Source organism: Neoarius graeffei, chromosome 3 (genome assembly GCF_027579695.1).
Source record: "Neoarius graeffei isolate fNeoGra1 chromosome 3, fNeoGra1.pri, whole genome shotgun sequence".
NCBI lineage: Eukaryota > Metazoa > Chordata > Actinopteri > Siluriformes > Ariidae > Neoarius > Neoarius graeffei.
Window position 1 is genome coordinate 101,975,289 of NC_083571.1, and position 144,179 is coordinate 102,119,467.

Below are 144,179 nucleotides of genomic sequence, written 5' to 3' on the forward strand. Positions count from 1 at the left end.
AAGAAGACGAGACGAGACGAGACGAGACAGTGCAGACACTGTGTATCTCTGATGTACAGAACTAATTCTATTGTAACATAGAATATATTGCAAATATTCGGGGAGGGAAAGGATGGATTGTGGAGTGGATAATGTTCATACCTCAGAAATGTGTGTGAACCACAGTGACATTATTTTCTATGCAAAGACTGTGAAATTAAAAAAAAAGAAGAAGAATAACAATCTTTCCCTTTTACTAGTGCTGTATCCTTTGGGCTACTTTCATGTTGTTTTTTTGATAAGTCTAGAAATATTGCTGAAACTTGGCAACTGTGGTTAATGACATTAGTTCTACTGTGTAACATCTTACACATGGAAAACCTACAGTACTGTACTTGCTGTATCAAACACAGTCAAAAATGTAGGACTGGCCTGTTCCATGCTGCTGCTGAAGTTTAATATGTTGTTGTATATTGATTCTTTAATGTCCTGTATGGGATAGCTACTTGCCCTTTAGTAAAAATAAATCAAAAACAAAAAACAAACAAACAAAAAACCCGTTAACTTATTTGGGATAATTGCTTGTGATTATATATTTATTATTGAGGTCAAATTTGTTACTCACTGCCAACTTAAAATTACAGTTGTTCCCGTTTCTTTTCTCTATACTTACATGTATAAAGCTGATTCAAATCCAATGGCAGTGATGTAGTAAAAGTTGTCATATTGGACTGGGTGACTATCAAACAGTACCTGCTCTGCTTCATGGTATCAGGAAATATCAGAAAGATGACATGAACAGCAGGTGGTAGTATTTAACATTAGTGGAGCATTACTGTCAAACCCAAAGCTTCTCACTGCTGAGTAAAAAAGTACAGCAGGAGATCAATCCAAGAGTAAAAACTCATAGACAAATCTGTTCATATTTATTAATTACATTACATTAAGTACATAAATTACACAGTCCTAAACCTGACAGAAGGTGTGTGTGTGCACAGGTGATTGGAAATTAAAGCTCTACACATGTGATCCAAGCCAGGCATTACACTTTCATGAAAAATGGATACTACTTTGTACTTCATATGTCAAATTAACATTGGCAGACAACTGGAAATAATAGAAATATGATACAGTTGAGAAATTCACAGGAATAATAATAATAATAATAATAATAATAATAATAATAATAATAATAAAGTGCAATAACATTAACATTCTTAACTAGAAGGGCACTCGGTAGAGTGCATAACTCCGCCAAGCCACATATTAGAATATCTAGATGTTTACTAATCTGGGATGTGAATCCATATGATTGCCAGAACCATGATTACCAGACTTTTGCTGATTGGATTAGGCATTGCCCTGGTATATCGAGGAAATCAGACAACGGTGACAGCTGTTCAAAGCCCCACAAAGCTGCCCGATATGATTGGAGCGGTGGGCAAAGCTGTTGGCACTCGGACTGTGGCAGAACTTGAACCACAACATGGTTGTCATCTTGGAGACGCTTTCGGCTTTTACAAGGAATAAGTATTTCGGGGACCAAATGGAATTGAATTGAACAGAAATGGACAGATATGGACGAAATGGACAGATATGGACGAGTGGTGTGGACGTGTAAAGACCACGTCTGTTCAAAAGACCAAACAATCTCTATCTTATCAACATTCGGCTCCCTGAACAGCACCGGCCTCGATCAAGGCCGTTGCTGGTGAAACATTTCCCCCAGAAGGTCACTGCTGGAAGACACTCTCGCATTCTTCGCATTCCTTCCCCAATTTTCCGCGGTCGCCGTTTTTCACCCCCAGTGTGACAAGCGGGTGCGTGACCAGCGCCGCTTGCATGTCTGCAGGAGCGGACGGCTGCTTGCTTGTGCTGGGTTACCTCTACCTCCTCCCCTCCTACCCCCTTACCCCTTACCCCCCACCCCTGATTGCCCCCTCCTCCCCCCTTACCCCCCTCAAGTCCCATGTTTTAAAGTATACTTGTGTTATTGTGTGCTTGTGCGGAGGTTTTTAAATGCTCCCACACTGTACCCCTGATAGGAGCATAGTGGGGGGGGTGTTCTTTTTTTCCTCATCTTTCCTCATGTTACTACTGTGTTTCTTTTCCTTTTCTTTTATCCCTGTCTTCCTGTCCTGTTCCCCCTCTGTAAGGACAAGTTGATGGTCAGTTTCACTGGTAACAGTGATAATAAAGGGTTCATTCATTCATATATGTATATGCCTACTGAATATACAGTTTTATACTGATTATACAGGGGTTCGATTAAAAATGGACCAATATTTTCATGTATTAACAATTTGCTATTTTTGGATCTGGCTCTTCATCAAACTTTACATTTTTTCCTTCTCGTATCAATAGAAAGCATCTCACCAACTTACAGTGATATCTGACCAGTACTTACCCTATTACAGTTTTCTGGATCCAGAATCCAGAAGAAGATACGCATCCCTTCCAAACGTTAACCAATTCTAAGATGGATGAGGACAAAGCTACATACCAAAATTCATCGAAATCCATCCACTACTTTTTGAGATATCTTGACAACAAAAAAATTGATCGGGATCCTAAATCTGGATCCTTATCTGGGTCACCATCGAAATCAAATCACTTGAACCTAAATAATACTAAACCTTGGATGATATTAAAGTGGTACAACAAATTTCATCAAGATCCAATCACTACTTTTTGAGTTATGTTGGGAACAGAAAAAAAAATCCTGGATCCCCAGACATATCCAGATTTGCATCAACATCTAGCCAATTGTTCCTTGGCCCATGGCTCACCTTTCCTCCAAATTTCATCAAAATCCATTCACTACTTTTTGAGTTACACATTGGGAACCGGCAAACAAACAGAGGCGAAAACATAACCTCATCCAACAAAGTTGGTGGAGGTAATTATTGTGCTCCAGTATCAATTTAAGGCACTGGAGTATTAAGGACAATTTACAGTTTTATACAAACATTTTTTGCTTTATTCATAAAATATGATAAACATTTACAATGAGCTAGAGAATTACAGTATAGAATATTTCTCATAAGTTACATAAAGTTGCCCTTATATTCATAGTTATAATCATATGATAATTATCCTAAAACCAGACTGAGTATGAAAAGTTGAAGCATTGTTTAATAATACTGGCTCAGTGGAGAAGGCTCTGGGTTACTGAGCATAAGAGCAGGAAGTCAAGCCCCAGGAAGCTGCCACCGTTTTCCAGCAAGGCTCTTAACATTGAGCTCCAGGGGTGCTGTATCATGGCTGACCCCGTTCGGATCCCATCTTACTGGGACACGTGGAGAAAAGTATTTCACTGTACTGTAAATTATATGCGATAAATAAAACAACATTTAAAAATATAATAGTAAGTGGCAACTATGCATTTTTAATGACATAATTATTCTGCATAATGGCAAGTTGGTCCTTTTAAAACATGACGACCATTATACCTTGGTAGCTAAATGGCTATTAGCGCCAACCCTTTAAAACTGCGGACCTTTCTCTCAGAGCGCTCACGGTGGAGGATGTAGATTTTGCAGGGGTAAGGGACAGTTATGATCACTTCAGAATGAACTACAGCCTTGTATATGTGTGTGTAGATTCACAATGATATATAAAAGTCATGTCATAACCATACACATCTAGTCGGATGGATGTCTGGCAGGCTAAAAAGCATAGATGTTTTCCAGAGTCAGTAGCACTGTAAGAGCAACTCAGTGCTAAAAGCTTGTTTTCTTCATCTCTGTTTCCTTTTCCTTCACTTTGTCTTTACTCTTCTGCTTCTTAATCCACCGGCGCATAAATAGCCACGTGACCCCCCATCCAAGGAGTAAACCTATGACCCCAAATATGGCTGGCACCCACACTGGTACACCGTTGGGGCAGGGAGGTGGGGTGCTTGGAGATGTTGGCTCCGGAGTTGTGAAGTAATCAGGGTGGCTGTTCATCTTGGTATAAATGAACGGTCTGAGAGTCTGACCCAGAGAAAACAGGCAAAGATAAACATAAACACTTTGCCCATAGAAAATTCCTACTGTAAATAAGGCTCAAAACACATCTTTCACCTGACCATAAATCAAAATACACATGGTATCACCTTTAGCAGATCTTGCTTTTGACAGCATAATGGTTACTTTGTTTTAAATATAGCAAGAAACTTTATCATCAGCAAAATTTTAACTTCATGCCAAAAAAATAAACAGTAAATGTAAAGAAATGTTCTCTCAGCTATCATGTCTTAACAGGATTTTGTATGGCTGTTACTGCAAATCGTCCCTGTTAGTCAGAGAACACTTGCGAGGAATGTTAGCACATATATAAATGAATTTATTTTCAAAAATAAGGTTGTAATTTCTTTCTTCATCAATGTTATGAAAAATAGCTTCAATGAGGCTGTTATTATGTGCGAGTTTGAAATCCAATCAATCCTGTGGGAGGAGTAGCAATTTTTGTGAAATTGCACGTGACCCCTGTGCAGCCGCATCCATGGCAGGTGGTGCCACCTGGCGAACAATTCTTGGCGGAATATGTCTTTAGAGTCTTCTGGGGGAGTTTCAGTGAAAACATCCTAGCAGTTGACGAACAGTAGTGTTTGGTGTAACGAGTCACCCAAAATTTTTAAACGCCAATAAAATGTTATTGGTGGCGCCACCGACCCCTGTGTAGCCTCATCCATGGCAGGTGGTGCCACCTGGTGAACAACTCTTGTTGGTCTTTAGAGTCTTCTGGGTGAGTTTCATTGAAAACATCCCAGCAGTTTACGAAGAATAGAGTTTAATGTGACGAATCACCCAAAAATTTCAGACGCCCATAAAATCATAAATATGACAGGTGGTGCCACCATCTTGACAACTTTTATGCACACCCACCTGGGGAACACTGTATGTGAGTTTGATCGAAATGAAATCAATCCTGTAGGAGGAGTAGTGATTTCTGTAAATTGTGGACGGACGACGCGTGATCGCATAAGCTCATCTGGCCTGGCCTACGGCTGGAAGAGCTAAAAGTGCCAGTGCATTGTTTATTTGTGGAATGTGTTATTTTTGTCACTTTGACAAAAGGGGTTATTATACAATACTATATATTTTATGCAGTATGTAAAATATGTATTTTCAATAGTATGCAGCAGCAGCACTTCACCTTGAAGGACTAAGAAATAATTAATTATAAAAATGTAACAATCATCAAGAAAATCACATCGTTGAGAAGGTGAACATAGTGACACGATTGTTGTTTTAGCATGCACAACAGCTTTTATCCATATCATACAGCACTCTAGAATTCAACACTCTCAGGTAACGTGTAACACAAGAAGCTAAACACACATGACTATTAGCTCTAATGTACAGATACCTGTATTAGGCATTATATCAATATATATTCATTTAAATGTGTATCTATACATATTTGTGCATTGTGTGATATTTTAACAGCGCCAATGCATCATTTATACTATTTCACTAACAGCACTTATTACTGTCATACACTCCATTACTGAAGCTGAGTTTATTATCAATCACACTCACCTCTGATGGACACCTAAGTTTTGTGCGATCGTAAGTAAAGTTGTTGAAGGTCTGCTTATTTCCCACTGGCTCCAACTAGAGAAACAGGTGAACAATGTGCCATGTTAATGAATAAAATAAAATAAAATAAAATAAAATAAAATAATTCATCTTCTTTATCTGCTTTATCCTGGTCAAAGTCACAGTGGATCCAGAGCCTATTAGAAAAAGAAGCATTTTTAAAAAAAATCACACATACACTCGAGCACAATGAAATTCCTCCTCTGCATTTAATCCATTTGAAGCAGTGAACACACACATGCACACACAAGTGAGCAATGAGCACACACACACCCAGAGCAGAGGGCAGCTATGCTACAGTGCCCGGGGAGCAGCTGGGAGTTCAGTACCTTGCTCAAGGGCACTTTAGCCATGATACAGAAAGAGGGGCAAGTGCTGTTCATTCACTCAACTCCCCTCACATTTTTCTTGCCAGTCCTGGGAATTGAACCAGTGACCCTTTGGGCCCAATATTACAGCAATACTAGGTGCAAGGTGGAATAATTCACCCTGAATAGGATGCCAGTTCATTGAAGGGCACATTCCCACATCTGGGCAATCCAATCCAGCAACCTATATGTTTTTGCACAGCAGGAGGAAAGCAGAGAACTTGGTGGGAACTCATGTGAACAGTAACCCAAGCTCAGGATCGAACCAGGGACTCTGGAGCTGTGATGCTTCTTGCTGCATCACATGCTGCTGTTAGCACAATTCCCCATTCGACTGTGGTAAACTATTTGTCCATTTAGATGCCATTCTTGTTGTATAGTTTGCCTTATTCTATATTTTATAATTTTACAATTTAAAGATAGACTGCCTTTCAGATTTTTCAAGTTGAGGTCATAAAAAGAATTTTCCCTGACACCCAAAAGATTTTTGTTGACTGAACCAAAAGCTACTGAATTTGAATTACAGACTTCCAGTTTTATTAGTTTTTTTTTTTTTTTAAATAGAACAATTAATGAATTTAGGGCCATGTGGCCCTAAATTCTCTGCTATTTTTTCCTGTTTCACCGTGACAAAATATAAGATGCTATGTTATACATCACGTGGTGGGCTTTCCCCGTTCGTGCAAGGCATTGTGGGATACAAATCTGAAGCAGGAGAGAACAATGGAGGATGCGAATGAAACTGGAAAGACCAACTACAGTAACAGAAAGCGAGAAGAAAAGACGTTATGTTGTGAAGGAAAGGAAATGCAGGACCAAAGTAATAAATATCAGCGGTCAGCGAGCACCTCGGTGTGATCAGCTGTTTGTTTAGTGACAGAATGATGGAACTGTCAGTGCACAGTCAAGGTAAACCTGTAGATGGCAGTAATGCAACAATGTGGATGCCAGCTGCCGTAAAACCCGAAAGAAGAAGAAGGTAAACCTGCCCATGCGCACACGGACCTCCTCTGTCTGCTTGACTGCGTGAAGCGAGCGATTTCATGCACATTATTTGCTAGGGGATCCCCTCAAATTAAATAACTTCCCAGCCACAAAATGGCCTGATATTTTGTGAGACATTACATAAATAAACATATATCACAACGACCAAATTTCAGAGGGAGATAAATTTCACAGATTTTATGGAATCAAAAGGCCGTCTACTTTTAAAGAAGAATGTAATCAGTGAGCTGTTTTGTCGTGACATTGAGTTTGTGGTTGACTTTGACTACAGTGTGAAACATAAGAGTGCATTAAAGGAAATGGAACCACCACTACTACTACTAATAATAATAATGATAATAGGGTGGCACAGTGGTGTAGTGGTTAGCACTGTCGCCTCACAGCAAGAAGGTCCTGGGTTTGAGCCCAGCGGCCGGCGAGGGCCTTTCTGTGTGGAGTTTGCATGTTCTCCCCATGTTTGTGTGGGTTTCCTCCGGGTGCTCCGGTTTCCCCCACAGTCCAAAGACATGCAGGTTAGGCTAATTGGTGGCTTTAAATTGGCTGTAGGTGTGAATGGTTGTTTGTTCCTGTGTCAGCCCTGCGATAACCTGGCGACTTGTCCAGGGTGTACCCCGCCTCTCGTCCATAGTCAGCTGGGATAGGCTCCAGCTTGCCTGCGACCCTGGAGAACAGGATAAGCGGCTACAAATAATGGATGGATGGACAATTTTATAACTAGCTATTGTGCTAAATAGGTAGTAAAGTAACAATGCTCCACAGGTTGTCACGTACAGTATTAAAAGGATGGCCTTCAGAACATCTTTTGTTTAGAGACCAGTTAAGTTCTGTGTCTTACCATGTTATTCCAAAGGGAAATAGCCATCTCAGCTTGTGCCCGCTCACTAAGATGGAAGCAGTCTAATGTAAAGTAACTTAGATCAGAATTTCCATCCTGGAATATGTAAAGAAAAAAAAGGAATTGTTAGTATTTTGTAATGTTTCAGAGCCATAATATGCAGGCAGATCTCAAGACTTGAGCAGCACACTCACTTTATCTAAAGGAATGGTTGTATTTTGAAGATAAGGCTGAAGGACAACTGTGAAATCTTCACGGCTATCGTAACGTTCCCCGGATATTAGCTGTTCTATCTCGGTCTAACAGGCAGGGAAGACAGAGAGAGAGAGAGAGAGAGAGAGAGAGAGAGAGAGAAGGAAAAGGTTATATATGGTTAAAAGACTTTGTCTGGGATTTAAGTGACCAATACACACATGAAACCCACCAATCCTATCTGTTCTGGGAATTCTACATTGTTCTTGTGTTACACTTAAACTACTTTCATCTTTAGTCGTGTGTCCAGAGGCACAGCATTTTCTTGCACTAAACTGTGATCTGGGGACTCAGCATTTCATCCCACTATAAACTTGTGTAAAGTGTTGCTTTACAGTGATATCCATAGTGAAAGATGTGCACAGAGAAAAAGTATTTTCTGTGTTGCACTTACAATTTAAGAGTAGCATATGGAGATATCCTGGCATACAAAAGTGTATAGGTTTGGAGAGAAGCAATGAGTTATTTTACCATTTTGCCGTGAGGGTCATTCATTACACCATGGTATCATTTCAGTCAAAATTCAAGAATGAAATCTTGTATTTGTTCAATAAGACAATAAAAACATATTTCAATCGAGTTACCTGATATTCTTGATTAATGAACTTTAGCTCTGCCAGCTCTGATGAGTTGTCTTTTGGGCTCATAAGGCATGGACAGACATCGCTGAAAACCACAGACACATAAATAAGAAGTGAATGGAAATACAAGGAACTGTACAAGGCTTGAAAGCCAGACTAACAATACAAAAGAGACTAACAAAGAATACAAAGATCAGAAGGTCTAAACAGGGAGCTAGACCAACTATCATGTATGTAGATTAGACCAACTGTATACCTACTGTAGGCTAAGTCTAATGTATGTCTAACTATAGGAACATTAGACAAAATGGAGACCAACATCTTCAAGACTGACTAGATCAATACTCAACATGAGTACAAGACACAATTGAATCTGAAATCGGGCTCAAATAGATCTATATACATGTATTATTTAAACTACATGTGTCACTCCAGTTAGATCAGCCCTAATACAAGCCAAATTCAGATCTGTTAAGGTAGGATTCCACAAGACCTACTGTAACCCAAGATGAGATCAGACTCGCTACTGAGCAGGTACATCTGCAAGACTTACTATACAACTGTAGCTATGTTGGATCAACTGTAGGTCAAGATATAAAAGATCAATTTTAAACCAAAGGGACTCATTAGAAGCACTAACATAGGCCAAGATCAGAAATTTTCTCCACTGCCCATTCCCATCTACTAGCCAGCTATCGCTGATCACACGATAGTGGATCAGTGCAAACATGTGCTTCCTAGACACATGAAGCCAAATCCCACATGTTTTAAACTGCTGATTATGTTTTATCACAGGGCAGTGTAAGACACATAGAGGAAAGCGCTAACTGCCCTCTTCTCATACATGGTCTCAGAGATATCCATGACTGGTCAGTGTTGCTCTGATTTACAGGCAAGAGAGTAATGCCATCCCTTCTACCGAGAGATCATGGTTAATTTTGTGCTCTAGGACTCCCAATCATGGGTGTCTGTGGGGTCATCAAGATTCAAACTCAAGCTCTCCCAAGGACAAGCAGGGCAAACACTTTTCATTTGTGCCACTCAGAAGCTAAGATCAGACTCAGCACTAACAGATGGATGTTACTGCAGGTAGATCATACAGATCAGAATCTACAAAAATAAGCACAGAATTTACAAAAACCCAGATTGAACTAAAACAAACATCTTCTTTAAAGTCCTGCATGGTCCTGTCTGACTTAGCTGAGCTCTTCTAAATTTAGTGAATGGTTTTAAACTACTAACTGCATTTTTTCATATGCACTAATCACAACCCTCAGCTATTTGTCAAGCACTTCAATGGTTCTTGAAAGTTTGTGAACCCTTTAGAATTTTCTATATTTCTGCACAAATATGATCTTAAACGTGATCAGATTTTCACACAAGTTCTAAAAGTAAATAAAGAGAACCCAGTTAAACAAATGAGACAAAAATATTATACTTGGTCATTTATTTATTGAGGAAAATTATCCAATATTACATATCTGTGAGTAGCAAAAGTATGCGAACCTTTGCTTTCAGCATCTGGTGTGACCCCTTTGTGCAGGAATAACTGCAACTAAACGTTTCCGGGAACTGTTGATCAGTCCTGCACACTGGCTTGGAGGAATTTTAACCCATTCGTCCGTACAGAACAGCTTCAACTCTGGGATGTTGGTGGGTTTCCTCACATGAACTGCTCGCTTCAGGTCCTTCCACAACATTTTGATTGGATTAAGGTCAGGACTTTGACTTGGCCATTCCAAAACATTAACTTTATTCTTCTTTAACCATTCTTTGGTACAATGACCTGTGTGCTTAGGGTCATTGTCTTGCTGCATGAACCACCTTCTCTTAAGATTCAGTTCATGGACAGATGTCCTGGCATTTTCCTTTAGAATTTGCTGGTATAATTCAGAATTCATTGTTCCATCAATGATGGCAAGCCATTCTGGCCCAGATGCAGCAAAACAGGCCCAAACCATGATGCTACCACCACCATGTTTCACAGATGGGATAAGGTTCTTATGCTGGAATGCAGTGTTTTCCTTTTTCCAAACATAACGCTTCTCATTTAAACCAAAAAGTTCTATTTTGGTCTCATCCGTCCACAAAACATTTTCCCAATAGCCTTCTGGCATGTCCACGTGATCTTTAGCAAACTGCAGACGAGCAGCAATGTTCTTTTTGGAGAGCAGTGGCTTTCTCCTTGCAACTCTGCCATGCACACCATTGTTGTTCAGTGTTCTCCTGATGGTGGACTCATGAACATTAACATTAGCCAATGTAAGAGAGGCCTTCAGTTGCTTAGAAGTTACCCTGGGGTCCTTTGTGACCTCGCTGACTATTACACACCTTGCTCTTGGAGTGATCTTTGTTGGTCAGCCACTCCTGGGGAGGGTAACAATGGTCTTGAATTTCCTCCATTTGTACACAATCTGTCTGACTGTGGATTGGTGGAGTCCAAACTCTTTACAGATGGTTTTGTAACCTTTTCCAGCATGATGAGCATCAACAACGCTTTTTCTGAGGTCCTCAGAAATCTCCTTTGTTCGTGCCATGATACACTTCCACAAACATGTGTTGTGAAGATCAGACTTTGATAGATCCCTGTGCCCACTCACATCTGATTGTCATCCCATTGATTGAAAACACCTGACTCTAATTTCACCTTCAAATTAACTGCTACAGGCTCACATACTTTTGCCACTCACAGATATGTAATATTGGATCATTTTCCTCAATAAATAAATGACCAAATATAATATTTTTGTCTCATTTGTTTAACTGGGTTCTCTTTATCTACTTTTAGGACTTGTATGAAAATCTGATGGTGTTTTAGGTCATATTTATGCAGAAATATAGAAAATTCTAAAGGGTTCACAAACTTTCAAGCACCACTGTATTTCATCATGAGGTTAAATGGGCACCCCACCCTCCTGTAGTGTTCACTATTCACTAGTGTTCTATCTCATAACTTCAGAGTATCCCTAGATCTTACAATTTTATATTTCAATTATTCATTTTGGTACTATTCCATTCTTAGTAAAATGTTAAGAGAGAGGCTTTCAACTCAGACAGTACAAAAGAGTTAGATCTTTATACAAAAATGATTTGAGGGAAATTCAAAAACCTGGGGAAAAAACTGCAGCCTAAGAAACTCTTTTTGCCCATCCTCAAGACCTCGATTTCTGGAATTGTGAGAACGTTCACAAGGACACGAGGTACCTGTATTGGAGGAAATAGAGGGCAATTAACTGAAGATAATCATGATGCCAGTGATAATTACACCTACTCACTTATAGCAATTGTGGTACAACCCCAATTCCAAAAAAAGTCGAGATGCTGTGTAAACTGTAAATAAAATCAGAATGTTATAATTTGCAAATCACAGAAACCCTATATTTCATTGAAAATAGTACAAAGACAACATATCAAGTGTTGAAACTGAGAAATTTTATTGTTTTTTGAAAAATATATGCTCATTTTGAATTTGATGTCAGCAACATGTTTCAAAAACGTTGGGACAGGGGCATGTTTACCACTGTGTTGCATCACCTCTACTTTTAACAACACTCTGTAAATGTTTGGGAACTGAGGAGACCAATTGCTGTAGTTTTGAAAGAGAAATGTCCCATTCTTGCCTAATATACAGTTTCAGTTGCTCAACAGTTCAGGGTCTCCTTTGTCATATTTTATTCTTCATAATGTTTTAAATGGCGGCACGGTGGTGTAGTGGTTAGCGCTGTCGCCTCACAGCAAGAAGGTCCTGGGTTCGAGCCCCGTGGCCGGCGAGGGCCTTTCTGTGCGGAGTTTGCATGTTCTCCCCGTGTCCGCGTGGGTTTCCTCCGGGTGCTCCGGTTTCCCCCACAGTCCAAAGACATGCAGGTTAGGTTAACTGGTGACTCGACCGTAGGTGTGAGTGTGAATGGTTGTCTGTGTCTATGTGTCAGCCCTGTGATGACCTGGCGACTTGTCCAGGGTGTACCCTGCCTTTCGCCCGTAGTCAGCTGGGATAGGCTCCAGCTTGCTTGCGACCCTGTAGAACAGGATAAAGCGGCTAGAGATGATGAGATGAGATGTTTTAAATGGGAGACAGGTCTGGACTGCAGGCAGGCCAGTTTAGCACCCAGACTCTTTTAGTACGGAGCCATGCAGTTTTAATATGTGCAGAAAGCAATTTGGCATTGTCTTGCTGAAAGAAGGAAGGCCTTCCCTGAAAAAGATTGTCTGGATGGCAGCATATTGCTCTGAAACATGTATACATCATTCAGCATTAATGATGCCTTCCCAGATGTACAAGCTACCCATGTCATGTGCACTAATGCACCCTCATACCATCACAGATGCTGGCTTTTGAATTGTGCACTGATAACAAGTCAGACGGTCCCTCTCCTCTTTAGCCTGGAGGACATGGTGTCCATGATTTCTAAAGAATTTCTACTTTTGATTCATCAGACCCCGGAATAATTTTCCACTTCACCTCAGTCCATCGTAAAAAGATCTCGGGCCCAGAGAAGGTTGCACTGTTTCTGGATATTGTTTATATTTGGTTTTAACTTGCATTTGTGGATGCAGTAATGAGCTGTTTTCACAGTTTCCTGAGCCCATACAGTGATTTCCACTACAGACACATGTCTGCTTTTAATGCACTGTCGCCTGAGGGCTTGAAGATCACAGGCATCCAATGTCAGTTTTCAGCCTTGTCTCTTGCATACAGAGATTTCTCCAGATTCTCTGAATATTTTAATGATATTATATACCATAGATGATGTGATCCCCAAATTCTTTGCAATTTTTCATTGAGGAACGTTATTCTTAAATTGTCGCACTGTTTGCCCACACAGTCTTTCACAGAGCAGTGAACCCCTCCCCATCTTTACTTCTGAGAAACTCCGCCTCTCTGGGATGCTCTTTTTTTTATACCCAATCATGTTACTGACCTGTTGCCAATTAATCAAATTAGTTCTTTTTAGTATTACACAACTTTTCAGCCTTTTGCTGCCCCTGTCCCAACCTTTTTGAAACGTGTTATATTTTTTAAAAAAAAAAGATAAACTTTCTCAGTTTTAACATTTGATAGGTTGTCTTTGCACTATTTTCAATTAAATATAAGCGTTCCATGATTTGCAAATTATCACATTCTGTTTTTATTTACGGTTTGGATTTGGGGTTGTACAAACATGATAACGCTGCCTCAAACATTTTTTGGAGGCTACATCAGATCTAGACTGTTACATCCTGGTAAGTAAAAGAGTTCACAGAGTTTAGACACTACACTCAATATATTATTCCATGATTCATCCTTAAACCTATGCTAAGACTCCCTGATTAGTTGGTCTAAACTTCCATTGTGGAAAGGTTTTTGAATAGCTGCAATTTCTTATGTTTTATTACTGTTTTATCACGGATATTGCTGTAGACCAAATGAAAGTCAGATTAGAAGGTTAAATAAGGAAACTTAAATCTTTGTGGAAATTACTAATTTGGGTCACTTTCAGATCCTATAATGGGACACAAAATAGGTGTTTTATAAAATGCAGAGGGACTTGGAGGGTAAACTCATTAAGCCCATAGATGAAGTGGTAGACAACACTACGGTTAACTGTAAAACATAAATAAGTTGTGTGCTACTAGTGTCAAAGTGTTAACTAATTCCAAATACATCAGATCTAGATAGTTGTAATATAACAGTCATACCTAACATTATTCAATTTGCAAAACATTTAATGATGATAAAAAAATTCTTGATTCACTTATACTTATTCCTTGGTTAGATTTTTTTGTAGCATGTAACATGAAGTCATTTAAACTAAAATGTTAAAATTGAGATATTTCAAAAACATTTGACTGAAATTGTTGATCAGACCAGCTGTATAGCTACTACAGGAAAATCAAAACCTAGTGTATATCCAGTTGGGTTAGATGTTGGCTAAGGACTACAAGATTCTTGAACAAGCCCAAACTCTACGAAAGCTATTGTAGACAGACTGGATTTGTTGGAGTTAATTCAATTTAATCTACATTTAAAAAAAATCACTTATACAACATAAAGAAGTATACAAATAAAGAAATGAGTCCACTGACTGAATCTTGAAATCTTGAAATCACCTGTCCACACGGCAACGGATTCAGGTGAATCTGATAAAATTGTTTATCGTTTCGGCCTGGCGTCCACATGGCACCGGTGTTTTGGGTGCCCCAAAACGAAATCTTTTGAGAACGGGTTCCAGAGTGAAAAAATCTGGCAACGGAGCCGTTGCGAAGTCGTCTAGATGAGTAGAATGGATTTGTTTACGATGACGTCACAACCACATGTGCTTCACGCCGGGTAGAAGTGTAACAAACTTGATGCGAGTTGTCAACAAATCCTATAACTTGGTTCATGAAACGCGCTTACAAAATATTTTCACTGTGAATATTTATTGTGTAATGGTGCAAAGTGAGAGAGAGAGAGAGAGAGAGTGAGAGAATAGCCCTTAGGGCAGAGTCAATCCCGCCAGCAAAAATAGGGAAAAAAAAGGAGCGATCTCACCTCTTCAGATGTTTATTCCAGACCATTAAAGAATTCTGGAGGATATCAGAATGTTGGCGTACCGGCTTCCATCTACCCCCGTTCATTCCTCTTTCCGTGTCTCCATTCAAAAAACGAGCACATGATTTAAAGGGACTATATCCATAGGATAGGGAGTGAGAAAGTGTGTGCGTGTGACAGTGACAGGGATAGTCACTGTGCGCATGCGCAGTTATGCGCATGCGTCTACTTCTATTGTTCTGGTGTCTCCGATGGGACCATCTTATGGCCCGGTCATACCGCCCGAACTTTGCTGGAGCGTTCCTTGAACGGTAGGGAGGGGGGGCCGAATTTCGACAACGCTCGTCACCGCGCACAAAATGGGAAAAAAATCGAAAACACGGGCGTTGGCTTAGCAGTGCACCGCTGAAGCCAGCGTTGCTTTAGCGTTGGTTTAGCGGTAGCGAGCGGTAGCGAGCGTTGGTTTAGCGGTGACGCGAGCGTTGGTATAGCGGCGTTCTGCGCATGCGGGCTTTGGCTCGGCGGGGGTATAAAGTTGGTTTAGCACCAATCATAGCAAGTCTCTCAGCATCCATGGTGATACAGTTTTACTGTAACTTTGAGCAAATTCGATATAGATGAGGTCTGAACTCAACGGCAGCTCGATTCCAAATGAGCTCCTGGTCCATTTCTCCCCGTATTTATAGCCAAATTCTGGTCCCGCTCCGACACCTCTATACCAACGCCAAACCAAAGTTCATCACCGCCACGGATAGCTGCTTCAACGCCCGACACCGTTCCAGGAACCCCGTGTCCGCTCGTAAAACGCTTACAACCACTCCACCGAAGGTTGTGCAACGTTTAATCGCCGCCCGGGCAACACTGGCGAAGCAGCGGTGGTCCAGCGTTCAAGATTTCTGCGTTGGCCTAGCGGACCCAAGCATCCACGAACTTGCATCTAGCGGTGCCAAACTTTGACTGGGCGTTGGTGGAGCGGGGGTGAACTTTGCCGGGGCGGAAAATTGCCCCCTCCTCACCGCTCGCAATATTTTGTGCAGCTCAAAACTTTCGGAGCGGTAGGAGGGCCCCTCGAGAAACATCAGCGGTGGCCGAGCGTATACGGCGTTGCTTTAACGGGGGCCAACTTTTGTTAAACGGTGGTGAACGGTTACAAGCGGTGATGAATTTTTTTCACCGCTCCAGGAACGCTCCAGCAAAGTTCGGGCGGTGTGACCGGGCCATTACAGCACACGTAGTGGTGTGGCATGTGTATTGCATCGTTTTCAGCAAGCGTTGCGTTGCCATATGAACCTGATATTTTACTGATCCGTTGCCCATGTGGACGCGATATTTAAAAAAAAAAATCTCATTGCCGTTGTCGTGTGGATGTAACCTTAGTCAACCAAGTGTACCATGATTAACGAGTTAACTTGTCGACTTGGTGGGGACAGTCTGAATTAGCACAGTCCTAGAGCATCATGTCCTGACCTCTTTATACAGCAGATCCAAAGCCTTCATGAGGTGATGACTGTAGTTCTGTGGTGACAGGTTGTTCTGCATAAATGAGGTAACATATGAACAAAGTGTTAATAAAAAAAGAATTTACTGAACAATTTCAGAACAAACACTAGGCTTCTGACAAGACAAAAGGAAGCATACCTGATCCACACAATACTGGCATAAATCATTGACCCCAATAAGCACAGTAATCAGCTTCCAGTCCATTTTGAAGTCTACATTCTGCAGAAAAAGTAAGGTTTCTGTTATGTAATTGCATGATAAGGGTATTGTAAATGCTTTGTTTAACCAGTGTAGATAGAACAGGATGATCCATTTTTAAGAAGTTTAGAAACAGATAACATGGGGTTTACAATGTCTTTTAAAATAATAAATGCTCAAATAGACTAGGAAAAAAAATCTAAAAAAAATCACTTAGGGGGGACTCGAATGTTAGAAGTGGTCAAGTGGGTCAGATATGTTTATTGACATGTCTTGAACAAATTTACACCAGTTGACCATTGATTTAAAGCCTAATATGCAAATAAGGGGCGTTTTTCAAAATGGCTGTCCTTAAATAGGAATATGCTTATATTTCAGCTCCTAAAAGCAGTCGGAATAATAAATTTGGTGTCTAAACATATATATTTGTGAATGGGAGCCATTTAATGGTATTATGCAAAGTAGTCTATATATGTCAGCCATCTTGATTATTTTCAAAATGGCTGCCATATGGATAAAACTATACCTATGTCTATAGACTTCCAATACGTAAGTTCCTAGCCTATAGTTAGTGTCTCAGATTTTATCATTCAATATCCATTCTGAATAAATGAAAACAAACAAACAAACAAACAAACAAACAAACAAACAAACCCTCTGAGTTAACTCCACAGTTAATTCAGCATAGGCATTTTATACTCTGTACTCAGTATTGCATCCTAAACTTTTATTACCATTGAAATTGTTAAACCAAAAACCAAAAACTGTTTAAAAAAAGTGGAGATGATCCTTACCTCACTGGATTTTAAGGCCTGAATAAGTAAGCTGGCCTGAGCTACAAGATCACTAAAAGGGAGAACGAGACCAGGACGATTAAAATAGCTATAGCTATAAATATATTCTAATATATACAAAATAATATTTGGACTGACTTTACGGTTACAGACTTAGAGAAGCAGTTTGTAATGTTTCAAGCCCTTTGTTGCCAGCAAGGTAAATTATCATTTAAGAGATACTTTACAGGGGTATTTAGCAGATGCTCTTATCCAGAATGACGTACAACGTACCCAGAGCAGCCTGGAGAGCAGTTGGGGGTTTGGTGCCTTACTCAAGGGCACTTCAGCCATTCCTACTCATCCAGGGAATCAAATCAGTGACCTTTTGGTCCCAACGCTGCTTCTCTAACCATTAGGCCATGACTTTTCCATGTTTACTTTAAACGGCATATGCCTTGTGAGTTGGAAAGAGCGTTTCAGCTGGGGGCCAGAGCTCATTTCTGGTCAGAAGTTGGGGCTTAGGTGTCTTGCTCAAGGGCACTTCAGCCCATGGCCGTCCTATGTTAACCTAACTGTATGTCTTTGAACTGTGGGGGAAACCGGAGCACCTGGAGGAAACCCACACAGACACGGGGAGAACATGAACTCTATACAGAAAGGCCCCTGTTGGCCGCTGGGCTCAAACCCAGAACCTTCTTGCTGTGAGGTGACAGTGCAAAGCTCTAGCAGTCTGGTTGAACTATATAAGATTGCTTTATGGGGAAATCTTTATATAATCTGAAACATACAATAACCAATCCCATGTACATTTACAGTCCTGTGCTTCTATTCTGACAAACCCGATTTAAACTTTAGTAAAATAATCAGATAGGTTTCCAGCAAAAGTGAAAAAGGCAGAAAGAAGCTGAGAATACGTACGAGGCTGTGGCTCCAGACACGGCCATGTTGAAGCCGTCCTGCGCTGACCTGCCATGTCCCGTAGAGAAGCCCTGTAGTGATGGGTTAAATTGTCTCAGAATGTCTGTAAAACACAACATACACACAATAAGTTCAGTAGTGTGAACGTTTTGTTTCTATATAGTGTTGTACAATAGGAGAAAAGTGTAATAGTACTTGTTACTTATTAGTTTATCTAGCTTTGTCAAGCAGGACAGCAGGACCATTCCTGATAATGATATTCAACTTGTATGTGCATTTTTATTTGATTTAAGTAGGAACATGAGCTAAATGAGACACTTAGTAAAAAAAAATAGGTAAAGGCATAATCTGAGTTGTTAATGCTCTCATGAATAACAACACGTTTTACCTATTACACATACTTACATTAAAGGGTAAGTTTATCCAAAAATCTATTATACCCTGAATTTATACAATCAGCCATGTTTGCTGAATGAAATAACAACAGATTATAACCTCCAGTTTCGCATCATGTATCAATATCATGCCTAGAACATCATAAACATGCTTTAAATCACTTTTAATAAGACAGACTGTGGTGGTTTCAAACCCTGTATGAAATGCTGTTACCTATAAAAATAGAGTTATCGGAATAATTTTCTTCTTCAGGAAATAGTTTGAGATCACTGAGTACAAGCATCAGACAAGACTCGTGGCCCAGAGCTTAAAGGTGGAATGTTACGGTAAGTGAGTTCCAGTTTGATTTGTATATTCCTTTAACATGGATTTGTTGTATTAATTTATAAAATGGTTATATACAGTTGTGGTCAGGAGTTTACATACAGTGACATGAATGTCATCTTGGATATGAATGTCATGGCAATATTTGGGCTTTCAGTAATTTCTTTGAACTGTTCTTTTTCTGTGGCAGAATGATTGTACAGCATACAGCTTTAATTAAAAAAAAACCACTAGAATTTGGTGCACAAGTTTAAATTTTCTTTGGGTTTTCTGAAATCACCACAGGGTCAAAATTATACATACAGGGGCAAAAATATACATACAGCACACCTAATATTTGCGTAAAATGTCTCTTCGTAAGACTCATCTTGCCCAAACATTTTTGTTTACCATGAACAAGCTTCTGGTAGAATTCTGATTGGACATTTCATGACTCTTCATGGTAGAATTGGTAGAGTTCAATTAAATTAGTTTTTTTTTTCTTGGCATGGACTCGACTTATAAGCACGGTCCATATATTTTCAATAGGGTTGAAGTCAGGACTTGTTTTAAGCTTAATGTTAGCCTGCTTTATCCTCCACAACCAGCTCTGATGTGTGTTTGGGTTCATTGTCCTGTTATAACTCCCAAGTCCCAAGTCGTGTTCAAGTTTCTGATGGTTTATGCTGAAGAATTCTGAGGTAGTCCTTCATTATTCCATCCACTTTGTGCAATGAACCAGTTCCACTGGCAGCAAAACAGCCCCAGAGCATGATGATCCTACCACCACCACCAGCTGGTACAGTGTTCCTCTGTACATGTTGGTCATTGTGGCCAAACAACTCAATCTTTGTCTCATCTGACCATACAGATTTCCTCCAGAAGGCTTTTTCTTTGTCTGTGTGGTCAGCTGCAAACATTAGCTAAGCTTGAAGGTGTCAATTTTGGAGCAGGGGGTTATTTCTTAGATTAGATTAGATTAGATTAGATTAGATTAGATTAGATTAGATTAGATTAGATTAGATTAGATTAGATAAAACTTTATTGAACCCTTTGGGCGGGTTCCCTCAGGGCAATTAAGATTCCAGCAGCATCATTACAGATAAACAGAGAGAAGAAATAGAGAAAACTTCTAGATAAATTAAAATAAATTAAGTAATTACATATACAAATATAAAAAGAATAAGATATGGGGAAGAGAGGAAGGGGGGAAGGAGGGGGAAAAGGTGGGCAGAAGGGGGGTGGCGGCAGGAGAGATATTGCACTTTATATTGCACATTATATTGCACATTGTCTGGTATTGCTTATTGTTAGGCTAGGCTACTGCTCCTTCCCATCCTCTGTCCTCCTGTTACCCCTCCTCCCCCCCAGAGAGGAGTTGTACAGTCTGATGGCGTGAGGGACAAAGGAGTTTTTAAGTCTGTTCGTCCTGCACTTGGGAAGGAGCATTCTGTCACTGAACAGGCTCCTCTGGTTGCTGATGACGGTGTGCAGAGGGTGACTGGCATCATCCATGATGTTCAATAGTTTGTCCATAGACCTCTTCTCTGCCACCGTCACCAGAGAGTCCAGCTTCATGCCGACCACAGAGCTGGCCCGCCTGATCAGCTTGTCCAGCCTGGATGTGTCCTTCTTGGATGTGCTGCCCCCCCAGCACACCACAGTGTAAAACAGGACACTGGTGACCAGAGACTGATAGAATATCCACAGGAGTTTTCTGCAGATGTTAAAGGACCGCAGCCTCCTAAGGAAGTATAGCCTGCTCTGTCCCTTCCTGTATAAGTGTTTGGTGTTGCAAGTCCAGTCCAGCTTGCTGTCCAGCCACAGCCCAAGGTACTTGTAGGAATCCACAGCCTCCACCTCGACTCCCTCAATCAGAACTGGTCGTGACCTTGGTCTGGACCTCCCAAAGTCAATGATCAGCTCCTTGGTCTTTGACGTGTTGAGCTGCAGATGGTTCCTGTTGCACCACACAGCAAAGTCCCTCACCAGGCTCCTATACTCCTCCTCTCTGTCATCACTGATACACCCAATGATGGCTGTGTCATCGGCAAACTTCTGAAAGTGACACAGCTCTGAGTTGTAGCAGAAGTCCGCGGTGTACAGGGTGAAGAGAAGAGGGCCCAGCACCGTGCCCTGGGGTGCTCCGGTGTTGCTAATCACAGTGTCAAACGTGATGTCCTTCAGCCTGACGTACTGCGGCCTGTCAGTGAGGTAGCTGGAGATCCAGGTGACCAGGCAGGGGTCCACTCACATCCTGTTCAGTTTGTCCTGAAGCAATAGGGCCTGGATGGTGTTGAAGGCACTCGAGAAGTCCAAGAAGAGGATCCTTACTGTGCCACTTCCCTTATCCAGATGCGAGTGGGCTCGATGTAGCAGGTAGAGGATGGCGTCTTCCACACCGACACCTGCCCGGTACGCAAACTGCAGACAGTCCTGGGCATGTTGTACCTGGGGTCTGAGGAGGCTGAGGAAGAGCCGTGCCAAAGTCTTCATCAGATGTGAAATGAGTGCCACCGGTCGGAAGTCGTTCAGCTCGCTGGGCCAATTCTTTTTGGGAACTGGAACAATACATGCTGTCTTCCAGAGGGTGGGCACTCTCCCCAGCTGCAGGCTAAGGTTCAGGCTAAGGTTGAAGATTCTCAGAGCTGCACTGAGCTCCTTGGACTTTCCCATTTTACTGTGTGTTGGTGAACCCAATGAGTGCTGTAAACAAACCCTTTTTATGAAGGCACAGAGAAGCTACCAGCTGCAGTCAATCATGATCACTAACAGGAAGTTAAGAGGCCTTGGCAAGATAAGAGACATTTTGGAAGTTTCAGCACCTCTGAATTAATAATCTACTGTAAGTGAGCATATGTAAATTTTTGACCCTGTATGTATAATTTTGACCCTGTGTTGACTTCAGAAAACCCAAAGAAAATTAAATCCTGTGCACCAAATTCCAGTGTTTTTTTTAAATTAAAGATGTACGCTATACAATCATTCTGCCACAGAAAAAGAACAGTTCAAAGAAATTACTGAAAGCCCAAATATTGCCATGACATTCATATTCAAGATGACATTCATGTCACTGTATGTAAACTCCTGACCACAACTGTACAAATGGTGTTACAGATGTGTGATGATTTAATCATATGGATTCCACACTGCTAAACTGTTCGCTGTAAAAAGTTCCATTACTTTTTACCAATATTAGTCTCCAGTGCAAGAAGTAAACTTCAGACATCATATCCCATGCGGGATAAAAGTTACACATCAGTCAGTGTAAATACATCACAGAGATAGCAAAATCTCAGTGTGTCCAAGATAATGCTGAGATACACTCACTTGGTAGTGTTGTAGTAGTGTCTAATGAATGATCACCCCCAATACTGCACACACACACACACACACACACACACACACACACACACACACACACACACACACACACACACACACAAACACACAAGAAATGCTGTAGACAAATACTGCCTTAAAAATAATGAAATGAAATTTTTCAACATTTAAAAAAATACTATAAACAGTAAGCCATACTATAAACAGTAAGCCATACTAAATACTATATACAATAAGCCATAATAAATGAAACAAAGTCAATATTTGGTGTGAGACGACCCTTTGCTTTAAAAAAAAATAGTAGTCTCAGGTACAGTGAGTGCAGGTTTATGCGGAAATGAGCTGTGGGTTTTACTGAGCATCTTACAGAACCAGCCACAGTTCTTCTGGACACTTTGACTGTCACACTCGCATCTTCATTTTGCACCAAAACCCAGTAGCCTTTATTATGTTTTCTTTTTTAATCTGAAAAGTGTTCTCTTATGTAATATGCTGCTCAGATACAAGCATTTTTTTTCTGTAACATTTAATTTTGTGCTGGAAAACAAACATTTGGAACTCTAAAATGCTTTTGTATTGACTCCATAATGGAGAAATCATAAAATAGAAATCTATAACAGTTTGTATGAAAAAAAAATAGGGTGCCTAAGATAATATATTTTATTCTATCCACATTCACTGGATATGAACAATCGCATACTCTGATCGGCTACTCTGCTACTAGGATATCAGCTCATATACCGTGAGTAGAGAAAAACAAAATGGCGGAGAGTGTTGCTGAACCAACTGAGGACGAAATAAAAACTCTACTCGAAAACAACCCCCCCAAAAAATACAAAAAAAGCAAAATATGGAATAAAAGTATTTGATGGTAAGAACGTATCTTTTTTTATTTTTCAAGAATTATTATTATAGCGGGCGGCACGGTGGTGTAGTGGTTAGCGCTGTCGCCTCACAGCAAGAAGGTCCGGGTTCGAGCCCCGGGGCCGGCGAGGGCCTTTCTGTGCGGAGTTTGCATGTTCTCCCCGTGTCCGCGTGGGTTTCCTCCGGGTGCTCCGGTTTCCCCCACAGTCCAAAGACATGCAGGTTAGGTTAACTGGTGACTCTAAATTGACCGTAGGTGTGAATGGTTGTGTGTGTCTATGTGTCAGCCCTGTGATGACCTGGCGACTTGTCCAGGGTGTACCCCGCCTTTCGCCCGTAGTCAGCTGGGATAGGCTCCAGCTTGCCTGCGACCCTGTAGAACAGGATAAAGCGGCTAGAGATAATGAGATGATGATGATATTATTATAGCATTTTTCACAAATTGCTACTGTCATTTCGCCAGTTTGTTTACATTCTTCATCTTTAAGCATTAAAATTTGTTGAATTTTTTAGACTGGTTCAAAAGCTCAAAGAAAAATAAAATTTGAATATTTTACTACGCATGTATGCAATTTGTCACGTGTTTGCTAAGCGGAAATGATTTTGTCGGATGTTTTGTATAAAGTTTTTATTTATCCAATTTGCAAAAAATAAAAATAAAATGGTCCGTTTCTCAAAATCCAGTGAATGTGGATAGAATAAAACAGTTATTCCATTCAATCTCGTCATACATGGCTTATAGCCAACTTGGCGCTATGCACCTGGTTGGCTATCAGCTCATGTACAACTCAATTTCATGGAATAACTGTTATATACAGTATATGTTATCTATACTTATGTATTACAATTTTATCACAGATGTTTTTCACACATGGAAGAAAAATCCTCTGTGTTTTACCTCCATGACACCCCCTTGTATTCTGTATGAAACTGAGTGTAGTTGTGTGACTTTGTGCCAAGTGCAGTCTGGAAAAAACACACAATTTATAAATATAAATTCAATACCTTTACGGCAAAATAATGATGTACATGCACATTTTACCAGGGGTAATCTCAATTTATTTTTGGAGAGAACGGAAAATAAATTTGCAGAAAGAAGGATAGGTATATATTTACCCCAAATCATAAATTAAACCCCTGATGCGATTAAAGTTAAAGTTTATACTCATGATCTCAAAGGTTTTGCTTATTATGCAAAAAATTACATGATAGTAACATACAAGGAACATTGTGAAATACTGAACTGTTGTGTTTGTAAATTATGTAAATTTGAAAGAAAGTCTCTAAGTGTTATTTTCTGAGATCATTACATCTGCTTTAATGCAGCATGATGTTCATTGTATTGCTGTGATGTCTGGCCATCTGGCTGAATTAAAAAAAAAGATGATTATTCTTTTTTATATTATGATATATATGTCTATCTAATTTAATTTTTCTTTCTTTACATTGAATATATATATATATTTTTTGTATACTTACAATGTTTACTGTTAAAGTTACAAGTAGTTGATGTAAATTTGTCAAAATTAACAATGTTGATTCAAGTGTTAAGCAAAGGTGTACATAACATTTAATATATATTGTAAAAGTGGTCCCTACTGCAGTGGCTTTTATGAGGCCTATGTAGGGGTCTCCTGACCAGAACATACACTACCATTCAAAAGTTTGGGGTCACTTTGAAATTTCCTTATTTTTGAAAGAAAAGCACTGTTCTTTTCAATGAAGATCACTTTAAACTAATCAGAAATCCACTCTATGCATTGCTAATGTGGTAAATGACTATTCTAGCTGCAAATGTCTGGTTTTTGGTGCAATATCTCCATAGGTGTATAGAGGCCCATTTCCAGCAACTATCACTCCAGTGTTCTAATGGTACAATGTGTTTGCTCATTGCCTCAGAAGGCTAATGGATGATTAGAAAACCCTTGTACAATCATGTTAGCACAGCTGAAAACAGTTGAGCTCTTTAGAGAAGCTATAAAACTGACCTTCCTTTGAGCAGATTGAGTTTCTGGAGCATCACATTTGTGGGGTCGATTAAATGCTCAAAATGGCCAGAAAAATGTCTTGACTATATTTTCTATTCATTTTACAACTTATGGTGGTAAATAAAAGTGTGACTTTTCATGGAAAACACAAAATTGTCTGGGTGACCCCAAACTTTTGAACGGTAGTGTACATGATTTATTGTAAACTATATATGCTTTCACATGAATTACATGAATTGTTTTGTTGTAATTTTAATATTATGGTCAAATAAATTCAACTAAACTAAAAAACTAAAACTATGGCTGGGCACTGTGAGGATTCGCAGAAACCTTATACAAAAATGCCCAGCGGGCGATCTCTTACTTTTATGGGTGAGAGATACGTAAATTAGTCACATATTAAACAACACTAAAGCAGCTGATAAAGTCAATTAGGACATCCAGAGACATTCATGCTTTTACTATTTAACACACGACTATTTTGCACAGCTGGAGATAACACACAGGGATTTAACTTACTGTAACAGAGTCTCCGAGGGCAGCAATCACCTTGATATCCGCAGGCCGCAGGTGATGAACTGAACATATACAAAATGAATATTAAAATTATTCCACCTTCATTTAGTTAATGACACCGTACTGTTTGTCACAACCTTAACAGAGTGCTGCCAGCTTAATTCACAATTCATCATTGTTCAATTTCACGTGTACACATACTGTATATTTACACTTCATAACTATATCATAATTAATTTTACTTCTGTAGAAATATGTTATAGGCTTCAGTGTGCAGAAGCCTTTTTTTGTTCCTGAAAAGTGACAAGAATAAAAAAACGCCTGCTTTCGAGATGTAACCATAGCAACAATCATATGGAAGCCGAATGATACATGAGGTGACCAGTAATTTAGTGAAATAGAATAACAATTGAGTTAAATCAAATCATAACGTGTTGCTACTTGCTGTTATGACTCAGTCATGACGAAGTCAAACTGTTACAGCATTTTCTTTATATTCCTCCACATCCACTATTCTCTGATACCAAGTCAAAGCTCTTCTCTACTCTGTCTACATAGTGTATTAATAACAATGTACAAATCTTGAATATGTAAAAAAAATTCTTTACTTTTTTTGTTTATAGTACAGTTATTATGAGTAATATTATTGTTATCTCTTTTTCCTCCCCATTTCTCTTCTTCTGTGTCTGTCTTTCTGTCTCTGTCAGTCTCAGTCTTACCTGAGTTGGGGATGTTGATTGATGGCTTGGTGTCAGTGCAGGAGAAATCACTGCCCCAGTTCTGGGTCAGAGAAAGGTACATAATAATAATAATAATAATAATAATAATAATAATAATAATAATAATAATAATAATTTCATTTTCCATAGCACTTTTCAATTTTCCAAAGATGCTTTACAGAGGAAGAAAAAAAGACTAAGCAGTAAGAGAGGAAAAGAAATGTTCATGGAAAAGATAAGTCTTCAAAGAAGGCAAAGTAGAAGAATGAATAAAAATACATACTGAAATTGGAGGTGGGGGCGGCAGTGGGCTTTTGTACATGTAATTGCTGTTCACAAAGGTCTGAAGAAAGGGTGAGGTCTGGCAAAGGTCAAAATATAATAAATAAAAGTACTAAAACAGTGATGATAATGATGGGTGTGAAAGAACAAACAGTGAGAAAGCAGTTTTACCTTTGATGGACATTCAGCCTGGAGACCTAGAGAGAAGTTCTGTTTGTGGGTTTTATTCCCCAGCTCTTCCATCTGGCGACAGAAGGAAATTTTCATTGCAATCAGGATATAGCAGTTACTGAAGATGAATGAATGAATATTTAGAGACGTTAATCCTGTAGCGCTATTATCCCCCGCGGGCCGAAAGGCCAGAAGGGGGATTATGTTGTGGTGATTATCGTCTGTCCGTCCATCCTGGGAAGGGTGCTCACTTTCTGAAATCAACTCCTCTCAGAATTTTTGGAGGAATTTTATTAAACTTGGCAGGATTCTTTGTTATATGTCGGTAATATGCATATTGTAATTTCATTAAATTCGATCACATTTTACCGGAGTTACAGCCCTTGATTAACAAAATTATCCTTTGAGAATTTCATGAAGTTGTGTTTGCCTTCTGAGATCAACTCCTCTTACAATATTTGGACGAATTTCTCGAAGCTTGGCAAAAGACATTGTTACAGTATATGATGGTAATACGCATATTGCGATTTAATTTGGTTTGTGAAAATTTTACCAGTTTTGACCCTTGATTAAATAACTTGTACTTTGATAGTTTCATGAGGGTGTACATTCTTCTGAAATCAACTCCTCTCACAATTTGTGGAGGAATTTCACCAAACTTGGCAAAAGGCTTTGTTATATGACAGTTATACGCATATTAAAATTTCATTTAATTTGGGCAAATTTGACCAGAGTTATGCCCTTGATTATTGACAAACTTGTACTTTGACAATTTCATCAAGGTGTGCTTGCTTTCTGACATTCACTTCCCTCACAATTTTTGGAGGAATTTCATGTAATTTGGCAAAAAGTTTTTATCCCCTACTGGCCAAAAAGCCCGAAGAGGGATTATGTCGTGGCGATGTCCGTTCATCCATCCGTTCGTCCTGGGAAGGGTACTCACCTTCTGAAATCAACTCCTCTCACAATTTTTGGAGGAATTTCATGAAACTTAGCAGGATTCTTTGTTATCTGTTGGTAATATGCATATTGCAATTTCATTCAATTCAGTCGCATTTTACCAGAGTTATGGCACAGTTGCCAGTGGGGGATATTGTGCTCTCAGAGCACTCTTGTTAGACTTTTTCCAGGTATTTAAATTACGTGAAGCAACTAACCATGTTGTTCCACAGACCACGAGCCAGGATCATGTGAGCCTTCTGACTGAGGTGGAAACAATCAGGAGAGAAAAATGAACGATCAGGATGTCCATCCTTCAGGAGAGAGAGAGAGAGAGAGAGAGAGAGAGAGAGAGAGAGATACTAAAACTCACTAACCTTAATAAAAATACAGATTTTATTATTCTTGTGTGTGTGTTTTTTTTTTCTAACCAGCATTGGCATTGCTATATCCCTAAGCAAAGGCTGCAACACCACAGTGAAGTTCGAGTGTGTGTCATAACGGCCAGACTCCACCAAATCTCTCAGCACTCTCTGGAAAACACACACACTATTTTTATACTTAAACTGTATCTTAAAATCCAGGTGAAATCTAAAAAATGAAATCTCACTAGCTGGCTAATGAGTGAAACTAATTAGCAAGAGAAAACAAACTAGCAAACAATACTTAACTAGCAAACTAGCAAAATTAGAGGCCTATTAGTGGGCCAGTCTGGCAAAATCTACCAGGTATATAAATAGCTAAATAGTGTACAAAAGATGATTAGTGAGAAAAAAAAAGTTTCTCAAAAGTTTGAGAGTAAAAGTCTTCATCCTGGGATTAATTAACTTTTATAAAGCTATAAAAAAAAAGAATATTAAGAACATTTATTAACAGTGTTCCAAAAGGATGTTGTGCTGATGACTTTCCTATGAGCAAACAAGCTCTATGTTGCACCTTTGAGACGTTAAAGGAGATACACAGAACCTTTATTTTTAAATAAATTTCTCAGTGGATAGTATCTCCATCCTTGACTCTTGTATGCTGCATAAATGGGAATAAAAAAATATATTTTTGAGAGTTAAAATTGACCACAAAGTTGGCATTCGAGCTGCCCCGCTGAGCCAGCCAGCCCTGAGTGCGTGACGTCACAACGTTAACCGGTTTTAAGGCCAAGGCCTTTTACAGCTATAGACCAAAGTCATATAAATAAAAATTTATGGTGAAAGTAAGAAATACCGTTACCGACTTGCTCAACTAAGACTGATTTGACTTCATTGATTGTGGGTTGACTCTCATTAAAACAGGATAGGTGTTATAACTTATGCAACATACATGTACATGCATGCATTTTCACTGATAAAATGTAAAAGGCTCATTAAATAATCAGATGAACTGAGACGATCACATTCTGAAGCAAATTAAATAATCTTATACTGGTAACTTAAACACACAATACAAGTTACATGTATTAATCTAAATGCAGGTAAACAACATGTTTCTGTTGTTTTGTATCCAAATGAGAGTCGCAGCTTACCCGTCTGTGTTCTTGCTTCTTGAAGGCTGATCTTATAGCCGATTGTTTTAAAACAATCTGACTTTCAGTTGTTCATTCAGTTCTCCATTCATTCGCTTCATCCACGTAAGGGTGAGATATTGCTGCTGAGGCAAGCATATCCAGCGGAGAAATCAGACGGCTGCTCCACTCATTCTCTATTTTCTCCATACTGAGTACTCCGCCATTACTGCTCGGCTCAGGCAATTACTAAAACCTGGGACAGGACGTCACCGGTTTTAGCAACAACCGCCGGGAGGTCACTGCCAAAGCGATAATATGTCACATCCCATTCCATCCCGGGTTTTACCAACAACCCTCGGCTCACTCCAGGAGGACTAGTACAACTGAACTTACTTTCCTTTTTAAAATAAATAAATAAATAAATAAAATTAATACTTTCCTTTTCTTGTAGTTTTATTTAATTGTTGGTACTGCACCCTCTTTCAATACAGGCTTATAGCCAACGCTCCTCAACAGATCAGAGGTTTCATACGAGTCTTCAGTAAAATGTGCAGAACAGAAGAGAGACCACTTCGTAGCCGGCCAATGTGCCCATGAACTTCTCGCAAAATGCGTCCAAATCTTTGCAGTTTGAACATTCTTGGGCCATGAATGCAACGTAAATCCACCTTCTGTCGTGTTGCTGCATCTACCAGCAACACATCTATGTGGCATGGTGATAAATTAGCTCAAAACGAAGGATCGGAGTTGCAGTCAGAAACTGATAGACTTCCTGTGGTGATGTCACGGACATCAAGGTCATTCACTCAGACCGCTACGTATATGAATCACTTTAATCGTAAAAATTACTATATTAGATTTATTGTTAATGCTTAAAACTATTTCTGTGCCATTCTTGAGGTCTCAAGGCATTTATAAACGAAAGTCAGGCCATGGTTCTGCGTATCTCCTTTAATTGCATGCACTGTGCCTGTTAGCTGATATGTGTGTTCATTCTGAGGAATGCTTTTACACTTTTCTTATAATCAGAGATAAAGGAACCAGGGATATTGAAATTTCACTCACATATTTTGGTAAATTACTAAAAAAAAGTCTGTACAAGAGTGGGCCACTTACATGAAATCTTGTAAGCACAGTAAATACAAATCTATTTCAATGTAGCACAACGCTCAACTTTAATGTTTCACCTGATAAGCTCTGATCCGATCTTCCAGGTCCTGCAAAGCTTCTGATCCATCTTCTGGTATAACTACACAGGGACAGAGGATGCTACAAGAACAATTATTATTATTATTATTATTATTATTAGGGGGATATAAAAGGTGGGATGTACCTATTATTCAACAAGCACTAGCCAGAGGAACAAGAGCCAAGTACAAAGAAAAAACAACTAGCAAGCAAAAACTAACTAACAACCAAATACTAACAAACCAACCTACCCAAAGCTACAACCTACCAACCAACCTACAAATGAAAGCTGACTTGCAAGTGGTAGCTAATTAATGATTAAAAGCCAAATGGCAAGTGAGAGAAGGCAAGCTAACATAGGAAGGCCAAACTAGAGCGAGAAAGCAAACTCACTCACTCACTCACTTCTTCCAGCTTGTCCCACTTATGTGTGTGGGGTTGCTGCCATGTGGACCCAATCGATCCACGTCTTATTAATTGGAGCCTAGTTTTATACTGGCCCAGCGGCCAATGGGGGCCTTTCTGTGTGGAGTTTGCATGTTCTCCCTGTGTCTGTGTGGGTTTTCTCCAGGTGCTCCAGTTTCCCCCACAGTAGGATAATTGGTGGCTCTAAGTTGACCATATGTGTGAATGTGAGTGTGCATGGTTGTTTGTGTCTATGTGTCAGCCCTGCGATAACCTGGCAACTTGTCCAGGGTGTACCCCGCCTCTCGCCCATAGTCAGCTGGGATAGGCTCCAGCTTGCCTGCGACCCTGTAGAACAGGATAAGCGGCTACAGATAATGGATGGATGAATAGTTTTATACTGGATGCCCTTCCTGCCACAATCCTCCCATTTCCGGGCTTGGGAAACAACCATTCACACTCAAATTCTGACTTATGGACAATTTAGAATAGCTAGTTAACCTAATTGCATGTCTTTGGACTGTGGGGGAAACCGGAGCACCTGGAGGAAACCCATGGAGACATGGGGAGAATATGCAAACTACACACGGAAAGGCCCGTGTTGGCCACTGGGCTCGAACCCAGAACCTTCTTGCTGTGAGGTGACAGTGCTAACCACTACACCACTGTGCTGCCCTGAAAATGAACTACAGCGTGAAAGCTACAAGTCAATAAGCTAAATAGTAAACAATTCAATGCTAACTAGCAGGAAAAAACAAGTAAAAGTACAGTGGGATGTACTGTATGTGGTGCATGTTATGTATTTTATTATAGACCATCACCACCATTACCAGCAAAAATAAATAAATAAATAAAATAATAATAAGGACAGTGTCTTGCTTTCATTCATAGTCATATAAATGTTTCATAAGATCTACACAGTCATAAATACACTCACCGCACAAGCCATGTGGGGCAACCCAGAGTGGCGTTCTGGTGCATGGCTCTCAGTGGGGTGATGTGAAGAGGCTCCACCAGATTAACAATCACACGAGGAACCTGAAAATTCAACATATATAACATACACAGCATGCACACTATTTTTTTTTAGATTATAAGTATATACACTGGAATGCCAATGCTTATCCTCTTCGGACATAATGTGTACAATTGTACACATGAAGTTCCATAGCATGAAGTTCCATAGCATTTTTCCTTGTGTCCGAAGGGGTTAAATATTACTCTACTGTCGCACTGCACACACTAGATATTTCAGACACTCAAATAAACTATTCATTTCTTCAACTTTTTTCCACTCTTTTTTATTTGTTCACTGTGAACAACTGCCAAAATTCCCTGAATCTCAAACATCTATTCTGAATTCTTCATTCATTTCTTCATTCATTTTCAGTTTCAGTCAGGGTTGCAGTGGATCCGGAGCCAATCCCAGGAACACTAGGTCTGAAGCAGAAGTCCTCCCTGGATGAATCCAAGGCACCATGTATATAAACATTCACACATTTAGGGACAATTTAGAGAAGCCAGTCCACCAAACAGTATGTTTTTGGGAGGTGAGAGAATACAGGAGAAAAACCTGAAGAAAACTAGAACTCCATTATGAATTATCCTTTACAAAATCCTTTCCTGCAGCACTGCTCATCATTGCTGATACAGATTTAAGGGGGGGGGGGGGGGGGGGGGGGGCACACCTGGCATGCGCTCCCCCATCCAAAAATAAAATAGTTTTAGGACATGGCTACTTGGAATTGTGATTTGATTGTATTGCAGATACCGAGATATGCCCGCCATTATTATTATTATTATTATTATTGCTTTTATTAATGTTTTTAAAAATAAAGAAAATAAATCAGGCGGCACGGTGGTGTAGTGGTTAGCGCTGTTGCCTCACAGCAAGAAGGTCCAAGTTCGAGCCCCGTGGCCGACGAGGGCCTTTCTGTGTGGAGTTTGCATGTTCTCCCCATATCCGCGTGGGTTTCCTCTGGGTGCTCTGGTTTCCCCCACAGTCCAAAGAGATGCAGGTTAGGTTAACTGGTGACTCTAAATTGACCGTAGGTGTGAATGGTTGTCTGTGTCTATGTGCCGGCCCTGTGATGACCTGGCGACTTGTCCAGTGTGTACCCCGCCTTTTGCCCGTAGTCAGCTGGGATAGGCTCCAGCTTGCCTGCGACCCTGTAGAACAGGATAAAGCGGCTGGAGATAATGAGATGAGAAAATAAATCATTATGTGTGATTGAGCTGAAGATTTTATGGTCTAAATTTATATTTAATAGTAAGTTCTACAGTGGTGCTTGAAAGTTTGTGGACCCTTTAGAATTTTCTATATTTCTGCATAAATATGACCTAAAACAACATCAGATTTTCACACAAGTCCTAAAAGTAGATAAAGAGAACCCAATTAAACAAATGAGACAAAAATATTATATTTGGTCATTTATTTATTGAGGAAAATGATCCAATATTACATATCTGTGAGTGGCAAAAGTATGTGAACCCTTGCTTTCAGTATCTGGTGTGACCCCCTTGTGCAGCAATAACTGCAACTAAACGCTTCCGGTAACTGTTGATCAGTCCTGCACACCGGCTTGGAGGAATTTTAGCCCGTTCCTCCATACAGAACAACTTCAACTCTGGGATGTTGGTGGGTTTCCTCACATGAACTGCTCGCTTCAGGTCCTTCCACAACATTTTGATTGGATTAAGGTCAGGACTTTGACTTGGCCATTCCAAAACATTAACTTTATTCTTCTTTAACCATTCTTTGGTAGAATGACTTGTGTGCTTAGGGTCGTTGTCTTGCTGCATGACCCACCTTCTCTTGAGATTCAGTTCATGGACAGATGTCCTGACATTTTCCTTTAGAATTTGCTGGTATAATTCAGAATTCATTGTTTCATCAATGATGGCAAGCCATCCTGGCCCAGATGCAGCAAAACAGGCCCAAACCACGATGCTACCACCACCATGTTTCACAGGTGGGATAAGGTTCTTATGCTGGAATGCAGTGTTTTCCTTTCTCCAAACATAATGCTTCTCATTTAAACCAAAAAGTTCTATTTTGGTGTCATCCATCTACAAAAAATTTTTCCAATAGCCTTCTGGCTTGTCCACGTGATCTTTAGCAAACTGCAGACAAGCAGTAATGTTCTTTTTGGAGAGCAGTGTCTTTCTCCTTGCAACCCTGCCATGCACACCATTGTTGTTCAGTGTTCTCTTGATGGTGAGTCATGAACATTAACATTAGCCAATGCGAGAGAGGCCTTCAGTTGCTTAGAAGTTACCCTGGGGTCCTTTGTGACCTCGCTGACTATTACATGCCTTGCTCTTGAAGTGATCTTTGTTGGTCAACCACTCCTGGGAAGGGTAACAATGGTCTTGAATTTCCTCCAGTTGTACACAATCTGTCTGACTGTGGATTGGTGGCGTCCAAAGTCTTTACAGATGGTTTTGTAACCTTTTCCAGCCTGATGAGCATCAACAATGCTTTTTCTGAGGTCCTCAGAAATCCCCTTTGTTCATGCCATGATACACTTCCACAAACATGTGTTGTAAAGATCAGACTTTGATAGATCCCTGTTCTTTAAATAAAACAGGGTGCCCACTCACACCTGATTGTCATCCCATTGATTGAAAACACCTGACTCTAATTTCACCTTCAAATTAACTGCTAATCCTAGAGGTTCACATACTTTTGCCACTCACAGATATGTAATATTGGATCATTTTCCTCAATAAATAAATGACCAGGTATAATATTTTTGTCCCATTTGTTTAACTGGGTTCTCTTTATCTACTTTTAGGACTTGTGTGAAAATCTGATGATGTTTTAGGTCATATTTATGCAGAAATATAGAAAATTCTAAAGGGTCCACAAACTTTCAAGCACCACTGTACATGTAAAGCAGGGGTGTTCAAATTGATCCATAAAGGGCCGTGTGGCTGCAGGTTTTCATTCCAGCCATGCAGCAGCACACCTGACTTGGTTCATTCAATCAACTGAACTGTCTTCACACAGTCAAATACTTGCAGCCACACCCACCCTTGATTAAAGGGTGGGTGTGTCAGTTGATTGAACAAGCCAAATCAGGGTGCTGCTGCATGGCTAGAATGAAAACCTGCAGCCACACGGCCCTTTATGGATCAATTTGAACACCCCTGATGTAAAGGGTGTGTGCCATCCTTTTATGTTTATGGTATCATTAACATGCATGTTCACAAGCCAAAATGATAAGATGCTGCAACAGGCTTATCATATTACACATATCGGCTGTCTGGCTACTGCTTGTATTCATTAATAGGGTATCCCTGTACTCACTATACCCTGTGCATGTACACGGGACACGTGCCGTTTTGGAGATGAGCCTCACTTTGATTTTTACGACAGCAGCTGGATAGGTCTGTTAGAGATGTTGATTTTTGCAACAGCTCTGAAGAAAAGCTGCTTGAAATCCCCTGAGTCTTGGGAACTAAGACTTATCATCGGACTTGTTCACATGCAACTCACACAATCATTGTATAGTTCTCTCAGTCTATTAGACTCAGGAACTCAGATTGCAGTTACTGACTTTGTATTTATAGACATGCAACTCTTGCAGTCTTTGTTCATAGTTATCTCTGTATTGAGCTCTGTCTTAAGTGGCCACTTACATTCCCTCAGTTTACCTGGGTATATTCACTGTCTTATATGTACATTGAATGTTGTGAGCAGGAGCTCAGATTGCAGTTGCTAAAATAGTAATAATTTATTGATATAAGGTGTTTTGTGGTCAGTGTACTACACTGTAGTGTGTCATGTGGTAATGCATTATATGACAAAGCAACTTTCATAAATATTACCATAAATCATTTGTAATTATGTTCTACGCATATACCTGCAACTCTGACGATATCACTTTCAGTGACTAATAAAATGGTTTGGAAAGTTCCTACTTTTAAAATATATTTTGACATAATATTTTTCTTTAAGAGATTTTATTTACAACATGTCTCTGACAGGGGCGGCACGGTGGTGTAGTGGTTAGCGCTGTCGCCTCACAGCAAGAAGGTCCTGGGTTCGAGCCCCGGGGCGGCGAGGGCCTTTCTGTGTGGAGTTTGCATGTTCTCCCTGTGTCCGCGTGGTTTCCTCCGGGTGCTCCGGTTTCCCCCACAGTCCAAAGACATGCAGGTTAGGTTAACTGGTGACTCTAAATTGACCGTAGGTGTGAATGTGAGTGTGAATGGTTGTCTGTGTCTATGTGTCAGCCCTGTGATGACCTGGCGACTTGTCCAGGGGTGTACCCCGCCTTTCGCCCATAGTCAGCTGGGATAGGCTCCAGCTTGCCTGCGACCCTGTAGACAGGATAAAGCGGCTAGAGATAATGAGATGAGATGAGATGTCTCTGACAGCTCAAAATGCATCTCTGGGCATTGAAAAACTGCAGAACTTCTGGGGGTCTCTGGCGGCCCCCAGACCCCTGACCTTACTGGGTTGATGTCCCCTCCACCCCTGCACTGGGACTGATGTAGTTACTAATGATCAAAGATATGCCATGGTCAAGTATACTGTTTTTTATATACCCACTGTGGTTCCTGTCTGATTATTCACCCTTTTTTCCTCCTCCATTGTGCTTTACATTGATTAGATTGACAATGAATCTTATTTGTCTATCCATCACTTTTTGCACATTCAGCCTATCTCATGACTCTCTTTCTCCTAAGGCTTCTTCAATTTTTCCTTTAGCCCAATCATTTTGTTCTGAACTCATTTTCAGCAAGAGTTTCTTGGAAGGCTTGAAGAACGGGGTGGGGTGTTGGCTGATCATATTTGCAGCTTTATACATAAACATGGCAATTGATATCTCACCTCAGCATGAAGGAAGTCCAAAGCCTCCTGGATGTGCTTCACAAAGTTTTCCGGAGAGTAATGTAGCTGTGAATGAAAGACAGAATGAAATGAGTTTTGCCCTCGCACATTGATGTGTTACACTCAAAGGTATTTTTGTCATTTAAAACAGACACAAGAAAAGGCATTAGTATATTGTGTCAATAATATCACAGTGTTCCTTGAAAATTGTTTCATATGTGATGCATACTTTTAGCTAGATATGACACTATGACTTTTCTTTTCCGGAACCGATATTTGAGTATCAGCCGATATTGATACCCATCTGGTATTGTTTTCTTTAAAATGTTTTTTTTTTTTTAAATCTGAAGCCTTTCAAATTTAATCTATTTATCTCTCTATCACACAAAAATGACTTACATTATCAATATAATAAAATATATTTTGAAAATGATGTCGTCTGGATGGCAGTGTGCTGCTCCAAAACCTGTATATATCATTCAGCATTAATGATGCAAGCTACCCATACCATGTGCACTAATCCATCACAGATGTTGGCTTTTGAACTGTGCACTGATAACAAACTGGATCCTTCTTCTCTTTAGCCCGGAGGACGCAGTGTCGATGATTTCCAAAAAGAATTTAAAATTTCGATTCGTCAGACATCGGGACAGTTTTCCACTTTGCCTCAGTCCATCGTAAAAGAGCTCGGGCCCAGAGAAGGTGGTGGTGTTTCTGGATGTTGTTTATATCTGGTTTTAACTTGCATTTGTGGATGCAGTAATGAACTCTTTTCACAGACGATGGTTTTCTGAAGTATTCCTGAGCCCATACAGTGATTTCCACTACAGACACGTGTCTGATTTTAATGCAGCATCGCCTGTGGGCCTGAAGATCACAGGCATCCAGTGTCAGTTTTCAGCCTTGTCTCTTGCATACAGAGATTTCTCCAGATTCTCTGAATCTTTTAATGATATTATGCACCATAGATAATGTGATCCCTAAATTCTTTGCAATTTTACATTGAGGAATGTTATTCTTAAATTGTTGCACTGTTTGCCTATGCAGTCTTTCACATAGCAGTGAACCCCTCCCCATCTTTACTTCTGAGAGACTCCACCTCTCTGGGATGCTCTTTTTATAGCTAGTCATGATACTGATCTCTTGCCAATTAACCAAATTTTTTTTTTTAGCTTTACACAACTTATTCAGTCTTTGGTTGCCCCGTCCCAACTTTTTTGAAACATGTTGTTGGCATCAAATTCAAAATGAGGATATAGTAAAAACAAAACTACACAAAACAATAAGATTTCTCAGCTTCAACATTTGATATGTTGTCTTTGTACCATTTTCAGTGAAATACAGGGCTTACATGATTTGCGAATCATTGCATTCTGTTTTCATTTACATTTCACACTGTGTCCCAATAATTTTGGAAACAGGGTTGTAAGATGCAAATTATACATTTACAAATATTTTCTGAGCAGGGACAACTGTAAGTCATATATAAATGTCACGTCTTAGAGTTATCCAAACGGTTAAGAGAAAATGGCCATACTGGATTTTCACAGGAGTCACAGAAATCATTGCCTCCGATGAACATGGTGATCACCTTCCAGTCCGAATAGAAATTGATACTCTGTTGAAAACAAGCAACACTTAACAATGAGCAGAGCTAAGAAACTGTTGCTACTTAGCTATTGCACTCTTATGACAGCATTGTAATGACAGCCTCTGACCAACCAGTTAGTTACAGTTTGAATGCCTTATTTTACGGAGCTGTTATGGCCCTTTTCCACTACCCTTTTTCAGCTCACTTCAGCCCGCTTCAGCTCACTTCAGCCCGACACGGCTCGCGTTTCGACTACCAAAAACCAGCACGACTCAGCTCGTTTCAGCCCTGCTTAGCCCCTAAAACTCGCACCGTTTTGGAGTGGGGCTGAAGCGAGCCAAACCGAGCCGACTGAGGTTGGGGGCGTGAGCAGACACTCCCCTGTGCACTGATTGGTGAGGAGGAGTGTCCTCACATGCCCACACACGCCCCACGAGCACGCTGGGATCTGTATACACCGCAAACCCGGAAGAAGAATAATTACGAATTACGAGAATTTCTGAAGCCTTATGCGCCTCGCCTCATCTATACGCTCTTGCCAGTATCTGTCCGCGTTGTCGGTGACAACAAGCCACAGCACCAAGACCAGCAACACTAACGACTCCATGTCCTCCATGTTTATTGTTTACTATCCGGGTCGTGAGACTACCGCTTAAAAGATCACTGAATCAGTGACATACAGAGCATCGTGGACGAGTTCGCGGAGCGCAAGGCTCGTCGTATGCCCTTCAAATAATGCGCGCAGTAGGCTATTGATGTTTTATTATGAGCCATGTACAGTATGTCGCCTAATGTTTTTTTTTGTTTCTGAGTTACATGCTCGTTTGAAGGACTTAATGTACAAAATAACATAGTTGCACCCCGTAGTGTTGAAATTGGTAAACACAGTGCATTCAGTGAGGTTTGCACCGCCCTCCTTTTATTTCTGACTCTTCCTGTCAGCGTTGCAACCTCTGAGCGCTCATTCGTATGCCCTTCAAATAATGTGCGCAGTATAGGCTATTGCTGTTTTATTATGAGCCATGTACAGTATCCTAATGTTTTTTGTTTCTGAGTTACATGTTCGTTTGAAGGACTTGATGTACTAAATAACATAGTTGCACCCGGTAGTGTTGAAATTGGTAAACACCGCAGTTGCGGACATTTTGTAGCCTAAAATGATGTTATGATAAGCTTTAATAAAGGGCCCGGTCATTTGCCCCGCCCCCGGCCCGGCTCTGACTTGTTCCGCCACTGTCACTGATGTCACTGTTTGCGCTGCTTAACGGCATCACATGACGTCCACCCACTTTCACTAACTCCACCCAATGTGTCCACCCACTTCCAGCCAGCACGGTTCAGCGCGGTTGTAGTCGAAATGCAACTCCAACAGCCCCGCTCAGCTCGACTCAGCTCGACTCGGCACGGCACGGCTCAGCCGCGTTTGTAGTGGAAAAGCGGCATTAGTAAGCTACCTACAGTATAAACTTTTGACTGGTACACTGTCAGAAATAGGGGTACAGTAGGAGTCCATTTCTGTTCCACAAGGTACAATCTACAGTAATGTACCCTCTAGGGCTCATTACTAGACCTCAGAGTAACCTTGTGTACCTTTTTAGGGACAAAAATGTACATATTATGTTCCCAAGCAGTATATAAAAGGTACAAATAAGTACCTTAGAGGGAACTGCCTCAGTGACAAGCCGTTGTACCCCTAAAGGTACAATAGTGTACTTTATTTTCTGAGAGTGTACTGTATACACAGTACCAGTCACAAGTTTGGGCACACCGACTCATTCATAGTTTTTTCTGCAATTTGACTATTTTCTATATTGTAGAACAATACTGAAGACATCACAACTATGTAATAACATATGGAACATAAATGGAATTATGAGGTAAACAAAAATGTGTTAAAAAAATGAAATTTGTTTCATATTTTAGATTCTTCAAAGTAGCCACCATTTACCTTGATGATGCTTTGCACGCTATTGGCATTATCTTAACCAGCTTCATGAGGTAGTCACCTGGAATGCTTTTCAATTAACATGTGTGTCTCGTCAAAAGTTAATTAGTGAAATTTCTTGCTGCCTTAATTCGTTCAAGATCAAACAGTAAATAGTAAATGATAAAAATACAGTAAATAGCCCTATTCCACAACTGTAGTAATCCATATTGTCAAAAAACGAACAACTAAGTAAAGAGAAACGACATCCATCATTACTTTAAGACATGAAGTGTCTTTTAATGAATAAAAATGAAGAAAAAATATGGAATTAGAAGGTGCGTCCAAACTTTGACTGGTACCACACACACACACACACACACACACACACACATAAGTATAATGTCTCTTCTTATCCTATTTTATTATTATTATTATTATTATTATTATTATTATTATAGAAGACAGTTTATATGTGCAGGTTATTTCTTACATCATTGGTCTTCATCCTGTTGACCAGTATTTGAGCTTGTCCCAGCAGGTCACTGATAACCAAATCAAGGATTTACCTTTTCTTAATAATGTTATACATGAAAAATCAAATTAGAAGAAGCGATTACTAATTGAGAAACAAACTCACAAGCTCTTGGCTCCTGCCACAGCCTGGTTGAGGAAAGCCTGTTCGCTGTCCTGTTTCCCAGTTCCAACCGAAAATCCTCTAAGCTCCGGATTAAACACACGCAGGATGTCTGAACAACATGACAGAAAATTGTAATGAGAGGAAAATTTAAATTCATATATAATACTTATATTACATATATAAAACATATACAGTGCATTATATCACCATATGCAGCATTTCAAGGTAAAGTCAGTGATTTTAGTAAATGTAGCTAAAGCTTGCCCCATCAGTCCATCCATTATCTGTAACCACTTATCCTTTGCAGGGTCGCAGGCAAGCTGGAGCCTATCCCAGCTGACTATGGGTGAGAGGCGGGGTACACCCTGGACAAGTCGCCAGATCATCGCAGGGCTGACACACAACCATTCACACTCACATTCACACCTACGGTCAATTTAAAGCCACCAAATAGCCTAATCTGCATGTCTTTGGACTGTAGGGGAAACCGGAGCACCTGGAGGAAACTTTTTTTTTTTTAAACCATATTAACATGCCATTGTTGTGTGTTATGCCTGATGTCAAGACTCTCGTCTCTGCGAGCCTACCACACAGATTTAGTACTTGTCATTTTTAGGGCATACCTAACAACATGTGTTTTCTTTCTCCCCCCCCCCCCCCCCCCCCCAATCTGTCCCTCTGAGTTACATGTTGGTCCTGGGATTGAGATGCTGGCCTCTTCTGCCCCGCGGACCTGCTTGATCCATCCTGGTGCCCTGTGTCTGGTCGGAGTTTTATCGCATCGCTCCTGTGAAGGACGGCCCCATGAGGACAGTTGAGGGTTATACCTGGAGGATGCTCTGGACTCTTACAGTAATGCTTTTATGGCTGAGGACTACAGTTGTCTTGCTAACTTTAGGACTGCAGTTATCATGAACAGTTTTGCACTCAAGTTTCCATCAATGAAGAGTTATAACATCAACGAAACTGTCTTCATGTTAAAATTGTTAATGTTATAGTCATGCTGTCTGTTGTTGCCCAAATGAGGATGGGTTCCCTTTTGAGTCTGGTTCCTCTCAAGGTTTCTTCCTCATGTCGTCTGAGGGAGTTTTTCCTTGCCACCGTCGCCACAGGCTTGCTCATTGGGGATAGATTAGGGATAAAATTAGCTCATGTTTTAAGTCGTTCAAATTCTGTAAAGCTGCTTTGTGACAATGTTTATTGTTAAAAGCGCTGTACAAATAAACTTGACTTGACTTGAAACCCACGCAGACACGGGGAGAACATGCAAACTCCACACAGAAAGGCCCTCGCCGGCCGCTGGGCTAGAACCCAGAACCTTCTTGCTGTGAGGCGACAGTGCTAACCACTACACCACCATGCCGCCCCCTCCCATTAGTGTTCAGTTCAAAGTCACACTGCTGGTTAGGTCTGAATGCCTAAATGCTAGTGAACGACAGGGTGCTTTTTGATACGCTATGACTCAGAACATAATTGACAGACTTGTAGAGATGGTTCCATGCCACAAGTGGTTGACTTTTGATAGTCTACTTTTTTGAATGTGGAGAGGACTTAAGTAAATATTACAAAAAGTTTTCTGATTTAACAATCACTGACCTCAGCTTTAATAATGTAGATAATAAATTAGGAAGTAAAAATATAAACAAACTGGGAAGTGTAGTGGTCGTAGACAGGTTGTTGTCTCCTCCAATACTGTCAAACACAAAATACAGCGAACATTAGAGCTTGACTGTATCAATGTACTGACATGATGATACAGTACCAGTCAAAAGTTTGGACACACCTACTCATTCATAGGGTTTTCTGTATTTGGATTATTTTCTAAATTGTAGAACAATACTGAAGACATCAAAACTATGAAATAACATATGAAACACGTGGAATTATGTAGTAAACAAAAAAGGGTTTAAAAAATTATATTTTAGATTCTTCAAAGTAGCCAGCGTTTACCTTGATGATTCTTTGCACACTATAGAGATCTTGCAGTCACGTGACCGGAAAGTACACAGCCGCCATCTTGTCGGGAAAAAACACAGCTGAATACTGCTGCACTCGTGTACAAAATGGATCAATTTCAACCGACGGACTACACGGCTCATTTTTCTAATGAACAGATAACTAGATATATGTCTAAAATAAACGACCTACAGATTAGTGACCCTTATGGCTTACCGGACGTAGTTTTCACGACCGTGTCAGTGGATATTGAACTGCCAGAGGTGGAATACCCAGACGTGTATAATTACCTCATTAACTTTCCCTCGCTGTTCAGTGGTGAAGCACTGCGTGCTTATAAATCTCTGCACAGTTATCTTTACAGAAATTCAGGATTTGTCAGCCCCCCTCAGATGTGGCATCTTGCAAACAAGAAAATAACAATCCTCATTGGACGGGTAAGTCACTTAAGTATTGAGTACTAGTGCTGATACTAGATATATCAGTAGTATCCTAAAAGTATAAAATTATTTTACATCTAGAGACTACATTGAATGTCACACCACTAAAGACCCAATCCACCCCCCCGCCCCAACCCTTTTCTCAGGTTCCCACTTCCCGGAATTTTTTATTAGAGCAAGTCATAAACTTATGTTGCGAATAACTACATGGATATACTGAAATAAATACATGGCGAACCTGAGATGAAATGGTCACTGCACAGGCGCCAGTGATCGTTCTTTCCAGTCGGTTCCCATGCCTTGTTCTTGTTGTTTGCATCGGCCTGGCTGATAGCAGCAATCCACTTTGCACCACTGTCAGGGTCCCGTGGCAGCCTATGAAACTTTCTTCCCAATTTCTGACCTCTCCTGTTGTGGCATTTATATGCCATACAACTCTCCGGCATTGTGGCACGGTAATATTTGAAGATTTGGGCGAAAAAAAAAAAAGTCAGTGTCGGTTAGACGGTGGAAATATGGCGTTTTACCAACAAGATGGCGTCTGCCTACAATCTGGAGCGGATGTGACGTCACATGCAAGTGCTCCATTGGCATTACCTTAACCAGCTTCATGAGGTCGTCACCTGGAATGCTTTTCAATTAATAGGTGCCTCGTCTAAAGTTAATTAATGCAATTTCTTGCCTTTTTAATGCGTCCGAGATCAAACAGTAAATAGTAAAAATACAGTAAATAGCCCTATTCCACAACTGTAGTAATCCATATTATGTCAAGAACTGAACAACTAAGTAAAGAGAAACAACATCCATCATTACTTTAAGACATGAAGTGTCTTTTAATTAATAAAAATAAAGAAAAAAATATAGAATTAAAAGGTGCTTTCAAACTTTTGACTGGTACTGTATATCATGATATAGAAATGAGTATAGTGATATAATGAATGTTATGCTACACTGGTATAAGACTTTTATTGATTTCTAAAGAGGCGAGGATCAGATAAAATAAGTGTTTCAACATTTTTGTACTGAAGTCTCACTTTACTCGCTGAAGTCTCAGTGTGAAATAACATTCCAACAAATTTCTCTGCTGTTGCACTGTTATACCATATCATGTTATTCTTTTTGAAAATAGAAAGCTGCACTTTCCATGCACATCTTTCTAGCTCTCATCAGGGGTGGGTTTCCTGATAACATTGCACTTTAGGACTAAAGAGCGAGTTTAAAGATGCTCTAAAGCAACAAACACTCTTTCTGCATGTGGTTATCCTGAACACACTTGTAAGAATGTCTCTTAAGAGTAACTTTGCTAAGAGAGTCTTTGCAATGTGTGTCCTCACTAAAGGCATTAATAGTTGCTAAATCCAGCTGATGAGGTCACATGGCATTCATTTTTAACCAAAAACCATGAAATATAAAGTGCTTAAAATATGTTAATATATTGTATTTTTGTTAAACATTACATACATAATGTGGTAATTAATAATTCAAACTATTTTACATTTTGGGACGATATTTTCCAAGTGTGTTTTTTTTTTAATTTAAATGAACAAACATTCACATAAAAGAATGAACAAATATTTATGACACTAAATGAGATAATCACTTGCCTAATGGAGTTAAATTTGATTAAAATGTGGCAATATCAATGAGACATTACGATATCCGTACGTAATTCCATAACATATTGAAATATATTCGTAATGTTTTGTGTATATTTATTTAATAATTAACTCAATATACTTGCAATGTACAAGAAAAATAATTTAAGACCAGCAGCAGATTCAACACCAGTTTCCGCCCATTGATTGTGAGAATCCCTTGGAATCACACGCGCATTCTGTGTATTCGGCTGTGAGGAGACATTCTTTGTTGTGAAAGAATGGTCCAGGTCCATCATAAGTTAAGAGAGAACTAAGGCCCTGTCCACACGGCAACGGATTCAGGTGAATCCGATACAATTGTTTATCGTTTAGGCCTGGCGTCCACACGGCACCGGCGTTTTGGGTGCCCCAAAACGCAATCTTTTGAGAACGGGTCCCAGAGTGGAAAGATCTGGAAACGTTGCCGTTGCGAAGTCGTCTGGATGAGTAGAATGGATTTGTTTACGATGACGTCACAACCACATGACTGTCAGTGCTTCACGCCAGGTAGAAGTGTAACGAACTCGATGCGAGTTGTCAACAAATCCTATAACTTGGTTCATGAAACGCGCTTACAAAATATTTTCACTGTGAATATTTATTGTGTAATGGTGCAAAGTGAGAAAGAGAGAGAGAGAGAATAGCCCTTAGGGCAGAGTCAATCCCGCCAGCAAAAATAGGGAAAAAAAGGAGCGATCTCACCTCTTCAGATGTTGGTTTAAGTCCTACAATACATTCCTCAAAAAGGGCGTAGAAGAACAAATTAATCCATCAATGTGTAGCATTCAATTTATTCCGGACCATTAAAGATGCCGCCTTCCGCATAGAATCATACGTCATCCTCGTCGCCATATTGGATGGGTCAAAGCGGAGAATAAAGATGCCTCATTCATGTGCTGCGTTTAACTGTCCCAATAGGTTTGCCGTCCAAACGAGATCACATGGGCTTACCTTTCACAGGTGAGACTGGAAAAATACTTTTCATTGTATTTGGTCATTATAATGTAATTTTACGAACAGATTTTTCTGACTTTGTGGCTAATATGAAGTCTCGCGCATAATAGTTTATGCGCATGCGTCCTTACTACTTCTATTGTTCTGGTGTCTCCGAAAGGACCATCTTACAGCGCCCCTAGAGGTGTGGCATGTGTATTGCATCATTTTCAGCCAGCGTTGCGTTGCCATATGGACCTGATATTTTACTGATTGTTGCCCATGTGGACGCGATATTTTTTTAAATAACATCTCGTTGCCGTTGTCGTGTGGATGTAGCCTAAAGTATTACTTTGGCTATGGCATTGCTCAGGAAAACCATGTTAGCTTAACGATGGTTCTTAAGAGGCAATTATAGACAATCTTCATGTTAAAAGGCTTTCGGGAATCCCACCCCAAAGCAGCAACACTGTTATGGGTTGTTTTACAATCAGGGTACGCAAGCTAAAAATCACATTTTACACTTATTATCTTCAATATCAAAAGGCTTGACTAAATAAACTTGGTTGTTTATTGTAGCCCTGTGATAGCTCTATTTACCATGCAAAAAAAAATTGGTGATAACGTTATTTTTGGTGAATGTATGGAAATATATGTCATATTTAGCAAAATTACTCGTGTCATTTAGAAAAAGTGCTTTTTTGACCACAGGTAGCTTCAAAAGGGATGCACTTAAATCATTCTTTATACCATAAAACAAATATTTGGTTCGATATCATTGGAAACATAGTTAAGTTTTAATGTTGAATGCCAGTAAGTTTTCAGACTACTTTGATCAAATTAGTATGTAACTGTGTCAAAAAAAGTCCTCTCTGAGACAGCTAATTTTTCAATATAAAATAACATATCTAAAATGATTATTTTCATCCTAAAATGTGGTCAAGATATTGGGACATAAATATTAGAGACAACTAACACAAAGCTTACAGCCTTATATTTAAAAGCACTATGGAAGTAGTGGATTCTGAACTGTCAAAAAACAAGTCCTCTCCGAGAATCACTTCATTTGTTTCTCCCATCTTATAGCAGATTACACAAAACTACCATACACATATGTAAAAAAAAATTACCTGAAATCTGTTCTTTAACTTGTCCTTCACTTAAAAACTGGTACAAGAACCAGTTTGAATCAATTTGAATTTTGGACCCCTGTGACACAAACTTTGTACCCTGATTGTAAAACAACCCTTATACTCACCTCCATGATAATCCTCTGTACTGTGTCAGCACATCCAACAGGCCTGTAGATGCAACACCATTCCCTGCCTACACAGAGGATCGGGACATAAAAGTAAAAGAATGAACTAGTTTATAATTAACTGAGGATGATGCCTCTCCAACCTCATCTACTTCTCATCTACCTCCACTGACACCTTCTGGATCACTGCTGGATTATGGAACTGCCAGTCTGCCACACAGAAGGCTGGCTTCATCTCTGCCTATACCTCCGTCCTGTCTCTCCACGTCCCTGCACTAACCAAGACTTGAATTTCACCTGACAACACCACAGCACCTGTAGCCCTCTCCACCTCCATCTCCTTCTCTCACACCCCCTGACCGTCTGGTCATGGTGGTGGTACTGGTTTGATGAGCTCTCCATCATGGAAATTTTCACCTCTTCCATTCTCTCACCTCTCCATTTCCTCCTTTGAATTTCACTCTGTTTCAGTCTCCTCTCCTGTTAACCAGTCCCCCCCCCAGGCCCTGTGGGATGTTGTTAGATGAACTGGACGTCCTACTCTGCTCCTTCCCAGAAGATGGCACCCCACTGATGCTCCTGGAAAAATTCAACCTTCACCTAGAAGCCTCTCAGTCTGCCACCTTCCTTCCACTACTCCACTCCTTTGATCTCTCCCTTCTGCACTCACCTCCAACCCATAAAGCCTTCTAGACCTGGTCATCCTCAGAAACTGCTCCACCTCAGATCCCACAGTTTCCGCTCTCCATCTGTCTGACCACCACTTAATTTCATTTTCCCTCCCTCTACCTCTCCACCCCTCCTCCCCTCCTACCTCCACTGTTACAGTCCATTGTAACCTCCGCTCCTCTCTCCCTCCTCCCTTGCCTCCTCTGTCACTGCTTCCCTCCCCCCTTTGAATCCTTCTCCAATCTTCTCACTGAATCTTCTGCATCTTCTCTGCTCACCTCTCTCTCTCTCCTCATTACTTAACACATTATCTCATCTTGTTTCCAGGCCAGCAAGATCTTCTTCTCCTAGTTCCTGGATATCTGAAACTCTTCACTCCATCAGAAGCAGCCTGCAAGCAGTGGAGAGGAAATGGAGAAAATCCAGGGCCCAAGCCAACCCGTTTTACTACCAGTCCCTCCTGGCAGAATTCACAGCTTCACTGACATCAGCAAAGATGAAATTTTATCATTCCAAAATTCACAACTCCATCTCTAAACCTCATCAACTGTTCTCTGTTTTCTCTTCTCTCCCCAGCTCTCCATCTGTTGCACCTCAGTCCTCAATCACTGCAGAAGACTTTGTGGTCTTCTTTGAAGAAAAGATCATGGCCATTCTTAACCCCTTTACCTTAAGATAATGCATTAGAAGCAGTGCATTGATATAAATCATTGATTCATCTTGCAGCTGGCACTATTGTCAGAGCTACTCTTCTATATAATTAACACCTTATATATAATTAACCAGTCAGATTCAACAGCATTATGGTATTAATAAATGTTCAACAAGGGCACTATCTTTCAGGCTCAGAGAGAGAGAGAGAGAGAGAGAGAGAGAGAGAGAAGTAGCATAGTGAACTGAAATTAACTAACATAAATGGATAATGGCTAAAGTTTATGGATAACAAACTGTGTGTGTGTGTGTGTGTGTGTGTGTGTGTGTGTGTGTGTGTGTGTGTGTGTGTGTGTGTGCATGTGTGTGTATGTCAGACCGTTAGAGAATCACCAACTGCTCCCACCACTGAGATATCAGCTGGCTTCACTGCATGCACTATAGAGAAGAGCAAGACACCCAGTTACACAGTCTTGCAGTGATATGTAGGACTGTAATGAGAAAGGATATGCTGCTAAAGTGTTCTTTATGAAAAACAAATAGACAAGGTGGTGATAAACAGCGTGTCTCCTATATATAAATCCAAAAACATTTCTGACAACTGTTGGCATATTACATTCTAACAAGGTTACAGACTATCAGGAGTATTAAGACACTACTGACCATTTCTGGCCAGGTTTATATTCAAGGCATCCTGATATAAGAGTATAATAGAATTCAATTCATAAAAATTATGGATAACACTTTATTTGAAGGATAGCGCTGTAGTACTTGAGACCATTCTCAAGCTCACTTTTTGAAGTTTTGGTCTTGTCCTGCAATCGAATGCATTTTTACTGTCTTGTCTTATTACATTATTACATTGTCTATTAAACATGTTATGACAGTCATTACACTGTTGTTACGAGTTATTAAATTGTTATTATGCATGTAATTACTAAATTTTCGCACCATTATTATATGTGTAATTACATACGTTATTACATTGTTATTACACAATTATTACACCGGTATTGCACAAGCTATTACAGTATTAAATATGCAATATTGTTATTAAACATGTTATTACACCGTTATTACATTGTTATTAGACCATTATTAAATGTGTTATTGCACTGTTAGTGCATTGTAATGTAATAACACATGTAACAATGTTGTAATAATGTAATAATGTGCAATAATTGTGTAATAACACATAATACCAACGTAATAACGCATGAAAATTTTCAAATTAGCAATGAGTCACTATTGGTCTCATTTGAAGCAGGATTTTTTTTAACATCTAATCACAGTATGTTAAAAAACAACTCAAACAATGCAGAGGCAATTTATGGATACATGCCATAAACACACACACACATACAACACCAGTGCTTAAAATATGTGTGTGTGTGTGTGTGTGTGTGTGTGTGTGTGTGTGTGTGTGTGTGTGTACCTGAGGTGGGGATTGTGTTGGAGGGACTCAGATCTTCACAAGACATATTAGTGGCGAATACCTACAATACCGCAAACAACATACAGCAGCTATAAAATATACCACAAACAAAAATCTCATGTAGCTCAAATCAGCCACTGATTATACCAGGGGTCAGAGGGCTACATCTAACATTTTAATGACTCTATATGGGTCTGTACACTGTAAGAAGTCTTTCAGTGGTATTGTCCATTTTACTTTATTTACTTTTAAAAATATTTATTCCAATAAATCAATTTATTTTTCTTTTTTTAGTTTTGTGAGTTATCTATAAGTAAAAAGTGTGAATATTTTCGTAACTTACTTTTTTATGTGATAAAATTAATTTTATTGGATTTCAACATAAATTGATTTAACAAAACTCAGTTTAAACGTTTATATCAGACGTAAAACGTCACGACCTGCCCACCTGCAGCAACAGAAGAACAAGCCCAGGCAGGCAGGCTTCACTGTCGAATGTTCCTGAATGTGAAGACACGTTTTTTTACGCAGCCTAAGGAAAACACTTTACCGAACTCATGTAAGTAACAATTTATATTGTTAAAAGTCAGATTTTGCTAGAATAGAATTGAGAGACGGCAGGTGGAGGGGCTGACTGGCAGAGATGAAAGATGATGAAACCTGTTTTAATTTTTTATTTTTCTGTGAGAGACTGTGGCGGGGGGCGGCACGGTGGTGTAGTGGTTAGCGCTGTCGCCTCACAGCAAGAAGGTCCAGGTTCGAGCCCCGTGGCCGGCGAGGGCCTTTCTGTGCGGAGTTTGCATGTTCTCCCCGTGTCCACGTGGGTTTCCTCCGGGTGCTCCGGTTTCCCCCACAGTCCAAAGACATGCAGGTTAGGTTAACTGGTGACTCTAAATTGACCGTAGGTGTGAATGTGAGTATGAATGGTTGTCTGTGTCTATGTGTCAGCCCTGTGATGACCTGGCGACTTGTCCAGGGTGTACCCCGCCTTTCGCCCGTAGTCAGCTGGGATAGGCTCCAGCTTGCCTGTGACCCTGTAGAACAGGATAAAGCGGCTATAGATAATGAGATGAGATGAGACTGTGGCGGGTCTAATGGGAAACACTGAGGTTGCTGTATGGTATTTTTGTAGGCCAACCCGGAAGTTAGCGTCACCCTGGCTCCTTTTGACAGGAAGTCAGTTGGGTTTTTACATCATGTTTTGGATATTGCCTTAGAAAATAAGCTCTGTGTGTCACAAAAATCATTCTTTTATGTCTTGTTCAGCAGGATAATCTTCACAAATGAGTATATTAGGGTGTAAAAAACTGATCTTTATAAGGGCTCTCATCAGGCTTATATATCCAAGAGGTTAGAGATGAACCATAACTTGTCTTTTTTTTCCTCTCTCTCTCCAGTGACAGATGGGATGGCCCTATTTCAACATCTACACACTGAAAGACACTACTGTGAAGGTGTTTTGCTTGTGAATTGTTACAGAAGTACAGATCATCTTAATGTTAAATTGTTTTAGTAAGAAACTGTACTGTGAATGTTCTAAGTAAAACTTGAGATGCTGAGGTCATGCATTCTTTTATGCACTAAATACTGATGTTCTTGACTGTTAATACTGACACGGTTTGGATATGGCTTGTGAAAATGTTTTAATAATATGTGTACGGTTAAAAAAAGAAAACTACTGTGAAGGTGTTCTACGCAGCACTTTAAAAAGTTGAGGTCATGCATTCTATGCACTAAATATGGATGTTGACTGTTTATACTGTCCAGCTCATTGCCACTGTTTTGATATGGTAATGATTTAATAAAGGTTGGAATTTGATATGTCTTGATTTTTTTATTATTATTATGCTAACTAATTATTTTAAGCAGTTTCCATTTTCAAAACAAAGAAAGGGTGAATTGGTCAAAATTAATAAAATAGAGTACAAAAATAATTTTTTCATTTAAATGTTACTTATTTTAATTAAGTCTTGTGTGTTTAATATGCTGATGTTTTTTACATTGATTTTACTCAATTTCTTGGCTTTTTCTGTCAACGCAACTTAATCTTTTTGCATACATCGAAATGCATATTATTAAGTTCTCCTTACTCAAAAATACCATTAGTTGACTAAACTTACAAAAAGTGGTTGGAAAATGTTGCCTTATTTTTATTGAGTTAGATCTAGGCAACAGTTTTTGCAGTGTATTTCAAAATATTAATCCATAAACTAGGCAGCAAACAGAAAATGAAAAATATCTCATCTCATTATCTCTAGCTGCTTTATCCTGTTCTACAGGGTCGCAGGCAAGCTGGAGCCTATCCCAGCTGACTACAGACAAAAGGCGGGGTACGCCCTGGACAAGTCGCCAGGTCATCACAGGGCTGACACAGACACAGACAACCATTCACACTCACATTCACACCTACGGTCAATTTAGAGTCACCGGTTAGCCTAACCTGCATGTCTTTGGACTGTGGGAGAAACCGGAGCACCCGGAGGAAACCCACGCGGACACGGGGAGAACATGCAAACTCCACACAGAAAGGCCCTCGCCGGCCACGGGGCTCGAACCCGGACCTTTTTGCTGTGAGGCGACAGCGCTAACCACTACACCACCGTGCTGCCCAATGAAAAACATATTAATTACAATTTAAATGCTAGATTCAGAGAAGGTTTGGGAAATTTCAGGAAATAATATTCATTGAAATTTGTGTTTCTATGTTGCAGCTTGTAAATTTGTCTGTAGCTGAGAAAAATTAATGAACTGAAACATTAACAAAAGCATGGAGACATGAAAACACTTCAGGTCAGGTTTTTGATAAATGATCATTGTGTGGCATATCACGACTGTCTATAAATAACACAGAATCCAAAGGGTTTATATTTTAACAGGTACAAGCGATGAAGTTGGAAAAAGCTGAAAAAGTTCCTGGTACCTGCTTAACATGTTTAAGAAGAGCAGCCACACTTAAAGACATCATTATGAATTCTTTGGATTTGATTAGATTAGACTGAGGTAGTTAAATGTCGTGACTTGAGACTGAAATAATACTGCACTCCATGGACAGTAGTATTATAAGGAGCATGACAAAGTTACAGATTCAAACTGTGATTCAAAAGTGGGAGATGCAGCTGACAAATTTTATAAATCTTTTATATGTTTTTCATTTCAGTAGATCTGACATAGTAAGGCATTTGGATTCATTTACATCAACAGCTGGAACAGCTCTTCTGGATGACGGACTCATTTCGGATGGAGAATTCTTCTCTGTTCTGAGGAACGGTTGATGCTGTAGGAGAAAGAAAAGAACCAGTGTGTGTGGTTGCTAATACATGTCTCGAAACACCAACATTTCAATAAGCAAGTTGAATTTGATGAATGTGATCATTGTTGCATGATTATAAAGAATTTTGTTGTGTCAAATCTCCAAAGTTGACATTTTCATTTTCATGTAAATCATACTTCAGTTTGGCAGCGAATTGTGGGCACATCAATGTTGTTCAGCATTTCCTGCTTGGCGTTTGGCTGGAGCTGCAAAACGGTTAATAAAATTAACTTCTCTGGATAAAGGTTGATGGATTTCTGTGCTGTGATGTGTTATCAGACATACAAGGTTTTCCCAGAGCTGCAGAAAGAGTGTGTGTGCCTGATGGTCATTCAGTTTCTCCTCTGAAATCCATTCGTTCTTCAAACAGGACAAAAAAACCTCTTGGTTATTTAGGTTTTTTTTAAGAAACATGTCTATGATTAGCTTCCTTTTACAGTGTAACAACACATTTTCTTACAGTGTTAGAATTCTCATCTGAAAACAGAGGAACATCCTGAAGCTGTACAGTGAAATCGTCTCTGCTGTACCAGTCTTTCTCTCTCAGCGTCTCTTTTAAATCTTCCTGGAAAACAAAAACAAAAACAGGTGTATGGAAGTCAACCAGTTAAAGTATGAATGATGTCTTAAATGAAACACATCAATAGATTTATTTACAGCCGACATGCTCCACATGCTACTGTTTGAGCACTAGCACTTTAACAGAACAGCAACAGAATTTAATCAAGATATTTTTAAGAATTACTGGAACATTTTTGAAGATATTTTATAATTTTTATGAATGTATTGTTTGTATTTCATAACAAATGTTTCTATTCATATTATATTTGGTTCTTGATCTAAGAATGACATGCAAGCCAAGAAAAAAAAATGAACAGAAATTTAAACATGTACAATATAAATCACAGCATCTAATAACGAATAAAAATCTATTGTAGTCTAGTTCAGAACAAACAAAAATATTAATATTATTGTTTTTTTTGTCCATACCATATGTTGGCCTCGTGGTTAGCGTATCCGCTTCTTGATTGGGAGATCGCGAGTTCTACTTATGGTCGGGTCATACCAAAGACCATCATAAAAAAAAGGTACCTACTATGATCTGGTAAGGCATGCTGCAATACAGATGCGAGTGGGGAAGTCAAACTCTCGCAGCTACCAGAGGACTAGCCCCCCACTGTAACCTTAGCTGTATAGGCGAGAGGCTGAAGGCTATAGAAATGGAGATCGGCACTGCACCCATATGCCTTAAAGAGTTGGTTAGTACTGGGACAGGAAACTGCCTGGGAAGACCAGATTCTGGCATGAGAGGGACTTTGACTTGACTTTTTTGTCCATATACCACACTATAATATGTTCTAACATTAGGTCTAAATTAAATTATGTTGTTTAGTTAAAGAGAAAAAAAATCCTCTCTGCATACATGTATAGTATATGGTAGTTTTAAGATTATTTTTTGCTTTATAAATATTTTATAAATATATTTTTTAAATTTTGGTTTTATTTTAGCATTTTATTCATACTTAAATCACATCTGACAAATGGAAATTTAAGGGTCTAAAAAACAAAAGATATTATTATTATTATTATTATTATTATTATTATTATTATTATTATTAGGCAAAGTAGTAGGAATAGTAGGACTCTCACCAAAAGGACATGTGAATAAATTGCACCTGTCAACCGCAGCTCTTCAACTGAGTCTAGTGGTGGACAAGGACACATTCTGGGGACACACACACACACACACACACACACACACACACACACACACACACACACACTATTACATAGACTCAGAATTATTTTCATTTTAGACTATCTTCTAAACGGTCCTATTTTATAGCTTGTGCCCTTCATGAAAACTATTGATTCCGTGAGAGCTCCAAGAAATTTTTGGGGAAAAAAAGCAGTCAGAACTGTCAGGGTATATAACATTGCCGTAATAATATACTAATATACGATATTAAGACATGATCACAATATGTATGAAACTGTGATGGAGATTTGAGTTAATTTCTTTTAATTTCATTCTTTAATTTAATTTCTTTTTAATTTTATTATTTCTCTTCCGGTATTCTTTCTTTTCTCATATTCAGTAAAGTTAATCCTACTGTAATGAGAAATTATTGAACCCTGATTTTAGAGTAGATTATTCTCTCTCTCTCTCTCTCTCTCTCTCTCTCTCTCTCTCTCTCTCTCTGTCTTTGAGGTGTCCCTCTGAGCTCAAGGGGGTGCAAGATGTGTGAATTGAATTCTATTTTTGGGGAACCATAATTTCTAGGTCTGTCTAGTTCTGAGGACATAAAAGGAAAGAAAGAAAGAAAGAAAGAAAGAAAGAAAGAAAGAAAGAAAGAAAGAAAGAAAGAAAGAAGTAAGTCATGTAGCTTGGATTTATAGTGATGCTTTCACATCTCATAGATCTGAAAAAATGTGTGTAATTATCTCTCTCTCAGTGGTAAGAAGACATCATTTAGTGACCAAGTATGGGTTGTTTCCTGTTTCCTATATGAATATTTCATATACTTGTATGGTAATCTATGTTAATCTAATGAATGTTTTACCAATGGACATGAAGTCCTTTGTCTTTTTGTAACCAATTATGTAAAATTTATTTTAATATGTATCTTATACAATGGCATGTAACACTCAGGCTGGTTGGACTTGGTTCCCTGTCCATGATCGGAAATAAACCTATCGTCTGTTGGAGTTGAACTGATTGGATGTGAGTTTCACTGACTGACTTACTGAAGGTATTTTCTTCCATACTATAACTTCAGAAAACACACACTGAGCTTATCAATAAGGCATCACGTTTAATATTTAATGTTTATCAATTGTTTGGTGAAGGTGAAGTGAATATCGGTGAATAATAACTGAGACAAAGTCAATGTTATTATTCACCGATATTCACTGAGCCTGAGGCGGATAATTGTTTCAGTAGAAATGCCCAGGTGGTGATTAAAAAAAAAATCATATTAAAAAATAATTTATTTCAAATTTGGCATGCAAATATACAGTGGTGCTTGAAAGTTTGTGAACCCTTTAGAATTTTCTATATTTCTGCATAAATATGACCTAAAACATCATCAGATTTTAACACAAGTCCTAAAAGTAGATTAAGAGAACCCAGTTAAACAAATGAGACAAAAATATTATACTTGGTCATTTATTTATTGAGGAAAATTATCTGATATTACATATCTGTGAGTGGCAAAAGTATGTGAACCTTTGCTTTCAGTATCTGGTGTGACCCCCTTGTGCAGCAATAACTGGAACTAAATGTTTGCGGTAACTGTTGATCAGTCCTGCACACCGGCTTGGAGGAATTTTAGCCCATTCCTCCATACAGAACAGCTTCAACTCTGGGATGTTGGTGGGTTTCCTCACATGAACTGCTCGCTTCAGGTCCTTCTACAACGTTTTGATTGGATTAAGGTCAGGACTTTGACTTGGCCATTCCAAAACAATAACTTTATTCTTCTTTAACCATTCTTTGGTAGAACGACTTGTGTGCTTAGGGTCGTTGTCTTGCTGCATGACCCACCTTCTCTTGAGATTCAGTTCATGGACAGATGTCCTGACATTTTCCTTTAGAATTTGCTGGTATAATTCAGAATTCATTGTTCCATCAATGATGGCAAGCCGTCCTGGCCCAGATGCAGCAAAACAGGCCCAAACCATGATCCTACCGCCACCATGTTTCACAGATGGGATAAGGTTCTTATGCTGGAATGCAGTGTTTTCCTTTAACCACATATAACGCTTTTCATTTAAACCAAAAAGTTCTATTTTGGTCTCCTCCGTCCACAAAACATTTTTCCAATAGCCTTCTGGTTTGTCCACATGATCTTTAGCAAACTGCAGATGAGCAGTAATGTTCTTTTTGGAGAGCAGTGGCTTTCTACTTGCAACCCTACCATGCACACCATTGTTGTTCAGTGTTCTCCTGATGGTGGACTCATGAACATTAACATTAGCTGATGTGAGAGAGACCTTCAGTTGTTTAGAAGTTACCCTGGGGTCCTTTGTGACCTCTCCGACTATTACATGCCTTGCACTCGGAGTGATCTTTGTTGGTCGCTCACTCCTGGGGAGGGTAACAATGGTCTTAAATTTCCTCCATTTGTACACAATCTGTCTGACTGTGGATTGGCGGAGTCCAAACTCTTTAAAGATGGTTTTGTAACCTTTTCCAGCCTGATGAGCATCAACAACGCTTTTCTGAGGTCCTCAGAAATCTCCTTTGTTCGTGCCATGATACACTTCCACAAACGTGTTGTGAAGATCAGACTTTGATAGATCCCTGTTCTTTAAATAAAACAGGGTGCCCACTCACACCTGATTGTCATCCCATTGATTGAAAACACCTGACTCTAATCTCACCTTCAAGCTAATCCCAGAGGTTCACATACTTTTGCCACTCACAGATATGTAATATTGGATCATTTTCCTCAAAAAATAAATGACCAAGTAAAATATTTTTGTCTCATTTTATTAACTGGGTTCTCTTTATCTACTTTTAGGACTTGTGTTAAAATCTGATGATGTTTTAGGTCATATTTATGCAGAAATATAGAAAATTCTAAAGGTTTCACAAACTTTCAAGCACCACTGTAATGCACACAGGGTTGTATCATTTACAGTGGTGCTTGAAAGTTTGTGAACCCTTTAGAATTTTCTATATTTCTGCATAAATATGACGTAAAACATCATCAGATTTTCACACAAGTCCTAAAAGTACACTGAAAAAAATGGCCTGTTAAATTAACACAAAAAAATCTTGTACATCGGTTGCACTTATTAAAATCATATCCACTAAGACCAATTAAGTCATGTTCAGTCAAACAGAACATGACTTAATTGGTCTTAGTGGATATGATTTTAATAAGTGCAACCGATGTACAAGATTTTTTTGTGTTAATTTAACAGGCCATTTTTTTCAATGTAGATAAAGAGAACCCAGTTAAACAAATGAGACAAAAATATTATACTTGGTTGTTTATTTATTGAAGAAAATGATCCAATATTACATATCTGTGAGTGGCAAAAGTATGCGAACCTTTGCTTTCAGTATCTGGTGTGACCCCCTTGTGCAGCAATAACTGCAACTAAACATTTCCGGTAACTGTTGATCAGTCCTGCACACTGGCTTGGAGGAATTTTAGCCCATTCCTCCGTACAGAACAGCTTCAACTCTGGGATGTTGGTGGGTTTCCTCACATGAACTGCTCGCTTCAGGTCCTTCCACAACATTTCCATTGGATTGAGGTCAGGACTTTGACTTGGCCATTCCAAAACATTAACTTTATTCTTCTTTAACCATTCTTTGGTAGAACGACTTGTGTGCTTAGGGTCGTTGTCTTGCTGCATGACCCACCTTCTCTTGAGATTCAGTTCATGGACAGATGTCCTGACATTTTCCTTTAGAATTTGTTGGTATAATTCAGAATTCATTGTTCCATCAATGATGGCAAGCCATCCTGGCCCAGATGCAGCAAAACAGGCCCAAACCATGATACTACCACCACCATGTTTCACAGATGGGATCAGGTTCTTATGCTGGAATGCAGTGTTTTCCTTTCTCCAAACATAACACTTCTCATTTAAACCAAAAATTTCTATTTTGGTCTCCTCCATCCACAAAACATTTTTCCAATAGCCTTCTGGCTTGTCCACATGATCTTTAGCAAACTGCAGATGAGCAGCAATGTTCTTTTTGGAGAGCAGTGGTTTTCTCCTTGTAACCCTGCTATCCACACCATTGTTGTTCAGTGTTCTCCTGATGGTGACTCATGAACATTAACATTAGCCAATGTGAGAGAGGCCTTCAGTTGCTTAGAAGTTACCCTGGGGTTCTTTGTGACCTCGCCGACTATTACACGCCTTGCTCTTGGAGTGATCTTTGTTGGTTGACCACTCCTGGGGAGGGTAACAATGGGCTTGAATTTCTGCCATTTGTACACAATCTGTCTGATTGTGGATTAGTGGAGTCCAAACTCTTTAGAGATGGTTTTGTAACCTTTTCCAGTCTGATGAGCATCAACAACACTTTTTCTGAGATCCTCAGAAATCTCCTTTGTTCGTGCCATGATACACTTCCACAAACATGTGTTGTGAAGATCAGACTTTGATAGATCCCTGTTCTTTAAATAAAACAGGGTGCCCACTCACACCTGATTGTCATCCCATTGATTGAAAACACCTGACTCTAATTTCACCTTCAAATTAACTGCTAATCCTAGAGGTTCACATACTTTTGCCACTCACAGATATGTAATATTGGATCATTTTCCTCAATAAATAAATAAATAAATGACCAAGTATAATATTTTTGTCTCATTTGTTTAACTGGGTTCTCTTTATCTACTTTTAGGACTTGTGTGAAAATTTGATTATGTTTTAGGTCATATTTATGCAGAATTATAGAAAATTCTAAAGGGTTCACAAACTGTCAAGCACCACCGTATCGATGTGAGTCACATAAAATACTTTGTTTTGAAATAGATCAAATAAATCACAATTCTGCCTTACCTTTGAATAATTTTAGACTAAACTTCGTAGCATCTTTAATGCTTTTAGGAACAGCATTTTGTTTCATAATTTGTAATTCTTCCTCACTTACGGTGACGAAGTGCTTGGTAGCCATTTTGCTGAGTTGTTCGAGATGATTATTGAGAAATAGTCCTAATTTCCTGACAAATCAGTGCGCACAATTTCCTGTAATCACCTCCATATTTATAGTGAAATCTGATAATCACCTGTTGTGCCCACTGTTAGGTTCAGCATCCTGGAGCACAACACTGACTATGGTCTTTTTCAGCTGTAACAAACATACAGATCATCATCACAATATCAGAAACAACTGCTGTATCTTATTTGTATTCACATCAATCCCACCCAACTACACACAACCACACACACACACTTGAGAGTGCAGAACTTGTAGCGCAGTATCCACTTCCTGCTTCACAATGATGACCTGAAACACACAATCACAACAATTACAAAAAATAAAAGAATTATATATTTTAATTACTTATAATAAAAATAATAAACAGATAAAAACAGAATTAAAATCAAAGCAATTTTAATAATTGTATTGAACACAGATCCCCATTCTCACTAACTAAGTGACTGGAGTAATATTACTTGAAATATTTACAAATACTCTCACTGAAATATTGACTAATACAGTTGTTTTACAAATTTCTACGGCATATGAATTCAGTGTCTATCGTTCCTTTTGTTCCCACCGACTGAAGTGAAAACTTTCCAGGCCCCTTCTTAGCTTCTCCACATGGAGCCATCCATCCATCCATCCATCCATCCATCCATTATCTGTAGCTGCTTATCCTGTTCTACAGGGTCGCAGGCAAGCTGGAGCCTATCCCAGCTGACTACGGGCAAGAGGTGGGGTACACCCTGGACAAGTTGCCAGGTCATCGCAGGGCTGACACAGAGACAAACAACCATTCACACTCACATTCACACCTACGGTCAATTTAGAGTCACCAGTTAACCTAACCTGCATGTCTTTGGACTGTGGGGGAAACTGGAGCACCTGGAGGAAACCCACGTGGACATGGGGAGAACATGCAAACTCCACACAGAAAGGCCCTTGCCAGCTGCTGGGCTCAAACCCAGGACCTTTTTGCTGTGAGGCGACAGTGCTAACCACTACACCACCGTGCCGCCCCACATGGAGCCCTGTGGAGTTATTATCACTCTTATCTCCCACTGTAATGCCCCTGATTAATACCCCTACTGCAACAATCTGTTGAGCAGCCTTGTAGTACTCGAGTCCAGGTCCTGGACTCAAGTCCGACTCGCACCCTAATTTTAATGACTCATGACTTAACTTGGGCTTCAGCACTGATGACTCGGACTTGGACTTGTGCATTAACTGCATTAGGACTCGTAAATTGCAGACGAGGACTCAGATTTTTTCTTTATTTTTTGTAACATACCATAATAATTTAGCATAAGATATTTATATCTACATTAATTTTGTACTAATTTTGTGCAAGAGTGTCACACCTGCGCACCTTGACATGTGCATCAGATAGACTCTCGAGTGTGCTCTGGACAGCACGTGTGCCAAGCGGACTCTCATGTGCGCGCTGTAAACGACTCGCACCTGCCCAGGATTAAGGTGCAATCAGCATGCCTATATAAAAACTGTGAAAACACACTTACTTTACAAAGTATTGAGTTGCGTTGCTGATACATTACCAAGCCTTCTTTTGTTGTTTGATTTCCTGATCCCTGATTTCCTGTTTCTCATCTTTGATTCTGCCGAGTCTACGATAGCCTGTTTGTGCCTCACTCGACCTAGTGCCTGTTTCACTGTTTTACGTCTGCCATTCTGGATTGTTTACATGTCTTCACTTGTATTAATAAACATACCTTCTGCATTTATATCCGTCTCCCAACCATCTCTGACAGAATACTTCACACTCCCTGACAAAGAGAATGCACATTCACCTGTTCATATGTCATGTTCAAGAACAAACTAATGTTAATAGCGCTAAAACAGCCACCGTCAAATGGTGCGGTTGGAGTCTTGTTCTTGGACTCGACTCGGATCAATAGTGAACTCGACTCGAAATTTTTTTAATGACTTGGACTTGACTCGGACTTGAACACTGGGGACTCGAGACTGGACTAGGACTCGAGGTTTAGTGATGTGACTACAACACTGCTGATGAGATATTTAAACTGATTCTGATTGACTAGAAATCTATACCAGCCCTGAGTATGGGACTGTGACAATAAATCAATATCACAAGATATTGTGAAGTCCTCGGTACTCATCCTGCTGGACCTATCAGCAGCATTCCACACAGTTAATCACAGAATCCTATTAAATATACTCACAAATATGGGCATCACAGGTAAAGCACACTCCTGGATTGAATCCTATCTCACAGAGAGGTCATTCAAAGTGTCCTGGTTAGGGCACAGATCTGAACCGCACCTCTTTGTCACAGGGGTGCCCCAAGGATCAGTGCTGGGGCCCCTCCTGTTTGCTATATATGCGGTACCACCTCATTGGGCCAGATCATCCACTCACATGGCTTCTCATATCACTGCTATGCTGATGATACCCAGCTCTATCTTTCATTCCCACCTGACGACCATATGGTCTCAGCGCGAATCTCAGATTGTCTCTCCGATATATCTGCATGGATGAAAGACCATCATCTCCAGTTAAACCTCTCAAAAACTGAACTACTGGTCTTCCCTGCTAAGCCAACCATACATCATAACATCTGTATCAAGACTGACTCCTTAGCTCTTGCTCCTACTAAAGTAGCAAGGAACTTGGGTGTCATGATTGATGATCAGCTGACCTTCAAAGATCATGTTGCCTCTGTAGCAGTGGCGTAGGCACATAAGGGCAACAGTGGGCCGGTGCCACTATGATTGACGGCTGGCACACCCTATCGGAGGTGTCCAACTTGATTGACAGCTGGCTCGCCCACCATAGAGGAGGTGTTTTTAACGTGAAATTCAATGAACAGCAGGATAACAATAATGTAACACGAAACAAAACACTTTGAATTAAGTATAATGTTACAACTATTTACAGAAATTATATTTTTGTCAGTGTTTTTTTTTCTCTATAATCATTTTGATTGGCTAATGCCCGCGTTTTTGATAAGTGGCAAGAAGCAAACATCCGTTGCTATGCCAAAAAACGGAAGTCATCGCTGACCTAGAATGCTAGTTTAGCTGCGCTAACGTAAACAGAAAATGTCTAAACAGACATCGCTGTCCTCTTTCTTTAATAAGCCAAAAAGATCGAAATCAGAAGAAACAGATGTGGACAATGATGATAATGCCGTCCCGGTATCAAGTTCGACCTCCGCCACCACACCAGATGCAACCCGCTCCACTCTCCCCATGACTAGCCCTCCTTCTGCCTCTCAGCCCAGCAGCCCCCCTGCAGACCTGTCCACTCTCCTGGAACCGGCTACCCAGCCCGATCTGAAAGAATTCCCACGGACCGTGATAAACGGAAAGGCCAGGTCGTTTTCGGCGAAAATTGGTTAGAATGCAGGAAATTGCATCTAAGAAATACAATTTTTTTCTGGGGGAGGACCCCCAGACCCCCCGCTTACAATGGAGTCCACTCTATTTCAGAGAAGTTCACAGTATTACAAATTTCTGCCTACGCCCCTGCTCTGTAGCCCGGTCTTGCCACTTTGCATTATTTAATATAAGGAAGATTAGACCATATTTAACCCAACAGGCCACCCAACTGCTGGTGCAGACAATGGTCATCTCCCACCTTGACTACTGCAATGCCCTTCTAACAGGCCTCCCAGCCTGTGTAGTTCAAGATTCAAGATTCAAGATGTTTATTTGTCATATACACAATAACAGACACAGCGGTTTATTATTGGGTAATTAAATTCTTATTTTGCAATTGCCCGACCAAACTACGCTTACCAATATAAAAAGAAATATATATATAAAATATGAAATATAAAATATAAAGTGCATATGGAATGCAAAATATAAAGGTAGAGTGAAAAATGAAGATAACATTTAAAAAAAAGGAGAGGCAAACAAAACAGTGTGCAAATATAGAGGTAGATATACTGTGCAATGTCTTTAAAAAAAAGGGAGAGGCAAACAAACAATGTGCAAACATAGAGGTAGATATACTGTGCAATGTCTTGTGCAAAATTGCTAATATAATCCGTGGGAATGCAGCAGCGCGCCTGGTCTTCAATCAGCCCAAAAGGGCACATGTGACCCCTCTGCTAATTGAATTACATTGGTTACCCCTGGCTGCACGTATCAAATTCAAATCACTAATGCTAGCCTACAAAGTGCTTACTGGGTCTGCACCCATTTACTTGAGTGCTCTAATAAAGGTGTTGGTAACTCGCCAGCGCCCCCTATAACGATCCCACAATTCCTTGCGTGCTCCACCCGGATGTGACGTAAGGTGGAACTGCTTTAACTGTATCGAGAGCGCCTCGATTCGTCCTCTCGTGTTCTGACTACTGGAGTGGTCGGACGGACTGTAGGCACGCTCGCCTACAGTGTTGAGACTAACCGCTATTGTCTGAGAACAGCCTGTTCAAATTAGTTTCGGCCGAACTTTTGAACGACCCGCTAAGTTTCAGTGATATAGTGGTTTCGATTCTAAACCTTTGCAAAGTTTAACTACAGTTAAGTAGTTTTCACACGCTAAGAGGCATTTGCGGACAGCTTCGCTCCTCTCAGCTTTTTCTCGTCGACGCATCACCGGAGGTTTCTCCTGAAGCACCGTGGGCCAGCTAGGCCTCCATCTTCCTGCTTCGTTAGCCGCGGTTGGACGCAACGCGCCGCTAACCACCTCTCCTTGGACCGCGACCCTCAGCGCGGACATCGGAGAAAGAACTTCCATCGCATTGAGTAGGCACTTGGGCAAATTTTTAATTTGTAGCTTATTCAGATGGTTGTTAGGGTCATGTTTAAGCTTTGAGCTATTTAGCATACCCGCTCAGACACGGAAGGTGTTTGTTTGTTTTTATTGTTTGTTTTGGTTCTGTTTTTTTTCTTTGAACTTGTTAGACAGGGTATCTTGCATGATATCTTTCCTTAACTCCATTGCTAGCTTCCCTATCTGATTAGCAGCGCAGCGACAAGTTTGTTATTTTAAGCTCCGAGGCTAGACCGCTACAAGGCCTAGTCCTCTCCATCCAACACATATATACACACACACACACTCTCTCTCTCTCTCTCTCTCTCTCTCTCTCTCTCTCTCTCTCGTGTTGAGTTCTTTGCCTAGATAGTCTGTTGGAAATTGTTGTTAAGTGCAGTGTTTGGATCCAGCTGTAGCGTGGTCAGATTCTCCTTAGCAACTTATTGCTAGCTACCTCAGGGTGATACGCTAGCTGGTAGGCTTGTGTTCTCGACTAGGCCTGCCGGCGCCATATTTCCCGACGCCATTTTGTTACCTCCCTCATTGAGTTACCTGTGATACGACACCTAGGCACTGACCGCCATTTTGTTTAAGCATTGCCAGAGTGGCTAGTCATTAGCATCTGCCCACAGATACCTACACAAAGCACACATTAGCCACAGAGCTAATCCTTTGTTCTATTTAGCTAACATTCCTTTGTTTTAGCTAACGACAAGCTAGGTCACACACACACACACCTCCACACACACGCACACACAAGGGATTCTCTTCTATCTCTTTCTCTCTCTCTTTCCCTCAAATTTATAGTCCAGGTGTAATTGTTCCATTGTTTTGTCTTGTTATTACCTTTGCCGACATTGAATGTATTTTGAGATTATTATTATTATTAGTGAGTAGTAGACAAATAAAAGCTAATAAAATTGAATTTGCATTTTACTTGTTCCTGTTGTTTATTCACAAGGTCAACTATTTAGAACTCCTTTTTCCTTCAGAATTTAGCTTTTGTATACAACTGGGTTTCCCATCTAATACAGAGCTACCATTAATCTTGAATGTAACCATTCACGGTGAGTATTAAGATTAATAATTTAAGATTTTATGAGACTGATCTTTATTTATAAATTGATTAATTTAATTATCAATTATTACATAATTTATAATTTAATTAATCCCAATTCTACCTACATTAAAGTGGTGCCCCGTGTGAGGCTTAGTTTAATGACCTTGTGAATTTCTCAACAATAACTTGTAAACTGCTGTATACCCAAAATCAACTGCCAAGGTATAACACAGATGACTTTAATGGTGAATCATTAACAGTGTGCTAAACACAGAACTGAAATTCAGCTGCCAACCACAGTTAGCTGATAAACTGGTTTAATTGATTAGTACATTAGAGTAATATCTAATCCAAGTACTTAATTAATATTATTAATAATAATCATTATTATTAACTAATTATTAATTGAGCTAATTAATACAAGTGAAACATTAGTGAAAACAAAGTAGCTAAGAAACCACATCAATTGTTTAGCAACTTGGATTGAATTAAATTCTAACCTAATCAACACCTAGTATTAATTTCCTTTAAGTTAATTAATACATTTCGAACAAAATGTCGTGTTCCCCATCAAGGGAGTCAGAAGGGCCCCTCCTCTCTCTCTTCGACGTTGTAGGCGATTTAGGCCAAGTCCCGGAGGATAGGAGAAATTACTTCTGTGATCTGGACCAAAAGGCTCGCTTTGATGAAATACACATAGCCGTTAGGGAACTTAAGGAGCGTACTATGACTCTCCCAGAAGGGCTACCCAAATTGTTCATGATCTACTATAAGGAAATGGAACATGTGTGTATGACCCTCGAACAAGAGAAAAGAACACTAAAACGACAACTGGCCGAAGCTCAAAGGAGAGCAGAAAGCGCGGAGAGTAGCCTCGTGGGCCTGAGAGCCACACAAGATGAACTAAAGCGCGAAATAGAATACCTCAGAGAAGAAGTGACGCAAGCACGTCGCTCAGATGAGGGATCGGCCAAACCCTCCCAAGAACAGAGTTCCGCTCTGGAGGAGGAAGAACCTGAGCTTAGAACGGTAGATCAGACACCGCACTCAAGCTCAACTTGCGTGAAAGTCGCGCGATCGCCACCTCGTGGCGCTGGGAGTTTTTACTTTACTCCCCACTACACCCCCTCGCGCTTCAATATCGCTGCAGCCTCTAGCCCGCAGAAAACGCCGCGCTACGTACCCTCAGACTCCTCTGACGGAGAGGCCGCCTACAAGCCGAAACGCAGACATAGGCGATATGAGAGCAGCTCAAATAGCGAAGACAGCGAGGACCCCTACGGGTCAAAATCAAAACGCCTCGTCGCAGAACGCAAAACTAGGATCCGCCAAATCGACGTCCTTGCGAAAGACATAGAGCGTTTTGAGCCGGAAAATCATAGACACCGAAGCGTTAATGATTATTTCCGGGAAATCGAGCATAGCCTCCTGGACCTGCCAGAGGCTACGTCGCATGAAAAGGCCAGACTAGTCTGGAAAACTTTAGGTAGTGGCGTACGAGCATTCGTTGAGACCCTACCGCAGTCAGTCCTCGACGACTACAAGAAAATATGTAAGTACTTGAAAGAGGAATACTCGTTGTACGAGGACGAGACTGCTGCGACGATGGGTGCCATTCTAATCAGACAGAAACGAAGCGAACACCCTCGCGAGTACTACCGTCGGCTCCGTGCAGCGTACTTTCAGGGCAGAAGCGAGCCCGGGCTAGAGGAAGATCGCAACTTCAAGTCCCTCTTCCTCCATAACCTTCACCCGTGCATCCGTAACCAAGTAACACTCGCGTGTCGCCAGCGCCCCCATACTATGAGAGAAATGCGTCGCACCGCACAACTAACGTGGGAGACGTTCGTCCGACCCACAGACCGCCACGAGGACGATCCCAGAGTCCTCAGCCTATATGAGCAGGAAGGTCAGTCCTTAGGCCTAGAAGGGGGTGAAGCCCCAAACCGCGGGCCCCCTTGGGCGAACCCAAACCCCGGCCACCAGACGTCGAGTCAACCCAAAGGTAACTGGAAAGTTCGACAAGCTGGAGCCAAGGGGGAACAGGGCCCCAACGCCAAAGGGCAAGGTAACCGCAAACCTGGCAGTCACGGCCCTAAATCTCAGAATAGCGGACAGTCAAGGCCCCATCGCAACTCCTCTCGAAGGGAGCGGAGCCCTAAGCTAGCTACCGCTAAACAAGCCAACCAAGAGCCGCTTGGGATGGCAGAACTGAGGGCTGAATTAGCACGGATTAAACAAGCCAACCAAGAGCCGCTTGGGATGGCAGAACTGAGGACCGAATTAGCACGAGTTAAACAACTGCTGAGCAATAAGAACAGGAAGGGTAAGCCAAGCAAGGACAGGGACGAACCGTCAGCATGACTAGGCCGGGACCCATCCCCACCACCACCGCGTGTCTACCTCGTGGGGTGGGGAAAGGACCCCTGCCCAATAGGCAGCGATGAGTTGAAACCACCCCCTCCGTTAGTGAAGCCTGACCCGCAGGATGCACCCCTGACGCAGTTTCTTGGAGATTTGGTTAGGAAAGGCAACGCCAAGCGTATCTATACCCCAGTGGTGGTAGAAGGCAACGTTTCCCTCCAAGCTCTCTTGGATACCGGGTCGGAAATCACCCTGATGTGTTCCAAAGTCTTCACAGAGGTTTCTGATGCGCGGCGCGTGCAAGGTAGACCCATCAGAACCGAACGTTGTGACGTCAACTTGGTTAGCTTCACCCAGAATCAAGCACCAGTAACAACCATTGCATGGTTAGAACTCACCTTCCAGGGCATGTCCATCACTCACCCCACTTACATCTGCTCTGTCGGTGTAGAACCGTTCCTCATTGGCCAAGACCTACTAGATAGGCTAGCGCCCCTCATTGACTGTCGTCGTGGGCAACTGTGGGCCCAGGTCGTGTCCCCACAGACCCCAGATCCTCGTCGTCACGATCGAGCCTGTTGCGATGAAGTTAGCGTGGAGGCTACTCCACCGATAGCTGAGTCAGGGCAGGTCCCCGAGAACCTCGAGACCACTCCGCTCCACCCTGAGCCGAGTCAAGACGCACCAAACTCAACCGACACTCTTCTCAACCGCAACGCGCTTGATGGCCACCCGTCTTTCCTTTGCTTTCTTGGCGAATCTGCCCCAACCAGGTACTACCCCTGGATATCTGGCAACATTACTGTCAACGGCGTCACGGCACCTGGCGTCAGGTTAGCGCTTTGGTCAGAGAAGTCAGCCATCAGCCAAACGTGGTTCGACATAGTGCGTCAGAGCACTCCTTCCCCTGTCTTTGTGCAGAAGAGCCACCGGCTACTGTCAGCCGAACAACCCCAGAGCCCCATCAAAGCCACGGGCGTCTGCGCCGTGTCGCTCGCCATCGGTCAGAGAGAATTCCTTCATTTCTTGAGTGTCGTCCCCGGACTTCCTGACCCACTGGTCATTGGGGCAGACATCTTGGTCAGACTGGGAGCCCAACTGGACCTAGTCAACCGGGTCATCTGGACCCAAGCCGACGCTGCTAAACACCCGTTCCAAGCTGACCCGGAACAAATGCGGTCAGGACAAACGATTCCCCAAGCCTGCCATGTCGCTAGCGAATTTGACATCGTCATTCCCGCTAGGACTGCTGGTTCCCCTCTTAAGCTGGTCATCATGAAAGACCAACAATTTCGTAGCTCCCAGGCATTCTTCCAGCCTCTCAGATTCTTCATGGAGCTCGATTTAGCCGTGTGTGGGACTCCGCTGCTTGAAGTGAGTCATCGTTCCGCTTACCTCCTGGTTCAAAACTCCACGCGGGACGCCATCACGATCCCCGCCCGTCGGCCTTTAGGCCTTCTGATAGATCAGGCATTCCATGACTTTGAACTCACCATTCCAGTCATCGGTGAGCTGCCAACGCCGGACACTCATTCCGATCCAGTGGAACCTCCCTGGATCACTCTTCCTTTCCACATGATCCGCATCGAACCTCACATCATGCTTTGCGATGAGCGCATAGTCATGACCAAAACTGACACCCCGAAACACATGCTGGTGTACGCTCTTGCCACGCAATCGAGCAACGACACCCCTGCAACTGAGGTCGTCGATTCAGCTCTAGGTGAACCGTACCCAGGCTTCGAACGAGAAGTTCAACAACAGCTGGTGAAAGCTGACAGCCTGACCACGGACGCCCAGAGACGACAGCTCCGTGAACTGTTCTACGACTTCAAGGCGATCTGGGCGCGAGATTCTAATGACTGCGGAGTCACAGACATCCACACCGTCCGAATCCCAACAGATCCGAACGCTCCACCGACGTTCGTGCGGCAATACAAAATCCCGTTAGCCGCATACGACTCAATACAAGAAACACTGGACACTCTGCTGGAAAAGCAGATCATTCGCGAGTGTAACTCGACTTACAACTCCTCCTTGTGGCCGGTGCTGAAACCGAACGGCAAGTGGCGTCTCACCATTGACTATAGGCAGCTGAACAAGCAAGTGCCCTTGTCAAGATGGCCCATGATCCATCTGGATCAAGAACTTGCCAAGGTGAAGGGTGCAAAGTTCTTCTCCACCGCCGATGTGGCGAGTGGATTCTGGACCATGCGCGTGGATCCAGCTGACCAGCACAAGCTGGCCTTTTCCTTTGGGAACCGCCAGCTAACTTTCAACCGATGTCCGTTCGGCTACGCGAACTCCCCCGCTGAATTCAACATCTTCTTGCATAAGGCAATGAGCGATGCCGCAGCTCGTGGCAACTTGATCTATGTCGATGACATCCTCATTAGGTCACAGACTTTTGATGCACACCTCGAAGAGATACGCCATGTTCTGTCTCAGCTGTCCAGAGCAGGAGCGAAGCTCTCGGTCACCAAAGGGCAGTGGTGTCGCACCAAAGTTGAATACGTTGGACTGTGCGTTGGGCCAGATGGCATTGAACCCCAGTCGGGGAGGGTGCGGGCTATCCAAGACATCAAAGCCCCATCCAACGTACCCGAACTCAGGAGCTTCTTAGGGGTCTGCAACTACTCCCGACAGTTCATCGAGGACTACGCGGAGATAGCACGACCGCTCACCGAGCTCCTCCGAAAGGATAAACCCTTCCAGTGGAGTGAGCCTCAAGAACTCGCGTTCAAGAGCATGAAGCAGAAGCTCTGCTCTGCTCCCTGCCTCGCGTATCCCGACAAAGACAAACCGTTCTTCTTGGAGGCTAGTTTCTCCACCCACTGCCTGAGCGCTGCACTGTCACAGCAGCATGACAAAGATCGCCGTGTCGTAGCATACGCCAGTCGGCCCCTCAGTGCTGTGGAGTTTAAATTTTCAGACTGCGAAAAAGCCCTGCTGGCCACGGTCTGGGCCGTTGAACACTTTCGCAGTTACATTGGTGGCCAGAAGGTGGTGATAGAGACCAATCATCAACCGGTCTCGTTCTTGAACCACCAGAGGCTGAGAGAGGGAAGAGTTTCGAACAGTCGCATCGCAGCTTGGATGATGGCACTACAGGGCTACAACGTCGAGGTGAAGTACGCCCAGAACCACAAGATGGCGCTTGGCCGAGGCCTGGCGGAATGCCAGCATTGCGACTGCGAGAATAGTCCGGATCAAACCGAACTAACAACCGTACCTGCTCTCCCCTCCGACCACCACTACTATGACGAGAACGTCTGCAAAGACCTCCCCACCGCTTACATAGATGGATGCTCATTCCATCATGAACGCAAAGTCCAAGCCGGTGTCGGTATCGTATGGGCGAACGGCCCTATACAAGGGAAATACCAACATCGACTCGGGGCTAAGACTGGTCAATATGCGGAGGTAGCAGCCGTGCTCATCGTCCTGCAACAAGCTGCCCGTGAGAACATCAAGCGGTTAGTCCTCTGCTCTGATTCAAATTATGCCAGGCATAGCTTCGTCTCACACTTTCCCTCGTGGAAGGTGCAGGACATGAGAAACGCAAGGGGCAAGGAAGTGAAACACTCCGAACTCTTCCTAGCATGCGATCGACTCGTAACCGAACAGGGAATGTGCGTCTATTGGAAGAAGGTGAAGGGACATTCTCAAGTCCCAGGACCTGACAAAGTCGGTAACGATGAGGCAGATGGCCTCGCCAAAGCGGGAGCCGTAGACGGCCCCCTTTGGGAATTCCAGCCGGCATGGCTTCCCGAGACGCCACGCCATAACGTAACCGCGATTACTCGCCGACAGGCTAGAGCAGGTCAAACTGACGCAGTACCCCAAGCAGGAACAGTGCAACTCGGCCGACTGCCCCAGGATGCCGACCTGATGTCTATGCAGGAAAGGGATCCCGTGATCCACCAAATCCGTAAGTTCCTTGCGGACCCCATGGCGTCCCCAATTTCCCCACAAGAGTTGCAACAGTCCCGAGACTTAAATCACTTTCACAATCTCAAAAACGGCTTAAAACTCGAGAAAGGACTCCTGGTGTACACACCACGCAACCAGGGACCTCCCCGGTGGGTCGTGCCCACAGATCATAGGGGGGTCATGTTGCAGTACGCTCACGACAGCCCGTGCGGGGGCCATAGGAACGCTCAGGCGACCTACCAGACACTCCAACAGATTGTCTATTGGCCCTTCATGATTCAGGACGTTACCGAGTATGTCAAAGGGTGCTTGATTTGCTGCCAATTCCGACCAGCCCAACCGTTGAACCGCGCCCCACTGCAAAGCAAAGGCATCTCATTCCCCTGGTCTAATCTCCAGATAGACTGGGTCGGACCGGTGCCGAAATCGGCTCGAGGTAATAAGTATCTCCTGACCGTCACTTGCGCGTTCACGAAGTGGGTGGAATGTTTGCCCGCCCCAAACGAAACCACAGAGACCACCGCTCTCCTTCTTATGAACCATGTGTTCAGCCGTTGGGGCTTGCCCCTATCCATTGATTCCGACCGAGGTACTCATTTCACCGCAGAGGTCATGAGAGTGTTGTGGGAGATGCTCGGAGTCGAGGCAAAATTCCACATCGCGTATCATCCTCAGTCTTCCGGTCAGGTCGAACGCGCCAACCAAACCATCGTGAGCATGCTTCGCAAGTATGTGAGTCACCATGGCAAAGATTGGGACATCAAACTCCCTCTGGTGCTGATGGCTATTCGGTCCACTCCTCACCGCACCACCGGAGTCACCCCGTTCGAAATGATGACTGGCCGTGAAATGGTTCTTCCCTTACATCTCCTCTACCGACCAGAGGACCTAAGCGTTGCCACTGCGTACACCGCACACCAGTACGTCACCGACTTGCAACGCCACTTGCAGGCCACATTTGCGTGGGCCCAGGAACACCTCGAAAAGAGTGCGAAAGGACAGAAAGCTTACTACGACAGAAAGGCGGCACACCGTGAGTACGAAGTAGGCGACAGAGTCCTATACTTCAATTTCACCAAACCGGTAGGAGTAGCCAGAAAATTCTTACCCCATTGGTCCGGTCCTTTCGAAATCGTCGGTAAACTGTCCCCCGTCGCCTACCGCATCAAAACTTCGAAGCCCAGCCAGGCGCCTTCGTATAGATGGGTCCATAGCAACCAAATAAAGCTTTTTGAGCAGTCCACACTCCATAGGGGGGTGGACAAACAATAAGTTATAGCCTCCCCAACTTAGTTGCATGCCTCTCAATCCATAAGCGTGCATCTATAAGTAACCACCCTTGTTACCACTCAAATCGGAATAACAAACTCCTGTATGTTGCAGAATGGCCCCTCTCTGGATCCTCGGCATCTTCCTAGTCCTGCAGACCACATTGGCCGGTAACATAGTGGAACCAGGTCCGCCGAGTGGCATTGTTCTCCAAGATGCCCCAGGACTGCTCCTCACCAATTGCCGCGTCCATACCCAGCGCGTGTACACCCGCCTCGATCCTTGGGACGTGTACCGTAAGCATTTTAGATCGCCCACACAAACAAACCTTGAAACCGGGCCTGACTCCGAGATTGGGTCCAACATCGAACACGCCAAGCGTACCACAGTTCACATGCTCGAACAGTTACAGAAGTTCATAGTCACTGAGGAGGAACTCAGCGGCAAAACGGTTCCTCGGAGGACTACTTACTGCTGCATCTGCCATTGGCTCTCTGTTCTCAATGGGCCTGTCTGCCGTTAACACCGTTAGCCTGACCGCGGTCAAACGAGAAATGAACATTCTTAAGGAAGAAATGCCAGAAATCCAGGGTAGACTATTAACTCAACAGGAGGAGCTGCAGGGCCTAGGCAAAACCCTGCAGGGAACCATACTAACCGTTAACATGCATTCTACATTAATCAAGAACACAGTACATGCCGTAGACAGGCTAGCGATAATCATGAGAAGCGAAGTCAAGTACGTCCGAGTAATCCGAGACCTAATGCAGGACCTGATGAGAGAAGTAAGTAGCTCTCTCAGCACCCTGAGTGGAGGTAAAATCCCACCATATTTGATACCCCTCAGCATGGTTGACAGCATACTCCGATCTACTACCACGACTAACGTTTACTCATCACAGATTCATCTGGCTTATAGTCTTGGCAGTGCTATCCCCATTTTTGTGAACCCTCAAAACCTAGAAATAGGCTTCATCCTCAATCTCCCCGTTATTGAACGGCAAAACATATACAGAATCAAATCTGTCCTTAATGTAGGTTTCTGGAACAACGACGTACACGTACGTTTGCAGACACCTTCCACCATAGCCTATCACGATGACAACCCCTCTATCTACCTCGTCCCTAACTTAGACATGTGCACCTCTACCAAAGATATCCACTGGGTCTGCCCCAGCAATCCCTTTATCCGAGACACCACAGACCGTCTCTGTGGATTGACAAAAGTCCCCGAGCAGAAGTGTGCAGGCAAATTGTCTATTAAAGATGAAGGAATAGGAACTAGAGTAGAAAGAGCTGGTAATCGGTGGCTAATCAACACTCCCCAAACTGAGATTCTGGTATCATATGATCAACATAACACTGCCACTAGAATGAAGATCCCTAACGAAACCTCTCTCCTAAGTGTCCCACTAGGAGCCACTGTTCACGTGGGTGACATCACCCTCCATCACCTTAGCGCTGACCAGTATGAGACCGAGATAGAAATGCCCGATGCCTTCCCAGGTCACGAACTTGAGATAAACTCCACCCTCCAAGCACAACTACTGCTGGAAGGGACCAAAACCGTGCAATTCGATCTTAAGCCCACTGGCATCGCTACCACTTTCTTGAATAACCGCGCAAACCCTTCGTCCGATCAAGGATCTTTAATAAGCCGAATTGCGCTGGGATTTCTAGCTAGCGGTTGGGTTATCACAGTCTTCATAGCCATCACTCTACATAGGTACATACTGACACTACACCGCAAACTGGACAAAACGATCTACGCACCTGAGAAATTAGATCGTGGCATTGTCCGATTCTCCATCAGGCCTAAGGCCTCCACTAACTTTCTTGAAGAGTAGGCTTGCTAACACGCTAACTAACCCCTCTTTTCCATTTTCCTTTATGGAGTTTTGATTATTTTTGTTTGCTGTGTGAAATATTGTATGTAGAAGGTAGCTAAGTAGCCATAGTGTAATTGTTTTCATGTCCAAGTGCCTATGCTTTCATGCCCAAGTGCCTATGCATCTTATGGACTGTATGAAATGAATTGAACTGTTGAACTGTGTCTGAAAGACTTTTCACAGAAAGGACCCTTGGAACTACCTCATTGTGGAACTACCTCATTGTGGAACTACCTCATTGTGGATTACTAGGGACCGTGGGTCGCAGACTAAACACCATGTGCCCATAGGGTATCACTCCTTTCAGCGCCTATGGCCAAGGGGGGAATGTTGGTAACTCGCCAGCGCCCCCTATAACGATCCCACAATTCCTTGCGTGCTCCACCCGGATGTGACGTAAGGTGGAACTGCTTTAACTGTATCGAGAGCGCCTCGATTCGTCCTCTCGTGTTCTGACTACTGGAGTGGTCGGACGGACTGTAGGCACGCTCGCCTACAGTGTTGAGACTAACCGCTATTGTCTGAGAACAGCCTGTTCAAATTAGTTTCGGCCGAACTTTTGAACGACCCGCTAAGTTTCAGTGATATAGTGGTTTCGATTCTAAACCTTTGCAAAGTTTAACTACAGTTAAGTAGTTTTCACACGCTAAGAGGCATTTGCGGACAGCTTCGCTCCTCTCAGCTTTTTCTCGTCGACGCATCACCGGAGGTTTCTCCTGAAGCACCGTGGGCCAGCTAGGCCTCCATCTTCCTGCTTCGTTAGCCGCGGTTGGACGCAACGCGCCGCTAACCACCTCTCCTCGGACCGCGACCCTCAGCGCGGACATCGGAGAAAGAACTTCCATCGCATTGAGTAGGCACTTGGGCAAATTTTTAATTTGTAGCTTATTCAGATGGTTGTTAGGGTCATGTTTAAGCTTTGAGCTATTTAGCATACCCGCTCAGACACGGAAGGTGTTTGTTTGTTTTTATTGTTTGTTTTGGTTCTGTTTTTTTTCTTTGAACTTGTTAGACAGGGTATCTTGCATGATATCTTTCCTTAACTCCATTGCTAGCTTCCCTATCTGATTAGCAGCGCAGCGACAAGTTTGTTATTTTAAGCTCCGAGGCTAGACCGCTACAAGGCCTAGTCCTCTCCATCCAACACATATATACACACACACACACTCTCTCTCTCTCTCTCTCTCTCTCGTGTTGAGTTCTTTGCCTAGATAGTCTGTTGGAAATTGTTGTTAAGTGCAGTGTTTGGATCCAGCTGTAGCGTGGTCAGATTCTCCTTAGCAACTTATTGCTAGCTACCTCAGGGTGATACGCTAGCTGGTAGGCTTGTGTTCTCGACTAGGCCTGCCGGCGCCATATTTCCCGACGCCATTTTGTTACCTCCCTCATTGAGTTACCTGTGATACGACACCTAGGCACTGACCGCCATTTTGTTTAAGCATTGCCAGAGTGGCTAGTCATTAGCATCTGCCCACAGATACCTACACAAAGCACACATTAGCCACAGAGCTAATCCTTTGTTCTATTTAGCTAACATTCCTTTGTTTTAGCTAACGACAAGCTAGGTCACACACACACACACCTCCACACACACGCACACACAAGGGATTCTCTTCTATCTCTTTCTCTCTCTCTTTCCCTCAAATTTATAGTCCAGGTGTAATTGTTCCATTGTTTTGTCTTGTTATTACCTTTGCCGACATTGAATGTATTTTGAGATTATTATTATTATTAGTGAGTAGTAGACAAATAAAAGCTAATAAAATTGAATTTGCATTTTACTTGTTCCTGTTGTTTATTCACAAGGTCAACTATTTAGAACTCCTTTTTCCTTCAGAATTTAGCTTTTGTATACAACTGGGTTTCCCATCTAATACAGAGCTACCATTAATCTTGAATGTAACCATTCACGGTGAGTATTAAGATTAATAATTTAAGATTTTATGAGACTGATCTTTATTTATAAATTGATTAATTTAATTATCAATTATTACATAATTTATAATTTAATTAATCCCAATTCTACCTACAAAGGCTAAGGTTACTCTTTCTCAACTCTGGATATCAAAAGAACGCCATTTGGCAGTTCCAGCACCACGCACAAGACAATCCAGACTCTTTTCATGTGTCATCCCACACTGGTGGAATGTTCTACCGAGCGCTACCAGAGCAGGGGCGTCCCTGTCTGTCTTCAAGAAACTCTTGAAGACTCAGCTCTTCAGAGAACACCTCCTGTCCTGCACTTAGACTTTACACCTCCCCTCTTCTCTACTGCACTCATCTTGCACTTGATTCCACTTTTGTACTCACACTCTAAAGCTCCCTTTAGTGATATTTCTTTTAAGACTTCTTTTATGTATCTTGATTGTTAATTTTCTTTTTGTAAGTTGCTTTGGATAAAAGCGTCTGCTAAATGAATAAATGTAAATGTAAAAATGTAGATATTGGAATACCATGGAAATCTGTAGTAGTTCTTATATCATTTATGGTTGCTGTCAGAAAGGCAGGCGACAGACGAGTATAAAAGCAGCAAAGACAGGATCAAAACAGGCAATGGTCAGGTGAGGCACAAACAGGATATCTCAAAGGCAGAGGCAAAAGAGCAAAATCCAAAAATACAAAACAAAGTCAAAACCAGAACAACAGGGCAGGATAACAATGGCTCAACTGAAACAATTGAAAGTCTTTTCTACTTTTGCAACGGCCAAAAGATCATTAAGGTGTCGATAATTATAGCTGCTGCTCTAGTAATTGTTGATCTCATAAAAGTTTTCAAATTGATCTGACTCAGAAATAAAGCTTGGTTATTTGCAACTAACAAAGACTTATCTCTCCAGTAAACTTCTTGCTATTGTTGTCTGTGCAAGTTTTTTCAAAACATTATAACAAGGATTTTTGAGTTGCACTCGGTTTTGTTAGCCCCTTGACGGAAACCCCATGCATCTCCTAATTTGAGGTGTGTGAGCAGGAGGTTGTTCCGCATTTTATGGATAGAGGACCTCGTGGCCTGAAGTTCATGACAAGCAAATTGAAGCTTTTTGTCGAGGACAACATTTGTGAAGTGGTTGAGGCCCTTTATCACTATATTCAGTCAACACATTTCTGTATGTTGTACTTGAGGCAAGACTTACCTCAGTCTTTGCCTGTTATCCCTCATGTTCATAAACATGGTTTCAGCTACCTTTCAGCCATGTGCTCTTCATTTTATTTACATATTGATTAATTTATTGAGTGTTCCTTAAATACAATTGCAATATACATTTTCATTGTTAAATTTCATTGTTAGCCTCACAAGAATATCATAATAAGGTGAACAAGAAGACAGAGTGATCTATATCCCCCGCCCTATATACCAACTATATACCAAGTTTCAAGATGTTGTCACATTTTTCAAGTTCTGCTGCAGGAAACCAACCCTACCTCTTTATACTGAGCTCAGCAGCCCATGGCATAAGCCCACCAGACCTTTGGTCCAGGTGAGCTAAAAATTCTCACATTTCTTAGTATCAAAAGGCACATATACGTTACTTAATCAACACATATACCAACTTTCAGGACCATACCACTCATAGTTTTCAAGTTCTGCTCCGGAAACAAAACCTACCCTAAGACTAACCCGAGAGACTAAATCTGAAATTGTTTCCATGGAAACATGAAAAATTAAAATTTCTCAAATTTCTTAGTCTGAAAAGGCACATCTACGGTACATCACCTTGTTAACATGTATACCAAGTTTCAAATCCGTATCATGAATAGTTTTGGATATATGCTCCAGAAACGAACATTGCTCTTAGAAACTAAGTCAAAATCTATTTTTATGTAAAAATGTGAAAAATACTTTCTTTCAAAAATCCAAAATAGCAAAAGGGACCAGTTCACATGTTGCTTGATATGTATACAAAGTTTCATGAAGATATCTTCAGTAGTTTTAAAGATATGGCCCAGAAACGAAAACATGACCGGACGGATGGGCAGCTAGATAGACGGACAGACGGAACCTGTTTCTATATCCCCCGCCAAACTTCATCTGGGTGGGGGATAACAAGAAGATTCAAGTTAGCAGAACTCTTGTCTAAACTTGAAAACATTAGTAAAGTCAAAAACAGTTGTCAAAAGTTGAGAAAACTCAAAAATCTCTTGCAGCATGTTGTCATGGTAATTTGAGTTTTCTCAACATTTTCGTTTTTACAGTGAGCTTCTTCTTCTTCTGGCTGCCCCTGATTAGGGGTCGCCACAGCGGATCTTTCATCTCCATTGCTCCCTGTCTTCCACATCCTTCTCTACCACACCTGCAACTTTCATGTCCTCTCTCAACACATCCATGTATCTCCTCTTTAGCTTTCCTCATTTTCATGTGCCTGGCAGCTCCATCATCAACATTCTCCTCCCAACATGCTCTGCATCTCTTCTCAGGATGTGCCCGTACCATCTCAGTCTCATCTCTCTTAGCTTAATTCCCAAGCTCTCCCCATGTGTTGTCCCTCTGATGTGCTCGTTCCTTATCCTGTCCAACCTTGTCACTCCCATCGCAAACCTTAACATCCTCAACTCCACCACCTCCAACTTTGCCTCCTGTCTCTTCGTTAAGGGTACGGTCTCCAATCCATACATCACAGCTGGTCTCACTACTGTCTTATACATCTTACCAGTGAGCTAACGGATACAACTGTGTGCAATTGCACAGGGCCACCAAGAGCTGGATAATTATGTCTATACTGTGGTTATTAATATCATTTTCAATAATTAATATAATTAATGCTCGGAAATGTGGAAGAAATGGTGTGTATCTGAGAGAGAGTGTGTTTGATCTCTAACCTGCTCAGCACACATACACTGTCGATCAACTGGCACGAAGATAATCACTAGCGTCCAGCCAGACTCTGCTATGTAGGGCTAAAAGACACATAGTACATATTCTGTTTATTATCTAACTGTATAAAAAATTAAATTGCAAAAATGAAATAAAATGAAAATATTTAAAATATAAATAAAATAGAAACAAGTGTAAAACAGTAAATAAAAATAAAAAATAAAAAAGCTAAAAATAAATTACATTAGTAATAATCAAAGAAGAAAAAACAGCTCTCTAAGATAAAAAATAATAAATAGGAAAGAATGTTGCAAAAATACAAATAAAAATAAATTAAAAAAACAATATAATCAGTATATTATATTATACAGTTAGGTTCATAAATATTTGGACAGAGACAACATTTTTCTAATTTTGGTTCTGTACATTACCACAATGAATTTTGAACAAAACAATTCAGATGCAGTTGAAGTTCAGACTTTCAGCTTTAATTCAGTGGGTTGAACAAAATGATTGCATACAAATGTGAGGAACTAAAGCATTTTTTAAACACAATCCCTTCATTTCGGGGGCTCAAAAGTAATTAGACAAATTAAATAATTGTAAATAAAATGTTCATTTCTAATACTTGGTTGAAAACCCTTTGTTGGCAATGACTGCCTGAAGTCTTGACCTCATGGATATCACCAGACGCTGTGTTTCCTCCTTTTTAATGCTCTGCCAGGCCTTTACTGCAGCAGTTTTCAGTTGCTGTTTGTTTGTGGGCCTTTCTGTCTGAAGTTTAGTCTTTAACAAGTGAAATGCATGCTCAATTGGGTTGAGATCAGGTGACTGACTTGGCCATTCAAGAATATTCCACTTCTTTGCTTTAATAAACTCCTGGGTTGCTTTGGCTTTATGTTTTGGGTCATTGTCCATTTGTATTATGAAACGCCGACCAATCAGTTTGGCTGGATTTGGCTGGATTTGAGCACACAGTATGTCTCTGAATACCTCAGAATTCATCCGGCATACTTTTTTCTTGCCATCATTCTGGTAGAGGTTGATCTTGGTTTCATCTGTCCAAAGAATGTTCTTCCAGAACTGTGCTGGCTTTTTTAGATGTTTTTTAGCAAAGTCCAATCTAGCCTTTTTATTCTTGAGGCTTATGAGTGGCTTGCACCGTGCAGTGAACCCTCTGTATTTACTTTCATGCAGTCTTCTCTTTATGGTAGATTTGGATATTGATACGCCTACTTCCTGGAGAGTGTTGTTCACTTGGTTGGCTGTTGTGAAGGGGTTTCTCTTCACCATGGAAATTATTCTGCGATCATCCACCACTGTTGTCTTCTGTGGACGTCCAGGTCTTTTTGCATTGATGAATTCACCAGTTCTTTCTTTCTTTCTTTCTTTCTTTCTTTCTTTCTTTCTTTCTTTCTTTCTTTCTCAGGATGTACCAAACTGTAGATTTTGCCACTCCTAATATTGTGGCAATTTCTCGGATGGGTTTTTTCTGTTTTCGCAGCTTAAGGATGGCTTGTTTCACCTGCATGGAGAGCTCCTTTGACCGCATGTTTTCTTCACAGCAAAATCTTCCAAATGCAAGCACCACACCTCAAATCAACTCCAGGCCTTTTATCTGCTTAATTGAGAATGACATAACGAAGGAATTGCCCACACCTGCCCATGAAATAGCCTTTGAGTCAACTGTCCTATTACTTTTGGTCCCTTTAAAAACAGGGTGGCACATATTAAGGAGCTGAAACTCCTAAACCCTTCATCCAATTTTAATGTGGATACCCTCAAATGAAAGCTGAACATCTGGACTTTATGCCCACATCCATTATATAACTATAACTTGAATATGTTTCAGTAAACAGGTAAAAAAAAAAGCAAATTTGTGTCAGTGTCCAAATATATATGGACCTAAGTGTATTATATTATATTATATTATATTATATTATATTATATTATATTATATTATATTATATTATATTATATTATATTATATTATATTATATTATATTACCTGTTGGGTGATCAGAAGGGAAACTGCTTGTTCAGCCTGATTCATCAGACCACTGGGAACAAAGACATACCGTGAGGAAAAAAAACAACAAAACAACACACGCACGCACACACACACACACACACACACACACACACACACACACACACACACACACACACACACACACTCTCTCTCTCTCTCTCTCTCTCTCTCTCTCTACCTAGATTGTGCAGAGTTAAATTCATCAGGTAACACACTGGTAAACTCAGGACTGAACATGGACATCTCATCTGAGTAAACAACAACAACAACAACAACAATCAATCAATCAATCAATCAATTACATTTATGACATACACAAACACTCTCTTCCCCAAACAACACACACACACACACACACACACACACACACACACACACACACACACACACACACACACAGCTTTAGGAATGAGTGTATATGACTTTACCCTGAAGGCTGCTTATAACTGCTGATATGACACTGCTGCAGGAAAACAAGAAGAACATCAATGTTTATGGACATTGCTCATTTTATTGTGAACAAATATACGTGTATATCATGATTCTGTGTCCTACCTTGGTGTGTGTGGGAGTCCAACGACGGAGAAGACTGTGATGTCTTCAGGCCTCAGTGAGTGCACTGCAATATTTGAATATTTGTTTTAAAAAATATGAGTTTCTCACTATTATATTTTCTTATAAAGATAGTTCAAAAAGAATAAATACAGTATATTGACAAAAATGTAATTATATTGTTTAAAAAATCTGTTTTAATATTTAATACTGGATTTTTTTTATATTTTAGTGTTTTACACACACACACACACACACACACACACACACACACACACACACACACACACACAACTTATGATGCTGTATAAAATGTAAATAAAAACAGACCTATATTTTGACCTTTATTCAATTTAATCCAATACAAAAACAAGATATTTAATGTTCAGACTGATAAAGTTTCTTGTTTTGTGTAAATATACGCTCATTCTGAATTTGATACCTGTGCCACATTCCCAAAAGTTGGGACAGGGGCATGCGTACCACAGTGTTACATCACCTTTTCTTTTAACAACACTCAGTAAAATTTTGGGAACTGACGACACTAATTGCTGAAGTTTTGAAAGTGAAATTCTTTCCTATTCATGCTTGATATATGACTTCACTTGCTCAACAATCCAGGGTTTCAGTTGTCATATTTTGTGCTTCATAATGCACCACACATTTTGAATGGGAGACAGGCAGGCCAGTTTAGCACCTGCACTCTTACTATGAAGCCATGCTGTTGTAACGTGCAGAATGTGGCTTGATATTGTCTTGTTGGATTAAACAGGGACATCCCTGAAAAAGACATCGCCTGGGTGGCAGTGTATGTAGCTCCAAATCCTGTATGTACCTTTCAGGATTATTTGGTCACAGATGTGCAAATTTCCCATACCATGGGCACTAACACACCTGCCTACCATCACAGATGCTGATTTTTGAACTCTGTGCTGTTAACAATCTGGTCCGTTTCCTCTTTAGCCTGGAAGACACAATGTCCACGATTTTCCAAAAGCAACTCAAAATGTGGACTCGTCAAACCACAGCACACTTTTCCACTTTGCGTGAGTCCATCTCAGATGAGCTTGGGCCCTGAGAATTCAGCAGTGTTTCTAGATGTCATTGGTATATTGCTTTCGCTTTGCATGGTGGATGCAGCAACAAACTGTTTTTACCAATAACGGTTTTCTGAAGTGTTCCTGAGCCCATGTAATAATGCCCTTTATATAATCATGTAGGTTTTTAATGCAGTGCCGCCTGAGGGAATGAAGGTCACAGGCGTTCACTGTTGGTTTTTGGCTTTGCCCCTTATGTGCAGAGATTTCTCTGGATTCTCTGAAACTTTTAATGATATTATGGACCGTTGATGGTGAAAACCCTAAATTCCTTGCAATTATGTATTGAGAAACACTGTTCTTAAATTGTTGAATTATTTGCCCATGCAGTTTTTTCAAGTGGTGAACCTCGCCCCATCCTTGCTTGTGAACGACTGAGCCTTTCCAATTGCCAGTTAATCTGTTTACCTGTAGAATGTTCCAAACAGGCAGATTTTGAGCACTCCATACCTTTCCCAGTCTTTTCCCACGCACTTCCTGTTTCCTGAGTTGTTCGCGCCGAGTCCTTTTTCCCGCGAGTGCCGGCGTTAATTACTAATCCTTTTTTAACTTTTTTTCTATAAATAAATTTCCAGTATCCTCTTCATTTTTATTATACTGTCGCTTTCATTTTTGTACTTTTCACTTTCGCTTTCCTTTTTCCGGTTTTTTTCTCATTCTTTTTTCGGAAGAACGCCGAGACCGGAAGCTTTCTTTTTCTCTCCTCCTGTGTAAAGTCCACAAGCGGAGGCCATCTGATCTGCTTTAATATCAACAGATCTTCATTTAAGGTACGTGAATCTTTTCATCATGGCACACCTTCAGCCTGTTCAGTGTGCTGAGTGCAGGATGTTTAGTCATTCTTCCTCCGTCACTAGCGATAGCTCTATTAGCTTTACTTGTGATAAGTGCAGATTAGTTAGCTCTCTGACGGAGAAGATTTCAGTGCTAGAAGCGCGTGTCCAGGCTTTAGAGCAGGTTAGTGAGCGTGAGAACAGTGTAGTTTCTGTTAGGGAAAGTCTGGACGCCCTAGGTGGAGTTAGCAATCCCCCAACTCCGGCATTAGAGCCCTTACAGCGGGGCGAATGGGTGACGGCTCGGCGGCATAAGCATAGAGCCAAAGCTACCGCTGAGGCTCGCCCACGGGAGCACCACTCCTCTCCGCGTCACGTGTCGAACAGGTTTGCTCTCCTTAGTGATGCACCCACTGAGAAACCTGAAAGAGCTCTGGTTATAGGGGACTCTATCATACGGCACGTGAAATTAGCTCAGCCTTTAGGGGCACCAGCAGCTTTAGTCAGGTGTATACCGGGAGCCAGGGCGCCGGACATAGCAGGTAATCTTAGGGTCCTAGGCAAGCACAGGTTCTCAAAGATAGTTATCCATGCAGGAGCTAATGATATACGCCTTCGTCAGTCTGAGGTTACTAAGAGTAACTTTGTAGAGGTGTTTAAATTAGCGAAGGCGATGTCCGATGCTGTAGTATGCTCTGGCCCCATCCCAATGCGGCGTGGCGATGTAGCTTACAGCAGGTTATGGTCGCTGAACTGCTGGCTGTCCAGGTGGTGCTCTGAAAACAGTGCGGACTTTATAGATAATTGGGCTAATTTTGAGGGCACTGCTGGCCTGTTAGGGCGGGACGGTATCCATCCCACTCGGGAAGGTGCTGCTCTCATTTCCTGCAGCATAGGTCATAGTCTCAGAACAGGCCTAGTTAATTTCTGACAATCCAGAGCCAAGGCCAGGGAGCAGACAAACAGGCTAAACCGACTGTCTGCTAGCTGCACAGAGTCGTCACTCAGGGCCCACTACATCGAGACTGTGTCTGTTCCCCGAGCTCAACAAAAAGGTAGAAATTTTCAGAGAGTTTGTTCCAGTAACCTAATCAATATAAAATTAGATCAGACTGACTGTACAGCTGCTGCCAGCACCTTTGATCTAAAGGTGGGGCTATTAAATATTAGATCTCTTACATCTAAAGCGCTAATGGTTAATGAACTCATTACTGATCAGGAGTTTAATGTACTGTGTTTAACAGAAACATGGATTAAGCCAAATGAATATATAGCATTAAATGAAGCGAGTCCTCCTGGATACAGTTATATACACCAGCCTCGTCTAACTGGCAGAGGAGGAGGCGTCGCGGTTATTTATAACGATTATCTAGGTGTAACACACAAACCTGGTTATAAATTTAATACATTTGAAGTTCTTCATACTCATATAATGTATGTAGCCTCGAAAAATAAGTCTACCCAGTTAATTCCATTGCTTATTATTTACAGGCCCCCGGGGCCATATTCTGAGTTTCTTTCTGAATTTGCAGATTTTATCTCAGATTTGGTTATTTCCTTAGACAAAGCTTTAGTTGTCGGAGATTTTAATATTCACTTCGATAACCCAGAAGACCCTTTAAAAACAGCGTTTGTGTCCATCTTAGATTCAGTCGGGATTAAGCAGAATGTCATAGGACCGACCCATAATGGTGGTCACACCCTTGATCTAATACTAACATTCAGATTAAACGTAGACAATATAGTCATACTTCCACAGTCTGAAGTTATCTCAGATCATTGTCTCATCTCATTCAAAATATGTCTGAGTAATAATATATGCACCTCACCACGCTACTGTATTAAACGTACTTTCACGTCAACTACTGCACAGAGCTTTATAAATGATCTCCCAGAGCTGTCAACTTTGATTGGGTCACTGTCAGCCCCTGCAGAACTTGATCAGGCAACTGAATGCTTAGAGTCAACATTCCGCCATACTTTAGATAATGTAGCTCCTCTAAAAAGGAAAATGGTCAGAGACAAAAAATTAGCACCCTGATGACACTCGCACATTAAAACAGACCACTCGAAAATTGGAACGTAAATGGCGTCAAACAAAATTGGTAGTGTTCAAATTAGCTTGGAAGGAGAGCTTCCTGAAGTATAGAAAAGCTCTTAGTGCTGCGAGATCAACATATTTCTCCTCCCTAATAGAAGATAACAAAAATAATCCTAGATTCCTATTTAATACTGTAGCAAAATTAACCAGGAATAAGTCCACTATCAACACATGCACACCTGCAGTATGTAGTAGCAACGACTTCATGAATTTTTTTAATGACAAAATTGAGAATATCCGACAAAAAATTCAAACTACTAATTTAAGGTTAGACAATGAAAGTGACCTTGTAGTTAACAATATAACTGTATCAGATCATCAGTTAGAATGTTTTACTCCCCTAAAAGAAACTGAATTACTTTCATTAATCTCTACATCAAAAGCCTCAACTTGCGTACTAGATCCCCTACTAGATCCCCTACTAGATCCCCTAGGATTTGGCTATGTACCCAAATCCTTTAAACTAGCAGTTATCAAACCCCTGATTAAAAAACCTGACCTTGATCCCTGTCAGCTGTCCAATTATCGGCCAATATCAAACCTCCCCTTTATCTCCAAGATCCTTGAAAAAGCTGTGGCACAGCAGTTATGCTCATATTTACATAGGAATAACATCCACGAAATGTATCAGTCAGGATTTAGACCTCATCATAGCACAGAGACAGCACTGGTTAAAGTAGTAAACGACCTACTGTTGGCGTCTGATCAGGGCTGTGTCTTGCTACTTGTGTTGCTTGACCTTAGTGCAGCATTTGATACCATTGATCATTCCATTCTTCTGGATAGACTAGAAAATGTTGTGGGAGTTAAGGGAATGGCCCTCTCCTGGCTCAGGTCTTATCTAACTGATCGTTATCAGTATGTTGATATAAATGGTGATATTTCTAGACGTACCGAGGTAAAGTGTGGAACACCAAAAGGTTCTGTCTTGGGTCCACTGCTTTTTTCTCTATATATGTTACCTCTGGGCGATATTATTTGTAAACATTGTATTAAACATTCGTAAACATTGTTATGCTGATGACACAATTGTATGTCTCTGCAAAACCTGATGAGAGACACCAGCTTAATAAAATTGAGGAATGTGTTAAGGACATTAGACACTGGATGCTTATAAATTTCCTTCTGCTTAACTCTGACAAGACTGAAGTACTTGTGCTAGGACCACATGAAGCTAGAAGTAAGTTTTCTGATTACACAGTAACTCTGGATGGCCTTTCTGTTTCTTCACGTGCAGCAGTAAAAGACCTCGGAGTGATTATTGACCCCAGTCTTTCATTCGAAACTCACATTGATAACATCACCCGGATAGCTTTCTTTCATCTCAGAAATATTGCAAAGATAAGAAATTTAATGTCATTGCATGATGCAGAAAAACTAGTCCATGCTTTCGTTACCTCCAGGTTGGATTATTGTAATGCCTTACTGTCTGGATGTTCCAATAAGTGCATAAACAAGCTCCAGTTAGTTCAAAATGCCGCAGCAAGAGTCCTTACTAGAACTAGAAAATATGACCACATCACGCCTGTCTTATCCACACTGCATTGGCTCCCAATCAAATTTCGTATTGATTATAAAATACTACTATTGACCTTTAAAGCACTAAATGGTCTCGCACCACAGTACCTGAGTGAACTTCTGCTCCTCTATGACCCGCCACGCCTACTTAGATCAAAAGGTGCAGGCTATCTGCTGGTACCTCGTATAGTGAAGGCTACATCAGGGGGCAGAGCCTTTTCTTACAAAGCCCCACTGTTATGGAACAGCCTTCCAAGTAATGTTCGGGAATCAGACACAGTCTCAGCATTTAAGTCTAGGCTGAAAACATATCTGTTTAGTCAAGCCTTTTGTTAATGGTGTTTATGAGGTAAAGGAGTAGATCTGGAGGGTCCTCAGACATAGAGTGTTTTGGTAAACTGGGATGTATGGATGCTGTCAGTCCCCACTCGCTTGCTCACTCGAGTTTGTTGACGGTATAGTGGCTGGCTGCTTTATGTTCCGGGGCTCCCTCATGCCTGTGTTACCTTCTGGCTCTCTCCTTTTAGTTATGCTGTCATAGTTAGTTGCCGGAGTCCCTGCTTGTACTCGGTGCAATATGTATACTGTTCCTACTTATTCAGGTGACATTGGGCATACCTAACCACCTGTGTTTTCTTTCTCTCCCCCCCCCCCCCCCACCCCAAATCTGTCCCTCTGAGTTACATGGAGTCAACAGGAAATCTTTTGGTGGAGACGGTGGGGACCTCGACTGGCTATCGTAGCCTGCAGGGAATCGGCCGTCAGACATTCTGTCGCATGTCCCAGACCCGGTGAAATGTAACTGAATTGTCTTGGCCAGGCCTAAGGGTCCCATCTGCATCTCATCATTGCTGAGGAGTGTGCTCCCATCACCCAATCAAGCATCCAGCCAGAGCAGGTCATGATATATTTTTTACCATATTAACATGCCATTGTGTGTTATGCCTGATGTAAAGACTCTCGTCTCTGCGAGCCTACCACACAGATTTAATACTTGTCATTTTTAGGGCATACCTAACAACGTGTTTTCTTCCCCCCCCCCCCCCCCCCCCCCCATCTGTCCCTCTGAGTTACATGTTGATCCTGGGATTGAGATGCTGGCCTCTTCTGCCCCTCGGACCTGCTTGATCCATCCTGGTGCCCTGTGTCTGGTCGGAGTTTTATTGCCCCACTCCTGTAAAGGACGGCCCCATGAGGACAGTTGAGGGTTATATCTGTTAAAACTGTTAATATTATAGTCAGGCTGTCTGTTGTTGCCCAAATGAGGATGGGTTCCCTTTTGAGTCTGGTTCCTCTCGAGGTTTCTTCCTCATGTCGTCTGAGGGAGTTTTTCCTTGCCACCGTCGCCACAGGCTTGCTCATTGGGGATAGATTAGGGATAAAATTAGCTCATGTTTTAAGTCGTTCAAATTCTGTAAAGCTGCTTTGCGACAATGTTTATTGTTAAAAGCACTGTACAAATAAATTTGATTTGATTTGATTTGATTTTGTTTCCCCTGTCCCAACATTTTTAGAATGTTTTTTGGAAGGCATCAAATTCCTTTTTTCCTTTTTTTCAAATACTTTTTTTTGACTGATTTTTTTTTTCATTTAAATTATGAAAATTACTACAAAATGTCAATTTTATGTGTTGTTTGTTGATGTATATTACTTTCATCAGTAGGCGTTGTATTAAAAAGTGCGAAAAGAGAGTTTGCTTGTTTAAATATGTTGAGAAACATCTACAATTTCCATGGGATGTACTTATTTTTTTCATATGACTATATAAGATTAGAAGGGAGTTACCTGAGGAAGGTTTGTGTTTGCCAGCTGGAGTGCCAGAACAAGGCCAGGAGAGTCTCTGACAGGCAGATAGCAAGAAATGATGAGGACCTTTACAGCACAACTTACGGTATAGCATATTCATATACAGTAGTTACATAAGGGACCTTACTGAAATGCTTAAAGCTAGACGGCTTTTTGATTTCATAAAATCGGTGAAATTTAGTTCCCTCTGAAATTTAGTCATTGTGATATATGTTTATTTCTGTAATATCTAAAAAAAAAACCCCCAAAAAACAACAGGCCATTCTGTGGCTGAGAAGTTATTTAATTTGAGGGGATTCCCTAACAAATAATGTGCATGAAATCGCTTGCTTTGCACAATCAAGCAGACAGAGGAAGTCCGCGTGCATATGTGCAGGTTTACCTTCTTCTTCTTCTTTTCATTCTTCTTTTAGGTTTTACGGCAGCTGGTAACCAGTGTTGCATTACTGCCATCTACAGGTTTACCTTGACCATGCACTGACAGTTCCATCATTCTGTCACTAAACGAACAGCTGATCACACCAAGGTGCTCGCTGACCACCAATATTTATTAGTTTGGTCCTGCATTTCCTTTCCTTCTCAACATAACGTCTTTTCTTCTCACTTTCCGTTACTATAGTCGGTTTTTCACGTTTCATTCGCACACTCACATCCTCCATTTTTCTCTCCTGTTTCAAATTTCTATCCCACAATGCCTTGCGCAAACGGGGAAAGCCCACCATGTGATGCATGACATAGTATCTTGAATTGGGTCATGGTGAAGCAGGAAAAAATAGCAGCGAATTTAGGGCCACGTGGCCTTAAATTCATTAATTGTTCTATTTAAAAAAATAATAAAATTGGAAGTTTGTGATTCGAATTCAGTAGCTTTCGGTCCACTAAACAAAAATAATTGGGTGTCAGGGAAAATTCTTTTTATGACCTAAACTTGAAAAATCTGAAAGGCAGTCTACCTTTAACTAATGGTAGTTTTGCAGTGTAATGACTTTTGCAGCCTCCAGAACATTAACACAGAACCTTAACAAATGACCTGCCACTGTCCACTTCATTTAATATGTCCAGAACCAAATTTTGCAACTGTATGTTTTAAAGGAGGCATATCTCTCTTCTGTAACTCACCTTATTGGATTTCTCAAGACTCTGATGTAAAGTGCGGCCAAACACTGACCCTGAGGATGCAAACAACCAAACAGGCCTCAGTCAATATGATTTCTTTTATATGATTTGAGTAAATTACCAAGTTTAAGATTAGGTCTGGGGTGGGCTTGGTGTTAGTTAGACATCAAACTCATCCATATGATTTCATATACAGTAAATGTATTAGGCGTCCAGGTTTATAATTAATTATATTCTACAGCAAAGACTGCAAATACTACATTTATGGCATTATGACTGAGCATTTTATGATTTCTGACGGTAAGACAACCTGCTATTCTGCGATAGTGAAGGTCGGACTTATCTACAGGACGCTGATAAAGAATGCCATTCAACTTTCATTCTGCCCCATCAGATATGCTCTCGAGACATAATGACTGAAACGCAAGTGGGGTTTGAAATGAGATCTGATTTCAAGTCACTGATTTCATTTGATGGTTAATGACTTGATACTTTTTCCAAACTTTCCAATTTGGAAAAATAATCGGTAGAACCAGTATCTCATTTTAACAATACAAAGGTGTCCCTGAATATTTAAGGAATTCGTTTAATTGTTGGTTCTAATCTTGCAATTTTTAAAGTAATTTATGATGTGGAGATGATTTTTCTGTTCTTGCACAGTTATGTACAAGACAATGATAACGGATCAGCTCTTTGAGCTCATTATCATTTCTCATCAGATATGAACTCAAAGATGCAGAGCATGCATTTTGTAATATCCAATTTTCATATCACACTATTTGCTGAATTACAGTTGACCAAAGTTTATCTCATCTCATTATCTCTAGCCGCTTTATCCTGTTCTACAGGGTCACAGGCAAGCTGGAGCCTATCCCAGCTGACTATGGGCGAAAGGCGGGGTACACCCTGGACAAGTCGCCAGGTCATCACAGGGCCGACACATAGACACAGACAACCATTCACACTCACATTCACACCTACGGTCAATTTAGAGTCACCAGTTAACCTAACCTGCATGTCTTTGGACTGTGGGGGAAACCGGAGCACCCGGAGGAAACCCACGCGGACACGGGGAGAACATGCAAACTCCGCACAGAAAGGCCCTCGCCGGCCACGGGGCTCGAACCCGGACCTTCTTGCTGTGAGGCGACAGCGCTAACCACTACACCACCGTGCCGCCACCAAAGTTTATGATTTTTCACTATACTGCTTCAAAACCTCTTTATCTGTGGTCATTATTTGAGGAAAGCCTTTTAACCATAAATGTCTCATTCAGAATTCAGTTCAATGAGTCATCGTTAGATACCAATCCAGCCAGGCTTTTTCAATAGTTTGTGCTTGTGAAGAGTTAATATAATCACTTGGCTTACTCAGTAATAATTAACAAGTTATGCTGTCTTTATACACTTTATAATTTTACAATTGGAAAAAAATGGAAATAATTCATCCAGTGTGTTCAAATGCACTCCAGTACTATGATAAAGGACAGTCTACATACATTACATTCAGTAATCACATTTGTACACTTGTTCTGCAAACCACCATTTGAAGAAAGCTGTTGCTCAATTATTGGGTTTAAATTCAAGGTTTAGGTTAGATTAGCTTTAGATTTCTTGAAATCTTAAACCAGTTTTGATCTATTGCATCATATTATAACGCCCCGTTTATGTGCAAACTGGTAACTGTAAAAATAGCAAAAATAGTGTATATCTCATGATTTTAACATAAATACGTCACACAACTGCTGAGTCCTCTCTGAGAAATATACTGATTAAAAATAATTTAGCCAAGTAGATATTAAAAAACCCCAAGAAGTTAAAATACTAAAGAACTTACTGAAGTTTGCATGAAGATGAAGAGCAAAAGCACAAGAGCAATCTCAACAGAGAAACATCAGATGTTTGCAAACTCTTACTTTTTTTTGGTAAAATACACAAAACATAATTCTTCTTTATTCATTTTAAATTCCCACCAACTCTAAAAAAATAAATAAAATAAAACAGTGTTTTGAAGTTAGAAGAATGATCTAAAAAATACACCAACCTGAGAGTAAGGACAGGAAAAAGAACATCCTATATGTGCCCATAATCTTCATATTAGCCATTGGAAAAGCTGGAGATTTAGTGAGGGAAAGAACTTCACACACATGTGCACCTTTATACCCTTAATGGTCTTTTATGTTCATTTATAGTCCTCTAAGATGTGATTGACAGCTGGATTTCTTATCAGTATAGGATTTCAGGAGTATTGAGGAGGAGGGGCTTGATCACCCAAAGTTAGAGCAAAGCTCAGCAATGGCTAATACCAGGAGGGGAAAGGAGTGTATTACATGTAATCTCATTGTACTCTCATCTAGTTCATGGCTCACTGTAATGATACTTTTTTTTTAAATATAATTATAATATAATATAATAATATAATACACTTTTGCTTGATAAAAGAGATACAAATCAATTTCAGAGTAAAAATATATATAATGCATCAACCCCAGAAGACTGTAAGCCAATGTGTGACCTTTAAATAATTCAATTTCAAAATCAAATAAAAAATGCTGAATGTCTACACTTCAGGTGCCAAATGTTTTAATTAGTGTCAGAAATGTTTGAACTCCCAGGGCCAGTTTATCAGGTATCTTCAGTTTTAAATGTTTCAAAGCTATTGGCATTTCACAGCGTCCAACCTGCAGAAAAAGATCAACCTATATTCAATTTCAACCTATATTCCTAAAACATCAACCTATATTTAGTTGAATACAATACAAAGACAAGATATTTAATGTTCAAACTGATAATCGTTATTGTTCTTTTTGTAAATATACATTCATTCTGAATTTGATGCCTGGAACACATTCGAAAAAAGTTAGGACAGGGGCAACAAAAGACTGGGAAAGTTGTGGAATGCTCAAAAACACCAGTTTGGAACATTACACAGGTAAGCAGGTTAACTGATAATTGGAAAGGCTCAGTCGTTTGCAAGTAAAGATGGGGTGAGGTTCAGCACTTTGTGAAAAACTGTGTGGGAAAACAGTCCAACAGTTTAAAAACGTTTCTCAGCGTACAGTTGTATAAGGAACTTAGGGTTTTCACCATTGACAGTCTATAATATCAAAAGATTCAGAGAATCCAGAGAAATCTCTGCACATAAGGGGCAAGGCCAAAAACTAATACTGAATACCCTTGACCTTTGATCACTCAGGCGGCACTTAAAAACCAACATAACTGTATAAAGGACATTACTACATGGGTTCAGGAACACTTCAGAAAACTGTTGTCAGTAAACACGGTTTGTTGCGGCATTTACTATGCAAAATGAAAGCCAAATATCAATAACATCCAGAAACACTGCTGAATTCTCAGGGCCCAAGAGATAGACTGACACAAAGTGGAAAAATGTGCTGTGGTCTGACAAGTCCACATTTTGAACTGTTTGTTTCAAAACTTGCACATCTGTAAAGGCACCATTAATGCTAAAAGGTACTGTAATGGAAACTTCTAATAAACACTTCAGAATGCTTAGCAGTTGTCTTTTCAGTTATTTATTATAGTAGATCATATAAAACAGAGATATAAAATAGGAAAGGGAAAAAAGAAGAAGAAGAAGAAGAAGAAGAAGAGAAGAAGAAAAGAAGAGAAGACAAAACTTCAGTGATGCCGAGAGTACACACACTCTGAGTTGTGTTTTAGTGGCTGTTATCTATTATACTCTAAAGGCATTCACTTACTGCTCGCGTCTTCACGTGATTGGCTCGAGATTTTCTATGAAGCTTTGTTAAAGCATGCACCTGGCATGCTCTGGGATGTGCAGGAACTCAGACACCCTGCTTATCACCAGCCAAGGCCACAGAAAGACGATTACAGCATGTGGAAAAACAACTCTTCTCAGTACACTAGGCCACTTGAACTTAACACACAGAAACACAGAGAATAGGAATGTTCATTCACTGAATTTCCTTCACATTTCCCCCTTTTTATCCTACAGGATAATAATTGCTAAAGGAAAGAAATGTACACAATTTCAGTGGTAAGAGTTCTCGGAGAGATTCGACTTAACACGTCATTGAGTGTACAGGGATAATGCTAAGGCTGTTTTGTAAGACATAGACATCTTAAGTTAATGCTAGCAAGCTATATACATAGATCAGGAAACAATAGAACAGAAAAGCAACCACAAATGAGAGTGTTTTAAGCTAGGGCTAATTTCATATCAGCTGTGCTGATGTCGTCAAACGGTGGGTTATAGTCTTCGTGTGGGTTTGGAGGCCAGTCAGGCAAGTCTTCTAGGTCTATTTTCACCATCTGGTAACCAATATTTGTCAGCTGCCTCTGAACCTCTCTACCCCGTTCCTACGACGGGCCAGTTGTTCACACAGAACAAAGGGAGCAAGATTCAATTCTTTCCCAGTTACAAATCGCTGAACGTGAATCCGTCAAAACATGCACCCGTACTTCCCTCGCTCACGTAGGTGAGCCATTACCCAGTCGTCACTTAGGTGGATTTTCTCTTGCACAACCCAATAAACTACTCGTGGTTTATTGTCTCAAATTTGTGTTTTATCCGTTTCTGCAAACATATTGATGGTACCACAGCTTAGCAGTCCTCCTGGGCTCGGACAAACTTCTGTCCATCTCTTATATCAGTCTTCCTTGACTGGGACAATCTCTGTCCATCTCTTATATCAATCTTCATTGACTAGGACAAATCTCTGTCCGTCTCTTGTATCAGTCTTTAAATACTGTTTCCACTAATTTCTTTACACAAAAATGCAAAGTTATCACTTACTGGTTCGGTGAGCCCTGATGGTCTGGTCTCTCATCCGAGTTCTCAGCTCCACACCGTGGCCTTGGGAGTGTCCCGTCGTCCGAGGATCAGACGCGTAAGGCCCACCCAAGGACGCCAAATTGTAATGGAAACTTCTAATAAACAGTTCAGAACACTTAGCAGTTGTCTTTTCAGTTATTTATTATAGTAGATCATATAAAACAGAGATATAAAATAGGAAAGGGAAAAAAAGAAGAAGAGAAGAAGAAAAGAAGAAGAAGAAGAAGAAGAAGAAAAGAAGCAGAAAAAACTTCAGTGATGCTGAGAGTACACACACTCTGAGTTGTGTTTTAGTGGCTGTTATCTATTATACTCTAAAGGCATTCGCTTACTGCTCGCATCTTCACGTGATTGGCTCGAGATTTTCTATGAAGCTTTGTTAAAGCGTGCACCTGGCATGCTCTGGGATGTGCAGGAACTCAGACACCCTGCTTATCACCAGCCAAGGCCACAGAAAGGCGATTACAGCATGTGGAAAAACAACTCTTCTCAGTGCACTAGGCCACTTGAGCTCAACACACAGAAACACAGAAAATAGGAATGTTCATTCACTAAATTTCCTTCACAGTACATACAGGTATTGGAGCAAAAATGCTACTAGCTAGATGATGCCTTTTTCAAGGACATCCTTGTTTATTCCAGCAGGACAATGCCAAGCCACATTCTGCATGTATTACAGCAGCGTGGTTTCATAGTAAAAGAGTGCAGGTGCTAAATTGGCCTGCCTGACTCCCACTGAAAATATATGGTGCATTATGAAGTGCCAAATGCCACAATGGAGACCCCAGATTGTTAGTCAACTGAAGTCATACAGTATATCAAGCGAGAATGGGAAAGAATTGTACATTCAGAACTTCAACAATTAGTGTCCTCAGTTCCCAAAAGCTTACTGAGTGTTGTTAAAGGTGTCATTCCACGACAAACCGTTTAATACTTGCTCTTTTTGAAATACCATAGGTCACTCCGAGTTGCATATGCATGCTGCACGTGAAAATGTTCTTCTACCCCCATTCCCTGTATTAGCCTATGAAAGAAAATAGACGGAAAAACGAGTGAATCAGAAAAAGCCCTACGAACTTACGTCACTTCGAAAATTAGTAGTCATGGCCTTGTTCATAACCCACTGGAGGGAGCGTCACAGTGCTGTTAGCCAATCAGAAGCGATATGTTTACATGTCATGAATATTCATGAATAAGAGCTGAAATCCTGTCGTTCTCTCCCCACCCACTCCTCCGCCAAACTAGAACAGCCTGAAACAGGAGCACCACAGCATTTTTTTCACCAAAACCGGCTCACAGGGCATTCATTCATACTAGAGACCACCGCACAATTAATGAAAAAACGATGCAATGACACCTTTAAACTAAAAGGTGATGTAACACAGTGGTAAACACACCCCTGTCTCAACTTTTTTGGAATGTGCTGCAGGTATCAATTTCATCATTCAGAATGAGTTTATATTTACACAAAACAATAAAGTTTATCAGATTGAACATTAAATATCTTGTCTTTCTATTGGATTGAATTGAAAATAGATCAAAAAGATTCACCAATTATTGCATTGTTTTTTTATTTGTTTTACACAACGTCCAAACTTTTTTGGAATCAGGGTCATATAGGAACATGAGATACCTAGAGAATGAACCTAGGAAGCTCCTGCAAACCCGATAGCATTTAACAGAATTGTTAAAAAATGCATTCCTAAGAAATAGAACATTTTTAATTAGTTGTGTCAATGTTAGACACTGAAAAAGGTCATTTGTAAAGTAATTACTCAAGTAGTTTTTTCAACCAAGCAACTTATTTACATTTATTTGAGTAATTCTTAATTGCTACTATTACTCAATTGAATTATTACTACAATAGCCACATTTTTACTCCAATTATTGTTTTGTACTCTTTCCATCACTGGCTAATTCATGGACTGAGAAACACAGAGATAAAATGTACCAAAACTAGAAGGTATAACAGACAGACAGATGAGTGAGCTTTACAAAGAGAAAGATCAGGCTGTAACATAAGCTAAGCTAAGATAGCCTTTATTGTCATTGCACAGTCACCCATACAACGAAATTGACATGCCACAACTGAAGGTGTATTAAAAACACATAAGAATAAGAACATACATAAAAACAAGAACACAAAAACAAAAAAAGTGCAAATAAAGTGCAAATCATCTCAGCTAGTCACTGTGAGCAGGCCTAGTGCTTAGTGTGTCTGCCTCTCAACTAGGAAATCGTGAGTTCTACTCACGGTCGGGTCATACCAACCATCATAAAAATGGTACCTACTGCCATCTGGCAAGGCATGCTGCAATACGGATGTGAGTAGGGAAGTCAAACTCTTACGGTTACCCCCACACTGTAACCCTAGCTGTATAGGCGAGAGGCCGAGGGCTATGGAAACAGAGATCGGCGCCGCACCCATGCGCCTCAAAAGAACTGGTTAGTACTGGGACAGGAGACTGCCTGGGAAGACCAGATCCTGGTGTGGAAGGGACTTTGACTTTGACTTGTCTCAGCTAACATGTCCTTTGAGAGACAGAGCAACACAAAGAACAGAGAACAAATAAACAGATAAAAAGAAGATTGAATGCCAAACTTTGAGGAAGCTAAAGATAAAGTAAAAGATAAAGTGATGTATGGAGGTGGGTTAGCATTAAACACACTGATATTTGCACAATGACAACTCACTATTCTGTGATAATGAAGTCTGTAAGACAGCAATAAAGGATGTTATCGTACATCTTTACGCCCTTAATCATTCTTATCATACAGGATGAGAAAGATTGACACAGAAGACACAATTCAGAGACTAAAAGTCTACAACTTTTGCTGAAAGGACAAGAGTATATGTTTGTCTGCCTGTGTGTCATCACTTTGAGCAAATAAAAAAAATATGTTGATACTGCTGGAAATCTTCACCTACATTAATATTAAACCAGACTAATAAAGTCTCAGAAGACCAGCTATATTACTCTAACAACGTTGATCAATTAACTTGTTCTAGAAAACCAGAAAATTGCTGAGTAAAAGGTCATAATGTGCCAACCAATATGGGCCTGTTGTGAGCTAGTGATCGAGTGGCAAGAAAGGCTGTACAGCTTGTGGAACCTTCAGGTCATCACTGTGGATATTTATTGCAAGCATGAGTTCTGGCTATCCAAAATCCAGGTCTTATGCATCAATGGGTAGGACTTTTTAGAATCTCTGAGGGCGTGAAGAATCCACCATCCAAATGAGAATGGTGATAGTATCGTTCAGTCACAATACACTTCAGTAGCAGTGAGTAAATGAGCTACAACTTTATAGAAGGAGGTCAAGCAGCCAAGTGAGGTCAGTTCAGTGGCTTCTGACATTAGCTAAAGTTTGGCTTGCAAAGTGTGGTGAACAGGAAGAAGCAATCAGCTATAGTGATCTGAAAATACAAGCTTAGGCTATGTCCACATTATTACATTTTAGTTTTAAAAAGCGGGGGGCACAGTGGTGTAGTGGTTAGCACTGCTGCCTCACAGCAAGAAGGTTCTGGGTTCAAGCCCAGTGGCCAATGGGGGTCTTTCTGTGTGGAGTTTGCATGTACTCCCCGTGTCTGTGTGGGTTTCCTCCGGGTGCTCTGGTTTCCCCTACAGTCCAAAGACATGCAGGTTAGGTGAATTGGTGGCTCAAAGTTGACCGTAGGTGTGAATGTGAGATTGTGAGGGTGAATGGTTGTTTGTCTCTGTGTCAGCCCTGCAGTGATCTGGCGACTTGTCCAGGGTGTACCCCGCCTCTCGCCCATAGTCAGCTGGGATAGGCTCCAGCTTGCCCGTGACCCTGCACAGGATAAGCGGTTATGATTAATGGATGGATGGATGGAGTTTTAAAAAGCATCATTTTTGCAAAATTTATGCCTGGCATCCATAATACTTCAGAGTTTTTGAGCCCTTAAAATGGAGACTTTTGGAAATGCTGCTGGCCCCTTTTTTATTTGAAAAATCTGGGGTTCCATTTTTAGTCTGGATGGACAGAAACGAAGACTTTTGGAAACAATGGTGCAGACATCCCTGTTTGCTTTTTAATTGGGTTTTATCAGTCATGACATTCTTTCCTAATTCATCACGCTTCTATCACGTAACCGTTTTCTGGAAGAAAACAAACCAGGGTGCATTATACCAACATGCACATGCCCAGTGTATGTGAATGCTCAGGTGATATGCATTTTCAGATGTTTTAGTATTGACAGAGGCTATTTCTGGACAGTGATCATTTTTGTTTTAAAACACCGCAAGAAGGTTCTGGGTTCGAGCCCAGCAGCTGACAGGGGCCTTTCTGTGTGGAGTCTGCATGTTCTCCCCGTTTCTGTATGGGTTTCCTCTGGGTACTCCGGTTCCCCTCACAGTTCAAAGACATGTAGTTAGGTTAACATGGGACGGCCTTGGGCTGTAGCATAGCTGGGTCCTGTAGCATAGCTGCTCACTGCTCTGGGTATGTGTGTGTGCTTATTCTTCTTCTTAAAACATTAATGTGGACGTAGCCTCAGACTCAAAGGGGTGGGGAACAGGAGGCTTGGTGTTGGGGTCTTTTGGGAGTTTACTCTTGGAGATGCAAATGTCTGTCACATTTGCAGATAGATGAGATGACAGCAACCTTCTACAGTGGTACTTGAAATTTTGTTAACCCTTTAGAATTTTCTATAATTCTGCATAAATATGACCTAAAACATCATCAGATTTTCACACAAGTCCTAAAAGTGGATAAAGAGAACCCAGTTAAACAAATGAGACAAAAATATTATACTTGGTCATTTATTTATTGAGGAAAATGATCCAATATTACATATCTGTGAGTGGCAAAAGTATGTGAACCTCTAGGAGTAGCAGTTAATTTGAAGGTGAAATTAGAGTCAGGTGTTTTCAATCAATAGGATGACAATCAGGTGTGAGTGGGTACCCTGTTTTATTTAAAGAATAGGAATCTATCAAAGTCTGAACTTCACAACACATGTTTGTGGAAGTGTATCATGGCACAAACAAAGGAGGTTTCTGAGGACCTCAGAAAAAGCGTTGTTGATGCTCATCAGGCTGGAAAAGGTTACAAAACCATCTCTAAAGAGTTTGGACTCTACCAATCCACAGTCAGACAGATTGTGTACAAATGGAGGAAATTCAAGCCCATTGTTACCCTCCCCAGGAGTGGTCGGCCAACAAAGATCACTCCAAGAGCAAGACGTGTAATAGTCGGCGAGGTCACAAAGGACCCCAGGGTAACTTCTAAGCAACTGAAGGCCTCTCTCACATCGGCTAATGTTAATGTTCATGAGTCCACCATCAGGAGAACACTGAACAACAATGGTGTGCATGGCAGGGTTGCAAGGAGAAAGCCACTGCTCTCCAAAAAGAACATTGCTGCTCGTCTGCAGTTTGCTAAAGATCACATGGACAAGCCAGAAGGCTATTGGAAAAATGTTTTGTTGATGGATGAGACCAAAATAGAACCTTATCCCATCTGTGAAACATGGTGGTGGTAGTATCATGGTTTGGGCCTGTTTTGCTGCATTTGGGCCAGGATGGCTTGCCATCATTGATGGAACAATGAATTCTGAATTATACCAGCAAATTCTAAAGGAAAATATCAGGACATCTGTCCATGAACTGAATCTCAAGAGAAGGTGGGTCATGCAGCAAGACAATGACCCTAAGCACACAAGTCGTTCTACCAAAGAATGGTTAAAGAAGAATAAAGTTAATGTTTTGGAATGGCCAAGTCAAAGTTCTGACCTTAATCCAATCGAGATGTTGTGAAAGGACCTGAATTGAGCAGTTCATGTGAGGAAACCCACCAACATCCCAGAGGTGAAGCTGTTCTGTATGGAGGAATGGACTAAAATTCCTCCAAGCCGGTGTGCAGGACTGATCAACAGTTACCGGAAACGTTTAGTTGCAGTTATTGCTGCACAAGGGGGTCACACCAGATACTGAAAGCAAAGGTTCACATACTTTTGCCACTCTCAGATATGTAATATTGGATCGTTTTCCTCAATAAATAAATGACCAAGTATAATATTTTTGTCTCATTTGTTTAACTGGGTTCTCTTTATATACTTTTAGGAGTTGTGTGAAAATCTGATCATGTTTTAGATCATATTTGTGCAGAAATATAGAAAATTCTAAAGGGTTCATTCACAAACTTTCAAGCACCACTGTACATGTTGCTCTGAACTGATGGCGGTCTTGATTACATTGCTAACTACTAGTGGTTTAGCTATTGTGTTTGAGAAGCAGCTACTGTTAAATGGCCTTTGTTGCTGAAGTGAATGACCAGACAACATGTATTCTTTTCCAGTAGTTTAGACAGTATAATGGCCTTGCTATATTTACACAACTGAAGTATAGACTGTTTATTGGTATGCCATGCAGTCACTGTTTTGTGTACCTTGATTATCTTTTGATAACATATGCTTGCACTAATAGATGGGGAAGGAAGCTTAGTTTCAGTAGTCATTAGGGTACAGGAAAGCTTCCCTGTGATTGCACAAGTCCTTGAACTGGCAAGGCCATGCCTTACTTATCTGGCTTTGAAGGTCAGATAGTGAGGTATTTGTAAGTGTCTTGGGGCTTCTGCTTCACTCTTCATCATAATACATGGCTATTCCAATTCTGATGCCTTATTATGATATCCCTGCACCAAGGATGCCTGTAGCTGAGAGCTATGAGGGTCCAGACAGAAGAATCAGAGTAGACAACAGCTAACCTCTTCAAGATTAATGCAATGGTGAGGCAAAGTGTGTAGTGCAGTAGAACTGATTACAGAGTGGACAGAGGCATCAACAAGTGGCTTCAAGGTTATGTCAGAAGCATTTATGCATAACATGTACGGTACATGATAAATGTCCACACCCCAAAATATTGGTTAACTGCTAGCAGTCTCCAAGCTGGTGATGGACAGGGCTGGTGTATAGTTGTGGTACACTGGGACAGCTGCTGCCAAATTACTGCCATTGTGAGTTTACTCATTCAACCAATCCAGTTTGCCATCAGCCAGACCTCATGGATGGGCAGGACAATCCAGGGAGTGCAAGCTACCTAGCAGCATTATATAAAGAACTGAAGGCCAAAAGAAAAGTATGGCTTTTGGAGAAAAGTGCCATGGAGATGCAGTTCTTGTGTAAAGATCTCATTCTAGTCACCTATCATCTCAGGTTTTGGGTTTCTGTCAGCTTTGTGCATTTTTCATGGCTGGTTTATCGGTATGCTGTTATTAAAGTGCAAACATGATTTACATTTACCTTGCTGGATAAATCAGTTTTCCCTTTTTATATCCAATTCCACGGTTTATTCATATCTATCATTTAATAATCAGTTCCATCCTATATAAATAACCCATATAACATCTATTTTCATATTATTAATGTTATATTATATAAAAATCGTTTCATGTATTTTTGTCCTACATTCATCTCATGCTGTTGTGTATTTGCACTTCTTGCATGTGTTGCACTATGGTCCTGGAGAAACATCATTTTGTTCCATTGTATAACAGCTATATAGAGGAATAACAAAGCCACTTGACTTGATTTATTGTCTCATCTCATCTCATTATCTGTAGCCGCTTTATCCTGTTCTACAGGGTCGCAGGCAAGCTGGAGCCTATCCCAGCTGACTACGGGCGAAAGGCGGGGTACACCCTGGACAAGTCGCCAGGTCATCACAGGGCCGACATTGATTTATTGTATCAGATATTATAATAATCACAGTTTTGATGGAATGTAAAGTTAGCAATGCAGATAATGATAATGATAACTCAGCGTTCAAAATATTTATCAAATGCGCAGTTCGAAATCAGCAAATTTCCCTGTAAACCTTGCTATTAATATTTTCTCATATGCTGAGCTATGAAGTCACAATGAGCTACTACACCAGGTGTATATAGTTGAATGTTGATCTGCAGTAAATAATTATATTGTACACTCCAATATAATGATTATTAAAGTTGAATGAAATAGGATTATTGAAACTCAAATTATTCTTGAAAAATAATGTGGACAAACTATATAATTTTACCCAATATATACAACACAATATATGCATCACAGTTAGTAAGGAAAAAACTCATAATAGGACTGAGTGTATTATTAGTGACTAAAACAATACTGCTGAGTGAGTATTATATTCAGCGCTGTCTAATCATGTTTATTGCTCAGTGTCCTTTTCACTCTTGCAGATAAGCAGTTAACGAATCACAATAGCAAGTGTAGATATGCATTTTAGCTGAGGATGCAGAGATCTCAGAGTCCTGAAATTACTATGAGTCACTACATGTAGACCTCTGCAACTGACAGTTTTTCCAGTTTTATCTTTTACAGTGAATGAAGTAAAAAGAAGGAAAGCTGGCGGTGTTTCTAATAAGGAGTAGAAGATGGCAAACAATTCAGCATAACAAACAAAAAAAAATGTTAGAAGCCCATAAACACTTTTGATTTGGATATGGATTTAAAGGTCCTTTTATTCAGCGTCTATGAGTACCTCACTGTGTGTTGTTTAAAATGTTTTTTTTTAAATACCCTTTTACATCTCTAGCCAATGTATTTTTTCTTATTATTTAAGCTACATTCAGATTTTATTGGAAAATTGAGGCACTACATAAATAAAGTATAAAGTTTATTATTACAGAAAAACTGCATGAGGACAATTAGTCTGCTTCATTTAAAAAAAAACTATTCTTCCTTTCTACACAAATTATGGCATTGGGAACAAATGTGAATGCTTGTGTTTTATAGGTGCAAAGTGCACACTCACTCACACAGACAACACATTCACTAAATGGCCAAAAGTACTTTATTTAGACACCTGATCATTGAACATCCCATTCCAGAACCCATCCATTATCTGTAGCCGCTTATCGTGTACAGGGTTGCAGGCAAGCTGGAGCCTATCCCAGCTGACTATGGGCGAGAGGCGGGGTACACCCTGGACAAGTCGCCAGGTCATTGCAGGGCTAACACATAGAGACAAACAACCATTCAGACTCACATTCTATTCCAAAAACATGGACATTAATTACATTAATATTAACAGGCTCCACTCTTCTGGGAAGACTTTCTATGTGATTTTGGAACATGGCTATGGAGATTTAACATGCTCAATCAGTCACAAGAGCACAAAAGGCAGGAACTGATGTCCAATCTGGTTTTATGTTGGTGTTCCACTTCATCCCAAAGGTGTTCAGTGGGGTTGAGGTCAGAGCAGGCCACCCAAATATTTCCACTCCAATCATAGCAAACCTTGTCTTGAAGGACCTTACATTGAGCACAGGGGCAGTGTCATGCTAGGTATGGGCTAGATCCCTCAGTTTCAATTAAAGTAAATAATTATACCACATGCAAAGACATTCTAAACAGTTGTGTTTTTCCAACTTTGTGGCAACAGTTTGGGGAAGAAACACACACACACACACACACACACACACACACTGTATGTGTGTATATATATATATATATATATATATATATATATATATATAAAATGGCCATGTGTCCACATACCTTTGGCCATGTAGCATATTTAAGTACTTGTATTCCTGAAGACTGACTCTTTTGTGGTTGCGCCACAAAAAGAATTACAGCCATAGTTGTCTGGTTTGTGTCGTGTGTTTCCTTCTGACATGTTGTCTGTAAACAAAAGGTGATGGCTTACTGCACAGTTTATGGTGGTTTAGCCCCCAGTGTATTAGCCCATTCATAAGGTGTTTTAGCCCCATCATTGAACTGAACGAAGCTTAATCATAATTTTGCACCCTAAGACACCATTAACAGTAATTTGTTGGTTTTTAGGGTTAAGGATCAGAAATTATGTAGCCCGCAGCCATATACTGATTGGCGGTCATTTTGCCATGACCACTAACATGCTGAATGTCTTACATTCTTCAAGTGGTAATTATTACCGGTGAACCATAATATAGTTTTAGAATTACGATTGCATCTTTACAATGTCCTCTGAGACCACTCTGTTGAGCTAGCATGTATTTAAACATGCAAACTTTTGATTTGATTCAACTAGCTAGTCAGAGGGGTGAAAACACATGAAGATGTGGCTAAAACACAAAGCTGGGGCTAATGTACTTGAAGATGGGACTAAAACACGAAGATGTGGCTAAAACATGTGAAGCTGGGGCTAATATACTTGATGGGGCTAAAACACAAGATGGGGCTAAAACACATGAAGATGGGGCAAATATACTTGAAGATGGGGCTAAAAATAAAGCTGGTGCTAAAACACTTGAAGGTGGGGATAAACAAAGCTGGGGCTAAAACACGAAGATGGGTCTAAACAAAGCTGGTGCTAAAAACAAAGCTGGTGCTAAAACACTTGAAGGTGGGGCTAAAACACGAAGATGGGGCGAATATATTTGAAGATGTGGCTAAAACAGATGAAGATGGGGCGAATACAGTGGGGCAAAAAAGTATTTAGTCAGTCACCAATTGTGCAAGTTCTCCCACTTAAAAAGATGAGAGGCCTGTAATTTTCATCATAGGTATACCTCAACTATGAGAGACAAAATGAGAAAAAAAAATCCAGAAAAATCACATTGTCTGATTTTTAAAGAATTTATTTGCAAATTATGGTGGAAAATAAGTATTTGGTCAATAACAAAAGTTCATCTCAGTACTTTGTTATATACCCTTTGTTGGCAATGACAGAGGTCAAACGTTTTCTGTAAGTCTTCACAAGGTTTTCACACACTGTTGCTGGTATTTTGGCCCATTCCTCCATGCAGATCTCCTCTAGAGCAGTGATGTTTTGGGGCTGTCGCTGGGCAACACGGACTTTCAACTCCCTACAAAGATTTTCTATGGGGTTGAGATCTGGAGACTGGCTAGGCCACTCCAGGACCTTGAAATACTTCTTACGAAGTCACTCCTTCGTTGCCCGGGCGGTGTGTTTGGGATCATTGTCATGCTGAAAGACCCAGCCACGTTTCTTCTTCAATGCCCTTGCTGATGGAAGGAGGTTTTCACTCAAAATCTCACGATACATGGCCCCATTCATTCTTTCCTTTACACGGATCAGTCGTCCTGGTCCCTTTGCAGAAAAACAGCCCCAAAGCATGATGTTTCCACCCCCATGCTTCACAGTAGGTATGGTGTTCTTTGGGTGCAACTCAGCATTCTTTCTCCTCCAAACATGACAAGTTGAGTTTTTACCAAAAAGTTCTAGTTTGGTTTCATCTGATGTTCTCCCAATCCTCTTCTGGATCATCCAAATACTCTCTAGCAAACTTCAGATGGGCCTGGACATGTACTGGCTTAAGCAGGGGGACACGTCTGGCGCTGCAGGATTTAAGTCCCTGGTGGCATAGTGTGTTACTGATGGTAGCCTTTGTTACTTTGGTCCCAGCTCTCTGCAGGTCATTCACTAGGTCCCCCCATGTGGTTCTGGGATTTTTGCTCACCGTTCTTGTGATCATTTTGACCCCACGGGGTGAGATCTTGTGTGGAGCCCCAGATCAAGGGAGATTATCAGTAGTCTTGTATGTCTTCCATTTTCTAATAATTGCTCCCACAGTTGATTTCTTCACACCAAGCTGCCTACCTATTGCAGATTCAGTCTTCCCAGCCTGGTGCAGGTCTACAATTTTGTTTCTGGTGTCCTTTGACAGCTCTTTGGTCTTGGCCATAGTGGAGTTTGGAGTGTGACTGTTTGAGGTTGTGGACAGGTGTCTTTTATACTGATAACGAGTTCAAACAGGTGCCATTAATACAGGTAACGAGTGGAGGACAGAGGAGCCTCTTAAAGAAGTAGTTACAGGTCTGTGAGAGCCAGAAATCTTGCTTGTTTGTAGGTGACCAAATACTTATTTTACTGAGGAATTTACCAATTAATTCATTAAAAATCCTACAATGTGATTTCCTGGATTCTTTCCCCCCATTCTGTCTCTCATAGTTGAAGTGTACCTATGATGAAAATTACAGGCCTCTCTCATCTTTTTAAGTGGGAGAACTTGCACAATTGGTGGCTGACTAAATACTTTTTTGCCCCACTGTATATTTGAAGATGTGGCTAAAGCACATGAAGATGGGGCGAATATACTTGAAGATGTGGCTAAACATAAAGCTGGTGCTAAAAGACGAAGCTGGGGCTAAAACACTTGAAGATGGGGCTAATATACTTGAAGATGTGGCTAAAACACTTGAAGATGGGGCTAAACATAAAGCTGGGGCTAAAACACTTGAAGACGGGGCTAATATACTTGAAGATGGGGCTAATATACTTGAAGATGGGGCTAAAACACTTGAAGACGGGGCTAATATACTTGAAGATGGGGCTAAAACACCTGAAGATGGGGCTAAACATAAAGCTGGGGCTAAAACACTTGAAGACGGGGCTAATATACTTGAAGATGGGGCTAAAACACTTGAAGACAGGGCTAATATACTTGAAGATGGGGCTAAAACATTTGAAGATGGGGCTAAACATAAAGCTGGGGCTAAAACACTTGAAGACGGGGCTAATATACTTGAAGATGGGGCTAAAACACCTGAAGATGGGGCTAAAACACTTGAAGATGGGGCTAATATACTTGAAGATGGGGCTAAAACACTTGAAGACGGGGCTAATATACCTGAAGATGGGGCTAAAACACCTGAATATGGGGCTAAACATAAAGATGGGGCTAAAACACTTGAAGACGGGGCTAATATACTTGAAGATGGGGCTAATATACTTGAAGATGGGGCTAAAACACCTGAAGATGGGGCTAAACATAAAGCTGGTGCTAAAACACTTGAAGACGGGGCTAATATACTTGAAGATGGGGCTAAAACACCTGAAGATGGGGCTAAAACACTTGAAGATGGGGCTAATATACTTGAAGATGGGGCTAAAACACTTGAAGACGGGGCTAATATACTTGAAGATGGGGCTAAAACACTTGAAGACGGGGCTAATATACTTGAAGATGGGGCTAAAACACTTGAAGACGGGGCTAATATACTTGAAGATGGGGCTAATATACTTGAAGATGGGGCTAAAACACCTGAAGATGGGGCTACACATAAAGCTGGTGCTAAAACACTTGCAGACGGGGCTAATATACTTGAAGACGGGGCTAAAACACTTGAAGACGGGGCTAATGTACTTGAAGATGGGGCTAAAACACCTGAATATGGGGCTAAACATAAAGATGGGGCTAAAACACTTGAAGACGGGGCTAATATACTTGAAGACGGGGCTAATATACTTGAAGATGGGGCTAAAACACCTGAAGATGGGGCTAAACATAAAGCTGGCGCTAAAACACTTGAAGACGGGGCTAATATACTTGAAGATGGGGCTAAAACACCTGAAGATGGGGCTAATATACTTGAAGATGGGGCTAAAACACCTGAAGATGGGGCTAAACATAAAGCTGGGGCTAAAACACTTGAAGACGGGGCTAATATACTTGAAGATGGGGCTAAAACACCTGAAGATGGGGCTAAAATACCTGAAGATGGGGCTAAAACACTTGAAGATGGGGCTAATATACTTGAAGATGGGGCTAAAACACCTGAAGATGGGGCTAAACATAAAGCTGGGGCTAAAACACCTGAAGATGGGGCTAAAACACTTGAAGATGGGGCTAATATACTTGAAGATGGGGCTAAAACACCTGAAGATGGGGCTAAACATAAAGCTGGGGCTAAAACACTTGAAGAAGGGGCTAATATACTTGAAGATGGGGCTAAAACACCTGAAGATGGGGCTAATATACTTGAAGATGGGGCTAAAACACTTGAAGACGGGGTTAATATACTTGAAGATGGGGCTAAAACACCTGAAGATGGGGCTAAAACACTTGAAGATGGGGCTAATATACTTGAAGATGGGACTAAAACACTTGAAGATGGGGCTAATATACTTGAAGATGGGGCTAAAACACCTGAATATGGGGCTAAACATAAAGATGGGGCTAAAACACTTGAAGACGGGGCTAATATACTTGAAGATGGGGCTAATATACTTGAAGATGGGTCTAAAACACCTGAAGATGGGGCTAAACATAAAGCTGGTGCTAAAACACTTGAAGACGGGGCTAATATACTTGAAGATGGGGCTAGAACACCTGAAGATGGGGCTAAAACACTTGAAGATGGGGCTAATATACTTGAAGATGGGGCTAAAACACTTGAAGACGGGGCTAATATACTTGAAGATGGGGCTAAAACACTTGAAGACGGGGCTAATATACTTGAAGATGGGGCTAAAACACCTGAATATGGGGTTAAACATAAAGATGGGGCTAAAACACTTGAAGACGGGGCTAATATACTTGAAGATGGGGCTAATATACTTGAAGATGGGGCTAAAACACCTGAAGATGGGGCTACACATAAAGCTGGTGCAAAAACACTTGCAGACGGGGCTAATATACTTGAAGACGGGGCTAAAACACTTGAAGACGGGGCTAATATACTTGAAGATGGGGCTAAAACACCTGAATATGGGGCTAAACATAAAGATGGGGCTAATATACTTGAAGACGGGGCTAATATACTTGAAGACGGGGCTAATATACTTGAAGATGGGGCTAAAACACCTGAAGATGGGGCTAAACATAAAGCTGGCGCTAAAACACTTGAAGACGGGGCTAATATACTTGAAGATGGGGCTAAAACACCTGAAGATGGGGCTAATATACTTGAAGATGGGGCTAAAACACCTGAAGATGGGGCTAAACATAAAGCTGGGGCTAAAACACTTGAAGATGGGGCTAATATACTTGAAGATGGGGCTAAAACACCTGAAGATGGGGCTAAACATAAAGCTGGGGCTAAAACACCTGAAGATGGGGCTAAAACACTTGAAGATGGGGCTAATATAATTGAAGATGGGGCTAAAACACCTGAAGATGGGGCTAAACATAAAGCTGGGGCTAAAACACCTGAAGATGGGGCTAAAACAGTTGAAGATGGGGCTAAAACACCTGAAGATGGGGCTAAACATAAAGCTGGGGCTAAAACACCTGAAGATGGGGCTAAAACACTTGAAGATGGGGCTAATATACTTGAAGGTGGGGCTAAAACACCTGAAGATGGGGCTAAACATAAAGCTGGTGCTAAAACACTTGAAGAAGGGGCTAATATACTTGAAGATGGGGCTAAAACACCTGAAGATGGGGCTAAAACACTTGAAGATGGGGCTAATATACTTGAAGATGGGGCTAAAACACTTGAAGACGGGGCTAATATACTTGAAGATGGGGCTAAAACACTTGAAGACGGGGCTAATATACTTGAAGATGGGGCTAAAACACCTGAATATGGGGCTAAACATAAAGATGGGGCTAAAACACTTGAAGACGGGGCTAATATACTTGAAGATGGGGCTAATATACTTGAAGATGGGGCTAAAACACCTGAAGATGGGGCTACACATAAAGCTGGTGCTAAAACACTTGCAGACGGGGCTAATATACTTGAAGACGGGGCTAAAACACTTGAAGACGGGGCTAATGTACTTGAAGATGGGGCTAAAACACCTGAATATGGGGCTAAACATAAAGATGGGGCTAAAACACTTGAAGACGGGGGTAGTATACTTGAAGACGGGGCTAATATACTTGAAGATGGGGCTAAAACACCTGAAGATGGGGCTAAACATAAAGCTGGTGCTAAAACACTTGAAGACGGGGCTAATATACTTGAAGATGGGGCTAAAACACCTGAAGATGGGTCTAAACATAAAGCTGGGGCTAAAACACTTGAAGACGGGGCTAATATACTTGAAGATGGGGCTAAAACACCTGAAGATGGGGCTAATATAATTGAAGATGGGGCTAAAACACCTGAAGATGGGGCTAAACATAAAGCTGGGGCTAAAACACTTGAAGACGGGGCTAATATACTTGAAGATGGGGCTAAAACACCTGAAGATGGGGCTAAAATACCTGAAGATGGGGCTAAAACACTTGAAGATGGGGCTAAAACACTTGAAGATGGGGCTAAAACACCTGAAGATGGGGCTAAACATAAAGCTGGGGCTAAAACACTTGAAGACAGGGCTAATATACTTGAAGATGGGGCTAAAACACCTGAAGATGGGTCTAAACATAAAGCTGGGGCTAAAACACTTGAAGACGGGGCTAATATACTTGAAGATGGGGCTAAAACACTTGAAGACGGGGCTAATATACTTGAAGATGGGGCTAAAACACTAGAAGACGGGGCTAATATACTTGAATATGGGGCTAAAACACCTGAATATGGGGCTAAACATAAAGATGGGGCTAAAACACTTGAAGACGGGGCTAATATACTTGAAGATGGGGCTAATATACTTGAAGATGGGGCTAAAACACCTGAAGATGGGGCTACACATAAAGCTGGTGCTAAAACACTTGCAGACGGGGCTAATATACTTGAAGACGGGGCTAAAACACTTGAAGACGGGGCTAATGTACCTGAAGATGGGGCTAAAACACCTGAATATGGGGCTAAACATAAAGATGGGGCTAAAACACTTGAAGACGGGGCTAATATACTTGAAGACGGGGCTAATATACTTGAAGATGGGGCTAAAACACCTGAAGATGGGGCTAAACATAAAGCTGGGGCTAAAACACTTGAAGACGGGGCTAATATACTTGAAGATGGGGCTAAAACACCTGAAGATGGGGCTAATATACTTGAAGATGGGGCTAAAACACCTGAAGATGGGGCTAAACATAAAGCTGGGGCTAAAACACTTGAAGACGGGGCTAATATACTTGAAGATGGGGCTAAAACACCTGAAGATGGGGCTAAAATACCTGAAGATGGGGCTAAAACACTTGAAGATGGGGCTAAACATAAAGATGGGGCTAAAACACTTGAAGACGGGGCTAATATACTTGAAGACGGGGCTAAAACACTTGAAGACGGGGCTAATGTACTTGAAGATGGGGCTAAAACACCTGAATATGGGGCTAAACATAAAGATGGGGCTAAAACACTTGAAGACGGGGCTAATATACTTGAAGACGGGGCTAATATACTTGAAGATGGGGCTAAAACACCTGAAGATGGGGCTAAACATAAAGCTGGTGCTAAAACACTTGAAGACGGGGCTAATATACTTGAAGATAGGGCTAAAACACCTGAAGATGGGTCTAAACATAAAGCTGGTGCTAAAACACTTGAAGACGGGGCTAATATACTTGAAGATGGGGCTAAAACACCTGAAGATGGGGCTAATGTACTTGAAGATGGGGCTAAAACACCTGAAGATGGGGCTAAACATAAAGCTGGGGCTAAAACACTTGAAGACGGGGCTAATATACTTGAAGATGGGGCTAAAACACCTGAAGATGGGGCTAAAATACCTGAAGATGGGGCTAAAACACTTGAAGATGGGGCTAATATACTTGAAGATGGGGCTAAAACACCTGAAGATGGGGCAAAAACACTTGAAGATGGGGCTAATATACTTGAAGATGGGGCTAAAACACCTGAAGATGGGGCTAAACATAAAGCTGGGGCTAAAACAATTGAAGACGGGGCTAATATACTTGAAGATGGGGCTAATATACTTGAAGATGGGGCTAAAACACTTGAAGACGGGGCTAATATACTTGAAGATGGGGCTAAAACACCTGAAGATGGGGCTAAACATAAAGCTGGGGCTAAAACACTTGAAGACGGGGCTAATATACTTGAAGATGGGGCTAAAACACTTGAAGACAGGGCTAATATACTTGAAGATGGGGCTAAAACACCTGAAGATGGGGCTAAACATAAAGCTGGTGCTAAAACACTTGAAGACGGGGCTAATATACTTGAAGATGGGGCTAAAACACCTGAAGATGGGGCTAAAACACTTGAAGATGGGGCTAATATATTTGAAGATGGGGCTAAAACACTTGAAGACGGGGCTAATATACTTGAAGATGGGGCTAAAACACTTGAAGACGGGGCTAATATACTTGAAGATGGGGCTAAAACACCTGAATATGGGGCTAAACATAAAGATGGGGCTAAAACACTTGAAGACGGGGCTAATATACTTGAAGATGGGGCTAATATACTTGAAGATGGGGCTAAAACACCTGAAGATGGGGCTACACATAAAGCTGGTGCTAAAACACTTGCAGACGGGGCTAATATACTTGAAGACGGGGCTAAAACACTTGAAGACGGGGCTAATATACTTGAAGATGGGGCTAAAACACCTGAATATGGGGCTAAACATAAAGATGGGGCTAATATACTTGAAGACGGGGCTAATATACTTGAAGACGGGGCTAATATACTTGAAGATGGGGCTAAAACACCTGAAGATGGGGCTAAACATAAAGCTGGTGCTAAAACACTTGAAGACGGGGCTAATATACTTGAAGATGGGGCTAAAACACCTGAAGATGGGTCTAAACATAAAGCTGGGGCTAAAACACTTGAAGACGGGGCTAATATACTTGAAGATGGGGCTAAAACACCTGAAGATGCGGCTAATATACTTGAAGACGGGGCTAAAACACCTGAAGATGGGGCTAAACATAAAGCTGGGGCTAAAACACTTGAAGACGGGGCTAATATACTTGAAGATGGGGCTAAAACACCTGAAGATGGGGCTAAAATACCTGAAGATGGGGCTAAAACACTTGAAGATGGGGCTAATATACTTGAAGATGGGGCTAAAACACCTGAAGATGGGGCTAAACATAAAGCTGGGGCTAAAACACCTGAAGATGGGGCTAAAACACTTGAAGATGTGGCTAATATACTTGAAGATGGGGCTAAAACACCTGAAGATGGGGCTAAACATAAAGCTGGGGCTAAAACACCTGAAGATGGGGCTAAAACACTTGAAGATGGGGCTAAAACACCTGAAGATGGGGCTAAACATAAAGCTGGGGCTAAAACACCTGAAGCTGGGGCTAAAAGACTTGAAGATGGGGCTAATATACTTGAAGATGGGGCTAAAACACCTGAAGATGGGGCTAAACATAAAGCTGGTGCTAAAACACTTGAAGACGGGGCTAATATACTTGAAGATGGGGCTAAAACACCTGAAGATGGGGCTAAAACACTTGAAGATGGGGCTAATATACTTGAAGATGGGGCTAAAACACTTGAAGACGGGGCTAATATACTTGAAGATGGGGCTAAAACACTTGAAGACGGGGCTAATATACTTGAAGATGGGGCTAAAACACCTGAATATGGGGCTAAACATAAAGATGGGGCTAAAACACTTGAAGACGGGGCTAATATACTAGAAGATGGGGCTAATATACTTGAAGATGGGGCTAAAACACCTGAAGATGGGGCTACACATAAAGCTGGTGCTAAAACACTTGCAGACGGGGCTAATATACTTGAAGACGGGGCTAAAACACTTGAAGACGGGGCTAATGTACTTGAAGATGGGGCTAAAACACCTGAATATGGGGCTAAACATAAAGATGGGGCTAAAACACTTGAAGACGGGGCTAATATACTTGAAGACGGGGCTAATATACTTGAAGATGGGGCTAAAACACCTGAAGATGGGGCTAAACATAAAGCTGGTGCTAAAACACTTGAAGACGGGGCTAATATACTTGAAGATGGGGCTAAAACACCTGAAGATGGGTCTAAACATAAAGCTGGGGCTAAAACACTTGAAGACGGGGCTAATATACTTGAAGATGGGGCTAAAACACCTGAAGATGGGGCTAATATACTTGAAGATGGGGCTAAAACACCTGAAGACGGGGCTAATATACTTGAAGATGGGGCTAAAACACCTGAAGATGGGGCTAAAATACCTGAAGATGGGGCTAAAACACTTGAAGATGGGGCTAAAACACTTGAAGATGGGGCTAAAACACCTGAAGATGGGGCTAAACATAAAGCTGGGTCTAAAACACCTGAAGATATGGCTAATATACTTGAAGATGGGGCTAAAACACCTGAAGATGGGGCTAAACATAAAGCTGGGGCTAAAACACTTGAAGACGGGGCTAATATACTTGAAGATGGGGCTAAAACACCTGAAGATGGGTCTAAACATAAAGCTGGGGCTAAAACACTTGAAGACGGGGCTAATATACTTGAAGATGGGGCTAAAACACCTGAAGATGGGGCTAATATACTTGAAGATGGGGCTAAAACACCTGAAGATGGGGCTAAACATAAAGCTGGGGCTAAAACACTTGAAGACGGGGCTAATATACTTGAAGATGGGGCTAAAACACCTGAAGATGGGGCTAAAATACCTGAAGATGGGGCTAAAACACTTGAAGATGGGGCTAATATACTTGAAGATGGGGCTAAAACACCTGAAGATGGGGCTAAACATAAAGCTGGGGCTAAAACACTTGAAGACAGGGCTAATATACTTGAAGATGGGGCTAATATACTTGAAGATGGGGCTAAAACACTTGAAGACGGGGCTAATATACTTGAAGATGGGGCTAAAACACCTGAAGATGGGGCTAAACATAAAGCTGGGGCTAAAACACTTGAAGACGGGGCTAATATACTTGAAGATGGGGCTAAAACACTTGAAGACAGGGCTAATATACTTGAAGATGGGGCTAAAACATTTGAAGATGGGGCTAAACATAAAGCTGGGGCTAAAACACTTGAAGACGGGGCTAATATACTTGAAGATGGGGCTAAAACAACTGAAGATGGGGCTAAAACACTTGAAGATGGGGCTAATATACTTGAAGATGGGGCTAAAACACTTGAAGACGGGGCTAATATACTTGAAGATGGGGCTAAAACACCTGAAGATGGGGCTAAAACACTTGAAGACGGGGCTAATATCCTTGAAGATGGGGCTAAAACACCTGAAGATGGGGCTAAACATAAAGCTGGGGCTAAAACACCTGAAGATGGGGCTAAACATAAAGCTGGGGCTAAAACACTTGAAGACGGGGCTAATATACTTGAAGATGGGGCTAAAACACTTGAAGACAGGGCTAATATACTTGAAGATGGGGCTAAACATAAAGCTGGGGCTAAAACACTTGAAGACGGGGCTAATATACTTGAAGATGGGGCTAAAACACCTGAAGATGGGGCTAAAACACTTGAAGATGGGGCTAATATACTTGAAGATGGGGCTAAAACACTTGAAGATGGGGCTAATATACTTGAAGATGGGGCTAAAACACCTGAATATGGGGCTAAACATAAAGATGGGGCTAAAACACTTGAAGACGGGGCTAATATACTTGAAGATGGGGCTAATATACTTGAAGATGGGGCTAAAACACCTGAAGATGGGGCTAAACATAAAGCTGGTGCTAAAACACTTGAAGACGGGGCTAATATACTTGAAGATGGGGCTAAAACACCTGAAGATGGGGCTAAAACACTTGAAGATGGGGCTAATATACTTGAAGATGGGGCTAAAACACTTGAAGACGGGGCTAATATACTTGAAGATGGGGCTAAAACACTTGAAGACGGGGCTAATATACTTGAAGATGGGGCTAAAACACCTGAATATGGGGCTAAACATAAAGATGGGGCTAAAACACTTGAAGACTGGGCTAATATACTTGAAGATGGGGCTAATATACTTGAAGATGGGGCTAAAACACCTGAAGATGGGGCTACACATAAAGCTGGTGCTAAAACACTTGCAGACGGGGCTAATATACTTGAAGACGGGGCTAAAACACTTGAAGACGGGGCTAATATACTTGAAGATGGGGCTAAAACACCTGAATATGGGGCTAAACATAAAGATGGGGCTAATATACTTGAAGACGGGGCTAATATACTTGAAGACGGGGCTAATATACTTGAAGATGGGGCTAAAACACCTGAAGATGGGGCTAAACATAAAGCTGGTGCTAAAACACTTGAAGACGGGGCTAATATACTTGAAGATGGGGCTAAAACACCTGAAGATGGGTCTAAACATAAAGCTGGGGCTAAAACACTTGAAGACGGGGCTAATATACTTGAAGATGGGGCTAAAACACTTGAAGACAGGGCTAATATACTTGAAGATGGGGCTAAACATAAAGCTGGGGCTAAAACACTTGAAGACGGGGCTAATATACTTGAAGATGGGGCTAAAACACCTGAAGATGGGGCTAAAACACTTGAAGATGGGGCTAATATACTTGAAGATGGGGCTAAAACACTTGAAGATGGGGCTAATATACTTGAAGATGGGGCTAAAACACCTGAATATGGGGCTAAACATAAAGATGGGGCTAAAACACTTGAAGACGGGGCTAATATACTTGAAGATGGGGCTAATATACTTGAAGATGGGGCTAAAACACCTGAAGATGGGGCTAAACATAAAGCTGGTGCTAAAACACTTGAAGACGGGGCTAATATACTTGAAGATGGGGCTAAAACACCTGAAGATGGGGCTAAAACACTTGAAGATGGGGCTAATATACTTGAAGATGGGGCTAAAACACTTGAAGACGGGGCTAATATACTTGAAGATGGGGCTAAAACACTTGAAGACGGGGCTAATATACTTGAAGATGGGGCTAAAACACCTGAATATGGGGCTAAACATAAAGATGGGGCTAAAACACTTGAAGACTGGGCTAATATACTTGAAGATGGGGCTAATATACTTGAAGATGGGGCTAAAACACCTGAAGATGGGGCTACACATAAAGCTGGTGCTAAAACACTTGCAGACGGGGCTAATATACTTGAAGACGGGGCTAAAACACTTGAAGACGGGGCTAATATACTTGAAGATGGGGCTAAAACACCTGAATATGGGGCTAAACATAAAGATGGGGCTAATATACTTGAAGACGGGGCTAATATACTTGAAGACGGGGCTAATATACTTGAAGATGGGGCTAAAACACCTGAAGATGGGGCTAAACATAAAGCTGGTGCTAAAACACTTGAAGACGGGGCTAATATACTTGAAGATGGGGCTAAAACACCTGAAGATGGGTCTAAACATAAAGCTGGGGCTAAAACACTTGAAGACGGGGCTAATATACTTGAAGATGGGGCTAAAACACCTGAAGATGGGGCTAATATACTTGAAGATGGGGCTAAAACACCTGAAGATGGGGCTAAACATAAAGCTGGGGCTAAAACACTTGAAGACGGGGCTAATATACTTGAAGATGGGGCTAAAACACCTGAAGATGGGGCTAAAATACCTGAAGATGGGGCTAAAACACTTGAAGATGGGGCTAATATACTTGAAGATGGGGCTAAAACACCTGAAGATGGGGCTAAACATAAAGCTGGGGCTAAAACACCTGAAGATGGGGCTAAAACACTGTAAGATGGGGCTAATATACTTGAAGATGGGGCTAAAACACCTGAAGATGGGGCTAAACATAAAGCTGGGGCTAAAACACCTGAAGATGGGGCTAAAACACTTGAAGATGGGGCTAAAACACCTGAAGATGGGGCTAAACATAAAGCTGGGGCTAAAACACCTGAAGATGGGGCTAAAACACTTGAAGATGGGGCTAATATACTTGAAGATGGGGCTAAAACACCTGAAGATGGGGCTAAACATAAAGCTGGTGCTAAAACACTTGAAGACGGGGCTAATATACTTGAAGATGGGGCTAAAACACCTGAAGATGGGGCTAAAACACTTGAAGATGGGGCTAATATACTTGAAGATGGGGCTAAAACACTGGAAGATGGGGCTAATATACTTGAAGATGGGGCTAAAACACTTGAAGACGGGGCTAATATACTTGAAGATGGGGCTAAAACACCTGAATATGGGGCTAAACATAAAGATGGGGCTAAAACACTTGAAGACGGGGCTAATATACTTGAAGATGGGGCTAATATACTTGAAGATGGGGCTAAAACACCTGAAGATGGGGCTACACATAAAGCTGGGGCTAAAACACTTGAAGACGGGGCTAATATACTTGAAGATGGGGCTAAAACACCTGAAGATGGGGCTAAAATACCTGAAGATGGGGCTAAAACACTTGAAGATGGGGCTAAAACACTTGAAGATGGGGCTAAAACACCTGAAGATGGGGCTAAACATAAAGCTGGGTCTAAAACACCTGAAGATGGGGCTAATATACTTGAAGATGGGGCTAAAACACCTGAAGATGGGTCTAAACATAAAGCTGGGGCTAAAACACTTGAAGACGGGGCTAATATACTTGAAGATGGGGCTAAAACACCTGAAGATGGGGCTAATATACTTGAAGATGGGGCTAAAACACCTGAAGATGGGTCTAAACATAAAGCTGGGGCTAAAATACTTGAAGACGGGGCTAATATACTTGAAGATGGGGCTAAAACACCTGAAGATGGGGCTAAAATACCTGAAGATGGGGCTAAAACACTTGAAGATGGGGCTAAAACACCTGAAGATGGGGCTAAACATAAAGCTGGGGCTAAAACACCTGAAGATGGGGCTAATATACTTGAAGATGGGGCTAAAACACCTGAAGATGGGTCTAAACATAAAGCTGGGGCTAAAACACTTGAAGACGGGGCTAATATACTTGAAGATGGGGCTAAAACACCTGAAGATGGGGCTAAAATACCTGAAGATGGGGCTAAAACACTTGAAGATGGGGCTAAAACACCTGAAGATGGGGCTAAAACACCTTAAGATGGGGCTAAACATAAAGCTGGGGCTAAAACACCTGAAGATGGGGCTAATATACTTGAAGATGGGGCTAAAACACCTGAAGATGGGGCTAATATACTTGAAGATGGGGCTAAAACACCTGAAGATGGGGCTAAACATAAAGCTGCGGCTAAAACACTTGAAGATGGGGTTAAACATAAAGCTAGTGCTAAAATACCAGATACCCTCACTGCACTAGTGTTATAGCAATGTCACTGTTTACAATGTTAATTTATATTAACTCATTAACGAAATTCCCTTTTATCCACTCTGATTAAATTTCTTGGTCCAATAAAAATCTCATTTAACAAAGTAAGTAAAAGTGAAATATTTGATCTTTTATACTGCGGGATGCGATTCTTTCTTCACACTAAAACAACCTCTGACGCAACACGCAGCCAATCGATTGCGTTGCAATACGCATGCGCACAATGTGATTCGGATTTTCTTTTTCTTTTTTTTTTTTTTGCACGGGGACGATTTCTCACACAGCACCGGATGTTGTTATAGCCTGCGGAACAGCTGAGAGCGAATCAGCACAGCACTGAAACTGACGGGCGCTTTGGAAAACGGCTTGAGGACAACAGCAACAAAAACACTAGTATAGACCGCGGTGGAAGGAGAACCATCGAGGAAAAAAAAAAATCGGTGAAGGAGCCTTGTCAGCCAAAAACAGTTCTGTTTTAACCGAACGGGTTTAATTGCAACAAGAACAAAAAGAGGTGAGATGTCCTCATAAGAAACAACTGGCGAGCTTAACGCCAGCTGTTTGCAAACTTACTAGCAAGTGTGTGTGTGTGTGTGTGTGTGTGTGTGTGTGTGTGAGAGAGAGAGAGAGAGAGAGAGAGACTGGTAATGCTCGCATTCAATATTATCGAGCTGCACTTTCTCCAGATGGATTTTGGAATTTCACAGAATTTCGAATCTCTAAGAATTTCGAATGAAAGGTTTTGGCTTGCCAACCGCCATTAAACCCAAAAGAAGAAGAAAGATTTTGGCATCATTAGAAAATTATATGATTGAACAAAATTGATGAACCGTGGGTTTGGATATCAACTTTTACTCAAATTTCCAATACATACATGCATACTCATATATGAGTGTGGGGAAATAAAGGAATTTTAAGCAGACTGTCACAGGACAGATAGTCTGAAATGTCTGTCCATCCAAATTTCAGCCTGTCCAAATGATGGGCCAAAGACCCGGAACAATACAGCTGGGGGCCCGGGGCCCAAAGTTGAAGGGCTTTAGATGCCTGGAGATGGCTTCTCAGCTATTTCCAGGCACATTTTTGTGATCTTCAAAAGCCAAAAATACACCAGACATTAGTTGCTAATTACACTACAAATTGAATATAATTTACAAGAAAATGTCAGAAGATTCAAGAAAAATATGCTTCGTGCGTGCACACAGGCCAGTTCCATGTCTAGAAAAAAAGTTTGATGCGGGGATGTTCCAGTTGGTTACAACTTACTGGTCCTCATATATAGGTATAATAATAACACTCGTGAAATGTTATGTCAACAATGACTTTCATACTGTGTTTATAATAAGTATACAAGACACTTATTAATTAACAATACAACTATTCTTACATCTCATCTCATTATCTGTAGCCGCTTTATCCTTCTACAGGGTCGTAGGCAAGCTGGAGCCTATCCCAGCTGACTACGGGCGAAAGGCGGGGTACACCCTGGACAAGTCGCCAGGTCATCACAGGGCTGACACATAGACACAGACAACCATTCACACTCACATTCACACCTACGGTCAATTTAGAGCCACCAGTTAACCTAACCTGCATGTCTTTGGGCTGTGGGGGAAACCGGAGCACCCGGAGGAAACCCACGCGGACACGGGGAGAACATGCAAACTCCACACAGAAAGGCCCTCGCCGGCCACGGGGCTCGAACCCGGACCTTCTTGCTGTGAGGCGATAGCGCTAACCACTACACCACCGTACCGCCCCTATTCTTACATAAGAGTTAAAATTTTGAGTCTGAGATTCCAAGTAACTCTGTAACAAAATGACTCAAAACTAGACATGGTGATATCATTTGGCATTCAGGCTAAAGTCTGCTGGACTAGAACTTAGAAAATAGAAGAAAATAAAAAAATCTATTAAAATATAAATCTGCATCCTCTGAAGCATATGACGATGACTGTCCATTCTTATTAGGAATAAAAAAAAATGCATGTAACATAATCATTGACTGGCAGTTTGGCACTTAACATAATACTGTACTGCAAAGTTTCATGTAAACTGAACTCTTAATCAACTGACTGGATCAATCAGATACTGTCAACCCTAAAACACTAGTTCAACTGCATCGTGCAATAAAAACAGCGAATACTGAGATTCTTCTTCTTATTATTATTATTATTATTGTCATATTTAGTGTGCTACTTGGGGGGGGGGGGGGGGTGCCTGTAAATTTTGGCGAGGCTAGGACTTTCAGTGGCCGAGTTATGAATTTTTAAATCCCTGCATGCATGACAGCAGCTGGAGCAAGGGCTCGTGTTAAAGCTTTCCACAATCCGCTCTTGCTCTTGACATCGGATTGGGCCGGTCCTGGGCTTGTTTGAAAGGTCTTGGGGAGAGGGAGGTGCCAGCATACATGTCAACCTATACGGAATGTCCGTATTTTATACGGATTTGATTCAATAAACGTAGTATACGGGCGTTCAAATAAAGTTATATGGATTCTTTTAAAAAACTTCAATATTTATTTAGAGCTATAATCAAGTCACACGATGATAAAAGAGCACATAACATTTACAAATGTACTGTACAACACAGAAAGCACAGACAGCCAGTAAAGAGTCTTATGAAATCGCGCATTATCTCGTGGTAGCGAGACTTCGTTCCACTTTTGATCATGCGCACACCGCATTGCAAGAATCCCGCCAACCGTGAAATAACATTTTGTTTGAAAAGCGTATTTCCACCTGAGTGACTTTCAATAGCGACTGAAAAGATTCCGAATGGGCACTTCAGCAAAGAAATTCAAAACACAATACAGCGGTAGGTTTCTCACTGAATGGAAGGACCTTTTCAATGGCATAATCCAACCGGCAGCCTCCAAAAACGAAGAATACGCACACTGCACACTGTGTGTGCGTGACATCAAAGTTGCAGCATCGGGAGTGTATGATGTGAAAGAACATTTCAGATCGAAACTACATCAGCGGAATACAAGCCAAAGGCAAAATCAGCCACTGATGACAGTATTTGCGTGCTCAAAAACTGATATGCCAACAACTGGAAAAGACAGAAAACACAAGGTAGTGGGCATTTTAGTTCAAGTTAGGCAGTGCTCTGTTTACCCCACAGTAACGCTGACTGTGAGAGAGTTTTCTCTCAAGTTAGGAAGATACACACAGAGAGCAGAAAGAACCTGAATGCAGACACACTGACCTGGCCTACTGCAGTGTAAGATCAACACAGCTAGACACTTGCTGTGACATGCAGCCTAGTGAGGTATTGGTGCAGAGTGCTAAAAAGGCTGTCATGGAGTACAATTCAGAACATTAGAGTGACACTTTGTGTTTTTGTCAAACATTGGAGCTTTGTATTCATTCTGAAGGTTTATTGTTATTAATATTGAATAAAAAGTAACTGGGATATCTCATCTCATTATCTCTAGCCGCTTTATCCTTCTACAGGGTCGCAGACAAGCTGGAGCCTATCCCAGCTGACTATGGGCGAAAGGCAGGGTACACCCTGGACAAGTCGCCAGGTCATCACAGGGCTGACACATAGACACAGACAACCATTCACACCTACGGTCAATTTGGAGTCACCAGTTAACCTAACCTGCATGTCTTTGGACTGTGGGGGAAACCGGAGCACCCGGAGGAAACCCACGCGGACACGGGGAGAACATGCAAACTCCACACAGAAAGGCCCTCGCCAGCCCCGGGGCTCGAACCCAGGACCTTCTTGCTGTGAGGCGACAGCGCTAACCACTACACCACCGTGCCGCCCGTAACTGGGATATATCATTGTTAATTATCATGCAAATTTTAGGTAAATTACTTTAATTTGCATCTTATAAGGATTTTGTAAGGGAAATAAGGATTTTGAAGGTTGGTTATACAGGTTTGATTGACCCAAGGTTGACATGTATGTGCCTGTAAATTTTGGCGGGGCTTCAGTGGCCGAATTATGACCTTATGTTTGTCCAGTGTAAGATTTGGAAGAAAATTAGAAGAAGTTTATACCCATATCTATACAATTTTTCATGGGTCATCTGGTCTGATGTTTTTGAAATACAGGCGGATGAATGCGAAAATTACTGGTGTGTGCGCGCGCGCGTTTTTTTTATTATTATTATTTTTTTTAAAATTATTATATAAACATACACGACTGGTGCCATGGCCTAATGGTTAGAGAAGCAGTTTTGGGACCAAAAGGTTGCTGGTTTGATTCCCTGGACCAGCAGGAATGGCTGAAATGCCCTTGAGTAAGGCACTTGATATGTTGGACGTTGCTCTGGATAAGAGTGTCTGCTACATGCCTGTAATATAACATCTAGTGGAGTCCTTTGAAGCATATGAATGAGTTTGTCCTTCCTCTCACTCACCCACAGTAAATATACTGATATGATGCATTCTGAATGGTTGTCTTGTTGCAGAACGATGGGCCGTATCTTCTTGGACCACATTGGAGGCACTCAACTCTTTTCCTGTGCCAACTGCAACACAGTCCTGACCAATCGCTCTAAGATCATCTCCACACGCTTCACAGGATCAACAGGCCGTGCTTTCCTCTTCAACAAGGTCAAACATTAATATGTTTAATACCTCCAATTTGTATGTTTTTGTAAAGCAAGTGATACAAGAGGATAGTCTTTGAATTACCAAAGCATTCCTTACAAATGGTGTCAAGAAACCTCCTAAAGTTCACACAGTATGTTCTCCAAGTTCACTTTTTATTTGGTTTTGCTTAAGTACACGTGATCATCTGAATTTGTCAAATGCATGCAATCATATGTTAAATAACTTTTTCCTAAAGCAGCAGAATGCATTCATATCACAAAAAAGTAAATGCACGTTTTAAATCAGAACTACAGATCAGTTCAAAGGTACAGTTCAAACGTCAAACTTTGCGTCACATTTCTTATCCAAGCATGTTGCCTGCACAGAGACAGAATGAATTCGTAGCTGTAAAAGTTTATTAATTGTTTTCTAGATTACAAGCCAAAGGAGCAAACTTCAGACACCAAATAAATTTCTCTCCTCCTCCTAAACCTCTTGCCAACATGGTTGAGCCCACCACTGCCACTGAACTCCGCCATGGTCTTGGCTGAGTGCCAGGACATCCTCCAGCCTCAAATTAATCTGCTTGAGGTCTTGAGGAACGACGATATTCCAACGGGTGTGTGGTCGGCCGCGAGGGCGTCTCTATCCCACCGATGGCGGATCAAACTCGTAAATGGTTCTCGTGGGGTGGTCGTCTGTGCAGCGCAGGATATGTCCGAGCCAACGAAAATGGCACTGTGCAATGGTGCGGAGGATATTTGGTTGGTTAGTCCTCTGCCGGAGCTCCTCGTTGGAGACCCAGTCATACCAATGCACCGCCAGTCATGGGGTGTCCTGGCCCACCATCATGGACTGGGGTAAGGTTGGACTACTCTTCGTCTGGCCTCTTCCTTTGGACCTGTCTGGCTTGGGTCGCCCTACCAGGAGCGATAGCTCTTGCCAGCATGGCTCTCAGGATCATCAGGACACCCAAGGCCGTCCACCACAGCAAGGTGGTAGTCCGCGGAAGGCAAGTTTTCCCTGATTGACCTAATTTCTGGTAAAGGGGTGTACTGTCTGTTTGTCTTGTAGTGCTGCTGCTCAACAAAACTATTTTCGAGATCATGTTATAGTGTAATGACACACAAATGGAGCTTTTTTGGCAAATCTCGATGGGTTTAATGTTAAAAAGAAAATAACCCACTCCCTTCTGTTAAGTGTGATTGAGTAAAAACTGTCTGTCTCTGGCAAGAAGCTACAGCTGGGCTGGAGTTGGATCTTCTAGCGGGACAGTGATCCAAAACATATAGTCCAGTGTCCACAGAATTAAACTTTTGGCATAGCTGTGTCAGTTCCCAATTGAAAACCTGAGAAAAGAGAACCTATGACCCGAGAGGATCCTGAGAGATTTGAGGAGTCTCAGTCTCCTTGCTCTGTATTCTCTCGTCTCACCAGACATTATAGAAGAAGGTTCTATTATAGTTGCACAAAGTAATTAATGCAGGCGTGCCAATAATTGTAACATGTTATGTTTATATAAAAAAAGTAGTTGATCATTTTTTTTTTTAAATAAGCTTTGATATTTTTCACCAAGACTAGATTAGAACCAGTTATTTTGAATTCATAATCTGTGATTTTTACATGTGACAGTTTAGAAGGACAAAAGAAAGTATTTGGATGGTGTGGTGGTGCAGTGTGTAGCATTGCAGCTTCACAGTCCTGGATTTGGTGCAGAGTTCAGGTTACTGTCTGTATGGAGTTTCTTATTCTCCTCATGTTCATCCTCCAGGTTCTGCATTTTCACGCCTACTGTCTTTATTTAAAAAAGGGAGGGGAAAAAAACCTTGCAGCTGGGCAGATTGGCTACACTAAATTGCCCCTCGGTCTGAATGAGTGTGCGTGCGCGCGCGCATGGTGCCCTGCAATGGACAGGTGTCCCATCTGTGGTGAATTTTTGCACCTTGCTCCCAGTGTTCCCACTATAGGCTTCAGATCCACTGTAACTCTGAACAGGATTAAAGTGGTAACTGAGTGAAGATGAATTAATAAAGAAGGTATTTATAATAATGTTAGCAACCAGCTGCAAGCTGGCTTAGTGGTCAGCGTGTCTGCCTCTCAACCGGGAGAGCGTGAGTTCTACTCGAGGTCAGGTCCTACCAAAGACCATCACAAAAAGTGGTACCTGCTGCCATCTGGTAAGGCACACCACAATACAGATGTGAGTAAGGAGTCAAACTTTCATGGTTGGAGGACCAGCCCCGTACTGAATTCCTAGCTATTTAATAGCCGAGGGCTACTAAAACGCTCCCCAGTGTGCCTTGTGGCATGGGAAGGACTTTGTAACCAATATAAATTGCAAATGGATTAAATAAGGAGTAAAAAAAATGTTATATTGTGTGAATAGAAGTTTTCAGCTGAGATTTGAAGGAAGTAATAGAAATGCAGTTAGAGAGCTTGGGGTAAGGTATTCCACAGTTTGGGGGCCATGGCACTAAAGTATTTACCACCCACCTGGGGTATAGAGATCTTGCAGTCATGTGACCAGAAAGTACACAGCCGCCATCTTGTCGGTCAACAGCACAGCTGAATATTGCTGCACTCATGTACAGAATGGATCAATTTCAACCGACGAACTACACGGCTCATTTTTCTAATGAACAGATAACTAGATATATGTCTAAAATAAACGATCTACAGATTAGTGACCCTTATGGCTTTCCGGACGTAGTTTTCACAACCGTGTCAGTGGATATGGAACTGCCAGCGGAATACCCGGACGTGTATAATTACCTCATTAACTTTCCCTCGCTGTTCAGTGGTGAAGCACTGCGTGCCTATAAATCTCTGGACAGTTATCTTTACAGAAATTCAGGAGTTGTCAGCGACTCAGATGTGGCATCTTGTAAACAAGAAAATGATCCTCACTGGATGGGTAAGTCACTTAAGTATTGAGTATAGCACTGACCAGCCGATTATAGAATAGAATAAGGTAATTCCAGCTGTAATTCCAAATCGTCCGTCTTGTTTACCATGGATCTGGCGTTGAAGAGGTAGAGGCTTAGCAGTGGAGGTTTGAGTGGCTGTTTTCTGAGCTTAGTCAACAGGCCGGCTCTGCAGCCTCGCTTTTGCTTCCTCTCCCGGCGCCGCCTCCTTCGCTTTGCTTCCGATAACAATCCACGGAGACCCCGCTGGTCTCGCTATCTCGTCCAGAATGTTTTTTTTTTTTTCTCATCCGGAGAATGTTGTGCATGCGATGGAAATCGCTACAAACCGTCATTTTCTGCTGGAAACCAATGTCCAGTAAGTCCATACGGTTGTAGTGGATATTGAAGTCCAGTACAGACGAACAACACGCAAAAATACACACAAAAAACATAAAAAACGTGCACAGGTAGGGAGAGCTTGTAGCCGCAGCCGTTGTAGTAGAATTGTATATAGTAGGTTTTTCCAGAAGAAAAGGCAGAAGTAGAACCAGAAGTAGAAGTAGAAGGCGGAAATATGGCGTTTGACCGACAAGATGGCGTCTGTCACAATCTGGATCGGCTGTGATGTCACATGCAAGTGCTCCATAGTCTGGTGTGGTGAACTAAAAACTATACTGATTCGATAGATGGAAAGCCATCATTGCATGCCCAAGGGGATGGATATAAGGAGAGATTAATAGGGGACCTAAAACAAAACATTGTGTGACAAGACTACTTTATGGGCTGGTGGGTTTTTATTGGTAGTTGTCCAGCAGATTTAGTTGGCTGTATGTAATGTAGTCAGCAAAGTGTTTTTACTCCTGCCCACCAACTCGGAAAAAAATCCTATTAACCTTGGGCGTAAAAGTGACTGTTTTCAGACATGGCTTAGTTTAGCAATATAAGTGGACTCTGTGCTTTTTTGCCTCAATCTGCACCATATGTGAATGCTCTAAATGAACTCCTGACTATTTCAGGAGGTAGTCTGAGGACTGTTTGCTTCAAGAAGAAATCACTTTTAGGCGGCACGGTGGTGTAGTGGTTAGCGCTGTCGCCTCACAGCAAGAAGGTCCTGGGTTCGAGCCCCGGGGCCGGCGAGGGCCTTTCTGTGCGGAGTTTGCATGTTCTCCCCGTGTCCGCGTAGGTTTCTTCCGGGTGCTCCAGTTTCCCCCACAGTCCAAAGACATGCAGGTTAGGTTAACTGGTGACTCTAAATTGACCGTAGGTGTGAATGTGAGTGTGAATGGTTGTCTGTGTCTATGTGTCAGCCCTGTGATGACCTGGCGACTTGTCCAGGGTGTACCCCGCCTTTCGCCCGTAGTCAGCTGGGATAGGCTCCAGTTTGCCTGCGACCCTGTAGAAGGATAAAGCGGCTAGAGATGATGAGATGAGAAATCACTTTTTCCTCTTTTTTTTTTATCAGCACATGTGATGTTACTCAAACTCAAAAATGCATGACATATTTGTCTGATATTCTCAACATTTGGGCTGAGGATTACATAAGAAACCAGGAAGTTACAGATCAGAAAAACACTTTTTTTTTTTTTTCCTGAAAAAATGAAGGTTAAGGGGTTTTACAGGACCCCATATGGTACCAGAACAAGTTAAACAAATGAGATAAAGGTGCATGCAAGTGCAAGACCAACTGGGAGTTAGGACAATCAATTAGCCATCTATTTTCTATATAACTGTGTATGTGAACTGCTGCTATGTATACAGCGTTTTTCACATCCGTGTCTGCATCCTTTTTGCGTATCTGGAGGACTAAAAGCCAACAGCTCATGATGTTGGCCTGGAGAATGTTAGCGACTCCAGTCGACTTGTCTCTGTGAAGCTGTCTTACAAATATGAAGAAATTCTGCTAGCTTTTCTTTGAAACATTACACAGTTGTTCTGGTTCTGAAAAGCTGTGTCCAAAATGAGCTACTATGACCTTTTACATAAGTATTTACAGTTCTTTGCATCATGCATGTTTTCATAAAAATAGAATTTCACTGTTTTCAAATAGATGGAGAACTATAGAATTAAAACAGGATGTATAACGTGATGTTACACACTGCACTGTTGATTTGAGAAGCGAGACACTTATAAATCAAATAAATGTATGCACAAAACCACACATGTGAACTGTGAGACTTTTTCATTTTATGAATATTTTCCTTTCTCCAGGTGGTGAATGTGCAGTACAGTGACGTACAGGACCGGGAGATGGTCACAGGGAGGCACATGGTGCGTGATGTCAGTTGTAAAAACTGCAACAGTAAGCTGGGCTGGATGTATGAGTTTGCCATTGACAACAGCCAACGCTACAAAGAAGGGCGCGTAATCCTAGAAAGGGCACTAGTAAGAGAGAGTGAGGGATTCAAGGAATATGTGCCATCCGATTCCTCCTGAACCTCTCCTCTCTTTTAACTCTATCTCTCTCTCTCTCTCTCTCTCTCTCTCTCTCTCTGTTACGCTGTTCATCTCAGTCACTGCCGTGTCTGAACATCATCTGAACAATGTATCTGCTTCTCACAAGTTAGTCCAGCCTTGTTTAGAGACTGCTAATAAACAACAAAACCGATTCAGCAGCCCATCCATGGCTTTTTTTTTTTAAAAACATGCTTTTATTCAAGAAAGATAAGACAATACTGATCCATTCATTTTGATACAATGTCTTGTTTTCTTATGAGAACCAATACCATCCCACTCGCACTACACATACTACCTTAAAAAAAAAAAAAGGAAGGGAGAGGAAGTTTGGGGGAAGGGGGGCTGTTCACATTCTGTTTAAAATGCACACAACCATCAGGGCCTTATATTATCTACTAGCAGGTTACCCGGGCGTGTTCTGGGGGGGGTTGCCCCCAGACTTCCATGTCAAATTTGGTGAAGATCCATCGAGAAATGGTGATATTAACCCAAGATAAACAAAAATCCATCACCCTGGGGCCCAAATATAGATTTTTCTGAGTTCTGCCACATTGTGGCTATCTCCTGTACTTGCGTGCCAAGTTTAGTGAAGATCTGTCGAGAGTTTGTGTTGATAAATGTAACGTGAAAGGCATTGAAGGAGGGAGGGAGGGGGTGGGTGGATGGATGGATGTTGTGCCCCCCCAGGGACCTCCCTGGGGCCCATACATGAATTTTGCTTATATCTGCAAAATTCCAGGTCATCCACGGACCTACTTGCCAAATTTGGTGAAAATCCGTTAAGGAATGGCGACGTTAGCTCAAGACAAACAAACTTTGTCGCTTATTATATAGATTATCTGAGGACAGACTGTTAAGTCTTTCAAAATACAATATCAGTGGATCCCATATTTTATGGAATGTTTTAGTTGATCCTCTAGTGAAATACCGTACTTTAATTTTTTCTAATTTCAGGAATAACATCAAAGCCAGAGTGATACTTTCAGTGGTTCAGGTGTTTTCCACTCCAACACTCTTCTTTTAGCTAAAAGGGAGGCAAAAGCAAATGCATTTTTCTTATTAGTGGGCATTAAGACCTCTTTTACAAATACTCCAAAAATGGCCATTTCTGTATTTGGTTGCACATTTGATGTCAAATGTGTGTGTTTTTTTTTTTTTTTTAATTATTTATACCCCTGCTCCGAGGGATACTGATTTACCTCTGTATGTCCGTCTGTTCGAAGCACCTTTTTTTCTTAGCAACCACAAATCATAGCCACCTGGTACCAAACTTCAGCTTGGGGTTCTATACCATGTGTGCTGTTTTCAGGTCTATCACACATCGACTTTGGTACCGAGCTTCAGCTTAGGGTTTTATACCATTTATATACCATTTTCGGGTCTGTCCCACATCGACTTCCTGTTTACTGACAATGTATTTACAAAACATATAGGGTGGCTTTTGATGGTATTTCAAAATGATAGTTTACCAGGATGCTATTTGAAACCCCTGGGGAGAACACTGCTCTTTACTTACTTATTTCAGGGTTAATTATTTGTTGACGTCAACATTCATAATAAGTGTCTTGTTCCTTCGATTGCTTGCATTCTGATATAAGCAAGAGTGGGGGGGATACGTAAGTGAGCAGTGGCTCACAGTTGATCTTGTTTGTTTAGAATTTTTCACAGATGGATGACCAAAAGTCTCTTAATCTAGGCCAAGTCCAAAACATATGATCCATGTCAGCTGAGGTAGAATTACAGTGGTCATACCTGTCCTCAATGTCAGGATGCATTTTAGATAGTTTTGATTTGGTGTAATAAATCTGGTGAAAGACTTTAAACTGTATGAGGCTGAGACGGGCACAGGAGGATGTTCCGTGAACTCTACTCTGAGCACAGTCCCAGACTGCATCAGAAATTTCGATTCCCAAGTTCTTCAGCTCATTCCATTCTAACTTTATCCAATGACACCATTTGAAGAGAAATGATTGTGTTTGAGATCTGGCCTTTACACTGCACAGGCATTTGCAAGATGTTCTCCAACCCTGAAAGGTTGGATTCCAACTTTGAACAAAGTGATGGACCTGAAAGTATCTAAATAAGTCTGACCACTGTAGTTTAAGTTTTTCAGTGAGTTCATTAAAGCTGCCAAAAAGACCATCTATGTAGAAGTCATTACATCTCACAAGACCAACTCTTTGCCACTGTGGAAGGGTATGAGCCAGTCTGGCTGTAGGAAAGAGGTGATTATTGCAAATAGGGCTAAACATGGAAAAGGAGACAAATTTTGAATTTTTGTCTAAATTGTGCCCATATTTTGAGAGTAGAAATTACTACAGGGCTTGATGTATATTGTGATCAGTGTTGCCAGATACTGCTGACGTTTTCCAGCCCAAAATATGTTCAAATCCGCCAAAATGCACTTAAAACCGCCCAATCTGGCAACACTGATTGTGATTGGTGAGAGTGGTAATTTTGCTGTGATCAGTGAGGTTTTTTTTTTTTTTTTTTAAATTTATTCTACTGTCTGTATGGTGAACGTGTGTAAAGTAAGAGAATTCCTTTTTATGCGGATATAAAAGCCTCCATAGGTCAACACAACCAGTCCGATTCATGAATTCACAGAGAGCCTGGGACATGGTATGGTAACAGCTTTGCCGCAGATATGAATCTTTGCAGTGCCTTCTTAAGGACTGCAGAAAAAATAATCACCAAGGAGCTGCCTGCTTTTGAGGACGTATTCACGTACCGCTGCCTGCAGAAAACACACTGCATCATAAAGAACTCATCCCACCCTGCCCATCAGCTATTCGAATGTTTGCCCTCAGGCAAGCTTCTGCACCACAAGATTCAAAAACAGTTTCTACCCCAAATCTATCACCACACTGAACTCTGCTCTGAAGTCACACACACACCACAGTCAATAACATGTCGATGTACAGTAACCACAGCTTATTAAATATTTATTTTTATGGTTCTTTAACTATTAAGTGCATTATCCTCCATTGTGTACAACCCCGATTCCAAAAAAGTTGGGACAAAGTACAAATTGTAAATAAAAACGGAATGCAATGATGTGGAAGTTTCAAAATTCCATATTTTATTCAGAATAGAACATAGATGACATATCAAATGTTTAAACTGAGAAAATGTATCATTTAAAGAGAAATTAGGTAATTTTAAATTTCATGACAACAACACATCTCAAAAAAGTTGGGGCAAGGCCATGCTTACCACTGTGAGACATCCCCTTTTCTCTTTACAACAGTCTGTAAATGTCTGGGGACTGAGGAGACAAGTTGCTCAAGTTTAGGGATAGGAATGTTAACCCATTCTTGTCTAATGTAGGATTCTAGTTGCTCAACTGTCTTAGGTCTTTTTTGTCGTATCTTCCATTTTATGATGCGCCAAATGTTTTCTATGGGTGAAAGATCTGGACTGCAGGCTGGCCAGTTCAGTACCTGGACCCTTCTTCTACGCAGCCATGATGCTGTAATTGATGCAGTATGTGGTTTGGCATTGTCATGTTGGAAAATGCAAGGTCTTCCCTGAAAGAGGCGTTGTCTGGATGGGAGCATATGTTGCTCTAGAACCTGGATATACCTTTCAGCATTGATGGTGTCTTTCCAGATGTGTAAGCTGCCCATGCCACATGCACTAATGCAACCCCATACCACCAGAGATGCAGGCTTCTGAACTGAGCGCTGATAACAATTTGGGTCGTCCTTCTCCTCTTTAGTCCGAATGACACGGCGTCCCTGATTTCCATAAAGAACTTCAAATTTTGATTCGTCTGACCACAGAACAGTTTTCCACTTTGCCATGGTCCATTTTAAATGAGCCTTGGCCCAGAGAAGACGTCTGCGCTTCTGGATCATGTTTAGATACGGCTTCTTCCTCTTTGAACTATAGAGTTTTAGCTGGCAACGGCGGATGGCACGGTGAATTGTGTTCACAGATAATGTTCTCTGGAAATATTCCTGAGCCCATTTTGTGATTTCCAATACAGAAGCATGCCTGTATGTGATGCAGTGCCGTCTAAGGGCCCGAAGATCACGGGGACCCAGTATGGTTTTCCGGCCTTGACCCTTACACACAGAGATTCTTCCAGATTCTCTGAATCTTTTGATGATATTATGCACTGTAGATGATGATATGTTCAAACTCTTTGCAATTTTACACTGTCGAACTCCTTTCTGATATTGCTCCACTATTTGTCGGCGCAGAATTAGGGGGATTGGTGATCCTCTTCCCATCTTTACTTCTGAGAGCCGCTGCCACTCCAAGATGCTCTTTTTATACCCAGTCATGTTAATGACCTATTGCCAATTGACCTAATGAGTTGCAAATTGGTCCTCCGGCTGTTCCTTTTTTGTACCTTTAACTTTTCCAGCCTCTTATTGCCCCTGTCCCAACTTTTTTGAGATGTGTTGCTGTCATGAAATTTCAAAATGTCTCACTTTCGACATTTGATATGTTGTCTATGTTCTATTGTGAATACAATATCAGATTTTGAGATTTTGTAAATTATTGCATTCCATTTTTATTTACAACTTGTACTTTGTCCTAACTTTTTTGGAATTGGGGTTGTGATATCTCTTACCACAATTCCTATGACCAAGTGCAATACCTACTACCAAATGCTCACTGTATGTTATGTGGATGTCTGTAGATTGTATATCTTTCCTGTTTGTAAATTTTGTCCATATCCTGTAAATTTGTAAACCCTTATACTACATGTGTGGGGTTTGCATGTTCTCCCTGTGTCCGCGTGGGTTTCCTCCGGTGCTCCGGTTTCCCCCACAATCCAAAAAGACATGCGGTTAGGTTAATATGGGACGGCCTTGGGCTGAGGTGCCCTTGAGCGAGGCACCTAACTCCCAACTGCTCCCAGGGCGCTGTTAGCATGGCTGCCCACTGCTGTGGGTATGTGTGTGTGTGCTCATTGCTCACGTGTGTGTGTGTGTGTGTGTGTGTGTGCTCATTGCTCACGTGTGTGTGTGTGTGTGTGTGTGTGTGTGTGTGTGTGTTTTCACTGCTTCAGATGGGTTAAATGCAGAGAGGAAATTTCACAAGTGTGTGATGAATAAAGTTGTGCTTTCTTCTTTTTTTCAATACTATACATCTTGTTTGTAAATCTTGCATCTTTTATGTAAATCTCTTTTATGAGTGTATATATTGAGGTCCATTTTGTAAGGCAGTGCACTGAATTTCGTTGTGTATCTTTCACAATGACAATAAAGCAATCCTGAATTTTGGAACGTGTCAAAGTTTTAGGATTAGAGTGCTCTATAGCTGGGTCAATGACCGTATTCAGATCTCCATCAAGAATTGGACCTATGTGAATTTAAATTTGGTATTAAGGAAGTAAGTTTGTTAATGAAGCTAACATCTTCCCAGTTAGGGGCATATACAGTGGTGCTTGAAAGTTTGTGAACTCTTTAGAATTTTCCATATTTCTACACAAATATGACCTAAAACAACATCAGTTTTTCACACAAGTTCTAAAAGTAGATAAAGAGAACCCAGTTAAACAAATGAGACAAAAATATTATACTTGGCCATTTTATTTATTGAGGAAAATGATCCAATATTGCATCTGTGAGTGGCAAAAGTATGTGAACCTCTAGGATTAGCAGTTAATTTGAAGGTGAAATTAGAGTCAGGTGTTTTCAGTCAATGGGATGACAATCAGGTGTGAGTGGGCACCCTGTTTTATTTAAAGAACAGGGATCTATCAAAGTCTGATCTTCATAACTCATTTGTGGAAGTGTATCATGGTATGAACAAAGATTTCTGAGGATCTCAGAAAAAGTGTTGTTGATGCTCATCAGGCTGGAAAAGGTTATAAAACCATCTCTAAAGAGTTTGGACTCCACCAATCCACAGTCAGACAGATTGTGTACAAATGGAGGAAATTCAAGACCATTGTTACCCTCCCCAGGAGTGGTCAACCAACAAAGATCACTCCAAGAGCAAGGTGTGTGATAGTTGCCGAGGTCACAATGGTCCCCAGGGTAACTTCTAAGCAACTGAAGGCTTCTCTCACATTGGCTAATGTTAATGTTCATGAGTCCACCATCAGGAGAACACTGAAGAACAATGGTGTGCATGGCAGGGTTGCAAGGAGAAAGCAACTGCTCTCCAAAAAGAACACTACTGCTAATCTGCAGTTTGCCAAAGGTCATGTGGACAAGCCAGAAGGCTATTGGAAAAATGTTTTGTGGACGGATGAGACCAAAATAGAACTTTTTAGTTTAAATGAGGAGCGTTATCTTTGGAGAAAGGAAAACACTGCATTCCAGCATAAGAACCTTATCCCATCTGTGAAACATGGTGGTGGTAGTATTGTGGTTTGGGCCTGTTTTGCTGCATCTGGGCCAGGACGGCTTGCCATCATTGATGGAACAATGAATTCTGAATTATACCAACGAATTCTAAAGGAAAATGTCAGGACATCTGTCCATGAACTGAATCTCAAGAGAAGGTGGGTCATGTAGCAAGACAACGACCCTAAGCACACAAGTCGTTCTACCAAAGAATGGTTAAAGAAGAATAAAGTTAATGTTTTGGAGTGGCCAAGTCAAAGTCCTGACCTTAATCCAATCGGAATGTGGAAGGACCTGAAGCAAGCAGTTCATGTGAGGAAACCCACTAACATCCCAGAGTTGAAGCTGTTCTGTACGGAGGAATGGGCTAAAATTCCTCCAAGCCGGTGTGCAGGACTGATCAACAGTTACCAGAAACGTTTAGTTGCAGTTATTGCTGCACAAGGGGGTCACACCAGATACTGAAAGCAAAGGTTCACATACTTTTGCCACTCACAGATATGTAATATTGGATAATTTTCCTCAATAAATAAATGACCAAGTATAATATTTTTGTCTCATTTGTTTAACTGGGTTCTCTTTATCTACTTTTAGGAGTTGTGTGAAAATCTGATGATGTTTTAGGTCATCTCATCTCATTATCTCAAGCCGCTTTATCCTTCTACAGGGTCGCAGGCAAGCTGGAGCCTATCCCAGCTGACTACGGGCGAAAGGCGGGGTACACCCTGGACAAGTCGCCAGGTCATCACAGGGCTGACACATAGACAACCATTCACACTCACATTCACACCTACGGTCAATTTAGAGTCACCAGTTAACCTAACCTGCATGTCTTTGGACTGTGGGGGAAACCGGAGCACCCGGAGGAAACCCACGCGGACACGGGGAGAACATGCAAACTCCACACAGAAGGGCCCTCGCCGGCCCCGGGGCTCGAGCCCAGGACCTTCTTGCTGTGAGGCGACAGCGCTAACCACTCCACCACCGTGCCACCCCTTTTTAGGTCATATTTATGCAGAAATATAGAAAATTCTAAAGGGGTCATAAACTTTCAAGCACCACTGTATGCTAACAAGTACAAATGCGGTGTTGAAGAGGGAACCTCAAGCTATTATAAATCACCCTTGAGTATCTGAGATTGCTTATGATGGAGTAAATATTGTTGTTATTATTATTCCCCCTCCCACATTTGTGTTAAAGTTAGAATGAAAAGTCTGTCCAATCCAATTTTTCCTGAGTCTAACCTGATCTGCTATGGTTAAATGCATTTCTTGCAAAAATGCTATTTCTGCATTTAATTTTTTTCAAGTGGGAAAATATTCATGCTCTTTTAATTGGCCCATTCATCATACCCTTAACATTCCAACTTACAAATCGGAGAGATGACCTTCCTACTTCGGCCCTAATGTCATCTGTGATGTCAAGTTTGATCATAATTTTGCCTTCTAAGACACCATAAACAGTAATTTATCAGTTTTTAGAGTTAAGGATCAAAAATTATATAGCCTCCAGCCATATATTGATTGGTGGCCAATTTGCTGTGACCGCTAACAACATCCTGAACATCTTACATTCTTCAAGTAGTAATTATTACCGGCGAACCATAATGTTTCTTATAATGACAATTGCATCTTGAGAATGTTCTTTGAAACTGCTCTGTTGAGCTAGCATACATGCAAACTTTTGATTTGATCAGCTAGCTAATCAGAGTTTCTTCAGTTACTTTGTTCGTTTACATAAGTCAAATGAAAAATCCAATTAAAAACTTCAAGTTCAAACTTTCCTTCAAAAAACTCCGTTCTCTTTAAATCGAGAATGATCAATCATAGACAGGGGCGGATCCAGATAAATGGGGAGGGAGGTGGGGCGTTAACCCAGTAAGGCCGGGAGTCTGGGGGCCGCCAGAGGCCCTTGGAAGCTCTGCAGTTTTTAAATGCCCGGAGATGCATTTTGAGCTGTCGGAGACATGTCGTAAATGAAACCTCTTAAAGAAAATGATCATATCAAAAATGTTTGAAAAGTAGGAACTTTCCAAACTATTTTATTAGTCACTGAAAGTGATATTGTCAGAGTTGCAGGTATATGCATAGAACATAATTACCAATGGTATATGGTAATATTTATGAAAGTTGCATTGTCATATAATGCATTACCACATGACACACTACAGTGTAGTACCCTGACCACAAAACACATATCAATAAATTATTACTATTTTAGCAACTGCAATCTGAACTACTGCTCACGACATTCAATGTACATGTAAGACAGTGAATATACTCAGGTAAACTGAGGGAATGTAAGTGGCCACTTAAGTCAAGTTTATATGTATCGTGCTTTTAACAATAGACATTGTTGCAAAGCAGCTTTACAGAAAATTAAAGACTTTAAACATGAGATGATTTTATCCCTAATTTATCCCCAATGAGCAAGCCTGTGGGGATGGTGGCAAGGAAAAACTCCCTCAGACAACATGAGGAAGAAACCTCGAGAGGAACCAGACTCAAAAGGGAACCCATCCTCATCTGGATGATAACCGATAACGTGATTATAAATAACTCACTTCTATAACCGTGTCCTATAGAGTCACAAAGTATAACTGTGAAAACAGAAAAATCATGGTAGTTTTAACGTGAAGTCTGTTTTGTTGAAGTTATAAACTGTTCATGACAACTGCAGTCCTAAAGTTAGCAAGTCAACTGTAGTCCTCAGACATAAAATCATTATTGTAAGTGTCCAGAGCCATCTTTCAAGTGCAACTTTCAACTGTCCATATCGACCCGTCCTCCACAGGAGCAAGGTGATGAGACTCCAGCCAGACATAGGGCATCAGGATGGATCAGGCAGGTCTGAGGAGCAGAAGGAACAGCATCCTACTGATGTCTCAGGATTGACATGTAACTCAGAGGGACAGACAGATTGGGGGGGGGGGACACAGGTTGTTAGGTATGCCCAATGTCACCTGATGAGTAAGAACAGGACACATTTTGCACTGAGTGCAAGCAGGGACTCTGGCAAAACTAACTATGGCAACATAACAAAAAGGGGAGAGCCAGAAGGTAGCCTAGACATGAGGATGGTCTGGGACATAAAGCAGCCAGCCACTACACCGTCAACAAATCTGAGTGAGTGAGTGGGGGGCTGACAGCATCCATACATCCCAGTTTACCAGAACACTCTATGCCTGAGAACCCTCCAGATCTCCTCCTTTACCTAATAAAAACTATTAACAAAAGGCTTGATGAAACAGATGTTTTCAGCCTAGACTTAAAGGAGATACGCACAGCCTTTATTTTTAAATAAATTTCTGAGTGGATAGTATCTCCATACTTGACTCTTGTATGCTGCATAAATGGAAATTAAAAATATATATTTTTGAGAGTTAAAATCGACCGCATGGGGTGGCACGGTGGTGTAGTGGTTAGCGCTGTCGCCTCACAGCAAGAAGGTCCAGGTTCGAGCCCCGTGGCTGGCGAGGGCCTTTCTGTGTGGAGTTTGCATGTTCTCCCCGTGTCCGCGTGGGTTTCCTCCGGGTGCTCCGGTTTCCCCCACAGTCCAAAGACATGCAGGTTAGGTTAACTGGTGACTCTAAATTGACCGTAGGTGTGAATGTGAGTGTGAATGGTTGTCTGTGTCTGTCAGCCCTGCAATGACTTGGCGACTTGTCCAGGGTGTACCCCGCCTTTCGCCCGTAGTCAGCTGGGATAGGCTCCAACTTGCCTGCGACCCTGTAGAACAGGATAAAGCGGCTACAGATAATGAGATGAGAAAATCGACCGCAAAGTTGACATTCGAGCTGCCCTGCTGAGCCAGCCAGCCCTGAGTGCTTGACGTCACAGCAGGAACCGGTTTTAAGGCCGAGGCCTTTTACAGCTATAGACCAAAGTCATATAAATAAAAATTGATGGTGAAAGTAATGCCGCTTTTCCACTACAAACGCGGCTGAGCTGTGCCGTGCCGAGTCGAGCTGAGTCGAGCTGAGCGGGGCTGTTGGAGTTGCATTTCGACTACAACCGCGCTGAACCGTGCTGGCTGGAAGTGGGTGGACACATTGGGTGGAGTTAGCGAAAGTGGGTGGACGTCATGTGATGTCGTTAAGCAGCGCAAACAGTGACATCAGTGACAGTGGCGGAACAAGTCAGAGCCGGGCCGGGGGCGGGGCAAATGACCGGGCCCTTTATTAAAGCTTATCATAACATCATTTTAGGCTACAAAATGTCCGCAACTGCGGTGTTTACCAATTTCAACACTACCGGGTGCAACTATATGTTATTTAGTACATCAAGTCCTTCAAACGAACATGTAACTCAGAAACAAAAAACATTAGGATACTGTACATGGCTCATAATAAAACATCAATAGCCTATACTGCGCACATTATTTGAAGGGCATACGAATGAGCGCTCAGAGGTTGCAACGGTGACAGGAAGAGTCAGAAATAAAAGGAGGGCGGTGCAAACCTCACTGAATGCACTGTGTTTACCAATTTCAACACTCCGGGGTGCAACTATGTTATTTTGTACATTAAGTCCTTCAAACGAACATGTAACTCAGAAACAAAAAAAACATTAGGCGACATACTGTACATGGCTCATAATAAAACATCAATAGCCTACTGCGCGCATTATTTGAAGGGCATACGACGAGCCTTGCGCTCCGCGAACTCGTGCACGATGCTCTGTATGTCACTGATTCAGTGAGCTTTTAAGCGGTAGTCTCACGACCCGGATAGTAAACAATAAACATGGAGGACATGGAGTCGTTAGTGTTGCTGGTCTTGGTGCTGTGGCTTGTTGTCACCGACAACGCCAACAGATACTGGCAAGAGCGTATAGATGAGGCGAGGCGCATAAGGCTTCAGAAATTCTCGTAATTCGTAATTATTATTCTTCCGGGTTTGTGGTGTTTACAGATCCCAGCGCGCTCGCGGGGCGTGTGTGGGCATGTGAGGACACGCCTCCTCACCAATCAGTGCACAGGGGAGTGTCTGCTCACGCCCCCAACCTCACTCGGCTCGGTTTGGCTCGCTTCAGCCCCACTCCAAAACGGTGCGAGTTTTAGGGGCTAAGCAGGGCTGAAACGAGCTGAGTCGTGCTGGTTTTTGGTAGTCGAAACGCGAGCCGTGTCGGGCTGAAGTGAGCTGAAAAAGGGTAGTGGAAAAGGGCCATAAGAAATACCATTACCAACTTGCTCAACTAAGACTGATTTGACTTCACTGATTGTGGGCTGACTCTCATTAAAACAGGATCGGTGTTATAACTTATGCAACATACATGTACAGTGGTGCTTGAAAGTTTGTGAACCCTTTAGAATTTTCTATATTTCTGCATAAATATGACCTAAAACATCATCAGATTTTCACACAAGTCCTAAAAGTAGATAAAGAGAACCCAGTTAAACAAATGAGACAAAAAATATTATACTTGGTCATTTATTTATTGAGGAAAATGAGCCAATATTACATATTTCTGAGAGGCAAAAGTATGTGAACCTTTGCTTTCAGTATCTAGTGCGACCCCCTTGTGCAGCAATAACTGCAACTAAACGTTTCCGGTAACTGTTGATCAGTCCTGCACACCGGCTTGGAGGAATTTTAGCCCATTCCTCCGTACAGAACAGCTTCAACTCTGGGATGTTGGTGGGTTTCCTCACATGAACTGCTCGATTCAGGTCCTTCCACAACATTTCGATTGGATTAAGGTCAGGACTTTGACTTGGCCATTCCAAAACATTAACTTTCATCTCATCTCATTATCTCTAGCCGCTTTATCCTGTTCTACATGGTCACAGGCAAGCTGGAGCCTATCCCAGCTGACTACGGGCGAAAGGCGGGGTACACCCTGGACAAGTCGCCAGGTCATCACAGGGCTGACACATAGCCACAGACAACCATTCACACTCACATTCACACCTACGGTCAATTTAGAGTCACCAGTTAACCTAACCTGCATGTCTTTGGACTGTGGGGAAACCGGAGCACCCGGAGGAAACCCACGCGGACACGGGGAGAACATGCAAACTCCGCACAGGCCCTCGCCGGCCACGGGGCTCGAACCCGGACCTTCTTATTGTGAGGCGACAGCGCTAACCACTACACCACCGTGCTGCCCCAACATTAACTTTATTCTTCTTTAACCATTCTTTGGTAGAACGACTTGTGTGCTTAGGGTCGTTGTCTTGCTGCATGACCCACCTTCTCTTGAGATTCAGTTCATGGACAGATGTCCTGACATTTTCCTTTAGAATTCGCTGGTATAATTCAGAATTCATTGTTCCATCAATGATGGCAAGCCGTCCTGGCCCAGATGCAGCAAAACAGGCCCAAAATGGCATGTGTACCATGTACATACACAGGGTATAGTGAGTACAGGAATACCCTATTAATGAATATGAGCAGTAGCTGGACAGCTGACACGTGTGTATGCAGTATGCCTGCTGCAGCATCTTATCATTTTGGCTTGTGAACATGAGTGTTAACAATACCATAAACATAATAGGATGGCACAGACCCTTTACATGTAGTCAACAGTGCAGTCCGGGAATACGGTATGTTATTATGTCATTGCATGAAGTTCCCACGCCTGGTTAAAATCCAACAGGACTCGCCCAGCTTGCTTTTCACTGCAGTCGTGTCACGAGCGAAAAAAAAACAAAAACCCTAAACTAGAACCTACTATTAAATATTAATTTATTTTTATTTTATTTATTATTTTTAAACCTTATTAATAAAAAAACGGTGGACACATCTCGGTATCTACAATACAAAATCAAGTCACAATTCCAAGTAGCCATGTACTAAAACATAGACACATGTTTGAGCAATATTATTCACATTTTAACATGGGGTGAAACCATGTGTAGATGTGGCTAAAACACTTGAAGATGGGCCTAATATACTTGAAGATAAGGCAAAATCACATGAAGTAGTGGGTAATATACTTGAAGATGGGGCAAAATCACATGAAGTAGTGGGTAATATACTTGAAGATAAGGCAAAATCACATGAAGTAGGGGGTAATATACTTGAAGATAGGGCTAAATCACATGAAGTAGGGGTAATTGAAGATAGGGCAAAATCACATGAAGTAGTGGGTAATATACTTGAAGATAGGGCTAAATCACATGAAGTGGGGTAATATACTTGAAGATAGGGCTAAATCACATGAAGTAGGGGGTAATATACTTGAAGATAAGGCTAAATCACATGAAGTAGGGGTAATTAAAGATAGGGCAA

The 144,179-nt window shown here is 41.3% G+C and overlaps 2 protein-coding genes across 3 annotated transcripts; one reads left to right on the forward strand and one right to left on the reverse strand.

Annotated features, from left to right (window-relative positions):
* Window positions 1–3,701: 3,701 nt before the first annotated feature.
* Window positions 3,702–93,245, reverse strand: LOC132882637 (phospholipase B1, membrane-associated-like). The gene is made up of 43 exons (XM_060915723.1): window positions 93,194–93,245; window positions 91,154–91,203; window positions 90,014–90,068; window positions 82,743–82,806; window positions 82,616–82,650; window positions 82,366–82,435; window positions 82,164–82,215; window positions 80,161–80,238; window positions 60,334–60,387; window positions 60,167–60,228; window positions 55,056–55,131; window positions 53,866–53,970; window positions 53,691–53,765; window positions 53,543–53,611; window positions 53,289–53,369; window positions 50,096–50,156; window positions 49,040–49,098; window positions 47,341–47,408; window positions 42,765–42,808; window positions 41,117–41,225; window positions 40,970–41,021; window positions 38,499–38,579; window positions 36,962–37,027; window positions 32,060–32,160; window positions 30,717–30,798; window positions 28,463–28,564; window positions 28,250–28,345; window positions 27,093–27,164; window positions 26,923–27,000; window positions 26,640–26,700; window positions 25,924–25,982; window positions 24,315–24,382; window positions 22,541–22,584; window positions 18,512–18,614; window positions 17,612–17,663; window positions 16,758–16,838; window positions 16,587–16,652; window positions 11,718–11,812; window positions 8,612–8,693; window positions 7,970–8,074; window positions 7,776–7,871; window positions 5,508–5,582; window positions 3,702–3,956 (listed from the first exon to the last, which is right to left on the reverse strand). Exons 1-43 carry the CDS (start codon window positions 93,243–93,245, stop codon window positions 3,702–3,704), a joined length of 3,291 nt encoding a protein of 1,096 aa, XP_060771706.1.
* A 27,753-nt stretch (window positions 93,246–120,998) lies between these two features.
* On the forward strand, window positions 120,999–131,271 carry LOC132882995 (protein yippee-like 5). 2 transcript variants are annotated; one of them, XM_060916114.1, is made up of 3 exons: window positions 120,999–121,235; window positions 125,151–125,295; window positions 130,389–131,271. In XM_060916114.1, exons 2-3 carry the CDS (start codon window positions 125,155–125,157, stop codon window positions 130,611–130,613), a joined length of 366 nt encoding a protein of 121 aa, XP_060772097.1. In that variant the 5' UTR covers window positions 120,999–121,235; window positions 125,151–125,154; the 3' UTR covers window positions 130,614–131,271. The 2 variants fall into 2 exon arrangements, with proteins under 2 accessions (XP_060772097.1, XP_060772096.1); XM_060916113.1 differs by lacking the exon at window positions 120,999–121,235 and adding an exon at window positions 125,708–126,286 and having other exon boundaries at window positions 125,205–125,295.
* The last annotated feature ends 12,908 nt before the right edge of the window (window positions 131,272–144,179 follow it).

Bases quoted from the DNA above. Each gene is read 5' to 3' on its own strand.
- LOC132882637 (XM_060915723.1), bottom strand. From the start codon at position 93,245: ATGAAGATTATGGGCACATATAGGATGTTCTTTTTCCTGTCCTTACTC. The intron at 49,099-50,095 runs GTACACACACAC...TCTTCTCTATAG, and splicing joins CAACACAATCCCCACCTCAG to TGCATGCAGTGAAGCCAGCT. The intron at 7,872-7,969 runs GTGAGTGTGCTG...TACATATTCCAG, and splicing joins CAACCATTCCTTTAGATAAA to GATGGAAATTCTGATCTAAG.
- LOC132882995 (XM_060916113.1), top strand. From the start codon at position 125,951: ATGGTTCTCGTGGGGTGGTCGTCTGTGCAGCGCAGGATATGTCCGAGC. The intron at 126,287-130,388 runs GCAAGTTTTCCC...TCCTTTCTCCAG, and splicing joins AAGGTGGTAGTCCGCGGAAG to GTGGTGAATGTGCAGTACAG.